We start from the raw sequence: 138,307 nt of genomic DNA on the forward strand, positions 1-138,307 counted from the left end.
CATATTTTTCTGAATTATAAATTCAGAATCAGGCACGCACACACAAAAAAACCCTATAGATAGTGAGATATTCAGATACAAATAACATAATGATGTTTATTGTGTATAAGGAATTAAAGATAGGGTTAATAGCACATGGGCACAGAGGTTATCATTAGGTAGATTTGAAAGAAAATCAAATAGGAGTTTATAAAATAAAAAAAGGTAATTTAAATTAGAACACAAAGGATGTTAAAAGCAGCAGGTAGAGCCTGACCTGTGGTGGTGCAGTGGATAGAGCGTCGACCTGTAACGCTGAGATCACCTGTTTGAAACCCCAGGCTTGCCTGGTCAAGGCACATATGAGAAGCAACCACAAGTTGATGCTTCCCTCTTCTCCCCCCTTTTCTCTCTCTCTCTAAAAATCAATAAATAAAATCTTTAAAAAATAAAAGAACTAAAGAGAAAATTAGAAGATATATCTAAATAACTGATATAGAACAAAAAGAATGATAGAAAGTATTAGAGGTTAAGAGAAATTAGATCATACAGAAGGTCCAAAATATTATGTTCTAAACGGAGTTTCAGAAAAAGAGAAGGACAATAATAGAGGAAAAGGCAATAACAAGGAGATAAGGTTTCAGAAATTACAAAAGACACTTCAGATGCAGAAACCCAAGAATTCTAAGTAGAATAGTTAAAATACACAGTTAAACACATAGTGACAAAATTCCAGAATACCAGCCTGATCTATGGTGGCACAGAGAATAGAGCATCAACCTGGAATGCTAAAGTCACTGGTTCAAAACCCTGTGTTTTCCTGATCAAGGCACATATGAGAAAAAACTATTATGGTGCGATACTTCCTGCTCCTATCCCCTTTCTCTTTCTTTCTCTCTCTCTTCTCTAAGATCAATCAATAAAATAAAAATTAAAAAAACTGCAGAATGCCAAAGATAAGCAGAAGGTTTTCCAATGATGGCAATCAAAAGACAATGAAATAATATCTTTGAAGTGGCAAGAGAAAGAACTGTCAACCTATAATTTTATACCTCTCAAATCTGCAAATAAACTTCTATGAACGCAAATGAAATATATTTTCAGACACAAGCAGGTATCATTAAAATAACTTTTAGAGAACATATTCCAAAAGGATAAAGAATGATTCTACGAGGAACATGTGGGCTGTCAGAAGGAATACTGAGCAAGACTTAACAATGTACTGAAAGTCCTAGCCAGTGAAAAATAGGCAAGAGAAATAAATAAAGGGCATACATACTGGAAAACAAGAAATAAAAGTTTCTCTTGACAAACAACCTGTCCATGTAGAAAAACCCAAAGAGTCTAACAAAACCTACTAGAACCAATAAGTGAGTTTATCAAAGGCACAGAACATGAAGTCAACATGCAAAAATCAACTGTATTTCTATATAGTAGGAATAAACAATTGGAAATAGAAATTTTAAAATAGTACTATTTATAAGAGCACCAGAAACATAAAATCCTCAGGCATGATTCTTACAAAATATGTGCAAGACCAGTATGCTGAAAATCCTAAAACAGCAATGAAAGAAATCAAAGACAAGTATATTATGATATACAGCCTTCATAAACTGGAAGACTCATTGTTAAGATAGTAGGCATAGTAGGCAGCCTTTAAGTTGCCTCCTAATAATCCCTGCTTTCTGGTATTCACACCCTTGTATGACCTTCTTCCCTTGAGTGTAGGCTACACATAGTCATGCATTTCTAATGAACAGGACACAGCAAAAATGATATCACTACCTAGATTAGGTTGCAAAGAGTCTGTGGCTTTTGTCTTGAGCACTCAATTCTCTTGCTCTAAAGAAAGCTAGCTGCCATGCTGTGAGCTACTCTATATAGAGCGGTCCATAGATTAAGGATCTCAGAAAGGCTTCCAGCCAACAGTGTGCAAGGAATTGAGTTTTGCCAATAACTGCATGAGTGAGTTTGGAAGCAGAACCTCCCCAAGTGGAGACTTCAACTCAGCCCTGGCCGGTAACTTGATTGCAACGTAGTGAAAGGCCCCAAGGCGGAGGCACCCAGCTAGGCTGCACCCAGATTCCCAACCCACAGAATCTGTGAGATAATGAATATTTAATTTGTAAACTGCTTTATTTTGGACTAATTTGTTATATAATAATAGATAATATAATGTTAATTTCCATCAAATTGATCAATGAATACCATGCAATCAGCACCAAAATCCCAGAAAGACTTTTTGTAGAAATTGTCAAGCTGACCCTAAAACTTATATGGTAGAGCAAAGGAACAAGAATAACCAAAAACCTGAAGAAGAATAAAGCTAGAGGACTCACACACAGTGCATGACTTCAAAGTGTGTGATAGCTAGAGTAACCAAGCTAATGTGGTACTAGCAAAAAGACCCATAGACCCATGAAATAGAATGGAGAGTCCAGAAGTAAACCCACACACACATATATGGTCAATTGATTTTTGACAAAGGTGCAAAGGCAATTTTAAGAAAGATAATCTCTTCAACAAATGTTGCTGGAACCCTGAACATTCATATGCAAAACAAACAAAAAACCTCATGGTATATTTCAAATCATGTACACAAATAAACTAAGCATGGACCATAGACCTAGATGTAAAACCTAAAACGATAAAGTTTTTAGAGAAAATACAGAAGGAAATCGTTGACCTAGCTTAGACAAAGATTTTTTATCTCTGACAATAAAAGGACAGTTTAAGAAATTGCTAAGTTGAACTTCACTAAAAGCCTGCTCCTTGAAAAACACTGTTAAGAAAAACCTTAAAGCAACAACAACAACAAAAAACAGAAGGAAAAAGGAAAGTCCTGGCTGGGTAGGTCAGTTGGCTAGAGTGTTGTCCTCATACACCAAGCCTGCAGGGTTGATCCCTAGTCAGGGCACATACAAGAATCAAACAATGAATGCATATATAAGTGGAAAAAACAAATCAATATTTTTATCCTCTCTTTTCTTCCTTCCTCTCTCTCTCAAAAAATAAATTTAAAATAAATTAAAAATCACGAATCATATGAAACATACTTAAAAAAGAAAAAAAGCAAGCAAGACCTGGCCAGTTAGCACAGCTGGTTAGGGCATCATTCTGATTTATCAAAGTTGTGGGTTCAACCCCCAGTCAATGCCCACACAGGAATCAACCAATGAATGCATTAATAAGTGGAACAACAAATTGATGTTTTTCTCTCTCACTCTCTTCCCCCCCTCTAAAATCATTAAAAAAGAAAAAAAAGGTGATGTATTATAGAATTGTACACCTGAAATCTATACACTTTTCTTAACTAATATCACCCCAGTAAATTCAATTAAAAAAGGAAAAGGGGGCCCTGGCCGGTTGGCTCAGTGGTAGAGCATCGGCCTGGCGTGCAGAAGTCCTGGGTTTGATTCCCGGCCAGGGCACACAGGAGAAGCATCCATCTGCTTCTCCACCCCTCCCCCTTTCCTTCCTCTCTGTCTCTTCCCTTCCTGCAGTCAAGGCTCCATTGGAGCAAGGTTGGCCCGGGTGCTGAGGATGGCTCTGTGGCCTCTGCCTCAGGTGCTAGAATGACTCTGGTTGCAACAGAGCGACGCCCCAGATGGGCAGAGCATCGCCCCCTGGTGGGCATGCCGGGTGGATCCCAGTTGGGCGCATGCAGGAGTCTGTCTGACTGCCTCCCTGTTTCCAACTTCAGAGAAATACAAAAAAAAAAAAAAAAAAAAAAGGAAAAGGAAAATACAAACCACAGTCTGAGGAAAACGTTTTCAAAACTTATCTGATAAAGGAATTGTAAGCAGAATACACAATGAACTCTCAAAACTCAATAAGAACACAAACAACCCATTTAAAAATGGTCAACTATTTGAACAAACACTTCACTAAGGAAGATATATGGATGACAGAAAGCACAAGAAAAAGTGCTTGACATCATTAGTCATTAGGGAAATGCAAATTAAAACCATAATGAAATAACACCCCACTCCCTCTGGAATGACTGAGATTAAAAAGACTGATAAGCCCTGGCCAGATAGTCAGTTGGTTAGAACATCATTCTGATACACCAAGGTTGTGTATTTGATCCCTGCTCAGGGCACATATAAGAACCAACCAATGAATGAATGCATAACTTATCAGAATGGCTAAAGCTAAAAAGACTGATGATATCAAGTTGAGGAAGTTCCACTATTACCGAAACTGTAGAAATATATTTCTGGGGTTGACACTATAAAATTTTTGTCAAAAGTAATATTCATTTGAGCCTACCAGGTGGTGGAGGAATGGATACAGCGTCGGCCTTGGATGCTGAGGACCCAGGTTCAAAACCCCAAGGTTGCCAGCTTGAGTGCAGGCTCACCAGCTTGAGCGCAGGGTCACTGGCTTGAGCGTGGGATCATAGACATGACTCCATGGTAACTGGCTTGAGCCCAGAGGTCGCTGACTTGAGCAACCTTGGGCTTTGCTGGAGCCCCTGTTCAAGGCATGTATGAGAATCAATCAATGAACAACTAAAGTGATGCAACTACGAGTCGATGCTTCTCATCTCTCTCCCTTCCTGTCTGTCTCTGTCTGTCTCTCCCTCTAAAATAATAATAATAATAATAATAATAATAATATTTATTTGATGTCTAGCCTTCAGAAATAGTCTGGGAAGGCAAAAAAGCGACTGGCAATGCATAGTCTTTGAAGAGAACATTTTTTTTTGTATTTTTCTGAAGTTGGAAACGAGGAGGCAGTCAGACAGCCTCCCGCATGCGTTCAACTGGGATCCACCTGGCATGCCCACCAGGGGGCGATGCTCTGCCCACTTAGGGCGTTGCTCTGCCGCAACCAGAGCCATTCTAGCACCTGAGGCAGAGGCCATAGAGCCATCCTTAGCACCCCGGCCAACTTTGCTCCAGTGGAGCCTTGGCTGCAGGAAGGGAAGAGAGAGACAGAGAGAAAGAGAGGGGGAGGGGTGGAGAAGCAGATGGGCGCTTCTCCTATGTGCCCTGGCCGAGAATCGAACCCGGGACTTCTGCACACCAGGCCGACGCTCTACCACTGAGCCAACCAGCCAGGGTCTGAAGAGAACATTTTTATTCACTTTAAATTAATGCAAAGTCAGATATCATCATCTGATCCTATTTTCTTTAGCATGTTAAAGGAATTACATGAACTTATTTGTGCTAAATGAGAAAGTACCCTGAATGAGAAAAAAAGTAATGGTTGCATGCTCAGAATAACTTATGGATTAATATTTAAAGTTTCTCAAGAGATGATGTCATAATAAAACTCCCTGGAACAGATAGTATAATGGTATTAGTCACAGGTTTCCAGAAATGCTGATCCAACAACTTTTAACACCTGAGGCTTTTTATTTATAGAAACCCATAGTAATTATTGATCCAAAATAAGCTCAGGTTGTGTTTGATTCTTTCTTAATATTCTATGGTGGAATAGTGTAAGTTATGGCATTTATTTTTTTATTTTTTTTATCATGTCTTGATTATTTCACTTTTAGAAGTTCCTCATATCTCTGCAAATGTTGGAGAATTGTGGAGAACATAACTTGACAGGTTAATTTTAATGCCAAAGATTGTCATAATTTAATATCACCAGGGAGAAATGAATATTCACTATTCCAAAAATACAGAAGGAAAAGACTTACTTTTGGAGAACTTTAAAAAAAATGACACACATCACATGAATATTTTAAGCTTAATGTCATTTCTATGAATCATAACTAAATATAATACTATAAATTTATAGACTGGGATTAAAAATTTTTGGTTTTGGGGTAATCTTCATTCTCTCATGTCCTCCTGGTCCACAAATCTGAGCATCTCCATCTACTTCCAAGTAAAGAATTAATAGTAGAAGTGAAATAAATACTTACTAAACTTCATTAATTTTATAAACACTACATATAACACAAAACAGTCACTAGTACACTATGAGAATAAGCCACAAAACTATTTTAAATTAAACCACACTTTTAAGTTAGCCAAGTACTATTCATAAATAGGAAGTCTTGATGTTTGATTTTAAGCAAATCAACATTTCTTCAAGTTGCCAATATTATTCTAGTAATAATTAGCATTATTTAGGGAGACTGAATTATTGGTTCATCATAGGAAAAATTTACAGAGAGCATCAAGTTATAGAATATTATTCTGTGTCCTTTTTTTAACTTAAGGTTCTGATTATTTAGAAATATGTAATGAAATTTGCTCCTGCTTTTTAAAAAAATCTTTTCTTGCTGAGTTCCTACCAACTGTTCCTATGACATTTGAAATCACTGTCAGTGGTGCTTGGTAAATGTACCATTATTAAAACCAGCCTTGAAAAGCAGGCTGAGGTTTTTATCCAAATGGTTATGGAGTTAATCATTTCTTCAGGAAAACACTGCCGTACTATGTCTACGCTAGCAGCAGGACTCCCTTTCTCAGTTCACGCATATTTCACACAGAAGGCCTAACGTCTTTGGAGATGCCTTCCGAGCTGGTTACCAAGCTCACGTTACAGAGTGAACTATAACAATCTGTCCCTCAAAAAGATTCAATCGGTTGCCTAAAATAATGAAAGTCCTCAAAAATTATTTTGTATTTTTACAGCATCCCATTAAGGGATGTAAGAAATGTTCTATAGATATTTGCTGAATTCGTGTTTTTGTTGTCATTGTTGTTAATAATAAAGAATGAGTCTCTAGGTCCACCTACCAATTTACAGGAAATACAGCACGCAGAAGAACGTGTTAAGCTGCCCCAGAGGAATTCAATCAGCAAGATCCAGATCACGGGACATGTCACAGATAAACAATCCAGTTTTGTCGACAAATTGTAAAAGGAAAAGAGATAGACAGGGAACCTACGGATTAAAGAGGTGGAAGCCGTATGAAAATAACAGGGGAAATCAAACCAAAGGTTTATGGATGCATGCTTAGGTGATGACACTCTGAAGCGCTAAAATGATTCCCATAAAAGTCAGAAGTGTGGTTGCTCTTGGGAGAGGGAGGGCAGATGGACAGCTCTGGGCGTGGTCGGCCACGGTTCTGTTTCTGATGTGGATGCTAGTTACAAGGCATCTTGCCTTAGCATAATTCAGTAACCTGTATGTTTGTTTTATATGGTTTGTTTTATAAAGTTTAAGAACTAACCAGCAAGAAAGACATCTATAGTATTTTCAAGCTACTAACATGACATCACAACAGACAGGTCCAATGGACACAAATAACATCAAGATCATAGATCACAAGCAAAAGGTAGTAAAATAATTAGGAACTGATACATTTTGTGTAACTAACTGTGCTTTTACATAATAGCTTACTTAATTTTAAGTTTATACAATTTAATTTTTAATAATGGCTGTAGTTAACTAGCTCATAAAATTCCTGGAACTTTAACAACCAACTCGAGCAAGCTAAGATTGAGCTGTTCCAGTACACTGCTGCCTGCACCCCGACAATTCTCTAGCTTTCTTGTATTTATTTGCTTATTTAACTCTAACTTTGACAGTGTTTAGTTATACCATTGACATTGGGGAAAGGCGCTATCACCCAACTCTCAGTTGCCGAGTTCAGTTTAAGGAACTAGTATACACACTAGCTATGGCAAGACAGAACTGGGCTCTGCGTATACTTCCCGTATACATCCTGGGAAACTGAAATATTATAAAGAATTTACAAGAAGCTTAAGGTTAAAATGAAAATTTAAGGTTACTATGAAAATTTCCAAATACCACTGTCTTAGTCTATTCGAGCTTTGTTGTACTTTTAAAAGTGTTTAGTGTTTAAAATCAAATGCACATTTGTACAGAGTTTTAAAAGTCGAAGAGCTCTAGCCCTGGCCAGAAAGCTTGGTTGGTTAGAGCATCATCCTGAAGTGCAGAGGTTACCGGTTCGACCCCTGGTCAGGGAACATATAAGAACGGATCAATGTTCCTGTCTCTCTCCTACCCTTCCTCTATCGCTAAAAATCAATAAATAAAATAAAATTTTTAAAAATAAAAAGTGAAAGAGTTCTACAATAATTGCTATAAAATCTACTAGACTCTGCTCCTCTTTCCCTCACGTTCTGATCCTTAGAGGTGACCATTTGCATCCTTTTAACTGATTCTGCCTTTACATGGCTGTCTTCTTATAAAGACAACAGTCCTATTAGATTCGAGGCCCACCCTTCTCTAGTATGACTTCATCTTAACTAATTACATCTGCAATAACTTTTTTTCCAAATAAGGTCACATTCTGAGGCACTGGGGGTTAGGACTTCAAATCTTTTCTGGGGAAGAGAATGGAGCACAATTCAACCCATACCAGTGGGGAAGGAATTTGCTGTTCTGATTGCTTCTTTTATTTTAATTATTTTTATTTATTTATTCATTTTAGAGAAGAGAGATACACACAAAGAGAGAGAAAGAGAGAGAGAGAGAGAGAGAGAGAGAGAAGGGGAGGAACAGGAAGCATCAACTCCCATATGTGCCCTGACCAGGCAAGCCCAGGGTTTTTGAACTGGTGACCTCAGCATTCCAGATCGACGCTTGATCCACTGTACCACCACAGGTCTGATTGCTTCTTTTTTTTTTTTTTAATTTTTTTTTTTTAAATTTTTTTTTTAATTTATTGACTTTTAGACAGAAGAGGAAGAGAGAGAGAGAGAAGAAGTGGGAAGCATCAACTTATAGTAGTTGCTTCCTATATGTGCCTTGACCGGGCAAGCCCAGGGTTTTGAACCAGCAACCTCAGTGTGTGTTCCAGGTCAACTCTTTATCCACTGAGCCACCACAGGTCAGGCTGATTGCTTCTTAAGCAGATTTTCAGTCAATTCTTACTCCTTTGCCCCTCACTTCCCAAGGTAACCGGTTTGCTATTGGCAATTCTGGGGTCTCTTGTGGGTCCCACAGGGAAACTGGTTGCCTGTTCGCTTTCCTCAAGGCCAGTTTAAGATACGGTTTTCTTAGTTGACCAATGTCATCCTGTTAAATTTAATCGTCTAAATAAATATTTAAAAGACACACACACAAAAGATGGAGTTTTCTCAGATCTGTGTCAACTACCACTCATAAGTTTCCAACTGACAAACTTGCCGCTGTTTTCTCTGATTTCTATCATTGATGGTTGGCCTTGAAAAATATCTTTCTGTTATTTGAGTGGACTTTGAAGGGGAGAAGAGACTAAGACAGACATTCATGCCAGCATTTTAGCCAGAAGTTCTACATGTATCTTTGTTGTCTCCTTCTCAAGTGGAACCTTATTTCTTAATTCTTTTGTATCTCAAACCACAACAAAACTCTTAAGGGAAAGATTCTTCTAGCCTCAATATGTGTGAATAGTGGAGGAATAGAGAGAGATGGCCCAGAGAGAGAGAGAGAATCAAATTTGACTGATTCAATGCCCATCCTGTACAATACCACCCTGCTCCATGGAGTGGATAAACAAACATTAACATAGTCACCACTTTAAAAAGAGAATGTGCGAAACCAACCTGACAATGTATACAAACAACTTCAAAAATATTTAACATCCCTGATGCAGTTAAGTAGTACCACTCTCAAGATTCTATCCTAAGGACACAATTCAATAGAATAAAGTGACAATGGGGACTTTCACTTATGAGAAAATGGTAGACGAAATATTCTGAAAAACCATCCCACCGCAAAAACCATACAAAGCCTAGCTAAAATACAGAAAGAAACCCTTGTCTTTTCAAAGGTATGTTGAGCTTGTAAGAAGGAAAATACGCTGGAATGAAAAATAAAGAGGGAGCTATAAACTAGCATGGTGAGTGACTGATAATCCGAGCACATTTGTCACTCCAAGGAAACTAAACTCTCAGGTTGTCATGACCTCATGACCTCATGTTTGTGGGAGAACCGAGCCTGGGCTCAGGGAAGGTATGAAATGGGCACTGAGACCTCTGCATAAAGCAGACTCTCCAAGGACAGTAAGGTGAAGTAAAAAGGTCACAGAATGTGGGAGTCAATCTTCTGCATAACCAAAAAGCACAAAATACAAAAAGAAAATCCTTTAAAAGAGAGAGAGAGAACGAAACACTGACTTGTTGTTCTACTTATTTATGCATTCGTTGGTTGATTTTTTTAAAATTTTTTTTGCAAGAGAGACGAGAGAGGGATAGCTAGGGACAGACAGACAGGAAGGGAAAGAGATGAGAAGCATCAATTCTTCATTGTGGCACCTTAGTTGTTCACTGATTGCTTTCTTATATGTGACTTGACTGGGGGGTCTTCAGCTAGCCAGTGACACTTTGCTCAAGCCAGTGACCTTTGGGCTCAAGCCAGTGACCTTGTGATCAAGCCAGCGAGCCCACACTCAAGCCTGTGATCTCGGGGTTTCAAATATGGGTCCTCTGCATCCCAGGTTGACACTCTATCCACTGCGCCCCCGCCTGGTCAGGTCATTGGTTGATTCTTGTATGTGCCCTGAGTGGGGCTCAAACCTGCAGCCTTGCTGTATTGGGATAACGCTCTAACCAAACAAACTACACGGTCAAGGCCAAAGAAGAAAATCTTAAAAGCTGACAGAGCCCTGGCCGGTTGGCTCAGCGGTAGAGCGTCGGCCTAGCGTGCGGAGGACCTGGGTTCGATTCCCGGCCAGGGCACACAGGAGAAGTGCCCATTTACTTCTCCACCTCTCCGCCGTGCCTTTCTCTCTGTCTCTCTCTTCCCCTCCCGCAGCCAAGGCTCCATTGGAGCAAAGATGGCCCGGGTGCTGGGGATGGCTCTGTGGCCTCTGCCTCAGGCGCTAGAGTAGCTCTGGTCGCAACATGGCGACGCCCAGGCTGGGCAGAGCATCGCCCCCTGGTGGGCAGAGCTTCGCCTCATGGTGGGCGTGCCGGGTGGATCCCGGTCGGGCGCATGCGGGAGTCTGTCTGACTGTCTCTCCCTGTTTCCAGCTTCAGAAAAATGCAAAAAGAAAAAAAAAAGAAAAAAAAAAAAGCTGACAGAAAAGAGAGGTCATCTAAAAGGAACAACTAGACCGGTAACCATAGTGAAACAATTAACTTCAAATTGCTGAGAGAAAACCATTGTCAATGTAGAATTTGATATCTACTTAAATTATGTATTTAAAAGTAAGTCTAAAATGAGCACATTTTCAGAAAACACCACACTGAAAGAGTTATCAAAAAATGCTCATTAAAGGAGCCTCTAAGAGGAAAATGATCCCAGAGGTATGTTTGAGATTTATAAAACAACAATAAATCTAATTTGGAGGTTAAAAACAAGATGGTGCTAAAATATTGGATAACAATAATTATCAAGACCAAGGAATGGTGGTGATTAGCATTCTAAACACCCTTGGATAGTTTTGGGGGGAGCTATTTTGATTTAAACTTTAAGTTCACATGCTAACATTTAAGAGTGATCCATAAGAATAGAAATAGTATAACTTCCAAAGTAACAGAGGGAAAATGTGGGATCAAAAGAACAATCTAAAAAGAAAAAAAAACAAAACAGGAAAGGAAGGTAAAGACATAGAAAAACCAGGAGAGGTAGCACAGAAATAAATGGTGAAAGATAATTCCATATATCAACAATTAAAATCATAATAAAGCGTAAACGGTCTAAACTCACCAGTGAAAACAAAGATATCCTCAAACTGGAGCAAAACAAAGGAAAACAATCCAGATATTTGCTGTATCCTAGAGAAACCCTAAAACACAAAGACATGGTATATCAGAATAATTAGTTTGCTACTATAACAAACAACCTCTAAAATTGCTGGGGTTAACACAACAAGGTTTATTTTTTGCTCACATAACAGTCCATCAGGTCAGCTTGCTGCTCTGGCTGTCGCTCTTTTAACCAGTGACATAGGAATCTGGGATCCTTCAATCTTAGTTCTGCCATCTTGTAGTTTTTTTTGCCTCAAGACACGTAAACAGGGTAGGGAGCACATAGTAGATCACACATGACATTTCTGCCAAGCCGAGAAGTAGCACACATCACTTCTGCCCGCATTCCTCCAACAGAATTGCAAAACACGCTGGGAAATGTGGTCCTGTGTGCCCAGGGAGAGGAAACAGAATTAGTGAGCACCTAGCCAGTTTCTGACACATGAAAAGGTTGAAAATAAGAAAAGATGCAAAAGGATATGCTCAGAGTTGACAAAACAGTCTTCAAGGCAAAATACATGATTAGGGACAAGGATAGGAACTACATAAGGATAGCAGATTCAATCCACCAGGAAGAGATCCCAGTTCTGAAATTATGTATGTGCCTAATAATATCTCCAAATAACATACAAAAAAACTGACAGAATTATGAGGAGAAGCTGACAAGTCTAGCACTACAGTAGAATTTAACATATACCCTTCTCAGTAACTGACATCACACAAACCAAAATTTAGTAGCATATAGAAAATATAAAAAATACAACAAACAAGCTTGATCAAAAGGACATGTGTAGGGAAAAGTTTTCAATTAGTGTAATTACACCTTAGATAAACTTCTTTGGCTGTGCTAATGCCACTGCCCAATGCTGAAAAAGGACAGGTATAGAATCTTGCATCCAATGACAGAAAATGCACATTTTTCTTTCTCTGTACTGATGTTTTCCTTCTTTTCTTCCTTAAGAGTGCAAAAACATTTATCCGAACTGAACATATACTTGGCTATAAAGCCAGTCTCAACAAATTTCCCAGAATCAGTATCATACAAATCATGTTCTCTGATTACAGTGCAATTAAGTTAAAAATAAATAACACAAAGATAACCAAAAGAAAGAAAACTGTGTATGAAGATGTTTATTCTAGTGTCAATTACCTATAATAGTGAAAAATTAGAATCACTGAAATATCCAGTGATATGGGGATAGTTAAGTAAATTATGCCTCATCAACCCATTGGGCTAATGGACTATGTTTTAAATACAATGTTAAGTGAAAAATCTAAATCTATGGGGGTGGGCAAAAGTAGGTTTCCAGTTGTAATACAAATAAATAAACTATTTCATGTATTCACAACTGGAAACCTATTTTGCCTACCCCTTACATTCCTTATGATTGCAACCACATGAAAATGTGTGCATTTGGACAGGTTAGAAAGATATAAGCAAATGAAAACAATTATTATATTACAGTGATGAGATTGTATGTAATTCTACTTTTAAAAGGATTTTCTGAAAACAAAATAAAAGGACTGTGCTGTGAGTTAAAAGAATCAATAGAGCCTGACCTGCGGTGGCGCAGTGGATAAAGCGTCGACCTGGAAATGCTGAGGTCACCGGTTCGAAACCCTGGGCTTGCCTGGTCAAGGCTCATATGGGAGTTGATGCTTCCAGCTCCTCCCCCTTCTCTCTCTCTCCCTCTCTCTCTCCTCTTTAAAAATGCATAAAAAAATACAATAGTCTTAAAAAAAAAAGAATCAGTAGAAGACATGATCTCTGGCAGCTGATGCTAGATATGTCTTAACATCAATTATCCCTTTCTTTTTAAACAACAGAATTTTACTTTGGTCCGTAACTGACCAAAACAAGAATGCATTTCCCAGCCTCCCTTGTAGCTAGGCACTACGATGGGACAAAGTCATAGCTAATATGAAAAGGGGCTGTCCTTAAACGTAAAGAGTCTGTCCTTCCTTTGTCCTTTTCCTTCATCTTGTGACTTTACATCTCCCTTAGCTTCTGTTACTACATGTACTATGGGTGGACTGAATCTGATATGCATTTGATTGCAATAGGGAATGCTTTGTAATTTAACAAATGAGAATAGTGTGACTCACATGGTCAATACGTGTTTTCTATTCAACCAGTGTCCAGTACAAACTCTGAAAATAAGGGGATTATCATCGCATTTTTGGAGATCAAATGAGGATATATTAATATTGAAAAGTATCCCTGGCCTGTGGTGGTGCAGGGGATAAAGCATTGACCTGGCATGCTGAGGTCGCTGGTTCAAAGCCCTGGGTTTGCCTGGTCAAGGCACATACTGGAGTTGATGCTTCCTGCTCCTCCCCCCCTTCTCTCTCTCTCTCTCTCTCTCTCTCTCTCATGAATAAATAAAATCTAAAAAAATAAAAGTATACATTTATGTTAACTATATTCTAGTGGGAATCATACACATTTAAATCCATATTCTTTATCATTTAAGAGAATGTTTTAGCAGAGAATGAGATCCATTTATAGGCTGCTTTGCCTGAGTTAAATCAGCAATCATCTTCCACATTTTCAATGTTAAACAAAACCAAAAATTATGTTTTTAAAGTGAAATAAATAATGCACTTCCATTATCACAGCCTCTGGTAAGGTTGGATATAATCCAATAGCCTGGATCACAAAGATGTCAATAATTTGCACTATAGTAGGAATGAGAATTTATCAATTCAAAAGGAAATTGATCAATATTACTCAAAACAGCCTTCATACTTGAAAAATATCCAAAGTACAATATTAAAGCAGAGGCAACATTCTGTCCTAAGTGCTCACAATGCTCAATAATGATTAAGTATGCTATGTCACGGTGACTGTAACAGCAAATTCATTATTAATTTTATTATAATCGAGAGTAGGTCAATCACAAGCTGTTCTGTAAAAGCAACATGCTACTAAACAAAAAACAAACCGGAGCCTGATGCCCCAGCAGTCTCTTATTCTGCAGTCTACTATTTATGCAAAGCATGTCTGCTCAGATAGTTTTTTAAACAAAGGGTCATCAAAATTGAATAAAAGTTCGAGGGATTAATTTACTCATCATTTCTCATACTACACTGTATGTCGGTAGATTAAGGGCAGCTAGGTAAAATAATCTATTCAGATTAAAATTCTGTTAGCATAAAATATTTGTAACCATGGCAATACAAAAGGCTTAAAACTCTGTCAGGCATTTGGTTAAGAGAGCATACTGTGGCCTTGCTTATGTATTCTTTTTCTTTAATACTCAGATTCATCACTTAAAGACAGGCAAGCAAATTATTAAATAACTTGGTTTTCTGTCAATTAGGTGTGCATTAAAATGGTGGAAAACGATGAATATACACGTCGTGACACCAGGAGAATGGTTTCTTTTTTCTTTTTTCCAATTTCTCATCTGGCGAGATTTCCCTATATTTCAACAGGTCAAATTTCGAGCAGGTGAAGACAAGGATCGTTTCTCGCTTTTTATCTGGTATGTCTTTTTGAGGTTCCTAGGTAGAATTATAAATAAAAGCAGAAAATGTTTTATATTTGGTTTTTACAACTTTATGTTTATTTTGCTTTCTATACTTAGCCTCATCTCAAAAAATGTACAGCATATTTTAAAAAAAACTTACAAAGTAATACAGGAATAAGTGTGTTCATTGTGAATATTCCTACAATGTAGGAATATACGGAGGCAGAATTCACAGTCTGGCTTTGAAGAAGTTCAGATAGTGATGCCTTCCGCTTTGAGGAAAGCGCCATTGGAGATGTGCTCATTCATCAGTGCCAACATACAGAAGTGCATTTTTGTTTCGTTTTGTTTTGTTTTTTGTATGCTGATGCTGATGTGAAGCCAAAACAGCTGCATTGATCAGCTTTAAGAATTTCAAATATATATGTTACCAACGTAAATGTAGCTTTATACTATTCAAGGTAGATAATGAAGGTTTTTCAGCCTTGAAATTGCGGACTGGGAAAATTCTACTTATGGAAGTAGAATTACTGACAGTTTGCACATTGTCCCAAACAGTGAATTCAGTACAAGTTAAACTTACAGTCACGACAGAAGCTCCTGAGATGACATTTTTCTCCTTTTCAGCTTTTTTCATTTTTTCAGCTTTCATTTGAGCTTGTTTGGATTGATGATCCAGATGTTTAATTTGACTTTGCTGTTGGTGGGGCCGACGTACAGGTTGTTTACTTCTGAGGGATGAAGAGTACTCAGGAAAGATTTGCAATACAGACAGAAAAATTACACAAAATTAAAATGTACAGCAAGTCCTAAATTTTATTAAAGCATCCTCTGTCAGTACAGATCTTAGTACTTGCAGCAATACTGCATATATAATTTTAGGCCAAAGTTATCATTTCTGCTTGAGTTACACAGAACAGTTATCTGCCATGATGATGCTGATGATGATAATGATGAAAATGACAAAATGTGGTATCAATTTAAAATCAGTTTTCCTGGAAAATACTCTTCAGTAGCCGTTTGAATCTTTTTTATTTTACCATATATTAACACAAAAAGGTATTAAATTTCAAAGCAGCTTAAACCACCCCCTTTTGTTATCAGCATTGGGCTCAGATACACACACACACACACACTGCTCACAAAAATTAGGAGACATTTCTAAATGAATATGAAGCGATAAAATATCCCCTAATTTTTGTGAGCAGTATAGTTTGTCCCTTGTCCCTAGTCTCCTTGGTCTTACCACTTCAGGGCACACAGGTCTAACTTCCAACTGCTAGCACTGACCTCACTCAGTCTGAGAACTTTCTTGTGAAAACAAGAACCTATGTGTGCCTCACCTGTGGTGGTACAGTGGATAGAGCATCGACCTAGAATGCTGAGGTCGCCGGTTCGAAACCCTGGGCTTGCCCAGTCAAGGTACATATGAGAAGCAACTATGAGATGATGCTTCCTGGTCCTTCCCCCCTTTCTCTCTCTGTCTCCTCACTTTAAAAATCAATAAATAAAATCTTAAAAAAAAAAAAAAGAACCCCATGTGCAGGGAAATGGCCCGAGACTGCCCAAGAATTAATACCTCCTCTCCTAAGCAACCCTTAACCAATGACTAACGGGCGTTGGTGTCTGAGTATGGCAACTCCTTTGCCCCCTATGGGATAACCTGAGTTGCATGTTCTAGACCGGCTCAGACACTCCCAGCGGAGACTGAGGCCCAGTTACCCACCTACAGTGGTAACTTGCTTGCTGGCATACTGTTTTGGCTGTCTGCCTTCCCGTTTCACTTCTCTACCCCGTCTTATCAGTGGTTCCTGGGATCACCTCCCAAACAAACTACTCATACGCAAACCTTTGTCTCACAATTTGCTTCCGGGAGACCCCAAACTAAGACTACATTCCAAGAGGCTTTAAAAAAAGTACTTTTCCCGCTCCGAGTGATTTAGAATTTGGCTCCTTATTTGGCCCTTTAAAGCGACCCATTCTTGGCTAATCAGCAGCATGAGTTCCAACGGCAAGGAGTCTAGGGTCACATATGGTGGTGGAAAAAAATCACATCATTTATTTGACCTTAGTGGTAACAGGATTAAGTTCTATGTTCGGTGCTTATATGGATGAAGTAGAGAAAATCTATCTCATGATGACAGACTGAGACTGCCCCAGATCATCTGTCTGGCAAATGGACAGCCTTGATCATAAAAAGAAGTGGGCTAAACTACGTTACTGGGTCAGCACCCGTCATCTCTACTCCTAAAACACCCTGCATGTTTGTGGGACAGTGGTCACCAGTGTCATCTACAGGTGCTAAAGGACCACGTTTCATTTCAAATAGGACTGTGTGAAAAATGGACTACAGTAGGTCCTCTTCGGCCTTATTATTTCTTTTTCTTAAGAAAGCTTACTCTGTAAACAAGATGGGCTAGGTGAGACTTGGTAATGGAAAGAAAAGAAATATAATTGGAGCAGCCGCATCCTGTTCAAGTTGCCTCAGATCATAATACAGTCTGATTTGCTTTGACATCTGTTTCTATAATGTGAATTGGTTCACATGCTATTGGTAAGGAAGGAAATAATGTCACTGTAATTTCTATGCAATTTATCCTCAGCAAGGGGGGCCAGCATAGCAAGAGCAGAACTATAAGCTTCAGAAGAAAGGAAAAAGTTCCTAGCTCTGTGTAGCTTGGGCAATGGGAGCCCTTCTGGCTGTATTCATAAAAGCAACAGTGAGCCCCTGCACCTGGGGCTCTCTCCCCAGAGAGGCACCCCCACAGCCCACCCTCACTGGCCTCCACCCTGCTCCCTGCCTGGGTGGCTCTTGGTCCTTGGCAGGTCGCACTGCCTCTCACGTCCATGTTTAAAAGGCAACCATGCTGGCCCAGGGCTCCACTTCCTTCCTCTCTTGGTGCCCATTCCTGAACGACCTGTCCGGTGGTATAAGTTATCTCCCCACCGACCCATGATCCTTTCGGCTGGTGCTCTGCTTACAAAGTTGTATAAGGTTTTTTGGGGTTTTTTTTTGTATTTTTCTGAAGCTAGAAACGGGGAGAGATAGTCAGACTCCCACATGCGCCCGACCAGGATCCATCCAGCACGCCCACCAGGGGGCGATGCTCTGCCCCTCCGGGGAGTCGCTCTGTTGCGACCAGAGCCACTCTAGCGCCTGGGGCAGAGGCCAAGGAGCCATCCCCAGCACCCGGGCCATCTTTGCTCCAATGGAGCCTCGCTGCGGGAGGGGAAGAGAGAGACAGAGAGGAAGGAGAGGGGGAGGGGTGGAGAAGCAGATGGGCGCCTCTCCTGTGTGCTCTGGCCGGGAATCGAACCCGAGACTTCTGCACGCCAGGCCGACGCTCTACCACTGAGCCAACCGGCCAGGGCCCAAAGTTGTGTAAGTTTTGAGCAATCTGCCCCAACCCTGTTTTCCCCACGTGCCCTAGTATTATCTTCAGTGAGCCAGCTGGCAGAATGTGAACACGTTCAGAAATGTCTCTCGTGTTGTAAGCCCAGTGAGGGATCCCTTTTACCTAACTTCAGAAACTGCCCGCAGCTGGTCCTGACGCATCTCTTCTGTGTGCGGTTTCTGCAGTAGGTAACTCATTTTCTTCTGTAGACGGTCTGAGATTACTTTAGACTCTGCATAATGAACTATGTCGTATATCATCATGGCCCTGGGAATGTTTTTGAGGCTTAATCTTCTCCAACAGTTATTTCTTCCACCAAAAGATGCAGGGGTCTCATCCAGAAGACTAGAATACTAAAGAATGGGGCAAACAGGTTTACAGTTGTGAGTACACAAAACACAGTTTACTCTTGCATTAACATTTATTAATTATTGCATTATTTTCCATACGAACAACTGTAAACTTACTTTTGCTGACCCTGTATATGGAAAAAAACAATTAAGAATGATTAAGGGACTTCGATTGGCACGGAAGGCGCACGGTGCCGTGAGCAGATGGTGTTATAGTGAATTGGACACTTGAAACCTGTATGGTTTTGTGAACCAATGTCATCCCAATAGGTTCAAATCAAAAAAGGAATTAGTTATTCACACACACACACACACACACACACAAAAGATTGGTTGTGAATACTCTAGAATGCTTTTAGACACATTTCCCAAGGTTCCACTCAAATTTCACTTCATTTTAAAAGCATCCTTGATCTCATCTCTGCCTCTTCCCAGCATCCCTCCTCTATGACTCTGCTTGCTCACTCCTTGACAGGTTAGCTCTCGCGTGCACCCTAGCTCCCTACTGGAGGGCCGAGTCTCTGCTACGCAATACCATGCACATAGTACCACGCTAAGTATTTCTTTAACGCATAAGCATTTGATGACAAACATAACTCAGATTAATCAAACTCAAAAGAAGCCTAAAAGTTGGTAATAGCTATGTGATCTGCATACCTGGTAAGTGCTCCTTCATAACAGGCTTGGGTTGAGATGACATTTACAAAAACCTTTTTAGAAATAATGAGTTTGTCTCTGGGGCTAAGTGGTCAATTTCACTATTTTCTTTCTCTTCTTGTTTTTAAGGCACACTCTTAGGTAAGAGGTGCTTTTTAATTTATTTTTATTCATTTTTAGAGAGGAGAGGGAGAGACAGAAAGAGAGAGAGAGAGGAGAGACAGAGAGAGAGAAGGGGGGAGGAGCTGGAAGCATCAACTCCCATATGTGCCTTGACCAGGCAAGCCCAGGGTTTCGAACTGGCGACCTCAGCATTTCCAGGTTGATGCTTTATCCACTGCGCCACCACAGGTCAGGCGTTTTTCACTATTTTCAATTGAAATATTTAGAGAAATCCGACTTTTCTTTTTTAAAACTTTGAAATGTGAAATTAGGAATTTTTAAAGTGCAAATATGCATGTAATCAACTCAACCTGATAAATGTTCACGTAAGAGATAGGAATAGGGAAGGAGGGTCTATGACGCTGAGAAGTGAAGTAGCAGCTAGGCAGTTAGGGAACACCTCTCCCCCACACTCTCTCACATACACTTATAGGCGGTTCTCCCATTGTATTATTTAGGCGTGCATGAATTTTAATTACCACCAGTTGGTTGAATAAGCCATTTCAGTTACCACAGTATAGTTGAGTAATCGCAGAAAGTACAGACTCTGCTGCTAGCTCTTCAGTCCACAGCTCACTACATAAATAACAGATGCACGTGGTGATTACTGACAAATCATGTCACTTCTTTAGGACTGTGGCAATGATTGGTCACTGCGGATCTGTTATGTAGTTCACACACAGACAGCCAAGTATGTCGTTGTGTGGTCTCTGTCTCCCAGTGACAAAAACAAAACAAAATAAAGCAAAACACAAACAATAATCAAAAGAAGGAATAGGCCAAATAAGAAAGAAAAAGTGATAATGCTGGACGTAAAATTCAAATAGAATATAAATGGAGTTTTAGAAGAAACAGGTGCCCTGGCCGATTGGCTCAGCGGTAGAGCGTTGGCCTGGTGTGCGGGGGACCCAGGTTCAATTCCCGGCCAGGGCACATAGGAGAAGCGCCCATTTGCTTCTCCACCCCCACCCCCTCCTTCCTCTCTGTCTCTCTCTTCCCCTCCCGCAGCTGAGGCTCCATTGGAGCAAAGATGGCCCAGGCGCTGGGGATGGCTCCTTGGCCTCTGCCCCAGGCACTAGAGTGGCTCTGGTCTCGGCAGAGCAACGCCCTGGAGGGGCAGAGCATCGCCCCCTGGTGGGCGTGCCGGGTGGATCCCGGTCGGGTGCATGCGGGAGTCTGACTATCTCTCCCCATTTCCAGCTTCAGAAAAATACAATAAATAAATAAATAAATAAATAAATAAATAAATAAATAAATAAAAAATAAAAGAAACAGGTGACCGTGGGGACACTGACACTGCCAGAGACTGCAGCTAGGCAGTTAGAGAAACTTGGTAAAGGTGAACTTATCAACATGAATGAGGGAAGTGGTCATAACAAAAAGGATAAAGCTGCTCCAGAGGAAGTGACACTGGCAAAAAAGACACTTCACAGTAAAGGGACTCTGAGATGTATCACATCTATAGTCCCAAGGATAAAATGTTGGTGGGTGATCCAAACATAGAAATATGATGCCTGACCAGGTGGTGGTGCAGTGGATAGAGCATTGACCTGGGATGCTGAGGACCCAGGTTGAAACCCCGAGGTTGCTGGCTTAAGCATGGGCTCACCAGCTTGAGTACGGGGTCACCAGCTCAATGCCGGTCTCTCTCTTGACCCCATGGTCTCTGGCTTGAGCCCAAAGGTCACTGGATTGAAGCCCAAGGTCACTGGCTTGAACAAAGGGTCACTGGCTCAGCTGTAGCTTCCTGGTCAAGGCACATATGAGAAGTAATCAATGAACAACTAAAGTGTTACAACTATGACTTGATGCTTCTCATCTCTCTCCCTACCCGTCTGTCTGTCCCCGTCTTTCTCTCTGTCTCTGTCTCTGTTTTTCTTGCTTAAAAAAAGTATAACAATTTGCCAAAGCATAGAGAAAAGATGCTCACTCTGTATTGTAAGTTATATAAGAACAAGAAGGCAAGCACTGCTTCAACTACTCTAGGTAAACTGTTATTTAAGAGCTTTATTGAGATTCATGTCCCATACAATTCACCCATTTAAAGTGTATAGTTCAATGGTTTTCAGTATGTTCACAGTTAATAAGTTTGAGATTTTTACAAAGAAATAAAATACTTTACTTCTCAATGTTCTATAGTGTACTAAATAAATCTTTTTTTATTTTCCTATGTATGTATAACAGACAATAGAGAGTTTTTAATGTTTTGATGAGCTTTTTTAAAGGCATGGGACAATCACAATTTCCCTCAGTGACTATAAAGTTTGCTTTACCTGGTTTCAGCTTGCACGGTCCCTTTCAGGACCCTGTATGACTGTGTAAAGTGAGGACTGCCCACACGGGGGTGGGCAAAGGGGGTCTACAGACGTGAGCATGCGGAATGTGGAGTTTATTCTTGCATTAGTTTTTCCTGTGTTCTTTTCCATACGAACAATGTAACACTCTTTTTGCCCCACCCTGTCTATTCAACTTGCCAAGAGCGGAGTAGTAAGACGGGTCAACACCTCAGCACCGTCCATGATCTGCTCTGCACTTATTAGCTATGTGACCTTGGGCAAGTTTTTAAAAAGATGACTCATTAACTCAACTTTTCTCATCTGTTAAAGGGTCACATAATTTATATAAACTTGAAGATTGAAGGAGATAATATGCATATAAAGAGCTAAAACCTATGCTGTGTCCATCAAGGACTCAATAGATATCAGCAATCATCATATCTCTCTCTTCCAATATGTCCATCTGGGGAATTCTTTCTATGACACCAAGCCTTGGCATTGTCACAGCCTGCAAGTAGGAGACTCATGTCCTTATCAAAGATAGTTGGCACCCCCACGCTCTACTAATTTCCTGGTCCAATGCCCTAAATTTCTAGATTTGGACTTTAAAAGAGAGAAAACAGAAGGGGGAGTCTCTAAGGTACTGTATAAATGTCATGTTTCACATTGAAGATACTGAGTAAGTGTTAAGGCCACATATTATTATTATGAGCTAGAATTTTGGGATCCCGTGTTCTTTAGAATGTGTAAAATGGGGAATAATAGTACCTACCATATTTCCCCATGTATAACATGCATCCTTTTCCAGAAAATTTGGAGTCTAAAAACTGGGTGCGTCTTATGCAGTGGTTGTAGATTTCTTTTACTTGCATTTCCTGCTTATTCACGTGGATGAGGAGTTGTATGAATTTTATGATGAATAAAACTTGAGTTCAATAACTTTACACAATACATTCTTTTTCCGAATTTCTGGTCCCCAAATTCAGGTGCCTCTTATTCATGGGAGCATTTTATATATGTGGAAGTACAGTACCTCTTAGGGTTGTTATGAGCATAAAAGGAATTGGTATTACAGTCATGTGCCACATAATGATGTTTTGGTCAGTGACAGACCACATATCTGATGATGGTCCCATAAGATTATAAAGGAGCTGAAAAATTTCTCTCACCTAGTGACACTGTAGCCATTAAAACATCATCGGACAACACATTAGCACGTTTGTGGGGATGCTACGGTAAACTGACTCACGGCTTTGCCAGCCGTAGGAAAGTGCAGCACGTACAATTATAGCAGTGGGCCACACTATTCTGGGTTTGTGTAAGTGCAGGCTATGATGTCTGCACAATGCCGAAATCACTTCAGGGTGCATTTCTCAGAGTACATCCCTGTTGTTAGGTGGCGCATGACTGTACATTTGCTGTTATTATTATTAAGGTATCTAGTTTGAGTTCCATGATTCAGCACTGCTGTCCTAGCAGTTAAGTAAACCAGAAAGCTAGCAGCCATGTTGGATACCTTCTTTTAGCTTGCCGCTCTGTTACAAGGTCCATTGCTTTTTTTTTTTTTTTTTCATTTTTCTGAAGCTGGAAACAGGGAGAGACAGTCAGACAGACTCCCGCATGCGCCCGACCGGGATCCACCCGGCACGCCCACCAGGGGCGACGCTCTGCCCACCAGGGGGCGATGCTCTGCCCATCCTGGGCATCGCCATGTTGCAACCAGAGCCACTCTAGCGCCTGAGGCAGAGGCCACAGAGCCATCCCCAGCGCCCGGGCCATCTTTGCTCCAATGGAGCCTTGGCTGCGGGAGGGGAGGAGAGAGACAGAGAGGAAAGCGTGGCGGAGGGGTGGAGAAGCAAATGGGCGCTTCTCCTGTGTGCCCTGGCCGGAATCGAACCCGGGTCCTCCGCACGCTAGGCTGACGCTCTACCGCTGAGCCAACCGGCCAGGGCAGGTCCATTGCTTTTATTCTCTAATTATCCCTTGCACCTCCAGCCTCATGGCTGTAAACCAATATACCACCATCTCTCCCGAAACTCTGCAGGAACCTCCAAACTAGGAGAAGGCTGGGCCGTCCCTATTCCACACTCCACACTGCAGCCACAGGGGCGTCCTCACTCATCAGGTTCAATCCCCTCATTTTGTGTGTGTGTGTGTGTGTGTGTGTGTGTGTGTGTGTGTGTGTGAGAGAGAGAGAGAGAGAGAGAGGGAGAGAGAGAGAGGAAGGGAGAGAGATGAGAAGCATCAATTCTTTGTTGTGGCATCTTAGTTGTTCATTGATTGCTTTCTCATATGTGCCTTGACCGGGGAACTACAGCAGACCGAATGACCCCTTGCTCAAATCAGCAACCTTGGGCTCAAGCTGGTGAGCCTTGCTCAAACCATATGAGCCCGCGCTCAAGCTGGCGACTTTGGGGTTTCGAACCTGGGTCCTCTGCATCCCAGTCTGACATCTATCCACTGCGCCACCGCCTGGTCAGGCCAATCACCTCATTTCTTGAAAGACTTTATCAGCTTCGTGTTGTGCACAGGATCAAAATAAATAAATAAATAAGCACCTTACTATGGTCAAAAGCGCTGCATGGTGACCTCTTACCGGCCCCTAGCCTGCCTCTGTGCCCCGCTCCCTGTGCTCTCTCGCCTCTGGTCCCACGGGCCTGCTGTCGGGCCCTCCTCCTGTCACAGAGCCTCTGCCTTGGGTATGCCACCTGCTCAGCACATGAACTGTCATTGTTCAAAGTCAATCATGGGAACTGATCCCATTTCCCTTTATCAGGGATTGGTTCAAGGGGAGCATGTAATCTGGTTCTGACCAATGGGGCCTGAGGGGAAGTCCCCTGGGGTCTTCTGGGAAAGAGTTTTCTCTCTGAGATAAAGAGAAAATAAGGCTTGAGGAATCTCCTTTTTCCTTCTTTTGATGTAGTTGAGAATGTGACAGTCATCTTGTTACCACGTGAAGGGAGCCAAGAGAACTGCAAAGAAGGTGACCTAGCACCCCGATGTCCTTGAGCTGCCACATTAGCTGGTCCAGCACCCTCCTATCTGGGGACTTCTTACACGGGGCAGTAAATGTTCTTTTTGGTTTAAGTCTCTTGTGGCTGGAAACATTCTGTTACTTGTAGCCAAAAGCTACATTCAAATAATAGAACCCTTCCTTACTAGGTCAAGTCTCTTAGCACTATGCATTTATTTTTGATTTTCAAATTGTGATTAAACTTATATAATATAAAAGTCATCATTTTAACCATTTTGAAGTTCACAGGTCAGTGGTTTTAAGTTCACACCATACATCATCACTATCTAATTCCGAAACATTTCCATCACACCGAAAAGAAACCCTATCCTGAGCTATCACTCCCAGACACAAAAAGCCAGATACTGGATGATTCCATTGGTACGAAATATCCAGAATAGGCAAATTCAGAGAGACACAGAGCAGACTAGCAGTTAATAAGGGCTGCAGTGATGGAGGAATGGGGAATGACTGCTTAATGCAGTGGTTCTCAAACTTTTTGAAGTCGGGGCGCATTTAAAATCTTACAAATAATTGTAGGCACACTATATACAAATTTCTGAGAAATATGTTATAATAATTAAGTCAAATATTAAAAAAATAAAGTCCAAGCTTACTTTTACAGTAATTAAATGAAATAAATACAACAAAATTAAATTTATTCTGACATTAAAAAACATTTTTATGTTACATATTTTTTGAGTTATGCTTTTTAGAATTTGTAAAAAAGAGGGGTTAAAAAAATAAAAAAAAACAAGAAAAAAGTTATCTTTTTATATATATATATATATATACTTTCTTAGTAAGATTTAGTAAATTCGGCAGGTCCCGATGCGAGTGTGTTAAGTTTTTCCATTTTTGTGTTTATATGAAACATAAGCCTGATGTGTCCTAGTGATTTATTCAATGTTTGGGCATATATTTGCAAGGCAAACTCTCATTTCCTCATCAATACATTGAAGAATTCCTCTCTTTTTACTCTTAATTGTGTTGAGTCAAAACACTCCCACCATATATATCATCTTAACTTTACACCAAACAAAGGATAGAAGAAACTTGCCTCCAGTCTTTCCAGGGAACATGGGGGTAGTGTAAACAATCCAGCACCACAGCTTAACAGCCTTTTGCAACCTAATCAGGTAAGTGAGGTTGGAGGTTGGGCAGATTGTCAGTTTACAGCCAATTCCCCACACCTCTGTCCCCCAAAAATCTAAACTCCAAAAACTCTGTTGGTTTTTTTGGTCCCCAAAAGGCACATATTTCTCTGGAATACCATAGGGTGCACTTGGAAATCTGTGAGGGCACACCAGTGTGCCCTGGCACACACTTTGAGAATCACTGGCTTAATGGATGGGAGGTTTTCTTTTGTGGTGACAAAATGGTTCTGGAACTAGATGGTGGTAATGTTGGCACGACAGTGTGAATGTACTTAATGCCATTGAATTATTCACTTTAAAATGGTACATTTTATATTGTGCATATTTTACCACAATAAAAAAATGTACAATTCTTGTAGGATAGGGTGAGGAGGCTTTTTGTTGTTGTTTAATTTTTTTATTGACTGATTTTAGAGAGAGAGAAACATTGATTTGTTGTTCCATTTATTCATGCATTCATTGGTTGATTCCCATACGTGCCCTGACCAGAGATCGAACCCACAACCTTGGCATATTGGGACGACTCTCTAACCAACTGAACTACCCTGCCAGGGCTGTTTGTTTTCACTATTTAAGTCTAAATTCCTTACCTGCATATAATCTTGCAGGGTGACAATATCTATTTCATCAGTTATTTTGAACTTCTGGGAAAGACGTTCATCTTCCACAAGTTGTTCATGAAACTTCTTCCTCCCCATCATTTTGTAAGCATCAGTTGATGCCTATGAAGAGAATAAAAATAGATTTTAAAACAGTAGTATAATAGCAAGAACTATCAGCACACATTTTACATATTTTTCGGAGAAATACATCAAATATTGTTCCTTTCTAGCAGCTTGCTAGTCAATAAATGGACTGTATTTACAAATAAAATGTTATATAGGGACTTTAAAAACCACTTAAAATTTGTTTCCATAACCATAGCTATATAGTTTTAAAATGTAGATAGAGCAGTAGCTGGGTCTACAATCCCCGGAGGACCGGTTCTTTCTTTCCTTTTAGAGAGAGAGAGAGAGAGAGAGAGAGAGAGAGAACCATCAACTTGTTGCTCCACTTGAGCTGTGCATCCATTGATTGCTTCTCATACATACCTTGACCAGGGCTTGAGCTGATGACCTCAGGTTTCAAACCAGCTTCCTTCATGTTGACTTGAAGTTTCAAATCAACTTTAGGTTGATGTTCTTATCCATTGCGCCACCACTGGTCGGGCCTTGGAGGACCGGTTTTTAGAAGATGTTTTGTGTCTCATAAAAAACATTCCTTTGAGGGGGAATAAATGGTGATGGATAGAGACTTGACTTGGCGTGTGTGTGTGTGTGTGTGTCTGTGTGTGAACACACAATACAGTGTACAGAGATGTGTTGCAGAATCAGGCACCAGAAACCTGTATAATTATGTTAACTAGTGCCACTTTAATAACTTCAGTTCAAAAAAAGAGATTCCTGCCTGATTCAGGAAAGTTCTTCTGGATAGGAAGGGATGGGAAAAAGGAGCCTAGCCCCCAAAGAAAGGGAAGGGCAAAAACGAGGCAAAGATTCCAGGAAAGCAGCCAATCAGAGCAGGATTCGAGAGGCATGTTCCATTCTGACTGAGTGACTCGAAGGGTCAGAGGGTGGGGGCATCTCTGAATTTGACACCTCCCCTGATACCTAGCTTCAATGTGGCCCAGAAGCCCCCTCAGATCTACTTTTTGGCCTAGATCCATACTTGGGCTTATCAAGTTACTCTAACATCTCAGTCTCTTCCCGGCCCAGCTGGAAATTGTCTCTCACAATGGTAGTAATAACTACATAGTATCTTCACATGGGAACAGTTTCTTGGTTTGAAACAGTTAAATTATATTCAGGCTCAGAATGAATAAAACCACCATAACTGCCTCAAAACACGCAAAATACATGAAGTATTCAGATCTCAGTTCTGCCCCTGACAAGCTGCTATAAGTTTCAGCTTCCTCATAGGCAAAATGGGAATAACACGTTACCGGGAGGGCACACAAGAAAACTTATTTGGTGGGGTTCCTGACCTATGGGTGGTTAAAAGCACAGGCTCTGGAGTCAGGCTCACTGTTTTTTGTTTTGTTTTTTTTTTTTGTATTTTTCTGAAGCTGGAAACGGGGAGAGACAATCAGACAGACTCCCGCATGCGCCCGACCGGGATCCACCCGGCACGCCCACCAGGGGCGACGCTCTGCCCACCAGGGGGCGATGCTCTGCCCCTCCTGGGCGTCGCTCTGCCGAGACCAGAGCCACTCCAGCGCCTGGGGCAGAGGCCAAGGAGCCATCCCCAGCGCCCGGGCCATCTTTGCTCCAATGGAGCCTTGGCTGCAGGAGGGGAAGAGAGAGACAGAGAGGAAGGAGGGGGGGTGGAGAAGCAAATAGGCGCTTCTCCTATGTGCCCTGGCCGGGAATCAAACCCGGGTCCCCCGCCGATGCTCTACCGCTGAGCCAACCGGCCAGGGCCTAGGCTCACTGGTTTTTTCTGTCATTTACTTTACTTTCTAGTTACGAGACCTTAGGCATGTTACTTAGTCTTTTTAAAATGAAGATAATAACAGAATCTCCATTTTAGAGTTTATGAGAATTAAATTATAATGTGCATGAAATGTTTAATATCATACTTGATAGTGTTCAATAAGGGCAGCTATTAATATTAATGTTTTCCTTTTCACATAAATGTGCAATCCTCAAAAATAATGGGATCTTCAGTTTAAAGTAACAGTTATGGAATGTTAGTGTTAAGGATTTCCAGTTACTCAGAGGTGTTCCAGGCCATAGTGAGGGGTACCTTTAGGACAGTGCTCATCAAACTAGACTGTGCCTAGGATCACCTGGGCATCTTGATAACAGGCAGATAGATGCCGGCTCATTGGGCCTGGGCTACGGCTTGAGAGTCTGCTTTAAAAAAAACTTTTTCTTTTATTTATTGATTGATTGATTTAGAGAGAGAGAGGAGTGCTTGACCTGTGGTGGCGCAGTGAATAAAGCATCAACCTGGAATGCTGAGGTCGCCAGTTTGAAATCCCAGGCTTGGCTGGTCAAGGCACATATGAGAGGCATATGCTGATGCTTCCTGCTTCTCTCTCTCTCTCTCTCTCTCTCTGATGCTTCCTGCTTCTCTCTCTCTCTCTCTCTCTCTCTCTCTCTCTGATGCTTCCTGCTTCTCTCTCTCTCCTCTCCCAAAAATCAATAAATAAATCTTGTCCTGCCCAGTTAGCTTGGTTTTTCCTAAAACGCAGATGTTGTCGGTTCAATCCCCGTGGCCAGGGAGAGAGTCCACATTTTAAATAAATTCCAGGGGATGCCAGTGTTGTGGGTCTGCAGACCACACTTTGAGTAGCAAGGCTTTAGAATATTCTAAATATAGTTGTTGGAATAACTACAGTGACAACCCCCTGTAATTAAGCATTGCTCTGAAAATAGATCATCAAAGTAGGTAACTGAAACAAGATCTCTTTTTTGTACACATGGCTATCCAATTGTTCTAGCACAATTTGAAATGCCTTGGCACCTTTGATGAAAATCAGTTGAGGCCCTGGCCGGGTAGCTCAGTTGGTTAGAGCATCCTCCTAATATACCCAGGTTGCGGGTTTGATCCCTGGTCAGGGCACATACAAGAATCAAGCAATGAATGCTTAAATAGGTGGAACAACAACTCAATGTTTCTCTGTCTCTCTAAAATCAATCAATAAATAAAAACTTTTAAGAAAATCAATTGATTGTCTATGTGTAGGTCTATTTCTGAATTCTCTATTGTATCTCATTGATCTACACGTCTATATGTTATCACCACTGTGTTGGTATTACTGTGGCTTGTTAGGTCTTGAAATCATATCATGTAAATTTTCTAACTGCTCTTCTCCAAAGTTCGTTAGGTTGTTCCACATCTTTTCACTTGTTTTTGCTGTGTGTGTGTGTGCGCGCGCGCGCGCGCACGCATGTGAATACATGAAAGATACCACTGGAAAATGATAAGGAAATAAAACTAGATATGGCAATAAAGATAAGAGAAAAGCTGGAACGACACAACCACCTGTGAAACTCTCCTCCTTCATAAGTGAACTCAGGTTAAATATCTGGATGGACTCAAACTGACTTGGACTTCTTTCATATTATGAAATAAGTAAACTTAGGAAAGTTAGGTCACTTTGGTCAAGACACAAAGAGCAAAGGAGTTGAGTAAACTTAAGAGTGTGAAAATTTCTACTTCTATCAACCAGGAATCCAAGTGTCACCACAGTTCATTTAAAGTTGAACTAAAGGGAAAAGGAGCCCTAACCTGCTTGCTGTAAATTGGGTATGTCTTAATCATTTAAAACCCTTAGGATAGCCTGACCTGTGGTGGCGCAACGGATAGAGCGTCGACCTGGAACACTGAGGTCGCTGGTTCAAAACCCTGGGCCTGTCCAATCAGGGCACAATGGGAGTTAATGCTTTCTGCTCCTCCCCCCCTTCTTTCTCTCTATCTCCTCCATCTCTAAAAGATGAATAAATCTTAAAAAAACAATTATTAAAGAACCTTATAATGTTTAGTGAAAAACTCAAGCTGAACGGTATGATTATGTTTTTATAATAAGAATAATAGCCTGACCAGGCGGTGGCGCAGTGGATAGAGTGTCAGACTGGGATACAGAGGACCCAGGTTCGAGACCCCGAGGTCTCCAGCTTGAGCGTGGGCTCATCTGGTTTGAGCAAAAGCTCACCAGCTTGGACCCAAGGTCGCTGGCTCGAGCAAGGGGTTACTCGGTCTGCTGAAGGCCCCAGTCAAGGCACATATGAGAAAGCAATCAATGAACAACAAAAGTCTCACAACAAAAAACTGATGATTGATGCTTCTCATCTCTCTCCTTTCCTGTCTGTCTGTCCCTCTCTCAAACTCTCTCTCTGTCCCTGTAAAAAAAAAAAAAAAAAAAAAAAAAAAAAAAAATATATATATATATATATATATATATATATATATATATATATGGGCCCTGGCCAAATGGCTCAGTGGTAGAGTGTTGGCCTGGCGTGCTGGAGTCCCAGGTTTGATTCCCGGCCAGGGCACACAGGAGAAGCGCCCATCTGCTTCTCTACCCCTCTCCCTCTCCTTCCTCTCTCTCTCTCTCTTCCCCTCCCACAGCCAAGGCTCCATTATAGCAAAGTTGGCCCGGGCGCTGAGGATGGCTCTATGGCCTCTGCCTCAGGTGCTAGAATGCCTCTGGTTGCAACAGAGTGATGCCCCAGATGGGCAGAGCATCACCTCCTGGTGGGCATGCTGGGTGGATCCCGGTCGGGCGCATGTGGGAGTCTGACTGCCTCCCTGTTTCCAACTTCAGAAAAATACAATAAAAAAGAATAATATATATATGTAAAGAATAATATAGCTTGATTGATTATGGTGCAGTGGATAGAGCGTTGACCTGGGATGCTGAGGTCCCAGGTTCAAAACTCTGAGGTCACTGGCTTGAGTGCAGGCTCACCTGGTTTGAGCATAGGCTTGCCAGCTTAAGTGTGGGGTTGCTGGCTTGAGCATGGTATCATCAATATGATCCCATGGTCGCTTTCTTGAGCAAAGGGTCCCTGGCTCAGCTGGAGCCCCACCCACCCACCGCACCCCCGGTCAAGGCACATATGAGAAAGCAATCAATGAACAACTAAGGTGCTGCAACTACGAGTTGATGCTTCTCATCTCTCTCCCTTCCTGTCTGTCTCTAAAAAAAAGAATAATATAAAAAAATATATTTGTGTATATATTTTCATGAGAAAAAAATGAAGGATACACAGCAAAATATTAACAGTAATCTCCCCAGGTGAGTAAAAGTTACCACACAGAGAAGAAAGGCATAAAGGCATATTTTCCTGTAAAAAAAAAATATCTCTGTGCTATTTCCTTTTTTAAAAAGTTACTTTGTAATTTAAATAAAAAATTAAGTTATTATACAGCATTTTCATGAGTTTTAATATACACCCAGTGCTTTCCAGTCGCAGCGCCCAAGGTTCTCGTTTGCTGCAGCCTGGGGACAGTAGGGACCTCCAGGAGCTGACCCAGGAGAATTTCAGTGCCTGGAGAGGCCGCATTATATGCCCTCAGAAAAGCAGCAATTGATGATATTTTATCGGGCCAACTATAAGCTTATTGCTGTGGATAACCGTGGCATGAACGAAAAATAAGCATCTACTTTTGCATTTGATGTCATTCTATACAAATGAGCAAGTACTAATGCTTCTGAAACACCATATTCATATGAAAACACATAGTCCATTTGATACATTTCTGGAACCAAGTTAAATTTTCTCTGACATTGCCTGAGAGCAGAGAACAGCAGTCTCATTTCCTTCTCTAATATTCTTCGGACAATAAAGGCTTCACAGGCAGGATCTGATCAGAAACTGCCAGGCTGTGTGGTCTTCAATCCCGAACTCAAGCCATTACTGATGGTTTCAGATGGGCTACACTTTTCATGTAAAATATTTACAGAAAGCTACAGGAAAATAACCTTTGATTTATGGTTTATAAAAGGCCATGTATTACTTGGAGAACACACATGCTTTTGACTCAATTATAGTACATATAAGGGCCAAAGGAGTAAAACCTGTGTTGTAGCTCCTTACTATTAAAAGTGTGGTCACCTGGCCTGACTAGTGGTGGCACAGTGAATAAAGCATTGACTTGGGACGCTGAGGACCCAGGTTCAAAACCTGAGGTTGTCGGCTTGAGCGCAGGCTCATTCAGCTGGAGTGCGGGCTCACCAGCTTGAGTGTGGGGTTGCCGGCTTGAGCGTGGGATCATAGATCTGACTCCATGATCACTAGCCTGAGCCCAAAGGTTCCTGGCTTGAAGCCCAAGGTCGCTGGTTTGAACAAGGGATCACTGGCTCAGCTGGAGCCCCCGGTCAAGGCACTTATGAGAAAGCAATCAATGAACAACTGAAGTGTTGCAACTACGAGTTGATGCTTCTCATCTCTCTCCGTTTCTATTCCTCTCTCTCTTAAAAAAAGAAGAAAAAAGGTGTGGTCCTTGGACCAGCAGCAGGGGCAGCGCCAGGAGCTGGTAGGACTCAGGTCCCATCCCAGACATACTAAACCAGAAACAGCATGTTTCCCAAGCTCCCCAGGTGATTGCTATGCTGTAGATACAACTTGGTGACTGTTCGCAAAACCTAAAAGAATTCATATAAAAAATAAATATTTTAAAAGTTCACTTTCAATAGTCCAGCATGTTTTTTCTAAATATGCAACCAGAACCGAAGAAACAATGATAAAATGTCATTAAGACAAGATTGCATCAAATGTCCTGCACAATTTTGGTCCTGGCCAGTTGGCTCAGCGGTGGAGCGTCGGCCTGGCGTGCGGGGGACCCGGGTTCGATTCCCGGCCGGGGCACATAGGAGAAGCGCCCATTTGCTTCTCCCCCCTCCCCCCTCCTTCCTCTCTGTCTCTCTCTTCCCCTCCCGCAGCGAGGCTCCATTGGAGCAAAGATGGCCCGGGCGCTGGGGATGGCTCCTTGGCCTCTGCCCCAGGTGCTAGAGTGGCTCTGGTCGTGGCAGAGCGATGCCCCAGAGGGGCAGAGCATCGCCCCCTGGTGGGCAGAGCGTCGCCCCTGGTGGGCATGCCGGGTGGATCCCGGTCGGGCGCATGAGGGAGTCTGTCTGACTGTCTCTCCCCGTTTCCAGCTTCAGAAAAATACAAAAAAAAATGTCCTGCATAATTTTAAAGCCCTGACCAACAGACCACATTAGTCCATTATAGGGGTAGACAAAAGTAGGTTTACAGTTGTGAGTTTATTCTTGTATTATTAATTATTGTAGTATTCATTATTACTATTAACATACATTTGCCCACCCCTGTATTAACAAACAAAAATATTAATACAAAGAACACTGGTGGGTATTTTCTAGGGCCTTCTATAAGTAATTATTACAAATATTTTTCATCCAATAAATAGAGACATTTTGAAACATATGCTTAAAAAATACTAATTGCGCCTGACCAGGCAGTGGCGCAGTGGATAGAGCATCGGACTGGGATGCAGAGGACCCAGGTTCAAGACCCCGAGATCACCAGCTTGAGCGCGGGCTCATCTGGTTTGAGCAAAGCTCACCAGCTTGGACCCAAGGTCACTCACTGGCTTGAGCAAGGGGTCACTTGGTCTGCTGAAGGCCCGCGGTCAAGGCACATATGAGAAAGCAATCAATGAACAACTAAAGTGCCACAACGAAAAACTAATGATTGATGCTTCTCATCTCTCTCCATTCCTGTCTGTCCCTATCTATCCCTCTCTCTGACTCTCTCTCTCTGTCTCTGTAAAAAAAAAAAAAGAAAAGAAAAAGAAAGAAAAAAAAATACTAATTGCTTGCTGGGATGTTTAATGGTGAAATAGTCTGTATACTTACATGTGATTCAGATATTATATATCTATGTTATAAAAGATGTTTAAGAAGTTAAATCAACACAAAATGTACATTGTGAAACTTCACCTTAATTGACGGGTTTAACACAGTTTTTCCGCTGAAATACTTGTAACCATGGCCTCCGGTGTGATGAAAAATTTTAAACACAATAAAAGGTGGAAATTTTTCACCACTAAATCTGAAATAAAGACCAAAAATTTGTCATTTGCCATCAGGTTTGGGGCACAGTAACTTCTCCCGCTCGCACTTAAGCTAGTTCATGCAGTTTCCTGCACGCAGGGTAAAGGCTATGCAGAGCACAGAAAACACTGGTAATGAAATGATCACAGGAGATGGTAGAGCCACACGCAGGTGTGCATGCTCACGACTATTCTCATCCACGCATCAGCCTGGACACATCATGGGACCACTCTCAAGGCAACTTTTGGCCCAAGAGTCATGCCTCAGTTTCTTCACATAGTAAATGAGAACACATTTACTTGGTAGTTACACACTGAGAAGTTATGAGGACTTAAGAAAATTAATTTGTAAGATTTCTTCACATTAACTAAATACTTCTTGAAATAAATGAACATGGAAACATTACCTGAATCTAACCTTGCACTTCATGCTAGGATCTTTCATAAGCTGAGCCTCTCCGGGGCTCACATTCTTCAGAATTTCATATGGCACACAGCATTCCTGAAACAGATGATCATGCTGTAAGTGGAAGGTGGTACCCTGCCCAGGTGCGATCTACCGAAAACAGCAGAGGCAGCATGATCAAGTGAACTGGACACCAGACTTGGAGATCTAAAGACCTGGGTTCTAGTCTTGGCTTCTCCACTTATCATCTATGTGTGCTTGAGTCAGGTACTTCATCCTTTTGGCATCCGAGGAAAGGCACGTGTTCCTCCCCGGGGTCCCAGGCACTGTTCTTTTCCTCTGACAACACTACTCACGATGTATTGTCATGAACTCTAAACTCCTCTGTGTCTCCTACTAGACTGTAAGCTACATGAAGGCAGGGGCAGTGTCCATCTTCTTTCCCACCGTATTCCCAGCATCTAGTGCAGTGCCTGGGACACAGCAGGTGCTTAACAAGTATTTGATATTGAATGAATCACTGTAAAGGTAGGATGAGAATAGTACTATTAGTAGCTTTTAAGTACCTTTTATATACCACATACTATGTTGGGTGCCTTGTACATATAACCTTATCTAATGCTTATGATTAAGCTATATTATCCAAATATTATTACTCTCATTTTACAAATGAGCAGGCTGAGGATCTGGGAGTATAAGCTATCCAAAGACATACAGGTAATAAGTGCAGAAGCCAGGATTTCAACTTTGATCTGTTTGATTTTTAAAAATCTTTTCTTAATGTTTACTTATTTATTTTTAGCAAGAGAGGAAAGGAGAGAAAAGGAGAGGGAGAGAGAGAGAGAGAGAGAGAGAGAGCAGAAACATAGATCTGTTCCTGTCTGTGCCCTGACTGGGGCTTGAACTGGCAACCTCTGTGCTTTGGGATGATGCTCTAACCAAACAAGCTATCTGGCCAGGGCCGGTCTGTTTGGTTTTAAAGCACTCATTTCCCCTACTCCCCATAGACCCTGCCCAACATTTATGCCTATGACAATCACATAGAAATGAATGCAAAGAGCTTTTAAAATGACAAAGCATTATTAATGTAAGGTAGTAACTTGAAGCATTAGGATAACAGATGAAAAAAAAAGAATGAATTTCTTTCTGTTATTAAAAGAATCTTAAATTAAAACAAAACGAGTGTTATCCTCAAATACAAATTCCATATGTGAAGATAATGGACAATGACCCTGCAATGTCACAAGTTTCCCTGGGTGGCTTTCTCTGAGGTATTCTGCTTTCCCCGACATCAGAAATGGTCAGAAATGGGTCTGTGGGTCATACGGTGAGGCAGTGTACACATTGCTCAGACTTTCTGAATTTTTCACAGGGGTTAAAATTCCCTTAATGTGACTATTACTAACTATAGACTACTGTAAGCATGAGTGATTTTATTAGGAGAATATTTGATACTATATGAAGGAAGTCTTGATACTCTGACAGGTTTGCCAGAGTTGTTTTGTTGAGGGAGTAGGGGACAGACATTCCTTTTTATTTTTTTACTCAAATAGAACCTTATTATTCATACTGGTCTGCACTTGCTTTTCTCACAGTATCTGAGCTATCCTTCTACTGCAGAATAATACGCAAGGCTTCGAGGTTTAACACGATGAAAGCACCAACAGTTATTTAACTAGCACCATACTGATGAACATTTCATGGTATACTTTACTATTATAAACAACACTGCAGTGAAACTGCACATGTATCACAGAATAGAAACCGAGAAGAGAAATTGCTGGGTGGGAAGGTAAGGGCACTTTTAATTCAGAGATTTTTATTATTGGACCATCATTGTCTCATATCTTCAAATACGAAACTGGATTTAAAAAAAATATCATATGGGTTTCAGAAAAAGAAATAACAGTCACATATGTTAAAAATAATCCAGAAATATTCATTTAGGGCTAATCAAAGACATGATCCCAGAGCTCTATGCAATAAAATGAGATTTAAATAGAAGAGAAAAAAAGGTTGTACATTTTATCTTTACTTAACACATTTTCTAGCTTGATAAGTAATTCAATCTGTCTGAGAAAACAAAAAGCAAAATACAGACCGCTGCACGAATTGTGTGCTTTAGGAGTTGAAATATTGTTTTGTTCATATGAGATATCCAAGCTCTTTGTATCTTTTGAGCTGAAATATCTTGAGGAGTCCTGAGAGAGAGAAAAAAAGAGTCTTAGATTTGTGAAGTTGTTTTCGTTTTTCTAAAATATCGGGACACTCTGACTTTATGCTTCCTCCTCCTGCGCCCACCCACCCACCACTCTAAGACTGATCTAATGAGGAACATTTGGATGTGGTAATTGGAACTGGACCATCTACAGAATCTAGTTAGAATGAGGAATTGAAATACTTGAGACTGTTTCCCTTGACATTAAAAAACCCTCCTGGCTAAAACTTTATCATCAAAAGGCATATATATTATAAATAATATGTGAGGCGATAAACTTGCTTTCTAAAAACATCCATGACCTAAAATGATTCCACTGCAGTTATGATTTATTTATTTATTTGTAGTTATTATTTATTGATGAGAAAGAGAGAGAGAGATTTGTTGTTCCACTTATTTATGTATTCACTGGTTGATTCTTGTATGTGCCCTGACTGGGGATCAAACCGGCAACCTTGGTGTATTGGGATGATGCTCAACCAACTGAGCTACCTGACCAGGGCTGTAGTTAGTTCTTAAAAATACTGTCAAAGTGGCCTGACCTGTGGTGGCGCAGTGGATAAAGCGTCGACCTGGAAATGCTGAGGTCGCTGGTTTGAAACCCTGGACTTGCCTGGTCAAGGCACATATGGAAGTTGATGCTTCTAGCTCCTCCCCCCTGTCTCTCTCTCCTCTCTCTCTCCCTCTCTCTCCTCTCTAAAAAAATGAATAAACAAACAAACAAACAAAAAAAAAGTAGGTTCGTGGAACCTACTTAAAAAAAATTAAAAAAAATACTGTCAAAGTAGTTTAAGGGCTAAGAAAATAGACTGTGGAATTGTTGAGGTTTACAGTAGGCCCAATTCTCTTCTAGGAGCAGATGATCATGCCCTTAAAAAGAAACTCCTTTCTGATCTATGCTTGAACCCCACTCATCCCAGTCAGGTCAGAGAATCATTTTGCTTTTGATCACGTCTCAACACTTGCAAATCTCAGGGATCTCTCTCTCTCCAGCCCCATCATTACTCCTCACACGGCTACACGCAAAGAGAGGTATTCCTGTAGAACATCACGATTGGCTGGCGAAATGCAGACTACAAGGTGCAGAGTAGAAAAGGTCTGGAATATGAAAACAATCCTTTGAATCTGAGCCGGTGCCATTTATTAGCTGTCCAGCCTTCTGCAAACCACTTACCTTCTCCCAGTTGTGGCTTCCTTGCTTATATAACATAGTGAAACTGCTTCACAGGGTTGTGTCGGGATCAAAGAAATGTGTGTTAACATGCTTTGTAAATTACAAAATACTGTAATTATAATAACTATTCAATTCAAAAGTGATTTTAAAACACACAAAAACCCTCTAATTTACAAAACAAGTAGTGTTTGATGTTAGCTGGGTAAATACCACATGTAAACTGTTCAGTTGTAGAAAATGATACAAGGCGCAAGATGGCTACTTACGGTGGTTCTTCCTTTGTCTCTTCAGTAGTTGGTAAAGCTGCTTTGCGGCCTTTTACTGTGCTTGCACGTCCTTTTACTGTGCTTGCACGTCCTTTTACTGTGCTTGCATGGCCTTTTACTGCACTTGCACCTTTTACTGTGCTTGCACGACCTTTTACTGCGCTTGCACCTTTTACTGTGCTTGCACGACCTTTTACTGCACTTGCACCTTTTACTGTGCTTGCACGACCTTTTACTGAGCTTGCACGAGTTAATTTTCGAACACCTCGAGCACCAGTAACTGCTTTCTTTGAGGAACGATTCATTTTTCTTATAATGAAGTACTCTGAAAGTACATAAATTTAACATTTAAGGTCATCATCTATATTATTACTGTTTGGATGGGACTCAACTGTCATATAATTGTTGCACTAATTCTAGAACCCCTTAAAAAGGAAGGCATCATGTATCTTTTAATATTGCTTACCGCCTGACCAGGCAATGGTGCAGTAGATAGAGTGTCAGACTGGGATGTGGAAGACCCAGGTTCGAGACCCCGAGGTCGCCAGCTTGAGCGTGGGCTCATCTGGTTTGAGCAAAAGCTCACCAGCTTGAGCCCAAGGTCGCTGGCTCAAGCAAGGGGTTCCTTGGTCTGCTGAAGGCCCGCGGTCAAGGCACATATGAGAAAGCAATCAATGAACAACTAAGGTGTTGCAATGCTCAATGAAAAACTAATGATTGATGCTTCTCATCTCTCTGTTCCTGTCTGTCTGTCCCTGTCTATCCCTCTCTCTCTCTCTCTCTCTCTGTCGCTGTAAAGAAAAAACAAACAAACAAACAAAACCTCCCCCCCAAACCCCAAATAATATTGCTTAGCGTTTGCAGTTTTTGGGTACCAAAAATATTATGAGGAGCATGGGAAAGACAAAGGGATCTAGCCAATCGCCTTCTAACTGGTCTCCCTGTCTCCAGGCTCTACATCCTCCACACTGCAGCTGGAGTTAACTTTTTAGAGCAATAATCCAACCTTATCACTCCCCAACTCAAAATCTTTCATTCAGGGATACCTTATTTCCTCCAAGCTGAAGTCCAGACTCCCTAGAATGCCATTAAAGCCTTTTTCCCAATCTAGTTCCATTCTCCCTTTCAAATCTCAAAATACCAACTGTCGTCATCCTTCTTCTCTCCACTCTGTGAGAACAAGAACTTCATGCTAAAATCAGTCAATGTTTTACAACTCTGGGCCGCTGATCATGTCCTGTCCTCTACCTGAAAAGACTTCCCTGCCACCAGCAAACATCAATTCATCCTTGAAGAGCCCAGCTAACTGATGCCTCTTAAGTTTTCCACCTTTTGCACTGAACTGCTCACTCCTGTCTCCAAGGTCCCATAATACTGTGTTTTTCTTTTATAGTACTTCTCATATGGCATCATAATTTGCTTTCTTGGCTGTCACCCTAACAAGCTCTTTGAGGGCAGGAGGCATCTTGCTAACTAGAATCCCCCATGCTGAGCAGAGTGGAGGGTTTTTACATGCTTGTCTAAAAATTTTCCACCCTCATTTTGTCATGGAAGGGCTGTAAAACGTTGGGCAAGTCCTTTAACTTCAGTAGCACAGTCCTGCCCTGGTAAAGTGACTGGGTGTATACAAAATGACCTGATTCTATCTCTGATTTTTTATCCTTTGACGTATTACTCCAGTTTGGATGCAGTTTCCAAATTCTTAGTCACTGCTTAGTCTCTTCTACCAAACCAGGGGCTCTTTATCTTTTCTTTTGGTGTTGTGGACCCTCATGGACAGACTCCTTCCAAGAACTATGTTTTTTAAAATGCATACCATGCATAAGTAAATGGAACAGCTAAGTGGAACAGTGAGTTGATGCTTCTCTCTCTCTCTCTCTCTCTCTCTCTCTCTCTCTCTCTCTCTCTCCCTGCCCCGGCTCCCTCTCTCTCAAATAAATGGAAAAAATTCTTTTTAAATGCATAACATAAAATACACTGCTCACAAAAGTGAGGTGATCAGGGAACGCGCAGATAACTCCAGTACTTTCAGCCTTTTGTATAGTGCATTTTCACCAATGAGATAAAAGTTGGTTTTGCATCTCATTTGTACAAACAACTTTCCTCGACTTGTCGTTTGCTTTTCTGAGGTTTTTGTTTAATAAAATCAAATGCTTCTTTTTTTATCACTTCATATTCATTTTGAAATATCCTCTAATTTTTGTGAGCAATATATACAGAATTACAAATTTCAATTATATTGAAGTCACTGTCGCAATATTTTCAAAAACAAAATTATAGAATATGTGCCTTCTTTATGCATTAAATAACATGAGAGCTCTAATCACTACCTGTGAAGTGGTAATGAGTAGAAATGGTATCTTAAGAAATGTTTCACAACTCTAACATGATATGAAGACATCTGTGCTATCCATGACAAAGTCACAGATCCTGCTGATATTACTGTGGTTTGTTGTCTACACTATAATTGAAAGAATTTCTCAAGTTTAGTTAGAGATTAGTAAAAATAAAATTGTAATTTTCCCCATCCAAGTACACATATCCCCGAATTGAGAACTCCTGCCCTAATTTATCACTATACTTCACAATTTTATATACACAGGACATGCCATGTACCAAAGCAGGGCCTTCAGTCTCCTCAATATTTCTCCGTAGGGATGTGGAAGAAGGTGGCTTGCAATATACACACTTCACTTGAGAAGGAGAAAAACAGCCTTACCATCTGGGAGCTGCCTTGGCGCTCACAGCTGGGCTTTGGTATTATCCTTGCTTGCTAAGGACACCCAATCCAGAATAAAACCCCACTTCCTTAAACTCGCCCCCAAGTCACCCAATCAAGTCCAAATCCTATAACAAATATCTCTAACATCCTCTTAGTGAGGCGTCCCATTGTTTCCCAAAGTGTGCATTTTCCTCACAGCAATGAGAAATAATTCCAACTTGTTCAACTACAGTGGTGTTCTAAATGGTCTTTGGCTGGAGGGTAGTGACACGCCGCCACACAAACCTCCCATATCTTCCAGATGCCTACCTGGATGGGGTTACACCTCCTATGGGGTTAGGATGTGAAATACAGAATGAAATATGAAACACACCCCCCATTATGAGACTGTAACAATTGTTCAGGTGAGATCACAGGCTTTAAAGGCAGACTACCTAGGTTTGGATTCTGGCTTCCTACTTTCCTTCTGTGTGGCCTTGTATAAATTACTTCTCTGTGCCTCAATTTCCTTATCTATTATATTGGGAATAATAATCGTGCCCATTTATTTTGGGTGTTTAAAGATTAGATAAACATGTGTATGGAGTTTAGGATTGAGCTGGGCAAATAAGTAAACGCCATGTTAGAGCTTACTAGTCTTGTTAATAAGATAATTATTGTCATTACTACTTATTTCTACTAGTATTAAGGGACAAACATTTGATTACCAGTGAGGGGTACACACTTAAGTTTATCAAAGAGAAAATAAAAGGTCAGGACCTTTAGAGATTAAAGGACGTAGCAAATCAGTTTAAGACCATAGAAACTCAGCCCACGATTAAAAAAAAATTCTGAAAACCTTTTGAGAGGTAAATCCAGGGCCCTAAATTGGCAGCTTCCGGGTCCGAGGCTTTCCCAGCCGCCTAAGGCCCACCCGGCGCCCTCGCCCGGCCGCCTCGCGCTCAAGATTCCCAGCCCACGTTCCTGGCGCCCAATCAGGGCGGCGAAAGCCAATTCCCAGCACCGCCCCGTGCCGCCCACACTGAGCTGGCGCTTTATGGCCGCTTAGCAACCGCCGGTGCAGGGGCGGAGCCTCCGGGAGGCGGAGCTTAAGTGCACACGCCGCGCGAAGCGCGACGCTCTGCAGCTTAGGGACGTCGCTTCTAGGCTTCGGAACTAAGCTTTCGCAGAATTTACTTAGTTGTACCGCTGTCACCTGCTCCCCGGCCCACTTGCGGTCGGAAGAATCCGGGCCCTATTCGGCCGCCGTAGCCGTCTCTCCGTAGTGGGCGGGGCCTATGCCGGGGTGACCCCTTCAGAGCCGCCGCTGCCAGCGACATGTTCAAGGTGAGAGCGTGGAGCCGGGTCACAACTGTCACCGCCCCTTCCCGGCCTCCAGGAGCCCTTCCCGCGCTCTCAGGGGCACCTGCGGGGACCAGGCCCTTCTCACCCCGAGGCTTTTTCTCGCTTTCGGGCTGGCTTCTTCTTGGTTCCGCGGTTTATTCACCTGTCCGCTTGGAGCCAGCGGCTGCCGGGCGGAGGCGTGAGACTCCGGGGTGGGTGGGTGGGGCCATTTGGTTCGTACTCTATTGAATGAAACACTTTGGAAAATTAAAGTACTCCCCCAAAATATCCACCTTTTCCCCGCTGGTGCCCTCTTGGGTTTGTGGGTAGAGTGAGGCCATCTCGGGGCAGTGCGGGGGTTCGGTTTTGGTTGCTTGGCAGGGTCAGGTTTCAGAACGTAGTGGTGTGAACGGGGGAGGGCCGTCCTGAGAAGCTGCTGCGGAATGTGGGGGTTGCTGGCATAGGCGTGGCTGGGTGAGGGGTGAAGCTGGAGCTTTGCTGTCTTACTTAGTGAACATTAGTATGGACAAGTCGACTTGTTTGTTTACATTTTATGAATTCGTGTCCTTTGAAAGAAATCGACTTCTACAGTGAAGACTTTGTTTGAAAGTCTGCTTTTTTACGTAGATTCTACTAAAAAAGTAAATAGTAGTTTCTATCATGAAAAACAAATGAAGCTATCAGAAATAGTCTGCAAGAAGCATAGCACCAATAAAATAGTGCTACTGAAATTTCAAAAATACTACTCAAGTTTTGTTGAGCTCTTACAATGAGTTTTGGGCACATTAATAAAGGCTATAGAATCAAAACATAGATTTTGCCTTCCAGTCCTGGCATTGCCACTTTCTAGCTGTTTGACCTTGGGCAAGTCACTTAACTTCTTTGTACCTGTATTCCTATTGGTGAAATTGGGGGAATAGCATCTACCTCATAGGTTGTTGTAAGGAATGAAGAAGTTAGTATGTGTAAAGCACTTGGAAGGGGCTCTGGCACATGGAAATACCATCTAAGCATTTGCTTTCATTTTATCTTAAGGCAGCTCACAGTTTTTATTTCATTTTGTTTTTTATTTGAGAGGGAGAGAGGAAGGGAGAGAAACATCCATCGATTTGTTGTTCCACTTAGTTGTGCATTCACTGGTTGAGTCTTGTATGTGCCCTGACCAGGGATCAAACCTGCAACCTTGGTGTATGGGGAGACACTAACACTCTAACCAACTGAGCTATCTGGCCAGGGCACAGCTCAGTTTAGTCAGGATGACAGATCCCATAAGCAGATTACATTCATTTGATTAAATTGTGTTGAACACCTATTATGTGCTAGAACAGGGGTCCCCAAACTACGGCCCGTGGGCCACATGCGGCCCCCTGAGGCCATTTATCCGGCCCCTGCCACACTTCCACAAGGGACACCTCTTTCATTGGTGGTCAGTAAGAGGAGCATCCTGTGTATGTGGCGGCGCCGCAAAGTGCGGCGTGGCTCACATATAGTACTACTTCCGGTGATATGTGACACACACATCACAGCTCCAGAAGCGTGTCATATCACTTGTTATGGCTAGCAGTGACAAATATGGAACCGGACATTGACCATCTCATTAGCCAAAAGCAGGCCCATAGTTCCCATTGAAATACTGGTCAGTTTGTTGATTTAAATTTACTTGTTCTTTATTTTAAATATTGTATTTGTTCCCGTTTTGTTTTTTTTTTTTACTTTAAAATAAGATATGTGCCGTGTGCATCAGGATTTGTTCATAGTTTTTTTTTATAGTCCGGCCCTCCAACGGTCTGAGGGACAGTGAACTGGCCCCCTGTGTAAAAAGTTTGGGGACCCCTGTGCTAGAAGCTCAGCTCAGTGTTAGGGTTGCATGGGCAAGAGGTGCGCTGAGATCAGTTTACATGGGTAGCAACAAGGTACTGTGGAGTAAAAAGGGGAGCAGGATCCTGCCTAACCAGGAGTTCTTAACTTGTGGTCCTCAGCCCCTAAAAATGTCTGGGTGGAATCCAGGGAGTCCCTGGTCGCTGACAGAAAAAGAATCTTTATATTCACCAATCTCCAACTGAAATTTAGCAATTTCTTCATTTATGAGTGTAGGTAACTGTCTCAGTTATCTATTGCGGGAGAATGAACCCCTACAAGCCAGGGCCTTAAAACAACAGTGATTTATTTTCACCATCTGTGGGGTTGGCTGGGCAGTTCTGGCATCCCCCAGCAGCTGAATTCAGCTGGTGGTTACACTACAAGGTGGTCTTACTCCCATGTCTGGGGGCTTGGTACCCCTCAATGTGCCGAACATGGGCTTCCTCGAATGGTTACTGGATTCCAAAAGGGCAAGTCCCAATATGCAAACTTACCTGTTTGCATCACATTTGCTGATGTCAAGGCAAGTCACATGGACAACCCCAGTGTCAATGTGATGAGAAACTCCATCATAAGATCATGGATATGAGAAGGTGTGGTCCCTGGGAGCCATTAATTTAATCAGCAACTACAGCAACAAATCACAACAGCAGTACCTGTCACCAGTAGAAGTCCAAAACCAATGCAAGTGACATTTTCACATCACATTACAGTTGCAGATGTCATTTATGCTCATCATTTATGCTGTAATTACTTTAGAATTACAGTAGTTACAGGACTCACTGTTAGATCTTTTTATTTAATGGGCTAGTAAAGAAGCACATATTACTACATCAGATTTTGGGTTTAAAAATATTTTTATAACTATTATAATTTAATTGGCATTTTATTTAATTAGAAATACTACTTGGAAAGGGGTCCATAGGGCTCAGCAGACTGCCAAAGAAGTCCACGGCACAGCCTGACCTGTGGTGCTGCAGTGGATAAAGCGTCAACCTGGAACATTGAAGTCACTGGTTCGAAACCCTGGGCTTGCCTGGTCAAGGCATGTATGGGAGTTGATGCTTCCTGCACCTCCCCCCTTCTCTCTCTTCTCTTTAAAATGAATAATAATAAAAAAGGTCTTTTAAGAAGTCCACGGCACAAAAAGGCAAGAATTCCTGGGAACTTCAGGAGAGGCTTCACAGAGGAGACATTTAAATTCAGTTTTGAGAGTCAAGTAGGAGCTCCTGAGGGGGGTGAGCTGAGGACCATCAGCGCTGGCACTCCATCGAGGGATGTGCTAGTGACTCAGTTCTGTGGTGTCAGGGAAAGATATAGTGAGTTGACATGATTCAAACTTGTAGTTGGAGACTGACCCGTGGTGGCGCAGTGGATAAAGCGTCAACCTGGAACGCTGAGGTCGCCGGTTTGAAACCCTGGGCTTGCCTGGTCAAGGCACATATGGGAGTTGACGCTTCCTGCTCCTCCCCCCCTTCTCTCTCTCTCTCTCTCATGCTTTCTGTCTCTCTCTCTAAAATAAAGTCTTAAAAAAAGTTTAAAGATACAAAAGGATAAACATTAAAGAAAAACAAACCAGCCTGACCAGGTGGTGGCACAGTGGATAGAGCGTCGGACTGGGATGCGGAAGGACCCAGGTTCGAGACCCCGAGGTCGCCAGCTTGAGCGCAGGCTCATCTGGCTTGAGCAAAGAGCTCACCAGCTTGGACCCAAGGTCGCTGGCTCCAGCAGGGGGTTGCTCGGTCTGCTGAAGGCCCACGGTCAAGGCACATGTGAGAAAGCAATCAATGAACAACTAAGAAGTCGCAATGCGCAACGAGAAACTGATGATTGATGCTTCTCATCTCTCTCCGTTCCTGTCTGTCTGTCCCTGTCTATCTCTGCCTCTGTAAAAAAAAAAAAAAAAAAAAAAAAGATTTAAAGAAAAACAAACCACTTGTAGTTGGAGGAGAAAAGATGCAAGAAACCAAGAGAACACCAAAGTACAAGGAGTAGGCAGAGGAAAAGGGGAGGCCAGAGATGTTCAAGGAGCAACTTTTGAGAAGTAGAAGCACAAAAAAAATGATATTTAGAAAATTAAGGGAGGAAAGTTTCAAGGACAGGCTATGTTAGGATGCTTTCAGCTGGGAAAACCCAGTTGCATAAATAGTAAGGAAAATTATCTGACAAAGACCAGAGGAAGGGTGGACTCCTGTGGCTCAACAATGTCCTCAAGGACCCAGTCTCTTCTTGGCTTCCAACAGTGAGATTTGGTTCCCCTGTAGTTGCAAGGTGACTGCGTATACCATATGCTTCCCATTCACTAGGTCAAGAGAAATGGGGGGAGGGGACAAAACTCCCAAGCTTGGATTATTGGATTATTCTCTTTCTCCAGTCTGACTGGACCAACTTAGGTCAGCTGTCTGCCCCTGACCCTTCAGCGATCACAAGAGGAATGTCATGCTCTGATTGGTTTAATTACAGGGTCATCTCTGGATATGGTCACTTTGCCTTAACCAGATGGGAGAGAAATGAATTTGTGTACACAGTGGGGGAATGGAGACTGGACGTGCAAGCAGCAATGCCCATTACAGAAAGATGAGTTAGATGAGTTTGGCGATGTGTTCGTGGGTTGGGCAACTTGGAAAGTGTTCATGATATATGTAGGTTTACTAATGGAAGTGGAAGCTAAGTCAATATGGTTGGTGACTAAGAGAAGCGTAAATGTGCACAGTGATTGAGAAGCTTGATTGTCAAGGGAAGGAGGTAAAATATGCTCACTGGAAGGACATGTTGGGTCAAGATTCTAGAGTTGTTTTGTGGTTGTTGCAGTATTCAAGATTTGGCAATGTTTATGGCCTAGGGAAGAATGTGAGGAGAGCTTTTACAAGAGAGAATTCCTCAGCTTTAAAAGGCGGAGAGATATTCCCTCCCTCCTGTGAGATGGACGGAGAAGGATGGGAGTGATTGTAGACCAGTGGTTCTCATCTGGATGGTACCACCACCTTTGAGTACTTGGGTTCTTCAGATCTTTAATTTAGTTGTGTTGAGCATTTATATACTGAAATATAATTCTTAAAGATCTTTCCCTTGTTACCATCAAATCAGTCTAGTGGTCTCTTTTGTTTGGACTTATATGTGTAAGTGGATGATGAATTTTATTTAAAGATAGGAAAAGAGTTACTTTTAAAATATTAGTTATCAAATGGTAGTGTTAGGCCTAGTCGCTGAGAGCCAGTGCTTTGCAAACTGTAACGTGCATGTGACTCTTCTTAAAATGCAGCTTCTGATTCGGTAGATCTGGAATGGGGCCTCAGATTCTCCACTTTTAACAAGCTCCTGGCTTATATCGATGCTGCTGCTCTCCCATCACACTTTGAATAGCAAGAACTGAGGCAAATTGGTGGATGAATGGTTTCTTGTATTTTCAAGGTGAGTGAGTTTATGAGTGTGGCGGGATGTGAAAGGGGCAGTGACCAAGGAGCAAAAAAGATAAGTGAGAGGCTTTGAGGGTTCTGCTGAGAGCTGCTAGGGGAGGTCTTGTAATTGCAGCCCTGGAGTGGGGACAGAGCAAATAGTAGGATTGTTCTGGTTTGGGGAGTTACCAGCTTGGGTCACCTGGGACTGGAGGACAAAGGAGTTGATAGTATAGGCGTTGGTGGAAAAAGTACAGTGTGTTTGACTGGATATGTGCATACACAATTAAAATATTTGAACTGTAACTATTGTTTTGATTAAACTATTCATCTTCAGGTCAGCAGGGGGCACTGTTGGATTAAAAAACTCAGTAAGCTAGATCCTCCTTCTGAAGCATAAAGGTTGCTGGTTCGATCCCTGGGCAAGGCACATGCAGGAACAGGTTGATACTCCTGTCTCTCTCTCCATTCCTCTCTCTTTAGCCTGACCTGTGGTGGCACAGTCGATAAAGCATCAACCCGGAATGCTGCGGTCGCCAGTTTGACACCTTGGGCTTGCCCTGTCAAGGCACATACTAGAAGCTACTACTGGGAGTTGATGCTTCCCGTTCCTCCCCCTCATTTCTTTCTCTCCTCTCTCTAAAATCAATAAATAAAATCTTTAGCCCTGGCAAGACAGCTTGGTTGCTTAGACCATCATCCTGGTACACAAAGGTTTCCAGTTCGATTCCTGATCAGGGCACTTAAAAAAAGAAAGAAAAAACACATTTGAAAAGCTGCCCAGTATTTGCCTTTTTTTTGTAGGAAGTAGCTTTTTGGAGTGATGCTTCAGGAAGCTTGAATATCGACTGCATACACCCAGTTACCGGATTCACATTACTAGATTCCACTCATTACACAAATGTTTATCATGGTCCAGCTATGGGTTGGGCACCGTTCCGCTCCCTTGTGGGTACAAATGAAGAGACCCAGTTATTACCTAGGAGAGAGCCCCCAAATTTGGCCACACATCAGAATTAGTCAAGGAACAAATAGTTTCCAGAGCCCTGGCCACAGATCAGATTTAGTTTATAAGCGAGGTCCAGGAACCTCTAGTTTTGAAAAACACACACACAAAGCCCCAGATGACTGTGAAACTTGCATTTCAGGAGCTCACAGTGCTGTTAGCGCAAACATAAACAGCCCATTCCAGTGCAGTGGGGTAAATGCTCTGATGTAGAAAGTGTTGGGGAAATTCAGAGCAGCGGGTCTCAAGCTTGACTGGCACACTAGAACCCCCGAGGCCTTTATCAGTCCCGGTGCCTGGGCTGGACCCAGAACAATGCCAGCAGAATCTCCAGGGTTGGCATCTAGGCATCTAGGTTTTAGAGCTTGCAACCAACTTTCAGAACCACTGGCCTAGAGGAGGGAGTGCCAGCAGGTGGCATTAGGAGACTTTGTAGAGGAGGCCATGCTTGCGCTGACCTTTGAAGCTGGACAGACAAGTTTGGAAGGGCCTCCAAGTAGAGCAGAAAAGGGCACACAAGGGCACAGAATTTAGTGCAATGTGGAGACCTTGGGCCTCACTGTGTTACGGTGGGGAAGATACCCAGGTTCTCTGTAGCTGGGCCCCTATCTATAAAACAAGGGTGAGACTAGCACCAACCTCATTGTTGTGTATACTAAATGAACTCAGGCATGAAGCTTAGCACAGTGCTCGGTGTAAAGTGAGTCTCAATAAATGATCTGCTAGTAGCTCTTACTTGGCCTCTCGTAGGAGGCTGCTACAGTAGTGTTATGGTGGTGCACATAATGGGGGCTTTCCGAAGATATTTATTCAGAACTTGGTAGTTGACTGGATGTGGCGGAGGAGGGAGAAGGAGAAGTCAAGGGTGCCGTTCAAGCTTTTGGCTTAGAAAATCCAGTGCCTCTTAGAACCACTCATTGAAATGGGAAAGGGTTCTTCGAAAAAGGCCAGGTTTGGTTTGGGCGGAGATGACAATTTGATTTTGAAGAGGTAGGGCTTGTTGAAATATCTGTGGACATTAAGAGGTGATCTTCAGTTGACAAGGAGCCCAAGGCCGTGGAGTTTTCATGTGAGAGATGTGGGCAGGAGATGAAGACTCTTCAGATGCACGAGGGTGAGAAGGTTACCTAGTGAACGCTGGTCTGCATCAGTTCCTTCCCTAAGGACAGCTGTGACTTGTTCTGGGCGCTCACTGCTCAGAGGAGCCGACTGTATCTTTGGCTGTAGGGCTTTATTACCTCACATGTTCTTTGTAGCTGTTTGGTCTTTATGTAATATGCCTTTATTGCCTATCTTACTTTCTGTAATTAATTTTCTTACCATGAATAATATGTTACTAGTACAAACCGAGGGGAGAATTACACTGCTAAATGGAAAAGGGAAGCCATGTGTAAACTAGAAAAGAAATACTGTAACTTTATTTTAATTGAATATTATTTGAGTGTTATTTTTCTTCCCTTACAATTTAAGCATCTCTAAGGGAATCCTCCATGAGGAATTCGTGTGAATACCTTTTTACTCACATAAATACATATTTATGTGCAGAATTAACGGGATGTGTTTCCTTTCTCAACCGTGAATGATGTTGGATGGTTGATCATGAAGAAGAGGAAACTGCCCTTACTGCTGGGCTTGGTCAGAGAGCACAGGCTCAGCTTTTAGTTGTAGTGGTTCTGGTTTCTGGCTGAGTGGCCTGAATGAGGTTTCTTTCTAAAAAACAATTTTAATAATTTATTTATTCATTTGAGAGAGAGAGAGAGAAGGGGTGGAAGAGGAGCAGGAAGCATCAACTCCCATATATGCCTTGACCAGGCAAGCCCAGGGTTTCGAACCGGCGACCTCAGTGATCCAGGTCGATGCTTTATCCACTGCACCACCACAGGTCAGGCTGAATGAGGTTTCTTTATCTCTCAGAATCTCGTTATCAAGGGTACTGTGGGGACACTAATATGCCCCTCCATAATATGCACAGGATATTTGGGAGATTCAAATGAGATAATGTTTGTGAAAAGCACAGTAAACTACAAAGCACAATATGAATGTCAAGTGTTTTCAATTCCTTCTGCAGTACTTCTGTCCACTGAAGTGATCTGGAGTTTCCAGTTAGCACTGTGGACTCAGGACTATAAAATGTAGACCAGGCCCTGCCCAATTGCTCAGTCTGTTGCAGGGGTCCCCAAACTACGGCTCGCTCGCGGGCCGCATGCGGCCCCCTGAGGCCATTTATCCGGCCCCCGCCGCACTTCCAGAAGGGGCACCTCTTTCATTGGTGGTCAGTGAGAGGAACACATTGACCATCTCATTAGCCAAAAGCCGGCCCATAGTTCCCATTGAAATACTGGTCAGTTTGTTGATTTACATTTACTTGTTCTTTATTTTAAATATTGTATTTGTTCCCGTTTTGTTTTTTTACTTTAAAATAAGATATGTGCAATGTGCATAGGGATTTGTTTATAGTTTTTTTTTTTTATAGTCCGGCCCTCCAACGGTCTGAGGGACAGTGAACTGGCCCCTGTGTAAAAAGCTTGAGGACCCCTGGTTTAGAGTGTAGCCTCGAAATGCAAAGATTATGGGTTTGATCCCTGGTCAGGGTACATCAGGGAAGCAATCAATGAATGCAAAACTAGGTAGAATGCAAATAAATGCCTCTCTTTTCTCTCTCCCCCTTCCTCTCTCTAAAATCAATCAATCAATACTATTTTTTTTTTTAAATGTAGATCAGCCCTGGCCAGAGAGCTCGGTTGGTTGGACTGTTGTTCCAAAGTGCAGAGGTTGCCAGTTCAATCCCTGGTCGGGGCACATATAGGAACAGATGTTCCTGTCTCTCTCTCTCTCTTCCTTCCTCCCTCTAAAACCAGTGAAATAAACATTTTTTTAAACATCAAAAGTAGATCAGACATGGATAAATTCACTTCTCATGTGAAACTGAATTGTGCTTAGGCCACTGTAACACTCTTCCATCTACTTCTAAAACGCATCGTCTTTCATGTGCAGCTAACACTGGCAGAAGAGAAGGAAGCAGTAAATGAATTAAATATACCTTGAGGGAATGAGGGGCAGAGACAAAATGGAGAACAGCAGATAACGTGCTAGCCATTTTTGATAAATGAATTTATTACCCCATGGGGCCTATGCATATTTGTAGACTTTTATGATATAAAAGTTTAATTTCTAATCTGTATGGATGTGTACTCCACACCCGCGTCCTTTCTAGACTAAACTGGAACTTCTTAGAGGCTAGGAAATGAATTTTGATGTTTATTTGTATGGTACATTTAAAATTACTGCAAGTAATTAGATATATAACAAATCTCTAAAAGGAAGAAATCTTTATAGCAAACATACATACCTATTTCAAATATTTGAGAGTTGAGTTATTTATAATATAACAGGAAGCCACCAAAAGATTTTTTAAATGAAGGGATTAAAAGAGTTTGTACAGTTGACTTTTCTGCAATAATGCTTACATGGAATTTTAGAGTTAGTGCATGTAACATGAAACCGTGTAGATATTTGCAGGGAAAAGAAATCTCAGTCTAAAGATATATTTTTGAACTTAGAGGTTATTTGTTTTTTACTTTTGCTGAGTTATTCTTAATTGCGTAACCTCATGTTAGTTTTGTTAGAAAGCTTGAACTGTGCCAGTTTCTTAATATAGTGGATTTTAAAACTCATGTTCATTGTATATTAAAACTTGTAGAAACAAGAACAAGGGTTGTAGAGTTTTCAATATCCTGAGAGCCTGTAACTTTGAATAGTAAGCTGTGTCTGCATGATAATAGCATTATAGATAGTACAGCTGTATTTTTTAAAATTGATTTTAGAAAGAGAAAGAGAAACACTGATTTGTTGTTCCAGTTATTTATGCATTTGGTTGTTGATTTTTGTATACGCCCTGACCAGGCATTGAACCCACAACCTTGGCGTGTAGGAGCAACTCTCTAACCAACTGAGCTACCCAGCCAGGGCCTGCAGCTGTATTTTGAATGAATATTGTCTTAAAGGCACTTTAAATATATATATATATATATATTTTATTTTTATTTTTTTGTATTTTTCTGGAGTTGGAAACGGGGAGGCAGTCAGACAGACTCCTGCATGCACCCAACCGGGATCTACCCGGCATGCCCACCAGGAGACGATGCTCTGCCCATCTGGGGCGTCGCTCTGTTGCAACCAGAGCCATTCTAGCGCCTGAGGCAGAGGCCACAGAGCCATCCTCAGTGCCCGGGCAAACTTTGCTCCAATGGAGCCTTGGCTGCAGGAGGGGAAGAGAGAGACAGAGAGGAAGGAGAGGGGGAGGGGTGGAGAAGCAGATGGGTGCTTCTCCTGTGTGCCCTGGCCGGGAATCGAACCCGGGACTCCACACCAGGCCGATACTCTACTACTGAGCCAACCAGCCAGGGCTAAAGGCCTTTTAAATATAATCACTGTTTGTTTGCTGCTTCTTTCTAATTTTTTGAAGCAATACAGTATTTTGGGTTTTTTTTTCAAACTGTAAGAGAAAGTTTATTTAGAAAGTCACAGAAGTAGACATGAGTGGTAGAAGAATGGACTCAGGAAACAAGTTACAAAGGCAAAAGAAGGGGTACTTGGAGCATAGGAGAGACAAAGGTAAAAGTAACAGCGCCTGGGGGTGAGGGAGAGAAAGAGCACAGCGTGCTCCCAGGACGGATACCTGGACAGTGCAGTGTGTTTTATTCGGAGCGCACACTGGCTCCAACAGAAGGATGTCTTCAGTTGGGTAAGATTGAGGAGCCTTCTGTGGGAGCTAGGGATAGATTCACAAGTGCATGTTCATTGCTTTAGATGGGGGGTACCCAGTGTTCTCTTTCTTTTCAGATATGTCTATTCATTCCTTTGGTTTTTTTAAATGGGATATATGAAAATAGTAATGCCACATTTTTCTCTTTTTCCCCATCTCACAAATGTCAGTCTTTTTGAAAGAGCAGCCTGTTTTTCTTTATGCTTGTTGAAATGAATCTTCTCTTGAGTTATAGAGGGGCTGATTCATGTGTCGCATTACGGCTTCAACTAGTGACTCATAAGCACCAAGTGATAGGAGGACTTTAACAAGTTTACTGAATCCTCTGATGATGGCTTACCCCACTTGGCTAATACTGATTCTGAACCTTTTCATGAAGTCACATTATTTGGGAACACTTAAAAGTTGTTGTGTATAGCCTGACCAGGCAGCGGTGCTGTGGATGGAACATCAACCCGGGACGCGAGCACCCAGGTTTGAACCCCGGAGGTTACCAGCTTGGGCGCGGGCTTGCTAGCCTGAGTGCCGGGTCTCAGGCCTGAGTGTGGAATCACGGGCATGGTCCCATGGTCGCTGGCTTGAGCCCAAGGTCGCTGGCTTAGCTGGAGCCCCTTTCCCCCCATCGGAACACATATGAGAAGCAATCAGTGAACAACTAAAAAGTGCCACAACTAGAAGTTGATGCTTCTCATCTCTCTCCTTTCCTGTCTGTCTCTGTCTCTCTAAAAAAAAAAAAATTGTATGTAGTCCAAATACTGACTTTTCTTGTTTTTGTTACTTGTTTTTGCAGAAAGTTTCATTATGAATCCAGATTATCATAGCTGACTTGAGCTTTGCACATGATTTCTTTTTCAAAAGAAATTTTCTGTTTTCTTTTCCTTAAAGACGAACGAGCCCGTGACTAACAGATGAGGTGGAAGACAGTTGTCGTCAGTGAACGTGGCATTCACTGTGCACACAGTGGTCTATTAGGAAACGAAAGTTATTAGGAAATGTTCTGTCTCTGTGTGCACAGCGATCTATTAGGAAGTAAAACCTAGATAGACTTCACTTTTGGCAGAAGAGCCCTTCCTCTTAGAAAATGTAGATTGTTTTTTAGTTGCTTGAAAATACAGAAACATTTGAAAGACATGTCTTGAAGTAGATGTTCCCCTGTGACTTTGTTTCCTACCTGTGTTCCCTTAACTCAGGAAAGAATGAATGGATTTTGGGATGGCATTCCGAGAAAGAGAGGAAAAAATGAAAATATATATATATACTGTACATATATTGTAGATTTGGATAAGCAGTGGTAAATTTCTGACTGAATGAGGAAGTTCAAAATATTTGAAACATGGTAAATTACATGTCCTCTGTGTTCCAAGTCTGTGAAACCAGAACAGCCCAACCAGATGACTCCAAACCTGCCCAAAGAAACAATTATCTCACTTTTTGGCCCTGAGATTTCTTTCCTGTTTATCAGACAAATTTATTACTTTTTTTGGGTGAATTTAACAAAATCTGATAATGGTTTTTAATGAGTAAAAAATGAAACAATTACAGATGAAACATCCTTTTTTTACTTTGCTGACCTAATTTTGTGGTGAATTCTGCTCTCTGAAGATAAAATAGAAGTTGGCTTTCTGTGAGAAAAAGATAAATGTTATTCTTAAAGACAGCCTCATTTTTTTCTTTAGTCATCTATTTAGGCCACAGTGTGTTTATAGTGGATGAGGAAGAACTAGAAAATATCAGCTACTCCAGCATAGAATTGAAAGTTGGTCATAAAATAGTTCTGTGTTTGTCATAGTTGGAAGACAGTTTTTATTCAAAGTGATTTGAGAAAGAGAGGAAGGGAGAGAGAGAGAAGCAATGACCTTCCTGTATGTGCTCTGACCGGGGATTGAACTATTGTAACAACCTTTGCAATATTGCCATGATGTGCTAACCAACTGAGCTATCCATCCAGGCAACACTTTTTCTTTTTGTTGCTTAAAGTCTGAACTCTTAAAATTCTGGCTGCGTAAGCCCTTCACTATGAAACAGATTGAAGTGATTGTGGTTTGTATGGTTATTGAAATGTAAGTGCTCCCAAATGTATACATTCAAATGAGTGCCCATCAAAGCAGTCGTTTTGAGAGGACATATTTAATTATTCTATCAATATATTTCTTCCGAACACACTGTCACTGATCAATATAATTATTCCAAAAATATCATCACTGATTAAAACATTTTCCCCATTGTATGCTTTGTGGTAAATTCTTTAGAATATCCTCATGAGCCAGCCATTTTTGTTTTTTACATATTATAACACAAACCAACATTCAGTGTAAAAACTTCAGGAAATACAGATAATACTAGAAAAACCCACCATCTGTAGATAACTACTGTTAACATCTTTTCAGACTCATTTCTAGGCATACATAAGTACCCTCAGTTTGACGTTTGAAAAAAACCTCACTGGCCCTGGCTGGTTGGCTCAGTGGTAGAGCGTTGGCCTGGCGTGCAGAAGTCCCGGGTTCGATTTCCGGCCAGGGCACACAGGAGAAGCGCCCATCTGCTTCTCCACCCCTCCCCCTCTCATTCCTCTCTGTCTCTCTCTTCCCCTCCCGCAGCCAAGGCTCCATTGGAGCAAAGATGGCCCGGGTGCTGGGGATGGCTCCTTGGCCTCTGCCCCAGGCGCTAGAGTGGCTCTGGTCGCAACAGAGCGACTCCCCGGAGGGGCAGAGCATCGCCCCCTGGTGGGCAGAGCGTTGCTCCCTGGTGGGCGTGCCGGGTGGATCCCGGTTGGGTGCATGCGGAAGTCTGTCTGACTGTCTCTCCCTGTTTCCAGCTTCAGAAAAAAAAAAAAAAAAGAAAAAACCTCACAAATCCCCCCTTTTAAACAAATACCATTTTATAATCTGCTTTCTCATTTTTATTTCAAATCTATTGAGACTGATTTTTTATATAAAAATTTGATCTGAAGGCATTTAGAAATGGAAGCCATATGATTACATATTAAAAGTAAATTTCTTTTACTAATTTGTTATATAAGTAGTTGCAATAAATTCTGACTCAGTATACTACTTTGGCCTGACCAGTAGTGGTGCAGTGGATAGAGTTTTGGACTGGGATGCGGAGGACCCAGATTTGAAACCATGAGGTTGCCAGTTTGAGCACGGGCTTACCAGCTTGAGTGCGAGGTTTCTGGCTTGAGTGCGGGATCATATAGACATGACCCCATGGTCGCTGGCTTGAGCCCAAAGGTCACTGGCTTGAGCCCAAGGTTGCTGGCTTGAGCAAGGGGTCACTCACTGTGCTGGAGCCCCCGGTCAAGGCACATATGAGAAAGCAATGAATGAACAACGAAGGAGCCGCAACAAAGAATTGATGCTGCTCATCTCTCTCCCTTCCTGTCTGTCCCTATCTTTCCCTCTCTCTGACTTTCTCTCTGTCTCTGTCAGAAAAAAAAAAGATTACTACTTTGGCCTGACCTGTGGTGGGGCAGTGGTTAGAGCATCAGCCTGGGACACTGAGAACCCCGATTTGAAACCCCGAGGTCACCGGCTTGAGTGTGGGATCATTGACATGATCCCATGGTTGCTGGCTTGAAGCTTAAGGTCGCTGGCTTGAGCCCAAGGTTACTGGATTGAGCAAGGAGTCACTGGCTTGGCTGAAACACCCCAGTCAAGGCATGTATGAGAAGCAATTAATGGACAACTAAGGTGCTGCAACTAGAAGTTGTTGTTTCTCATCTCCCTCCCTCCCTCCCTCCCTCCCTCCCTCCCTTCCTTCCTTCTTTTTCCTTTCATCAGTTTGTTGTCTCACTTATGTATGCATTCATTGGTTGATTCCTGTATGTGCCCTGACCAGGGGTTGAACCTGCAGCCTTGGTGTATCAGCACAGTGCTCTAACCAGCTGAGAACCCAGCCAGGGTGACACCACATTTTCTTTACCCGTTCATCTTTCCATGGACACTTGGGCTGCTTCCACTTTTGGGCTATTGTAAGTAACGTTACTATGACCATGGATGTGCAAATATATCCTCAAGATCCTGCTTTCAGTTCTTTTGGATAGATACCCAGAAGTGGAATTGCTGGGTCATACAGTAATTCTATTTTTAACTTTTTGAGAGATCTCCATACTGCTTTCCATAGTGGCTGCACCATTTTACAATTCCACCAACAGTGTACAAGTTCCAGTTTCTTTATATACTTGCCAACACTTGTTATTTTCTGATTTTTTGATAGTGAGCATCCTAAGGAGTGTGAGATGAGAAAATACCTACTGAAAAATTGTAGAAGTAATACTGAATGACTTTTCCTTGAAAAAAGTCAAAACAATATAATCAGGGTACTTATAAGGCTTCCATTGTCCACTCACTTCTCACCCCCTTCTCAGAAATCCTTTGTTACCAGTTTGGTGTGTGGCCCTCCGGATTAGCAAGGACTGTTGTATAAAGGGTGGGTACTGTACTGAATGCTCCTTTGGGAGTGAGGGAATATTCTTTTGGTGAATCAAGAATATGGCCTGACCAGGTGGTGGCGCAGTGGATAGAGCGTCAGACTGGGATGCGGAAGACCCAGGTTCGAGACCCCGAGGTTGCCAGCTTGAGCGCGGGCTCATCTGGTTTGAGCAAAAGCCCACCAGCTTGAACCCAAGGTCACTGGCCCCAGCAAGGGGTTACTTGGTCTGCTGAAGGCCCACGGTCAAGGCACATATGAGAAAGCAATCAATGAACAACTAAGGTGTTGCAACGCGCAACAAAAAACTAATGATGCTTCTCATCTCTCTCTGTTCCTGTCTATCTGTCCCTGTCTATCCCTCTCTTTGACTCACTATCTCTGTAAAAAATAAATAAATAAGATTAAAAAAAAAAAAAAGAATATGGACTCGTTTTGCCCTGGCCAGGTGGCTCAGTGGAGAGAGCATTGTCCCAGTTTGCCGAAATCGCTGGTTTGATCCCGGGTCAGGGCACATATGAGAAGCAAGCAGTAAGTGCACAATTAAATAGAACAACTAAGTGGAACAATGAGTTCATGCCTCTTTCTCTTTCTCTCTCTCTCTTCCTCTTCCTCAAATCAATGGAAAAATTAAAAAAAAATAATATGGACTCATTTAGTATTACAACACATTACTAGGGACAGCAGTGTAGCCTGATTTGTTGATTGTTGAAATCATTTTGTTTTACCCTAGATTCTTTCACATAGTTTTGTTTTGTTTTATGTTCATTTTTTAGAACAAGAATAACCTCAAATGTATTGTCAGTTTTCATGGACTTTTTAAAATTAATTTTAATGGGGTGACATTTATCAATCAGGGTACATATGTTCAGAGAAAACATCTCCAGGTTATTTTGACATTTGATTATGTTGCATACCCATCACCCAAAGTTAAATTGTCTTCCGTCACCTTCTATCTGGTTTTTTTTGTGTCCCTCCCCTGCCCCCACCCCCTCCTTCTCTTCCCCCCAACCACCACTTTCTTGTTCATAGACTTTTAAATTTTATTAGTTATTTATTTGAGAGAGAGAGAGAGAGAGAAGGGAGAGAGATAAGAAGCATCAACTTGTAGTTGTGTTACTTTTAGTTGTTGATTGATTGCTTCTCATACGTGCCTTGACTGGAGTGCTCAAGCCAAACCAGCGACCTTGGGCTTCAAGCCAGCGACCTTGGGCTTCAAGCCAGCGACCATGGGATCATGTCGATGATCTGACGTCCAAGCTGATGACCCCGTGCTCAAGCTGGTGAGCCTGCGCTTAAGCCGGAGGAGCCCATGCTCAAGCCAGTGACCTTGGGGTTTTGAACCTGGGTTCTCAGTGGCCCAGGTGGTTGCTCTATCCACTGCGCGTCCACCAGTACGACAACACTGAGTTTTAATATCAATCAAATGTTGGGTGACTTTGCTAAAGAAAAAGGGGGAGGGCTGAGGGAGGGTGGCAGGCAGGCAGACATAAACTTTCTGATTGTTTATTGTGCCTTTTCTCTGCACTTGTCTCCCAGAATTCCTAATTGTGGTACATTATTCCTTTTTCTGTGTTACTTGTGTCCCCTGTCTGTTAGTGCACTTATCATAGGTGGTGTAATTGTTTGTTTACCCACTTTATTAGATTGTGGAGGCAGCGACCAAATCTTATTGTTTTTGAAGTCTTTTAATTATTTCATTAAAGAGTTGCTTTGATGTTGTCCTTTGACTGTGTGGCTTACAGAGCCTTTAAATGAGATAAGGAATCTCAAAGAAGAACAGATTTTGGAGAAAGAAAATTCATTCTGAAGTAGTAATTGAAAAACCTGGTGAAGATGTCCGTGGGGAGTTAGACATACACTCCTGAGGCTTTGGGAGAGGCCCCAGCCGGAAATACTGATTTGGACATCAGCGACATAGGTTTGGAGTTAAAGACCTAGATCTAAATGAAATTGCTCTGAAGTGAGAAAGGGAGAGGGCTTCAGGAGAGGGGTAGGACTCATCAACCTTGAAGACATGGACAGAGGAAGAGAAGGCCCAAAAGGAGAGCGAAAGAGCCCCCTGCAGAGCTTGTAGCATGGGGCTAGAGGGGAACCTGGAAACAGAGGAGAGAGGGTTTGAAGGTAGTAGAACGGGAGCCCCCTGCAGAGCTTGTAGCATGGGGCTAGAGGGGAACCTGGAAACAGAGGAGAGAGGGTTTGAAGGTAGTAGAACGGGAGCCCCTGCAGAGCTTGTAGCATGGGGCTAGAGGGGAACCTGGAAACAGAGGAGAGAGGGTTTGAAGGTAGTAGAACGGGAGCCCCTGCAGAGCTTGTAGCATGGGGCTAGAGGGGAACCTGGAAACAGAGGAGAGAGGGTTTGAAGGTAGTAGAACGGGAGCCCCTGCAGAGCTTGTAGCATGGGGCTAGAGGGGAACCTGGAAACAGAGGAGAGAGGGTTTGAAGGTAGTAGAAGGGTCACCAGCCTCAGGATGCAGCCAAGGTGCCAGATGGCCACTGGAGTTGGGTAACTGGGAGGCCTCGGAAAGAGAGTTCTGGGTACACTGAGTAGTGAAAGAAGAGGACTAAAGGACAGGAAACAAGCAGTCTGTTTTTCTAACTTGGTGTTGAAATATACATACGGAAAAGCACACAGATCACAAGTGAACTTTTACCAACTGGCCATACTAGTGCATCTAGTATTCTGGAAGCCCTTGTCAACGTAAGAAACATCCAAACCTTAAATAAATCAATAAGAAATATTTTCAAAAAGAAACGTCCAAACCTGTAGAGATCTTTTATGAGTTTATTTGAGCCAAACTCATGACAGTTGCCAGAAAGTAAAACCTCCGTGGGGTGAGAAGTTGCTCCAGAAAGTGCCAGTTTTATTGCTTACTGTATACATCAGAATCAAAGGGGGAGAGGTAAGGGGTGACATGGAACACACTGGTGACAGATTAGGGAGGCGGGAGAAGCAAAGCGGGGAAATCTCTGGGATTGGATAAAAAGCGCAATGTATAGACACCCCTTTTATATAGGTGGGTATAGGATAGTTAACAGTGAACAGCACATAGAGATGGTATGTGAGAACAAGCTAGCAATGAGGGGGTCTGTGGTCTCGGGTTCTTGTGGGAGAGTGTCCCCGAGGCGTCTGGGTAGAGGGGATCGTTCCCAGGGCATGCTGTGGTGGATGCAGAGACAGCAGACCGCTCAGGTAAGGTCAACACTGACCTCTGTCGGGGAAGATGCTGCCCTAGGACAGGACTGCCTGTCGTGACTCATTCCAGTTAGGAAGCTGTCATTGCAGACCGTCCTGTGTGGTTACTTCAGGTCTCTGAGTCTGTGAGGCCACCATGCAGGCCTCCCCTGAGCTTGTCGGGTTTAGTACGTGCCGCCTTTTCACCCACACCCTCATGGCCCTTCTAGTCACTTTCTTACTAACAGAATTCTTACTAACGGTATTCACTATTCTGCCTTATACACATAGTCTTTTTTTTTTGTGGCAGAGACAGAGAGAATCAGAGAGAGGGACAGATAGGGACAGATAGACAGGAAGGGAGAGAGATGAGAAACATCAATTCTTCGTTGCAGCTCCTTAGTTGTTCATTGATTGCTTTCTCATACGTGCCTTGACTGGGGGGCTACAGCAGACAGAGTGACCCCTTGCTCAAGCCAGTGACCTTGGGCTCAAGCTGGTGAGCCCTGCTCAAACTGAATGAGCCCGCACTCAAGCTGGCGACCTTGGGGTCTCGAACCTGAGTCCTCCGCATCCCCGTCCGACACTCTATCCACTGCGCCACCGCCTGTTTAGGCACATAGTCTATTTTTTAAAAGAAACTTGCCAGTGGAGGGAGATGGAAGGATAGGGTGGTAGTTAGAAAGGGAATTAAGGGTGGAGGGTATTAGTTGTGTTTTGTTTAAGATGAGTAAGATTTTTCTGTAATGTTAAATAAATCCCATGTCTTCTCTAGTGGTGGCCACTTTCTTTTTATATTTAGGACATTTTTAATTTCCTTCTTTAGTTGTTTTTATTTTTTTTTTCATTGTTTAATTGGTTTTAGTGAGAGGAGAGAGAGAAGGAGAGAGAGGCAGGGGGGAGGAAAGGGAAGCATCCACTTGTAGTAGTTGCTCCTCGAATGTGCCTTGACCAGGCAAGCCCAGGGTTTCAAATCAGCAACCTCAGCATTCCAGGTTTATGCTTTATCCACAGCGTCACCGCAGGTCAGGCAAAAAATTTTTCTTTTTAAATCTTTTTGTTTGTTTATTGATTTTAGAGAGAGAAAAAGAAAGGAAGAGAAAGGGGAGAAGGTGCGAGAAGCAACTCGTGGTTGTTGCTTCTTGTATGTGCCTTGACCGGGCAAGCCCAGGGTTTCGAACCTGCGACCTCAGAATTCCAGGTCGATGCTTTATCCACTGTGCCACCACAGGTCAGGGTCAGACGTTTTTAAAAGTAAGTATGTTTGGGTGTTTATACAAATTAAGCTTAATAACTTCCCCAGGTATCTGCTTATGCAATAGAAATTTCCCAGAAGGGCAGCGGGGACTGCGGTGAGGAGCCTGCTGCATTTGCTAGTCCTCACAATGAGTTTGTCCCCTGGTTCCAAACCTTTCCTCAGTGGGTTAACAGGAAAGCCAGTAATGGTGAAACACAAGTGGGGAATGGAGTACAAAGGCCGCCTGCTATCTGCAGATGGCTATATGAACATGGAGCTTGCAAACACAGAAGAACACAGACATGGAGCACTGTCCGGACACGTGGGCAAAGTTTTACTAAGGTGTAACAATGTCCTTTATATCAGGGGTATTGAAGAAGAGGAAGAAGATGGGGGAATGAGAGAATAGCATCTTTTGCCGGGATTTTTATTTTTTATATATACATATTTCTAGACAATAGAAATTTGTTTGCTTTTCAAAAAAGAAAAAAGAAATTTTCCAAACTTGGCTGATCAGGGGACTAGATTCTTGGGCCCCTTTTAGGTTGACCAGCTGAGATACTTTGGGAATCTTTGCTTCTAAAAAAACTCCCCAGGTGACTCCGAAACCTTGGGTACACAGGCCTGCAAAGCGAGGCTTACGTTTTATAGAAAAGAAAACTGTTACATATTTTATTTGCTTCTGTTCTTGTCTTTTTTAGTAGAACTGGTATATATTTTAAATGGAAGGTCTAATAAGGTAATAGATGTGTAACTGTGGGAGAATAAAGGGTTACTCTTAAGAAATGGGAGCGATATCCTACGTTCTCCATAAAGTTGAAGAAGAAAGCCTGTTGTTAGGGCTTTGAGACCCATCCCTAGTAAACATCCTTGAGGATAGCTTCTTTAGCTTGAAGCTTTTGTCTTTAAAAACCATTTTACTGGGACACAATCAGAAAGTGGTCCTGGACTTAGTTCTGGGCCACAATTCTGGGCAATGCCCTTTTATTCCCGAACAAGGACAACTGCCAATCCTGGTACTCAGGTTCCATTACAGCTAAGCCCCCTGTGGACTATGTAAAACAAGAGTTGAAAGACAGAGAGAGTTGAAAGATCTAAGGTGGAGAATATATCTTTTTTAGGGGGTGGATGGGGAATAGAATCAGACAGAAAGTTTAGCCACATGAGCCAGGGAACTTAGTGACACTTGCCATGAGGTTTGCAAAGCTAAGGGTCACCAACTCACCTTTCTTTGATCCAAATTTTAGTTTTCCCTATGACTATGGGTTTCTTTTTTTATTTTTATTTTTATTTTTGTATTTTTCTGAAGCTGGAAACGGGGAGAGACAGTCAGACAGACTCCTGCATGCGCCCGACCGGGATCCACCCGGCACGCCCACCAGGGGGCGACACTCTGCCCACCAGGGGGCAATGCTTTGCCCCTCCGGGGCGTCGCTCTGTTGCAACCAGAGCCACTCTAGCGCCTGGGGCAGAGGCCAAGGAGCCACCCCCAGCACCCGGGCCATCTTTGCTCCAATGGAGCCTTGGCTGCGGGAGGGGAAGAGAGAGACAGAGAGGAAGGAGGGGGGAGAGGTGGAGAAGCAGATGGGCGCTTCTCCTGTGTGCCCTGGCCGGGAATCGAACCCGGGACTTCTGCATGCCAGGCCGACGCTCCACCACTGAGCCAACCGGCCAGGGCTGACTATGGGTTTCTTACACCTATATTCAAAACCAACACAGAAACAAACCAACCATTTGTTGGGGTCCTTCCTTGGAGACCTTCAAGCAGCTGAATGCTAGTAACTGAACGGTACACTGCAGAGGAGAGGCTAGATACAAAGCAGTGTAGCCTTTGGATCTGGTTCGTCTGGTGCTGTAGCTTAGTGCTCATTGAAGGTGCAGCTCTGAACCTAGGGGGCTTGACTTGGATCTAGCAAGCCAGACTCACCTGATTCCAAGTCAGGCATGTCTTACAAGCCCTTGGAAGGTGCATATGTACGTACCCACTGTCTAAGCCAAGTCATCTGCTTTGGGTAGAGAGTGAGCCTGGCAAAAAGGGTTCTCAAGGAGCATCCCGTGGGACAGTAAGCAGTCAGGCCATGGGTATGCTCACTTTAGAGATTCCAGCCTTCATCAGAAAAGGTCCAGTGGTGATCTCACTTCCCAGGAGGCATTTTCAATCTGATTGTGCTATAGTGAGTCTCATGGAGACTCATTGATGTTTGCGTTTCACAACGCAATCCAACAGGAGCACCCACGGGACAAAAGGTGATAAAGTCAGAGATTTAGTGATTATGACGCACACCGTGGAAGTTGATTAATTTTTTTTGTTTTTGAGAGAGAGCTAGAGATAGGAAGGGAGAGAGAGAGAGAGGAGGAGGGAGATAAGCATCAACACGTAGTTGCTTCACTTTAGTTGTTTTTTTGTTGATTGCTTCTCATACGTGCCTTGACCAGGGGTGCTCAAGGTGAGCCAGTGACCTTGGGCTCAAGCCAGCGACCTTGGATTCAAGCCAGCGACCTTTGGGCTCAAGCCAGCGACCTTGTGATTGTGTCGATGATTCCGCACTCAAGCTGGTGACCCCACGCTCAAGCCAATGAGACCAAACCCTTGTTGGTGACCTCGGGGTTTCAAATGGGGGTCTCAGCATCCCAGGTTGATGCTCAATCCACTGCACCAGCACCTGTCAAGGTGGTTAAATCTTTCTTCAGAATACTTAACTTCCAGATTTGTGTTCTTTTACTTCTCTGGGGAAACAGAAGATTGAAGAAAGTACTTCTGCCCTCACTTACCTGGGAGTGATCTCTGCACATTTAACAGCTTTTTCCTTTTTAAATTCTGATATTGAATGGGTTAATGTGAATAGTCAACATGAACTCTACCAAATTATGATAGCCACTTGACAGGGATCTGGTGTCCACAGTTCTCATTTGTGATAATACCTGGTCTGGCCTAGGCAGAATAGAGCCGTCTCTCACCAAGAAGAGCCCTGGTTGTTGCCAGAAAGGAAAATGAATGACCCAAGACATTGAGCGGTACATCAGCATTGGGCTTGTGTAGCTGTGGGTCTTGTACCCAGGCTCGTCCTGTGGTTTTCCATCACATGATCACTACCCCTTGTTTCTTACCACAGTCGGGTGCGTGGCTGGCTCCTCCCTGTGGATGACCATGGGCCTGCAGTTGCCACTCGTAGATATTTTGGCGTGGATTTGGCACAGTTTAGGTGTGCATAGATTCTTGTTGAAATATAGCCTACAAACAGTGAGATGTACAGATCTTACAGCAATTTGAGTTTTGAGAACTTCTGTATATACCTTTTGTAACCACACCCCAGTCAAAATATAGATCATTTCTATTGAAAGTAGAAAAAATATCCATGTTCGTGCTGCCTGTAACCACTCAGCCAAATCACTAGAGACAAGGATTGAATATTAATTGGTGCTTTATTCAGATGGCCGGCAATCTGAGAAGATGGGGGTTCTATACCCAAAACCCGTCTTAAGCAATCTTTTTTATAAGGGGAAGCAAAGGGCAGGTAAGGGGTTTAGAACTCAGGGAGAAATTAATTAGATAAAAGTTGCAGTGCAGGGATTCTTGTAGCATTTCTTCATCTGCTGACCAGCACGTCTTTTTCTGTGTCCTCTTCATCCTTGCAGCACTGGGGCATGGGTGCCATTGTGTTTGCGGAGCTCCTGGGCCTGGGCACAGAGGTGGATTGCTTACAGCCTCATGGTATCACTTAGGCCCACTCATGTATCCAGCTCCTAGAAGAAAGCTTTTTACTTGTATTAGTCATTAGTCCTATTGATTATAACTAAAAGCTACTATTACTAAAGCTAAGTTTCTAAGTCTTGAGTTCCCCTATCACTATCAGCCCAGAAAGGTTCCTTGTGCCCCTTCTCAGTGAGTCCACCCGCCTTCCACACTTGGCCCCCAGGCATTACTGTTCTGATTTCTATTACTATGAATTAGGTTTGAGGCCATAGAGTTTAAACTAGACACGGTTTCTTAAAGTCTGGATGGTGAGAGATGTCGACAAATAATATTAAAATAAATCAGTGCTTCTCAATGTGGGGTGGGAGATGCCCCCCCCCCAGACTTTGGGCAGTGTGTGGAGACATTTTTGACTCATGACTGAGAAGGGTTGCTCCTGACCCCTAGTGGGTAGAGGCCAGGGATGCTGGTGAGCCTACAGTGCACAGGACAGCCTGGGGACAAAGAATGACCCAGCCCCAAAGGTCACCAGTGCGAGGCTGAGAAACCCTGAGGTACCTAACAAATCATGTGCTCTCTGCCCTAGGGAATGTTAATCTGTGAATCTCCCAAGACTCATGGGATGAAGTTTATTTTCCAGTTGTTTTGTTGACGGCCTGCAGGAAACCGAAAGGGTGACGCAGGAGGGGGCTTTGCTGTGTGCCCCTGACCTGTGGCCACAGTTCCTGCTGTGCAGTAGGAGTGAGGGTGGGCTTGCGGGCTAGGCTGACAGGAAAAGGGGAAGGAGAAAACAACTTGGGAAATAAAGGGGCAGGCTTAGCATCATATTAAAATGGCAAACGTGTAAAAGAGGGAAAAATAAAATAGAAATTAATCAAGAGTCCAATAAAATGTTAAATTTCAAAAGTAAACATGTTGAAACACCACAGCTTTTTTTATTTTGGAAAAAAAAGTAAAGAAGTTGATATTGAAAATCAAAGGTGAATGGGAGAATAATCACGAAGAACATAAAAAGTGGAAACCTAAATTAAAATGATAGAAGGCCATGAGATGAAAAATGGAATAAGTGAAAAGTAGATAGAATTAAAAATCAAAAGCAGGAATGGAGACTTAAGAAGGTCAACAGAAGACATTATATCAAATGAGGATGAAGACAGGGGACCATGAGAACCTAAAATGCTTGGGGGCTCCGGTGCTAGATGGGGAGTGAGAAACGGGCGGGGCACCAGCTGTTGCCCCTGCCAAGGGAATCAAACAAAGTCCAGGGCGGGGCCAGCTGGCTCAGTGGAAAGTCCCCAGTTCAAGCAGCGTTGTTAGTAGGTCGTGGGCAGACCTGGAGGGCAAAGAGCACTGAGTTCAGCTCCAGATACCAGCAGCCTAACAGGCCCTCTCCGGTGGCGCAGAGGGACCGCACCGACTGTGTCAGCAGGAGCTGGCTAACCTTTACCTTGGAAGCAAAAGAAACTTGGAGCAGTATTTCCTTGAAACGAAGACCTTTCAAGATGAACACTTAATAGTTTTAGTTAATTATTTTTAAACCAGTTAGAGTAATAACCATTTAAAAAATAACTTATAGCTCTTTATTTGCTTCAGAAATATGGGAATTTCCTTTTGTGTGTGTGACTCCAGCCATACTTTGCAACAGACATGTTTGTTATGTTTTATCTGTGTTTTGCGAGTATTACAGAGTAGTCTCGTCTTCCACATTACGGGCCCTGAAAATCTCAGCGATATCATTTCCGAGATAGATGCTAACTCATGCCTAAGTACTTAGAATAAGTCAACCACTGATTCAGTTTTCACCTCTCTTCTGTCTGTTTAGGCAGGCAGTAAACAGTTCCTCGACATTTCTTATGTGCTAAGCAGTCACGGGCACTAGGAATACAAAGTAAGACACGGCCCTATCCTGAAAGGGCTTCCAATTTAGTAGGGAGAACTTGATAGACATAAATAAATGGTCAAATAAGAAAAGCAATGAATCACCTTGCGCTTAGGCAGTTGTACAGAAAGACAGAGGAATCGGCATGTGCGAACTCATGAAGCTGGGAAACAGCATGGGAGAAATTTAGGGAGTCCAAGTTTTGTGGGAGAAGGCAGGATGGCCGACGAGGTTAGAGAAGGCGGTTGGGGTGAGATTATAATGGGCCTTGTTTGGCCTACATAAGGTTTTAGGTAATGAGTTCTGAAGGATCTCAAATAGAAGATAATCCATCAGGCTTATTTACAAAGATCATCCTTTCACGGTGTGGCGGTTTGAGTCATCAGTGCCCAGGTGAGCAGTTAGAATGCTGCTGAAACTGTCTGGGGAAGCCAGGAGGGGCCCAGGAAAGACTGTTCCGGGACGGGGCAGGAGAGTGAATGAAGTTCACTTACTAGGCAGAATTAAGGGGGCTTAATGACCAATAAAATGAGGGGAGCAGTGAAAGATGACCTCAGAGTTTTGGAGTTGTTTTTTTTTTGTGTGTGTTTTTTTGTGACAGAGAGAGAGAGAGAGAGAGAGAGAGAGACTCTGATAGGGACAGACAGGAAGGGAGAGAGATGAGAAGCATCATTTCTTCATTGTGGCTCCTTAGTCTCCTTAGTTGTTCACTGATTACTTTCTCATATGTGCCTTGACCAGGGGGCTACAGCAGACCGAGTGGCCCCTTGCTCAAGTCAGTGACCTTGGGCTCAAGCTGGTGAGCCTTGCTCAAACCAGATGTGCCCGCGCTCAAGCTGGCAACCTTGGGGTTTTGAACCTGGGTCCTTCACGTCCTAGTCCAATGCTGTATCCACTGCGCCACCGCCTGGTCAGGCTATGACCTCAGAGTTTGTGATTAGGTTGTCTAGTTGGGTGGTGGTAGCATTGAGAAAAGGCTTAAGGTTGCTTCTGTGTTTCAGGTAATTCAGAGGTCCGTGGGGCCAGCCAGCCTGAGTCTGCTCACCTTCAAAGTCTATGCCTCACAGAAAAAGGACTCACCTCACAAAACTTCCGTGAAGGTTAATGAGGTAACATGCTGTTCACGTTGTGATGTATTTTGAACATCTGATTTACTTACTCTAGGAAGTATACAAATTGTGCATCTGGAAGATATGACATTTTAGAGGGTATTTATTTATTTACTTTTTTCCAAGCGAGAGGAGGGGAGTTAGAGAAACAGACCAGGATGTACCCCGACCAGGATCCACCCGGCAACCCCCTTCTGGGGCTGATGCTCTACCTATCTGGGGCCATGCTCACAACCAAGCTACTTTTAGTGCCTGAGATGGAGGCTTCACGGAGCCATCTTCAGTACCTGGGGCTGATGTGTTGGAACCAATTGAGCCATGGCTGCAGGAGGGGGATAGACAGAGAGAGAGAGAGAGAGAGAGAGAGAGAGAGAGAGAAAGAGAGAAAGAATGCAGAGGGAGAGGGATGGAGAAGCAGATTGTTGCTTCTCCTGTGTGCCCTGACTGGAAATCAGTCCCAGGAAATCCACACGCCAAGCCGATGTTCTACCACGGAGCCAACCAGCCAGGCCCTATTGAATAGGAGGAAATATATTTCCTTTTACTTTATTTCTCTGTCTCTCTTTTTTAATAGTTTCTTTTTCTTTGTGGGAAACTACTGAACTGGCTTTTTCAACAGATAAACTTTAATTAATGGTACTTAGCTTAGGGCATAATAGTTCCTAGATTTTTGGTGGGGAATCTGCTATGTCCCAGTAGATTTTAAGCACAGTTCGCTTCTAAGTGATCTGCCCGATTCTGGATTCTGGGCTGCTTATCAAGCCAAGAACAAACACATTTGCGTTTTTTTTTTCTTCTCTGAGAAGTTAAAGACCTGGCCTCATTCTGCTTCTTGGCTGGCTTAGAGGCTCAAAAGTAGACGCTTAATGGATACTAAAGAAATAATACAAGAGCTCTTCTCTCCATTGTTTCCATTCCTTTTTTGTCTGGACTTGCCACTGGTTATTTTGGAGATTTGGTTTCTGTTGACTGTGGGCAAAGTGACAAAGATCTACCTTCAGTCATGAGCAGGGTGACTTGAACGGTGTTTACACAAAACAAGTTAGCTTATCTTTTGCCCTTTACTCTCTTTTTCTCAGGCTTTGGAACATTTTTGTGACATTTTTGAGGGCGAAGAAGGCAGCCAGTGGTGATTGTGCAGAGTTTCCTCCCCGGGAGGGACAGGCCTGCTGTCCTGCTCCGATTAGCACCGGCCTGCTCATTTGAACTAAATACCATGCTCTTCAGTTACTCTTCAGCTTGTTGGGTTTTCCCCCCCTCCTCCAACTCGCCCTTTAGAGTAAAATCCCTTTTCCAAACTAATTTGGAGGTGGAAGACCGCATGTCAGATACAGGGGGGGCTGCCTTGTCTGCTCCCAGCAGGCCCAGGGCGGGACAGGAGAACACCTTAGCCCACCCCTCTCGGCCTTGACCTTGTTGCGTAAGGAAATGAGTAAGGTGCGGGATTCTCCGAGGCAGGGTGTAGGGTGCATGGGGCCCTTAGAGTCCCTGCACTTCGTGGATTGTTAGAAATATGATGCTTACCAATTTAATGAGGGATTGTGCCCTCTTTGCTATGATATTTAGACATTTGTATTTCTTTTTGTTTTGTTTCTTAATGCATGAAGCTGTCACTCTACTCCGTTCCTGAGGGTCAATCTAAATATGTGGAGGAGCCAAGGACTCAACTAGAAGAAAGCATCTCACATCTCCGACAGTATTGTGAGCCATATACAAGCTGGTGTCAGGTACAGCTCTTCGGAGAATGGAGTGAACGCATTTCTGTTGACAGTCAGTACTGAAAAGTCTGTCAGTGCACGTTTTTCGAAAAAGGCGTGATAAAGGGTCCCAGCGTAAGAGTGCCCACCTTCCAAATGTTCATCAGTGCCATCTGGGGGGAGGAAGCAGAGAGCCCTAGCTTCCTGGGGGTAGCTGTTACCATAGCTACCCGGAGAATTTCCCTCCTCCCGGGTAGGTATAGCACCATGACTAGAGAATGGTGGGCTGGTAAGTAACTTCTTGCTTCTTGGTCACAGCAATGAAGACACTAGTGCCTACCAGGAGAGGACATGGAGCTGAAACTCTAGAACAGTGGTTTTCAACCTTCTTACACTGGGGGACCAGTGAAATAGAATTATTTTGGGGACTGCTAAGGAAAATTAGACTAACTAAGGTCATTGGGACTATGAACTTCATACAGCGTCAGGGTGATTGGTTACCTCTTTAACTCTTTTGTGGACCAGCATGAAATTTCTGGGGGACCAGTCCATGGACCGGTGGTTGAAAAACACTGCTCTAGAAGAAGGAAAAGGATACAGTGTAACCATTTATGTCAAAATTGGGAAGTTCCACCCTTCCCCCCCCCCATTTTACAAATTAGTACCACTTTAAACAGTAATGGTTACAGAGTGTTCTGAATGCTATAATAGGAGGGTAAACAACTAAAAAAGGTTGGCATTATGTATTTGAATACTGAACTACTTGCCCCAATAATCCAAGAACTCCCTGCACAGATTGGCTTCTGTCACTGCTCATGTTTTAGATCAGGCATTTGTTATTATGTTCTTGAAGGCATTTCTGTGATTGATTTTTAACATCTAAAACCGAAGTTAACAATCTACAAAATGCTTTTGTGGGCTTTAATGCATATATTTGCTGTTCTTGATCTTGATTTTGCAAATTGATGAAAAATAGTGAAAAGCATGTAGATATATGTGACATGGTCTAGATTTACTTTGCTTTTTTTTTTCTTTTTAGATTTACTTTGCTTTTGACTTACAAACTCAATTTTCATCTAAAACTTACTTAAAAAATTTAAATTTCTACTGTCTATCAGTGCTGAACCGATTTAAAAAGAAAATAGTAAGCATAGACTCTATCAACAGTATAAGTTAGGCCATTATACTTAAGGTTCATAACCGTATTATTGAGTTATGAAATACCTGAAGACTATAATGTGTTATAAAACACTTAGACTTTATTCTTTTGTTCCAGAAGATTTTTAAACCATCTGCTAGTGGTTAAGATAAGGTCAGCAAATTAGTGCAAATATTTTTGTATCATGTAGGCATGACTACTGTTATCCTCTCTCTCTCTCTCTCTCTCTTTGTTATGAAAGTGCTTTGTCTCTTTAGCTTTCAACCTAAGGCTGCTTTTTGTTTTTTACTTTTTTGTCTGTGCATGTTACTCAGTGCAGCAAAATACATCTCTAAATGATAGAATCAACATGTTTATTTGCACTACTTCTAAATAAAATTTTTTGCCATTATAATGGTTTTATTTTCCTATAGAATAAAGTCATCATGAATAGAAATATTTTTAATTCTTGGCTCCTTTTTTCAGGCCAACAAAAGAAGTGGGCGGTCACTCTCAACATCAATCCATAACTTTTATTTTTTTATAGGCAGTAAAAATGAATTACGAATTTTAATGAAGTGATATTCAGTTTTTTAAAATGTTTTTTATGTCCCTTTTCAAGTTTAGCATTTATTGTTTAAGCCCATTTTACAGTATTAGATAACTTGTTCTGACTTGAACTAAATTATATGAAGCAAATCCTTTTCCAAGTGGCATCTGGTTCTGATGCCCTCACCTCTCTTTTCCTATCTTCACTGTAGACTTCTTGAACATGGGTACCTTCTGGCTAGTCCCTTGTTTTTTAGGATCATCTGATGTTCATGTACAAAGCCTTTTTACTATTGTTGTTAGGAGAACGTTAACACTTCATTTGCTTTAGGACTAGGGTGTCTTTCCGAACTTAGACTTCTCTTTTTTTTTTTAAATAATTTTATTTTTTTAATGGGGCGACATCAATAAATCAGGATACATATATTCAAAGATAACAAATCCAGGTTATCTTGTCGTTCAATTATGTTGCATACCCATCACCCAAAATCAGATTGTCCTCTGTCACCTTCTATCTAGTTTTGTTTGTGCCCCTCCCCCTCCCCCTTTCCCTCTCCCTTTCCCCCCTCCCCCCGTAACCACCACACTCTTATCAATGTATCTTAGTTTCACTTTTATGTCCCACCTACGTATGGAATAATGCAGTTCCTGGTTTTTTCTGATTTACTTATTTCACTTCGTATCATGTTATCAAGATCCCACCATTTTGCTGTAAATGATTCGATGTCATCATTTCTTATGGCTGAGTAGTATTCCATAGTGTATATATGCCACATCTTCTTTATCCAGTCATCTATTGACGGGCTTTTTGGTTGTTTCCATGTCCTGGCCACTGTGAACAATGCTGCAATGAACATGGGGCTGCATGTGTCTTTACGTATCAATGTTTCTGGGTTTTGGGGATATACCCAGTAGAGGGATTGCTGGGTCATAAGGTAGTTCTATTTTCAGTTTTTTGAGGAACCACCATACTTTCTTCCATAATGGTTGTACTACTTTACATTCCCACCAACAGTGTATGAGGGTTCCTTTTTCTCCACAGCCTCTCCAACATTTGCTATTACCTGTCTTGTTGATAATAGCTAATCTAACAGGTGTGAGGTGGTATCTCATTGCAGTTTTGATTTGCAGTTCTCTAATAGCTAAAGAAGATGAGCACTTCTCTGTCCCGTTAAACTTAGTCATTCCTGTTTCAAATGGGCAGTTTTTTAGATCTAGGCTCTAAAATCATGGCAAATCAAGAATTAGACTTAATATGAAAGACAGATTTAATCTCAGAGGAAAAGGATTGCTGCTTTAATTATCGAGGGGATGGATTTTAGTCCCCTCTCTTCCGTTTTAATAGAGATGAAAGGCTGGGTTGTTGAAATCTTTGCTTCCTGTGGCAGTCATAAGCTGCTCTGCTGAGCAATTTGTGGTGAAGGGGAAATTATGAAAGAAAATAAAGAACACGAGCAGCCCAGATAGTATATCTTTGTTCAAAAAGTTGGTAACATAGTAATTTATTCAGTAAAGACAAATATATTTATCATTACTTTCTAATATGCAAATTCTACTCATTCATTTTCTTTTCGCCTTTTTAGGAAATGTATTCCCAAACTGAGCCCAAGATGCAAAATTTGGTTCAGTGGGGATTAGGTAAGTTGATTTTTAATGAAGTATAGTCAGTTTCTTCACCAAAACTGGACTCTTTAGCTGGGGTTCTACAGATGGGGTCCAGGAGATCTGTGAATTCCTTAAAACTATATGCAGAGTTTTAGAGCTATGTAGATATTTCTGGAAAGATGATTTATTGTTTCCATCAGATTTCAGGGGATTAGTGTTCTCCAACACTCAGGTAAGTCTCTGCAAGCTCGTTAGGATTGTTGGGCAATCCTAATGCAGATATACTGGATTTTGTTCTTTAAATCTATTCCAGGTGCAATATCCTAACTCACGGGAACCCACACTAACTCAGCAGTAGGTTTTCAGAATAAGGAGCACTCTTTTGCACAGTTTTGAATACTTTTTACAGAAGTTTAAAGGCAGGATGGAACTGCCTAGGAGAGGGAAAGGCCTATGGCATAATTAGTAGTGCTTTTACATTAGTCATTGGTTTTCATTTTAATTTTTTCAAATTATAAGAGAAAGTTTATTTAGAAAGCCACAGGTAGGAAAGGGCTACATGGATTCAGGAAGCAAGTTTACAGAAGCAAAGGAAGGGCCCTTGGAGTTCAGGTAGAAGAAAGGCAGAGAGAAGGCCCCGGGGAAAGAAGAGAGCTGTGTGGGGGGAAAGGTTTGGGCATGCCCAAGAGAGAGAGAAAGCACTCCTTCATCGGTTTCATTGTCATTGATTGTTTTTCACAATCACTTAGCACATACACTCCTGAACTGGGTTCATAGTCTATGTTTTGACTAACCTCTGTTAGGAACTGGAACGTATTTCATTCCTTGTATCGGGCATCTTAACAAATCAAACTTATTTCTGCAAGTGTTTGTTTCCATGACAGAATAAAACACAATGAGTGCAGTTTGTTTCTTTGCGAAGATCATCATAGAGTGTTGATGTGCTGATGGTCCGGAAACTGCCAGATAAACATATTTTTTTATTTGAAGACAGATATATTAATAGCCCACCGACCTGACCAGGCGGAGGTGCAGTGGATAGAGTGTCGGACTGGGATACGGAGGGCCCAGGTTCGAGACCCCGAGGTCGCCAGCTTGAGCGCAGGCTCATCTGGTTTGAGCAAGGCTCACCAGCTTGGACCCAAGGTTGCTGGCTTGAGCAGGGGTCACTTGCTCTGCTGTCACCCCCCAGTCAAGGCACATATGAGAAAGCAATCAATGAACAACGAAGGTACTGCAACGAAGAATTGATGCTTCTCATCTCTCTCCCTTCCTGTCTGTCCGTCCCTATCTGACTCTCTCTGTCTCTGCCACACACACACACACACAAAAATAGCCTACTGGTTTTTTAAATTATTCATGTATGTTAATAAGTAACATCTTATTTTTATTAAGTTCATAAACACAAATTTAGTGCTTATTAAGGTGTCAGGAACTAGTCTAAGTACTTTAAAAATATTAATTTGTATATAATCCTCAGAACAACCCTAACACTTAGGTACTTTTATTACCTTTGTTTTTTTTCACATGAAGGAACTGAAGAGTTCCTGATCTTTTTCTTAATTTGTCCGTGCGGACTGAGGCGGTCTCTTCATCATCCTCTGTTACTTCCCGTGGATTCACAGCAGTGGGCATTCTCTGTGGCATGTCCTTGTTGCTTCTCTTGGACTGCTAACCCGGGGCAAGGCCCTTCGTAAAAATTGTTCCATTATGAGTCGTGTTGTCTCCCAATGCAGTCGGTCCATTTCCCAGCAGTCACAGCCACGTTGTGTTACCAGAAGCTTCTTTTCCATTGCTTTGTGATTCGCCCCCTCCGGTTCAGCTCACCAAGGCCACCTGGTCGTCCTTTTATCAACTGCTTCGTGTGCATGCCTAGAATCAGAAACACCGTGTTGGTAGGCAGAAACAAATGCAAGTAGAAAATTGTCTGGAATGACCAAGGCAGGTAGATGGAAGCATAAAACTAGGTTAAAGGCAAAGGAACTCAAAGGCCAGGCCGGAGTTAGTACCAACAGCACAAGCCCTCTAGTAGTGTTTAAAATGTCAGTGCATTTTCCCAAAGAACCCAGGAAAAGGGATACTGGCATGTGTCTGGTACTATCTGGGGGAGAGAATTCCTGAGCATTCCAATTAGTTCAGTTCTGCATAAGTCATCATAATGGCAAGCATTGAAGATCCAGGCTGATTAAGACAGTGGTCACAGCCAGAGCTGCATATAATAAATTAGTCAATGTTAGCGCCAACACGGAGATGGTCACAGACCACTATCGAAGGTACAGAGGAAGGAGACCAACTGACTAGACATGGAGAGATGGGAAGGATGTCTGAGATAAATCTTGAAGACACAGAGGCAGCCACACCGAGACAGGGTAAGACCTGGGTGGCATTGCCTGCAGAGTGCACAGGCCGATCGAGGCTTGGGTGGGTGAGTCAGGGTTCCTGTGCCAGGAACTGGAAGCAGGTGGGGAGTGCTCAAGATGAGGCTGAGAAAGAAATGGGAAAGCTTTTTAAGTCATGATGGAGCTAAAAGCAATTTGTTAATTCAGTCAATATTTATCAACTCCTAGCAGTATTTTTAAAAATTTTTTTAGTGAGAGCAGAGAGACAGACTCCCACATGCGCCCCAACTGGGATCCACCTGGCAAGCCCACTAGGGAGCAATGCTCTGCCCATCTGGGCCCCTAGCTCTGTTGCAACCGGAGCCTTTTATTTTTATTTTTATTTTAGCACCTGAGGTGAGGCCATGGAGCCATCCTCAGAGCCTGGGGCCAACTCACTTGAGCCAGTCGAGCCATGGCTATGGGAGGAGGGGAAGAGAGAGAGAAAGGGGAGTGATGGAGAAGCAGTTGGTCGCTTCTCCTGTGTGCCCTGACTGGGAATCGAACCCAGACACCCACACCCTGGGTCAGCACTCTGTCACTGAGCCAACCGGCCATGGCTCCTAGCAGTATTTTTTTTTTTTTTTTTTGTATTTTTCTGAAGCTGGAAATGAGGAGAGACAGTCAGACAGACTCCCGCATGCGCCCAACTGGGATCCATCCGGCACGCCCACCAGGGGGCGACACTCTGCCCACCAGGGGGCGATGCTCTGCCCCTGCAGGGCATCGCTTTGCTGCGACCAGAGCCACTCTAGCGCCTGGGGCAGAGGCCAAGGAGCCATCCCCAGCGCCCGGGCCATCTTTCCTCCAATAGAGCCTCGCTGTGGGAGGGGAAGAGAGAGACAGAGAGGAAGGAGAGGAGGAGGGGTGGAGAAGCAGATGGGCGCTTCTCCTGTGTGCCCTGGCCGGGAATCGAACCCGGGACCTCTGCACGCCAGGCCAACGCTCTACCACTGAGCCAACCGGCCAGGGTCCCTAGCAGTATTTTTAATAAAGTATCTGTTGAATGAACATCCACTATTACCACTGAGGAAAGTAACATAGAATTCTAAGTGATGCACCACTAAGGAATGTATGTTCTCCTTGTGGTGATATAAAATACATCCCTGGTTAATTAAACATAAGGAGTAGATACCAAATTATGGTACGGAGAATAAATATTTTTTAAGTCCCCCCTCCCCAGGAGAATAAATATGATGGGACTTTAGAGGAGGAAGAGAGGTGTGGGCTGATAAGCATAGGAAAGGTTTTTCTGAGGAATTAGGACTTAAGCTGGCTGTAATTTGGTGGGACTGGCTCAGTGGAGAGGAGAGGAGAGGCAACATGGCATCATGCTGATGAGGTATAAGACATGTTCGGGCATGGCCGATAGGCTCCCATGTTGCCTTTATTTTTATTTATTTTATCACTATCAACAGTGACTATTTCCCGCATATACTTGCACTACAAGTTTTGCTCATTATCCAAATGTATTCTATTCTTGAGTTTGAATAATGAGTTCAGATGGCAAAGGATACTCCCCCCCCCTCCCGAGTCTAATATATTTTGCTCTGAGTTTCAGAGAGCAGGCAGCAAAGCTTCAGAGAGTGGTAGGTTTATCCAAATCTATAGGCATACCTCATTGTATTGTACTTCACGTTATTATTATTTTTTTTAATAATTTGAAGGTTTGTGGCAACCCCACATTGAGCAAGCTTATCGGCACCACTTTTTTTCAATAGGCTCAGTTGATAGCATTTTTTTAATCAATAAAGTATGTTTTAATTAAGGTATGTGCATTGTTCTTTTAGACATAATGCTATGACCACTTAATAGACTGTAATTCAGTATAAACATTACTTTTATATGCATTGGTAAGCCAAAAAATTCCTGTGACTCCCTTTATTATGGTGGTCGGAAGCTGACCCCTCGACATCTCCAATGTATGCCTGTATTCTGTGTTTGAATAACAAGACTTTGGATAGCAGGGGATCCCTGTATTTGTATTTCTCCCCATGTGAGTAGTTGATTTAGGCCTGTAGCCGTTAAGAATAGGAAGGTAATCTAACATTACTGTACTGTCAGTAGGCTGTCAGACCAAAAGTGTTTGAAAATTGGATACTTGCTATGTGAATAGTAAATCATGTTGATCACATAAAAAGAATGTGTTGAAAAGAAGCATATTAGCAGAAAGCCAAGAATACATTATTTGAAAAGCATTTGATGCTGTATATGCTATAAGTATGTATTTAGGGTTTTTTTGTTTCTTTTTTAAATGAGCAATTTATGGAACTGTTTCCTGCTCTGATTCTATTGTAGACAGCTATGAATATCTGCAAAATGCACCCCCTGGATTTTTTCCAAGACTTGGTGTTATTGGTTTTGCTGGCATTGTTGGACTCCTTCTGGCTAGAGGTAGGTATCATTTTGTGGGTTTTTAAAAACTGCATAACGGAGAGAGAAGATGTATATTTGGTTCTTTTCATTTTTCAGTTTTCAGAATAATGACTTGGATTCTGAGTACAGCCTTCTCAAAATATAATTAATATGGTTGTTTTCACCAGTATATTTGATTTTAAGGATATATAGAAATTAAAAGAAAATAAACTTAAAGAAATTGTATACCCTTGGTTGAAAAAAAGAAATTACTTTTTTTTTTTTTTTAAAGAGAATGTGAGAGAGAGAAGCATCAACTCATAGTTGCATCACTTTAGTTGTTCATTGATCGCTTCTCCTACATGCCTTGACCAAGGAGCTCCAGCCAAGCCAGTGACCCCTTGCTCAAACCAACAACCTTGGGCTCAAGCCAGCAACCATGGGATCATGTTGATGATCCCACACTCAAGCCAGCAACCCTGTGCTCAAGCTGGATGAGTTTGTGCTCAAGCTGCAACCTTGGGGTTTCAAACCTGGGTCCTCAGTGTCCCAGGTTGACGCACTATCTCAGGCATCCCCAAGGCCGCATGCGGCCCCCTGAGGCCATTTATCCACCCCTGCCGCACTTCCGGAAGGGGCACCTCTTTCGTTGGTGGTCAGTGAGAGGAGCACTGTATGTGGCGGCCCTCCAACGGTCTGAGGGACAGTGAACTGGCCCCCTGTGTAAAAAATTTGGGGACCCCTGCTCTATCTGCTGCAGTACCACTGGTCAGGCAAAATTAGTTATCTTTTATAGGCACATTTACTGGATCAAATTACTGTTGTTCTTTGGTACAGAAAGAGTGAACTTTTGTTAACCAAAGTCTGTCACACCTGAGACACTGTTTTCAAACATTTCACTGTTAAGATCGGGTTATTAGTCACACTAAATAAAACAGTGATTTCATAGAGATTTTGTTAATTTTTTGATGTGCCATAGTTTCCATCATTGACGACATAAACAATTTAAAAACACTTAAAATTAAAAGCTAGCCTTGGCCAGGTAGATCAGTTGACTAGAGCATTGCCCTGATACGCCAAGATTGTGGGTGTGATACCCAGTCAGGGCACATGCAAGAATCGATGAATGCGTAAATAAATAGGACAACAAATCGATGGACGTTTTTCTCTCTCTCTCCTTCCGCCTCTTTCTTCCTTCCCCTCTCTTTTTACCTTCCTCTCTCTAAAAATGAGTAAATAAAAAAATTTTTAAGCTAACAAATGCCAACTTAAAAAGATCACTGCATTACACTGCTGCATTATGAAACATTTAAAATTAACAAGCATTTATAGGAAACAAAGGATGATAAAATCTTTTACTATAATGAAATTAATTTGTAACAAACTACTTGAAGTTTCACTGATTGTGAAGTTCAGACTTTACAAAATTCCTAAAATAGAAAGTCTGTGGCCCTGGCCAGATGGCTGGGTTGGTTGGAGCATTGCCCTTATACGCAGAGGTTGCTGGTTGGATCCTTGGGCAGGACACATACAGGATAGTTCGATATTTCTCTCCCTCTCTCTTTCTCCATTCCTCTCTCTCTAAAATTAATAAATAAGTTTGTAAAAAGGTCACATATTAAAATAAGAAAGTTTATGAACCCTGTAATCAGATCCCTAAAAAGGGAACTACAGAGACTAGCGTGGTCCTCCTTTGTCCGGGTTTAAGAACCTTCGTTGTCCACGCCTTAGCCGTGTGTTAGAATCCGGAGGCACGCTGAGCTGCTGCTGCTCCCCCAGCCTGCAGAGGGAACGCTAGCTGGACTTTCTCTGCCCTCCTCCTGTCTATATAAGAATTCAGTTTCGAGTTTATTTTTACTAATCAACTTGCAGAATAGTTGAACCAACTCCCCCCTTTCTGTAAAGCTGTGCAGAAAAGCATTCCTGTCATATTTAGTGTTTGGAATTTATGAGGATCCTAAAGCCAAGGTATTGGAATCTTGGCTGCTAAATAGCATATCTTCTCCCATAATGACCTTTTGTGTGTGTGTGTGTGTGTGTGTGTGTGTGTGTGTGTGTGTGAGAGAGAGAGAGAGAGAGAGAGAGAGAGCGCACCTGGAATCTTTTAGTAATTTTCCAGGATTGAATAATAGTACCTGTAGGCAGTCTGCTATACATTTATCCTATATAACATCTCCCCATTTTTCCAACCTCCCTGCCCCTGGTAACCACCCTGATACTCTTATGTATTTGATTTTTTAAAGAGATTTTATTGGTTGATTTTAGAGACAGAAGAGAGATAGAGAGAGATAAAGGGGAAAGGAGGAGCAGGAAGCATCAACTCATAATAGTTGCTTCCCGTATGTGCCTTGACCGGGCAAGTCTGGCATTTCAAACCGGCAACCACAGCGTTCCAGGTCGATGCTTTATCCACTGCGCCACCACAGGCCAGGCTAGGTATTTGATTTTTGAAGATTCCTTGTATCAGTGAGATCAGTGAGATGCAATTTGGATTATTTCATTTAGCAAAACGCCCTCCAGGTTCACCCATGTTATTGCAAATAGCAGGCTCTCCTTTTTCAAGGTGGACTAGAATTCCATTGTATATAGATACTAGAATTTCTTTATCTAGTTGTCCATTGTCAGACACTTAGGTTGTCTCCATATCTTGGCTATTGTGAATAATGCTGCGATGAACTTGGAGTGCAGATAACTCTTGGAGATACTGATTTCATTTCCTTTGGGTGTATACCCAGAAGAAGGTTTCCCGGACCATGTGATAGGCTTTCTTGAGCATATCTGCTAAGGTAGTCTGCCTCAGTTGATGAGGATGGCGATGACTCTGGTGGTGACAAGAGGCATCTCTCTGGAAAGAGAGGTGAGGGGATGATCATTCAGAAGAAGTGGGCCCAGCCAGGCCACTCAAGGGTGGCAGGTGATTGTCGCTTACTGTCTTTGCCTCCTGGTGGCTCCCCCCAGCCCTGGCAGCCAGTGAGTCACTTCTGGCAGTGCTGATAGTTCCAGCTCAGACCACTGGCCTTGTGGGATGTATGGCACAGAGATGGCGGAGGCAGGAGGTGGCGCTTCCTTCCTGAAATTCTGGGGTCCCCAGCTCATTGTGTGAACCAGTGGGAGCTGCAGGCCGAGAGCTGCTGCTTCTCAGCTCTCCCTAGAGGAGTGAGAAATGGCGGTGGGCAGGTTCGCTGCCCCTCCCTTAGTCCTCACCTGTGTGAGCTGCCCAGGCGCTCAAACTTCAAGTATACAGCTGCTGCACGTCCTCTCGCAGTCTGCACTGGACTCAACCCAGTTGTTGTCTTGGAACAGGGCTCCACATTCTCTTAGTTTGACCTCCTTTTCCGGTCCAATGTCGTCATCTCCTTAGTGTGCTCTGCCATGCTCTTGAATTATGTGCTTAACTCACTTTCAACAAAAGCTTATGTTGGAGCTAAACTTTCCAGGTCCTTGCAGGTCTGAAAATTACTTTCTGTCGTCATACCAAGTATTGGTTTGCTTAGGCTTAGAATTTGTTTTCCGTCAAAACTTTAAAGGCCACATCTTCTAGCATCTGGAATTGTAGATGTGAGTCAGCAGCCAGTCTGGGAGCTTGTTCTTTTGAAGTGACTCATTGTTTTTTTCTGGAAGCTTTGAGGTTCTTCTCTTAATCTGCAGTGTTCTGAATTTCCATGGTCCTGTGAATACATAGAGTTGTTTCATTTTCAGTTGGGCACTTTGGTGGCTTGCAGCCTTCAGCTATAGGATGATATCTATCTTGTATTTCTTTGAAAATTTACTCCCATCTTTTTTCTTCCTGAACTCATATTCATTAGCGATTGAGCTGTTAAGTTGACTCTATATGTCTCTTATTTTCTGGATTATTTTTTCCTTCTTGCTTATCTCAATCTTCTCTTTACATTGCAGACTTCCCTCAAATGCTAGTGATCCTTGGTTGTGCAGTCATGTTTAAGAACAAAGTGATTGAAATGCCAATAAGAACTTTCTGTGCATAGACGGGGCTGGCGGGCAGGTCCCGCCTCAGGGGGAACTGAATGGAAGCTGACCTTGATGTGGCGGGTGCCTGCCCTCAGTGCCCGAGTGAGGAAGGCTCTGCGCGCAGGCACTTACGTCCAAGTGCTCACACACCAGTTATCGTGGTTCTCAACAGAAAATCCATGGCACTTCTTCAGAGATACCCCATCCACTTTTTAAATCTTTGCCTGGAGAGACAGCTGGCCACAGGCAGCTTTGCACTGGGGGAAGGAGAAGTCAGCCGGTCCGTGCACAGGACGTGCGTGGCTAGCCTGTCCTGAGCCCTGGCTGCCCTCTCCACCCCCACAGTCCCTGCCAGCTCTGGGCTGCTGGGCCATTCGGCTCCACCCTCCGCTACAGCCCCTCCACAGGACTTCAGAGCTGTGTGTCCTCTTCCTTCTGCCCACTCTATTTTCTGAGAATGGCTGTTACTTTTTTTAAAGTGATTGATTTGAGAGACGGGGAGGGGGTGTGGGAGAAGCATCCATTTGTTGTTCCACTTAATTACGCACTCACCTGTCACTTCCTGCATGTGCCCTGACTGGGAATCGAGCCTGCAAGCTCGGTGTCTTGGGACTCAGCTCCACCCGACTGAGCTACCCGGCCAGGGTCTGGTTGATCCTTCTTATCTGTCAGTGGCCCCTTCACACATTTTTCTTTGTTGTGGGTTTATTATCTGTATTTTACTCTTGTACTGTTATTATTATAGAGGAATAGAAAGGGTAAGAGAGGAATACTTGGTTTCAGTATGTAAATAGGAAGTCAGTTTATTATCAAAGAACATAAAACTTAGAAACCAAAATATATGGGTTTTTCTTTTCAAAACAGTGTTTTTTTCTGCTTCCTTAGAAATGGTGGTTCTCTTAAGCATTTGCTGAAGAAAGAAACCAGTCACAACGACCACATGTTACATAATTCCATTTATATGAAATTTCCCAATAGGCAAATCCTTAGAGAGGGCAAGTAGTTTAGTGGCTCCCTAGGGCTGGGGTAGTGGGGGAATTGGAGGTGCCTGCTAATGGATGTGGGGGTTCTTTTGGAGGTAATGAAAATATTCTAAAATTGATTGTGGTGATGATTGCATAGCTCTGGAAACACACTAAAAGCCATTGAATTATATACACTTTAAACAGGTGAGTTGTGTGAATTTCATCTCACTGCAGCTATGACAATGTGGGGTCCTTTTTGATACATTTAATATTATTAGGCACAGTCTCTGTAAATCTAGAACCGAAGAAGCCTTATTCAGTTTGTGATATACAGACAAATTCTGATGGTAAAGATGGAATCATCTGACCATGTCACCTTTCATTTAATAGGTTCAAAAATAAAGAAGCTGGTGTATCCACCTGCTTTCATGGGAGTAGCTGCCGCTCTTTATTATCCACAACAAGCCATCGTGTTTGTCCAGGTAAGTCAGACCCGGTAAGTTAAGATGTCCCTCATTCTTGCTTATGTGCATATGAGTTTACTGCTTAATTTTATTTTATAGCTTTTATAACACCAGACTAAAATTTGTTTGCACATATAAATAAATGAATACAGCAAGTTTAAATGTTTTTCTCCACTATGTATCTCAGTTCTGGCCCTCCTTCCAATCATGTCACACTAATATGAATATTAATAAAAGAAAAGATGCTTTTTGACCAGGTCAAGGCTTTATCTACTGCATCACCCCATGTCAGGTCTTTTTTTTGGCATATTTTCATGGAAGTCTAGAGACTCAGATTCCAAAGTGGACGGTTATTGGTCATTTTCAGTTCAGGCGTACCTGCTCCCAACCTGCCCCCCCCCCCCGCCCCCGACCGGAGCTACAGGCACAGGCCTGCGCTCAGCCTTCTGGGCCTTCCCGCTGGTCTTGGGGCCGCCTCACTCTCCGGGTGGGTGCGTCAGGGAGGGCGGTCTGCTCTGCTGGGGGCACCCTCCTCAGGGCTCTCAGTCGGCCACTCCTCCCTCACCTTGGGGCCTTTGCTTGGTGGCATCCTGGCAAGTAGAGCCCGGAGGCAGGCGCCGTGGCTAAAGCTGATGTCTTAGCTCCAGCTGCCATAACAAAGCCCCATGGAATTGGGGCTTGAATAACAAATGAAAACGTTCTCACAGTGATGGAGGGTGGAGTCCAAAATCAAGGTGTCAGCGAGGTTGGTTTCTGTAGAGGCCTGTCTCCTTGGCTCGCAGATGGCCACCTTCTCGCTATATTTTCACGTGTCCTTTCCACTGCGCATGTGCAGCCCTGGTGTCTCGTCCTCCTTGTACAGTGACACCAGATCCCAGCCCCACCCATATAACCTCATTTAACCTTGAGAGGCCCTATCTCTCTATATAGTTACATTGGGGCTTAGGGCTTCAACATATGGATTTGAGGGGTCATAATTTAGTCCATAGCAGCTGGACCAGCAGGCCTCAAAGTGTGGTCCTTGGACCAGCAATATCAGGATCACCTGGGAACTTGTTAGAAATGCAAATTCTCATGGAATCTGCAGAACCAACCATGTGGACAAATGAAAAATGGCTTTTGTCTACAAATTGTAGTGATCGACATAAATGGTCTGTGTCTGGCTTAAGACAGCTAGCTGCCTGAGTCTGATCGTTCCCCTCCATACAACCTTTAAAACCTGCGTTCCAGGTACTGCTTTCCTTGCCGTGTTGGTTAATATCGCTGCTGATGAATGCTGGGCTTGTTAATAGACACCCAAGTGAGGTTACTCCTGCATCCTTCTTAACTGGTGTGTGTGTGTGTGTGTGTGTGTGTGAGTGACAGAGACAGAGAGCAACACAGAGAGGTACAGACAAATAGTAAGGAAGAGAGATGAGAAGCATCAATTCTTTGTTGCAGTACCTTAGTTGTTCATTGATTACTTTCTCATATGTGCCTTGACCGGGGGGGCTACAGCAGAGTGAGTGACCCCTTGCTCAAGCCAGAGACCTTGGGTTCAAGCTGGTGAGCCTTGTTCAAACCAGATGAGCCTGTGCTCAAGCTGGTGTCCTTGGGGTTTCAAACCTGGGTCCTCCGTGTCCCTGTCCAATGCTCTATCCACTGTGCTACCACCTGGTCAGGCTTAGCTGGTTTTTGAAAACAAGAATCCACTGTGCTGATTGCTGTTAACAGTCAGGGCACAGGTCAGGTGCTGGAGTTGGTATGAAGGATTTACACAAGTTACCTTGTACTTGATCCCGCTGAAGTCCACCTGCAGTGGACAGTGAGAGAAGACAGAAACTGTCGGGTCTCTCCCCAAAGTCACCATGGGCTTTGGATTTGTTTTCAGGACTTTTTCTTTTACTCTTTTCCTTCTTTATGACCTTTGGGCCATAGGAATACCCAGTGAACACTCGGCCATCAGTGTAACTCGACAGACTTTGCTGCTGTTGATGGTGTGGTTATTGAATTTCTGTGATAAGAAAATACATTCTTTTAAAGAAAAATAACAAGTTTTTAGAAGTTAAAAAAAGAAATGCAAATTCTTCAGGCCCCAACCCAGACCTACTGACTCAGGCATCCCCAGAATCAGGGTTAGCAATCTGTGTTTTAGTAAAGCCCTCCAGGGGACTTGAATGCCTGTGATATTTGAGAACCACTGCGAGACTCCTTCAGGGCAGTGGTGTCTGAGCTTAGTGGGACTCTAGTTGTAGAGTCCCTCGGAAAACTGCCAAGAGCAAAGCCGGCTCTGGGTCTTGAGTTTCTGGCCAGCTCATGGAGAGAGGGACCAGTTGCCAGAACAGCCACATCACATGCAGACTAGGACAGCAGCAGTGCTGTCACCAGAATTACGCTCTGAGGGCTCTGAGCCAGACTCACATGTCGCTGAGCTCCCCGGAGTCCTCGTGACAGCTTTGAGTCTATAGAGTCCTGGATCCTGCTGCAGTCCTGGGTGGAAGCCCATGGCTCCAGCTGTGGGGAATTGATGGCTTTGCTGGCAGATGCTGGTGAGCTCTCTCCAGCCTGGGCTTGGCATTGTTTATAGCAGTCCTGGGAGCAGACAGTTCCTGTTCCTCTGCTCGTTTCAGCCCCAGCTTAGGGACGGGGGCCACTCTGCCTGCTCCAGATCATAAACACAGTCTAACAGTATGTCAGTCTGTTATGGACCGGGCGGGCCCAGCAGCTGGGCGAGAAGCAGAGGTGGTTTCCCTGTGAGGAAGCCTTTTACACTTACATGCCATGGCATATGTTGAAAAAGATCTTTTGTGTTCACAGCCAAGAGAGTAGGATGCAAATCTGAGTTGTAGTCTAATTTATTTTTAAAGTTGGTGGGAAGGAATTTTGTGTTTTATTTTATACCTAGGATAAGCCAGAAAAAAAAATAATTACCTTTATATTCACTAGGAACCGGATGAAACCAGCATGTTACAGCGACCACTGGATTTATTTGCACTGTGACCTTAGAAAAGTCACCGAGCCTCTGAGTATTTCTTTATCATCTCTGCCTGATTACGGCACAGAGTTGTTATATAGAATAGAGATAATTCATGTGTTGATTACTCTTGTGGAAGAGTAATCAGCATTCTTTGTCATAAGTAGGACCAATGAATGCAAATTACAGGAAACTTTTTTTTAAGAAACCTCAGTACTTAAAAAAAAAAAAGTTTCCACCCATTAAAGCTAACTAGCTAAAGGCAGACAAGTGCTTTTTCAGGTAGTGAGCCTCCTCATCCCCAAATACTCTCTCACCCTGGGGCCTACCTCTTAGAAGCTGTAGAAACAATTTTGGATCGGGAGGCAAAATCCCTGTGGAAACTGGAAGACTGTTTTTTGGGGGGACCTGGGAAAACTGAGAGTGTCTTGTTTGGGTTCACCAATTTTTTACCTAAGCCCCTAAAATGAATGCTTGGCTGGCTGTTTATGTGCTGGAGATGGTATGTAGAAACCTTCTTCCTGTGTCTGAGTTTCGGGAACTTCCCATATCAATAGTGATCTACATTTTTTTTCCTTGAAATTGTGAAAGTTTGCAATGTATACCTGATTGATGGTAAATCATTTTAATTGATAACTATACATAACCAAAGCATTTTTCTTCTTATTCAGCCGTTCTTACTATTTTTTATTTGCTCACTTTGCACAGTTTTAATGTGTATGTCTCAAGACTTCTAGAGTCGTCATATGCTTAAATACAGTTCTAATGAGACAGGAAAGTGGAACAGTCTTCCTTGTCAGTCATGTATGGACTACCAGTGGATCTTTTCTATTTTGCTTCAAGGTCAGTGGAGAGAAATTATATGACTGGAGTTTACAAGGATACATAGTCGTAGAAGATTTCTGGAAGGAGAACTTTCAAAAGGTGAGAAAGACCTTTTTTATTGTCTTCCTTTGGATTTAAATATGAGGTTTCACTAGGGTTTTGTAAAATTCTTGATAACCCTGTTTGCCCAGTCTTGTCTCTTCTGTTTATTTATTACATCTCACTCTGATTCTCTGGTGACCATTAATGGAGGAGTCATAGAACTTCCATGCTTCTGCTTATTATCAGCAGGGTGACTAAATGGGAACCATAAAATGCGTTCCACAGCAGGCTTAGACCATAATTGCCACTGTGTTGTATTTATAATTTGCTCCACTCTAGTACATTATCTGAAAGTTTTATCAAAACTGGACACAAAAGGAACATATTGTACTCCCAGGCAAAAGACAAATAACCAAGACTCTTCTTGCTGTTTCACTTATCACAAGCTCCTGTTCTTCCCTTTAGCAATACTGTATCTCAGCTACAGGCCAGATTCCCTGTGCTGACTGATGGACAAATAAGAGAGAGGAGGTTGTGTAACTGTAAGGACATGTCATCTTTTTATCTCTTCTCGCAGCCACATAGCTGATTGGATGTCACCCATGTTTACTGGAACTTTCTTTCCCTGATTAGGGAGAATTGAGTACAGAACAAGTCATGTGTCTCCTCCAAGCACTCAGAGACACAGCTTGCTAAGGGAGAATTAGAATTCTTATATTAACATACTTCTACATCGTAAATTGAAGGAAATTCATTTTGACTCCTGTCATTGCAAATCAAAATGTTCTTTTAAAAATATAACTGTCTGGCCCTGGCCAGTTAGCTCAATCAGTCAGAGCGTCATCCCGAAATGACAAGGTTGTGGGTGTGGTCCCAGGTCAAGGCACACACAGGAAGTAACCAATGAGTGCGTGACAGAGTGGAACAACAAGTGAATGTTTTCCTTACCCCTCCTCTCACTCTCCCTTCCTCTCTCTGTGTCTCTCTAAAAATATTAGTCAATCAATCAATAAAAATTTAAGCCCTGACCCGTTGGCTCAGTAGTAGAGCATAGGTTTGGTGTGTGGATGTCCTGGGTTTGATTCCCAGTCAGGGCACACAGGTGAAGCAACCATCTGCTTCCCCACCCTTCCCCCTCCTGCTTCTCTCTCTCTCTCTCTCTCTCTCTCTCTCTCTCTCTCTCTCTCTCTCTCTCTCCTCTCTTCCCCTCCTGCAGCCATGGCTCTAATGGCTGGGGTGCATCAGCTCCAGGCCTCAATAGCTCAGTTGTGAGCATGGCCCCAGATGTGTAGAGCATCGGCCCCAGATGGGGGTTGCCAGGTGGATCCCGATCAGGGTGCATACGGGAGTCTGTCTCTGTATATCCCCTCCTCTCATTTGGAAAAAAAGAAAAAGAAAAATAAATAAAAAGAAAAAAGAAAAAATTAAGCCCTGTCTGGATAGCTTCGTTGGTTGGAGCGTCATCGTCCCGAAGCGCAGATGTTGCTGGTTCAATCCCCATTCAGGGCACATACAGGAACAGCTCGATGTTCTGTCTCTGTCTCTCTCTCCCTGCCTCTCTAAAATATATAAAATATAGCTATCTCAATATTAAAAATCCAGATTTTGGAACTGCAATTTGGAAGTAATGTTATAGAATAAATTATAAATCCTCCTCATTGTATACATAAATAATCTTCCAGTGAAATCTTGACTAATTTTTGTACTGAAAGTTTTTCAAGAAACGAGTCTCTATTGAGCCTATTTAAACTAGGTCTTCAGGAGGAAGTTCTGTATCAATACCGAGTGCCCTTTGGCATCCCTTTTAAAGAATAAACACTCATTGTTTTACTTTAGTTTTTTCTGACATTTTCTTTGGAAGCTTCCTTTCCTGTTCAAAAAATTCCCTATATCCACACTGAGTTTTATATGGGAAAGGAAAATACTAGAATGTTGGGACACTGTACACAGCCCTAGAAAGAAGCGTAGAAAGCAAAACTCAGTCTCGCTCTGCGTGTTCATGGTGTTGCCAGGTAGACAGATGCACGCCAAAGCCAAGCAGCCTGCCCCTGGAGCCTCTGGCCTGGAAATCGTTTTCTCTGCTCTGATTCAGCCCAGTGCAAAAGCAATAGGACTGTGGTTGGAATGCAAATTAAACAGGCTGGCATTTTATGATAATTTAAAAGTGTTAGATTTTCAAGCAACTCAGATTTATATGCATGGGTTTGGGGAGTGAGATAGTAAAGATGTCTTAGTAGCTCGTGATTGCTCTGCAATTATTCCTCTCGTGTTCTGAGCCTTTGCCCTCTTGGAATCATAGAGAACTTAGTGTTCTCCCATTTGTTTATTCTCAAAGCGTAATTTTCTTGATAGCTATCTGTTTCAATAGAAGGTAATAAAAATGTTGACTACCTAAACATTTAGCTCAAGTTTTAAATGAAAAATAGCAGGCATTATTAATTCAAGATTTGATATACTTAGATTTCAGGAATTATATGATAGTGAAATGACTTTTTTTGTTTGTTTTTAGTGAGAGAGACAGATAGACAGGAAGGGAGAGATATGAGAAGCATCAACTCACAGTTGCGTCACTTTAGTAGTTAATTGATTGCTTCTCATACGTGACTCGATCTGGGTTCTCCAGCTGAGCCAGTAACCCCTTGCTCAAGCCGGCGACCTTGGGATTCAAGCTAGTGACCTTTGGGCTCAAGCCAGAGACCTTGGGCTTCAAGCCAGTGACCATGGGATCATGTTGATGATCCCACACCCAATCTGGTGACCTTGGAATTTCGAACCTGAGTCCTCAGCGCGTCCCAGGTCGATATTCTATCCACTGTGCTACCACCGGTCAGGCAAAATGCCATTTTTAAAAATTAATTTCCCTGTCCTCCTCTTGTTTAATTTTGTGAGTTTCAGCATTTTGGGTTTGTTTGTTTTCTTTCTTTTTTCCTTTTTTTTTCAGGGACAGAGAGAGAGTCAGAGAGAGGGATAGATGGGGACAGACAGACAGGAACAGAGAGAGATGAGAAGCATCAATCATCAGTTTTTCATTGTGACACCTTAGCTGTTCATCAATAGCTTTCCCACATGTGCCTTGGCCGCGGGCCTTCAGCAGACTGAATAACCCCTTGCTCGAGCCAGCGACCTTGGGTCCAAGCTGGTGAGCTTTTTGCTCAAGCCAGATGAGCCCACGCTCAAGCTGACGACCTCGGGCTCTCAAACCTGGGTCCTTCCGCATCCCAGTCCGACGCTCTATCCACTGCGCCACTGCCTGGTCAGGCTGTTTTTTGTTTTATTAACAAGAGTATTGTCTGACCTGTGGTGGCGCAGTGGATAAAGTGTCAACCTGGAAACGCTGAGGTTACCGGTTCAAAACACTGGGCTTGCCTGGTCAAGGCACATATGGGAGTTGATGCTTCCTGCTCCTCCCCTTCTCTCTCTCTCTCTCTCTCTCTCTCTCTGCCCCCTCTCTATAATGAATAAATAAAAAATCTTAAAAAAAATTAAAAAAAAAACAAAACAAGAGCATAGATTTAGGCTACCTTGGAACAAGTATCTTTTAGGGACCAGTAACTGTCTCTGAAGGAAATCAGGGATCAGGGGATACTTTATGAAGGAAGTTTTTGTTTCTTAGCTTGTTTGGAAATTGGTTTTCAAGTCAGACTTCAATTACTAGTTTGTATTAGATACAATATAATTCCTAGTTGTTTGTACTGTAATGATGGAACAGATGTACATGATTTTGGTTGTAAATAGTCAAAGAAATTTGTGGACACTGTTTGAAACAAGACCCTGCAGTTTTCAGTGGTATGAATGATGGCTCAGGTCTTAAGTTTGTTATTTCGCATGGAGTTATGTTACTCTCAAAGACCCTAAGTAAGGGTGGCATTTTTCTGCTCTGTCACGTCTCTATTCCCTTTTAGCAATTCTAAATGTTTGTACTGAGTCCTGTACCAATAAAGTTTGGATGAGTCTGTCTTTCAATTCACTTGTTGTCATTGATCAGTTAAGAGGAATTTATGTGCTTCAGCTCAAGTGAACTCTTTGTCAAAACTGAAACAAAGATGAGTGTGTCCAGAAATATTGTCATCACAGGGTGGTCTAGGGTTTGTTTTTGTTTGAGATAAAAGAGCATACAATATATAGTTGACCTTTGAACAACACAGGGGTTAGGGGCACCTACCCCCTACATAGTAAAAAATCATCAATAATTTTTGACTTAGTGAAAACTTAGTTGTCCTTTGGTATCTGTGGGGATTGGTTCCAGGACCCCCTGAAGATACCAAATCTGTGGATATTCAATCCTCTTTATAAAATGGCATCTATCAATGCATAGAGTCGGCCCTCTGTATCTGTGGCTTCCATTGCTTGGTTCCAGAACAGTACAGGAGTTTATTGGAAAAAATCGCAAATAAGTGTACCCATGCAGTTCAAACCCATGTTTTTCAAGGACCAACTGTTTATACACAGTTAAAATCAAACACTGTAACAACCACATGCGTACCAGTCACCCAGCTACCTTTAAAGATAGGACATTGCCAATGCCTTTTAAGTTCTTCACGGGCATCTCCATCTCACCGGAGGGAACGACTATCCAAAATTTTGTTTTTTATTTACTTTTTTTTTTTCTAAGAAGTTTCTTAAAAAAATTTTTTTAACTTATAGATTGATTTTGAGAGAGAGAAACACTGATTTGTTGTTTCACTTATTTATGCATTCATTGGTCGATTGCTTTATGTACCCTGACTAAGAATTGAACCCACAACCTTGGTGTATCCAGACTCATACTCTAACCAGCTGAGCTCCCTGGCCAGAGCTTCATTCCCTTGTTTTTCTTTAAACTTTTCTCTTAGTTTAACCACATACATATAGATTCTAAAACACTGTAGTTGAGCTTGCCTGTCTTTGCCTTTAAAATATATATATATATTATATATTTGCTATATATATATATATAACAAATAAATATGTAGAGTTTATCTAGAGGGAGTCTTACTATATGTATTTATTATTTTGTAACTTGTTTTGTTTCCCTAACATGTTTATTAGCTATGAGTGGCTGTAGTTTATTCATTTTCACTGCTGTAGAATATTTCTCTGTTGGAAAATGCCCATGTTGATGGCTAGCTGGGTGGTTTTCATTATTGCTGCACACAGACCTGTGAGCATTTTTGTACTGTGTTGTGGTTCATTAGGAGTTTTTCAAGTCTGGAATTCCTGATTCATAGGGTCTGTACATCAGTTTTACTAGACAGTGCTAAATAGTTTTCCAAGTGGTTGTTTCCATTTTTGCCAGGTTGCTGACTTTAAAATACTTGATGTGTGTGTGTGTGTGTGTGTGTGTGTGTGTGGTTTTACTTTATTCCCCAATTTTTATTTTGAAAAAATCTCAAAAACGACAGAACAATTGCAGCAAGAATACAAAGAATATGCTCTTCACTTAGATTCACCAATTAATACTTTGCTACATTTACTTTGTTTATCCTTTTACCTGTGGGTGGGTGCTCACACACACTTGTATTTTATTTTTCTGAATTATTTGAGAGTTAGTTGTAGATATCATTGTACTTTCCACCCTATCTAATTCAGCATGTATTTCTAAAGAACACGGACATTGTCTTTTTTTCTTTTCTTTTTTTTAGCGAAACACACAGAGAGACAGAAAGACGGAGAGAGAGAGAGAGCCGGAAGGGAGAGAGATGAGAAGCATCAACTCCTATTTGCAGCACCTTAGTTATTCATTGTTTGTTTTCTCATATGTGCCTTGACGGGCGTGGGGGGCCTCCAGCCGAACCAGTGACCCCTTGCTCAACCAGTGACCTTGGGCTTCAAGCCAGCAACCTTTGGGCTCAAGCCAGTGATGATGGGATCATGTCTATGATACTGCACGTAAGCCGGTGACCTTGGGGTTTCAAACAAGGGTCCTTGGCATCCCAGGCCGATGCTCTATCCACTTGCGCCACCACCTGGTCAGACAGGACATTGTCTTATATAATCACAATATCATTACTACACTGAGAAAAGTTAACATTTTATTGTTTACATGAACATTGACTAATATACAATCCATATTCAGATTTCTCCAGTTTCCCCAAGAGTATGTTTCCTTCAGCAACTTAATTTTTATATAGCAAAGGGAATTATTATAAGGCAGACACCCAGGTAACCATCATCTAAGGCAGAAATATATATATATATATATTTATAAAAAATATATTTATATATATTTATAATATATATATATATATATATATATATATATATATCTTTAACATCTACCCCAGAAGCCCTGCATATAGCCCACCTCAATCACAGCCCTCTTCCTCCAACCAGGAATACCTACCATCCTGACTTTTTAATTTATTTTTTTAGAGAGAGAGAGAGAAATGGGGAGAAGGTGAGAAACATCAACTTGTAGTTGCTTTACTTTAGTTGTTTACTGATTGTTTCGTGTACGTGCCTTGATGAGGGGTTGCTCAAGCAGAGCCAGTGACTGCTTGCTCAAGCCAGCGACCTTTGGGCTCATGCCAGCGACCTTGGGGTCATGTGAGTGATACCACACTCAAGCAGACGACCCTGCACTCAGGCCAACAAGCCTGCGCTCAAGCCAGTGACCTTGGGGTTTCTAACAAGCACCTCAGGTTTCAGCATCCCAGTCAACCGCTGTATCTACTGCGCCACCACCTGCTCAGGCTGTACCATCCTGACTCTTGTACTAATAACTGTATTCTCTTTCTTAATGGCCTTTTCATCCACATATTTATCCCTGTCACTTCAGTCTTGCCTGTTATTATTATTATTTTTTGACTTGATATGCCTTTTAAGTTTTTTATTTTTGCCTTTTAAGTCACTTTTATTTTATTCATTTTAGAGAGGAGAGAGAAAGAGAGATAGAGAGACAGAGAGGGAGAGACAGAGAGAGAGAAGGGGGAAGAGCTGGAAGCATCAACTCCCATATGTGCCTTGACCAGGCAAGCCCAGGGTTTCGAACCAGTGATCTCAGCATTTCCAGGTCGACGCTTTATCCACTGTGCCACCACAGGTCAGGCTTAAGTCACTTTTAATCTACAGGCTCCCTTTCTGTCCTTTTATTTTTCTTACCATGTATCTGTTAAAAGAACCTGGCACAGTTTCCAGTAGTGAGTTTTGCTGATTGCACACCTACGGCACAGTTGATCAATTTCTTTTCCACATGTTCTGCAGGTTGGCGGCTCAATCCCAAGGCCGCTTAATTAGATCATGTTTGAGCCCGTTGACAAGGCTGTAGGTCTACGTAGGCACATAAATCTGATTTTTTACTTTCTGTTTTGGTGTTAGTGACTGTTGATGCTTAATGCCTAGACCCATTGGCTCACTGGGCTTGGAAAAGGTGTTTTTCTGCTCTTGTCATTTCATTTTCAAATATTAGCTGGAGTACTTTAACAGGGAGCCACTCTGCCTCATTTTCCTGTGTAGTTAATTACCCATTTATGGGAAAGACAAGATGAATGCTTGATTTTGTTAAAAAAATTTCTATTGCTTTGGGAGAGAGAGAGAAAAGCAGAAGGGAAAGGAGAAAAAGAGAGTGAAGCATCAACTCGTTGTTCTACTTAGTTCCATTTAGGTGTGCACTGATTGGTTGCTTCTCAAACAAGCCCTGACTGGGGATGGACCCATGACATTAATGTGCTGGGTTAATGCTTTATCCACTGAGTCACCCACCTGGCCACGGCCAGTGCTTGATCTTTTAAAAATTGTATTTATCCAACTTTAAAAATAATTAATTGGTTCTCTCATCCTGAGAAGGTCACCAATTAGTTTTTTTAAATATCGTTATGCATTTGTAGATTTAGACATATTTGGGTTTGAATGATTTGTAATTCTTATCCTTATTAAAGTTCAGATTGCCCCATTTTGACTAGTAGAAGTTGGCCCTGAGTCGTTTTGACATGGCCCCAGACATCTGTGATAGTTTTCTAATTTTTTAGCATGTCTGAATGGTCCCAGAATTTCTCATTGTTGTTTTAATGTATGTTTCCTTGATTACTAATGAGGTTGAGAATCTTTTCACATGTTTATTGGTTTCAGCTTTTTGAAGTACCTGTTCATGCCTTTTGGTCATTTTTTATATGGGTCATTATTTGTCCCCCCCCTTTTTTTTATACAGAGATAGAGTCAGAGAGAGGGACAGATAGGGACAGAGACAGGAAGGGAGAGAGATGAGAAGCATCAGTTCTTTGTTGTGGTTCCTTAGTTGTTCAGTGATTGCTTTCTCATATGTGCCTTGACCGGGGGGCTACAGCAGAGCAAGTGACTCCTTGCTCAAGCCAGCGACCTTGGGCTCAAGCCAGCGACCTTGGGCTCAAGCCAGCGACCATTAGGGTTCAAGCCAGTGACCATGGGGACATGTGGTCATGTCTATGATCCTACACTCAAGCCAGTGACCCCGCACTCAAATTGGTGAGCCCATGTTCAAGCCAGTGACCTCGGGGTTTTGAACCTGGGTCCTCCGCATCCCAGTCCGACGCTCTATCCACTGCTCCACTGCCTGGTCAGGCTCTTTGTCCCTCTTAATGATTTATAAAAGTTCTTTATTTTTTCCCTAGATACTAATATTTTTGTTCACATATTTACAAATGTCTTCTCCCAATTTGAGGCTTATCTTTTCAGTTTTGGTGTCTTCTGATGATCAGAAGTTCTCAAGGTGGTTGATTTATTGATTTTTTTCCATTATAGTTTTCACTCCTTGACTCTAGGAGCTTACTGAAAGCATGAAACTATTCATTGACTGTCCATTGCTAATTTGAAACCCTTTCAGCCCAACGGAGGCCAGTTGTGGGTGTCAGGCCCCAGGTTCACAGATGGCTCTTTTGGAGTTGTCCTATAATTAGCCAAACATAGCAGTATGTCTCAGTAAGTGTCAGATCTAGTTTTCACTAGGTTTTAAAAAAAATGAGTTAATATCGAAGAATTGTAGAATGACTATTCAAGTCCAACAATAACTAAAAGAAAAATCTTACTAATTTTTTAAATGGCAGCAAAATACATAAAGAAATATATAATTCCGTTGCTAACATGAATACTGACTGAGCACAGCTTCTGAAGCTGAGCTTTTAATAGCCGGATCCCGGCCCTTGCTGGCTCAGCAGGAATGTGAAAGGGAGCAGCAGCCGCCACCCTGAGTAAATATGTCCTGCTTTCTCTTCCTCCATTTGAAATTCCTTAGCTTTCCGAACACACTCCAGTTACCTGTAAGCTATGTGATTGAAATGATTTAAAATGATCATCTTTGAAATAAGCCAGTCACAGGAAGAATACTGTATAATCCCACTTATATGAAGAATCTAAAATAGTCAAACTCAGAGAAGCAGAGAGCAGAATGGTGGTTGCCAGGGGCTGGGGCAGAGAGAAGTGGAGTTGTTCAGTGGGTATAAAGTCTTACTTGTGCAAAGTAAATGTGTTCTAGAGATCTACTGGACAACATTGTGTCTTTAGTTAACAATACTGTGTTTGTGCACTTAAAAATTTGTCAGGAGGGTGGGTCTCATGTTAAGTGTTCTCACCACAGTAAAATACAAAGAAAAATAAGCACAATGTGGTAGATTTTTTTATTTTCTTGCTTTTTTTGTGACAGAGAGAGAGACAGAGAGAGGGACAGATAGGGACAGACAGACAGGAAGGGAGAGAGATAAGAAGCATCATTTCTTCGTTGAGGCACCTTAGTTGCTCATTAATTGCTTTCTCATATGTGCCTTGACCGCGGGCCTTCAGCAGACTGAATAACCCCTTGCTCGAGCCAGCGACCTTGGGTCCAAGCTGGTGAGCTTTTTTTGCTCAAACTAGATGAGCCCGCGCTCAAGCTGGTGACCTCGGGGTCTCGAACCTGGGTCCTCCGCATCCCAGTCTGGTGCTCTATCCACTGCGCCACTGCCTGGTCAGGCTGTGGTGGGTTTTCCATAATGCTAAATTTGTTTTGAATTTGTGCCCTTTCTAGTTTTTGCTGTTTAAAATTCTAAGAAAAAAGATACCAGGCAACGAACTTTCTGTTTTCGTTAACATTATTACTTAGCAAAGTAAGAAGTTAGATATCCTGAAAAAAAATCTTTTTTTGAAAGGCATACACTTTTGGGATCAGAAAAAGTGGACGAGGCAGGAGGTGGCATGGCCTGGAGGCCGAGACAGTGGACCTCCGCAGTGGGCACGCCAGGCTCCGTCCCCACCCCACCCTTTACCAGACCAGACATTTTGTATGAATGGCCTAGGAGCTCTGGGAAGTGGGCATAGTAGCTCTTGGAGGCTGTTTTGAGAATGAAGTGAGTTTATCCGTGTGAGAAACACGTAAAATGGACAGGCGCTAGCATGGGAGCCGTGATAGATGGCCCACGACACTGCACATTTTCGCTTCTGCCAGAGAAGATAACATCTCCTGATGGAAAGGGGAGCCACAGGCTGATCCCCATTAGTCAGGAGTCCTCCTATGAGTGTTTTCCTTTTTCATTACTGCTGTAACAAATGAGCACAAATTTAGTGGCTGGAAGTAATACAAGTTTATTATCTTAGACTCGGGAGGTCAGAAGCCTGGTGCTCAATCAAGATGTCAGCAGGGCTGCAGTCCTTCTGAAGGATGCAGGGGGTGGGGGAGTCCTGCTCATTCAGGTTGTTGACAGAACTCAGTTCCTTGCGCTTACAGGGCCGCAGTCTGTTTTGCTGGCTGGCAGCTGAGGGGCTATTCCCAGTTTCTAGACGCTGCAGCCTTCCTGGGATCAGAGTCCTCCTCCATCTTCAAGCCCGCTACTGCGCTCCTCCGGTCGCTTATGCATTTCGTTTCTCTGACCTTGCCTCCTGCCTCCCTCTACGACTGTGGGAACGCATGTGATTGTATTGAGCCCATCCAGATAATCCAAGATAATCTTCCCATTGTGAGGCTAGCTGATTAGCAACCTTAGTTCCAAGGCTACCTTGCTGCCTTAATTCTCCTCTGTCATGTAAAGTAACAGTCACAGGTCCAGGATTAGGATGTAGACATCTTTGGGAGAGGGGCACTATTCTGCTTGCTGCATTTAGTGACCTAGAATTTCACTGGGTCTTTATCTGATTGTTTAGCCTCACCTTTTATTTCCTCATCCAGAAAGCTATGTGACTTACCACATAGACTAGGTAATGTTTATTGAGCTATGCTGTGAACTTGGCCCCAGGCGCTAAACTGTTTGCTCTGGGTGAAGAGTCTGGATGGCAGGTTCTGTTATTACCCCAATTTTTTCTTTATCCCAGTTTTAAAAAAATTCATTTATTGATTTTTAGAGAGAAAGGAAGGGAGAGAGAGTTTTACAAACGAGGAAACTACATTTCGGAGAAGTTCAGTAATTGATCGAAATAATTCACCTGGGGAGGGGGGGTTTAGACATCTCAGCGGACTGCTGTTCCTCAAGGTTTGGCTGGAAATCCCTCTTCACATGACAGTACGTACTAGTTAGAATTAAACGATTTTGCCTGACCTGTGGTGGCGTGCTGGATAGAGCGTTCACCCGGAACACTGAGGTTGCCAGTTCAAAACCCCGGGCTTGCCGGTCAGGGCACATGCAAAAGGCAACTGTGTGTTGATGCCTCCCGCTCCTCCTCACTTCTCTATGTCTCTCTCTTTAAGATGGATACATAAAATCTTTAAAAAATAAATCGTATTAAATGTTTTTGGTTTGGTTTGGTTTTTTAAACACAGTAGAATCTTTTTATTTGTATTCATTTATTTTGAGAGACAGGAAAGGGGGGGACGAGAGTGATGAGATGAATCAACTCGAAGCTGCTTCCGTTCAGTTGTTCACTGATTGCTTCTCATATGTACCTTGACCGGGGGCGAGGGGCTCAAAACAAGTCCTTGCTCAAGCCAGCGACCTTGGGCTCAAGCCAGTGACCTTAGCCTTCAAGCCAGTGACCTTTGGGCTTCTAGCCAGTGACCTTTGGCCTCTTGGCATTTGCCTTGGCGTCATGTTGACGAGTTCATGCTCAAGCCGGTGACCTCAGGATTCCTGGGGGGGGGGGCCCTTAGCATCCCGGGCTGACACTCAATTCACTGCGCCACCGTGTGGTCAGGCAGAAATAAAAGTTTTTATTTATTTATTTATTTATTTATTTATTTATTTTATATTTCTTTGAAGTTGGAAACGGGGAGGCAGTCAGACAGACTCCTGCATGCGCCCGACCAGGATCCACCCGGCACGCCCACCGGGGGGCGATGCTCTGCCCATCTGGGGCGTCGCTTTGTCGCAATCAGAGCCATTCCAGTGCCTGAGGCAGAGGCCACAGAGCCATCCTCAGCGCCCGGGCAATCACTGCTCCAATGGAGCCTTGGCTGCGAGAGGAGAAAAGAGAGACAGAGAAGAAGGAGAGGAGGAAGGGTGGAGAAGCAGCTGGGCGCTTCTCCTGTGTGCCCTGGCCGGGAATCAAATCCGGGACTCCCACACGCCAGGCCGACGCTCTACCACTGAGCCAACCGGCCAGGGCCAGAAATAAAAGTTTTGATGAAAACAAATGTTTTAATTTTGCGAATAAAATAGAAATTATCATTCATGTTGGTAGATGAGCAGGGATTTTCTACTATGAAATTTCTCCTATATCCTCGCCAAGTTGGCATATACAGCTAACGGTTACAGTGCCTCTGGCCCTGTGTAGTTCAATATGGCGGTCACTCGCTATTGAGTACTTGACCTGTAGCTAGTCTGAATTGAGATATGCTGTAAGTATAAATTCACACCGAATTTAGGAAACATGGTAGAAAAAAAAGAATGTAAGCTATCTCATTATTTTTATATTGATTATTTTAGATATGTTGGGTGAAATAAATGTATTAATTACTAAAAAAACACAATGAAACCCAATATATATTAAAATTAGTGTATAAGGAGAAGATTAAGTTATGAAATATTTTAAACAAAATTATTTGTCTGAAAATGCAAGGAAGTTCATTTCTGGCTTGTGCTAAATCACAAAGTGCCTTTTGAAGTCAGAATGTTGTTTTTTTCTGAGATCATGGAGGTTTCTGCCAAGGGAGATCTGATTTGTAATAGGGTGGATGGGCTCAATATTTCTGTAGTGAGATCTTTGCCTGTCATGTTTTGTTATACTATAAGTGATATGTAACCAAACAAGAACGTTTTCCTAGCAACAGAGTTGTTTTCCTCAACCACAAGAATGTTTTTATGTGCTCATTTTCCTAATGTCCAAAAGACAATAAAGCTTATGAATTTAATATCTTCTATTTTTGAGATTGAGATGCTGGCAAGTGTAGGTAGTAGAATATATAAAACTATTACCTGAAGTACTTGGCAAGCATTGTGTTAAGGTAATTCAGGCCTACAGTATATTGAACTAGCTAGAGAACCACATAGCTTTTATGACAGGCTCAATTATTGGACCTGGTTATCTCACTGATCTCCATAGCTCTTTTTATTCTTCTTGTCCTTCATTAATTACATGCCCAAACTTTTTTTTTTATATATACAAATGTTTGAATACTATGTTTTAGGAGGTCCTGGATATATTGTGCCCTCATGAAGCTTATACATTAGTGAAAGGTTCAAACATGGGTGAAAGATTTATACAAATCAGGAAGCTTATATTGGTTCTATGAATGTGAATAAATCAAAGGGCAGTGGACAGGGGAAAGCCTTGATCTAAAGGGTGAATAGCATTTAGCCAGGCAAAAACTGGAATTGGTCTCTCTAGATCAGGGATTGTATTTTGCCACGGTCTCATTCCAGGGAAGAGCTCGGCAAGTTGGAAGAGCAACAGCACGAGGGCCTCTGAGACTGTGTTTGTTTGGGAAAGTCACCGTGGAGGACCAGAGTGAGGCACATAGGCAGTGCGTCCTGTAGAACTCTATCCAGAGCAAAGGGTGGACTGGGCAGTACATACGGCCTTGTTCCCAGAACTCGGTCGTCAAGTGGATATGGCCTGGCACTATTAATTATGCTGGGACAGTGGGTATAAGCAAGTATAACTTGGGCAAGTCAGCATGAATGATCCCCATGCTTAGAGACCAGTTGTCAGCCACCCCAGTAATCCTGAAGTCGCCTAGAAACCATGCTCTGAAATTACAGGATTAGTCACATGTCTCTGCTTTCTCACTTGCGCCCTCCCTCACCCACGGATAACTGGGAGAGGGCTGCCAGGAGAAGCTGCACCAGGTCTAGACCACAGAATCACGGCCTCATTACCCGCCTCACTGCGGCCTGGTGCTTTTCAGGTTGCCATCTCGTGAGAGCTCAGATCCTTGATGTACGTACATCCAGTCTTACTAACGTGTTTTCAGAATTCAAGTCTTAAAAATACATAGTGGCCCTGGCTGGGTAGCTCAGTTAGTTGGAGCATTATCCAGTGTGTCAGGGTTGTGGGTTCGATCCCCAGTCAGGGCACATACAATGGCCAACCAATGAATGCATAACAAAGTATCACAACAAATCTACTTTTCTCTCTCCTTTCTCTTTCTCTCTTAAAGATAATCAATCAGTAAAAACACATATAAGAAAGAAAGCAAGGCCTTAAATGTTTAGCACATAAACTTCTACTAGAAGCTTGTCTCCATCACTTCTCATAGATGACATAGCTTAATTATATGTTCCCAGATGGTAGCCAGGCGGAATGGGTGTGATCCGATAATTGCCTCTTTCAGAGTAAACATGTGTTGTGATATGGTCCCTGTGGTGGATAATACACAGAGCGGAGCACCTATAGGAGTTTCCCCATAGGTGCAAAAGCTTTGACATCGACGATGGCATGAACTAGTCAAGAAATCTTTTCATTATCGATTTGATTTTTTTTAAACAGAATTAGCTGTTTGGCGGACTGTGTAGTGAGAACAGATGGAACTTTATTTCCTGCTGTGCTCTGTGCCTAAGTCACTCTGTACAGCTGGGCTCTCCAGGGGCCTTAGTAGTTCCTTAAATTCACTGAGAAGTGGGTCACATTGTGTTATAATAATATTTAGTATTTCTGTCAGCCAAATGCTGAAGACTGGCACTTTGAGGTGTTCCACTATTTCTTTAGAAGTTTCAATATTTCTTGTCAAACTGTACTAATATTTTTACTTTTTGTTTTCCAAGCCAGGAAATGTGAAGAATTCACCTGGAAATAAATAGAATACTCTATGTTCTGCCCATTTTAATCAGGTAAAGAATAGGAAAAAACTGGTTATTTTTAGCATTGTTAGTTAATTAGTTGTCCTTAATTAATTAAATTAATTATATAAGTTAATTATAGAACTTTCAACTTTGTGTGGAAACATAGGGTCAGGATGATATTTCATTCCATCTTTAATTTCTGGGTTTAAGTGCCATGACTTAAATAATTGTGTTTGTTCCTGAGATGTACCTGGGTTTGTTAAAAAAGGTAGAACCTGACAGTTGTGATTTATGATTTCAAACAATTGAAAAATGCCATTATTTCTTAGGATTTTTTAAAATTTCACTATAGTAATTGCACTTGTACTCATCTAATAGGTGTTCATTAAACATTTGTTGAATGTATGATTGTTGTAGAGAAGCTCAAGATTATAGAGCTATTACCATAATTGACATAGGGAATTCATAGGTGTAATTATTCTTTCTTTAAAAATTGAATAACCTGAGGCTAGAGAAATTTAAGATAAAATCAGATGAAGTCAGAAAATCAATTTGATTTCTTCTGGTCTTATAGTCAATTCACCATTTATTTTCACTGGTTTAATATTTACTCATTGAGTACCTGCTAAGTACAAAACCCTAGTCATTTTATTATTTTGGTTATATATTAAAATTTGTAGCCTGACTGGTGGTGGCACAGCGAAAAATGTGTCGACCTGGGATGCTGAAGTCCCAGGTTTGGAAACCCCAAGGTTTCCAGCTTGAGCGCAGGCTCACTAGCTTGAGCAGGGGGTCGCCCGCTTGAGCGCAGGATTATTGACGTGATCCCATGGTCGCTGGCTTGAGCCCAAGGTTACTGGCTTGAGCAAGGGGGTCACTGGATCAGCTTGAGCCCCCTGGTCAAGGCATATATGAAAAGCTATCAGTGAACTGCTAAAGTGACGCAACTGTGAGTTGGTGCTTCTCAGCTCTCTTCCTGTCTGTCTCTGTCTCTCTCTTTTTCTCACAAAAAAAATGTATAGTAGCACTTGTGATTTTCTGGTAATTAGACTATATTGAAGTTGGAAACAATCTAAATATTCAATTGCAGGAAAAATGGCTTATCATGGTATATCCATAAAGAGGAATGTCACTATGTTTTAATATTTAATTGCATGGGAACATGTACACAATTATTATTAAATGGAGGGGAAAAAGATAATATGATGCATGTTTAGAGAGGATAAAGACCAGGAAATACAACAAAATATTTAAGTGGATTCCGCTTATCCACAACTTCAGTTTCCTTGGTTTCAGTTACTTGCGGGCAACTGTGGTCCAAAAAATATTAAAGGGAAAATTCCAGAAGTAAACAATTTAAAAGTTTTAAATTCCATGTTGTTCTGAGTAGTGTGATGGAATTTTGTGTTGTCCCATCCTGTCCTGCTTGGGACATGAATTGTCCCTTTGCCCTGCGTATCCATGCTGTACCTATAGTACAATATTTTGAGACCAGGATCATATAACTTTTATTACTGTATATTGTTCTAATTGTTCTCTTTTATTATTGTCATTGTTAATGTCTTACTGTGCCTAATTTAGAAATTAGACTTTATCATAGATGTGCACGTCTAGGAGAAAACAGTATTAATGGGGTTTGGCTGTCCGCAATCTCAGGCATCCACTGGGGGTCTTGGAATGTATTGTTATAGTACAATTATGGGTGGTTTTTATATTTTTTCTTTTATATAACTCTTTATTTTATTTATTTTCAATTTTTTTCTTTTTCCTTTTTTAAGTAAGAGGAGGGAAGATAGTGAGACAGACTCCCCCGCATGTGCTCCATCCAGGATCCACCCAGCAACCCTGGTCTGGGGCTGATGCTTGAATCAACCGAGCTATTTTTAGCACCTGAGGCCAATGCTCGGGCCACTGAGCTATCCTCAGTGCCCAGGGCCAATGCTTGAACCTCTTGAGCCATTGGCTGCAGGAGGGGAAAAGGGAAAGAAGGAGGAGAGGGAAGGAAAGTGAACAGGTGGTTGCTTCTCTTGTGTGCTCTGACCAGAAATCAAACCCAGGACGTCCATATGCAGGGCCAATGCTCTATCCACTGAGCCAGCTGGCCAGGGCCAACTTTCTGTATTTTTAAAGTTTTCACAATGAATATGAATTTGCCTTTAAAATAAAAAAATTTATATCAGTGTTACATTTATTATAAATTACAGCTATTTACAATTCATGAAAGCCCCAGATTTGGGGGTTTTCCTCTCTCAAGTTGTCTCCATATTTTTGGAGACCCAGAGAATCATATAATCTTTGAATCTGAGAAGGGTCATCTGACCCAACACCCAGCTTCAAGTATGTGTTTCCGCTTTTCACCTCCACTAATAGAAAATGCACTCTACAGGGCAGCTATCTTTGGATAGTTCTAATTTTTAGGAAGCTGTTTCTTATACTAAGTGAAAATATGTCCTTAAAACTTTGCCACAGTGTTCCTGATCCTGTGTTAGCGGTTACAGAAAACAAATCCAGATCCTCTTTCACATCACAGAACTTCATATAGTAACCCCAAGTCAGCAGTTCTCAAATTTTTTTAGGCAAACAAATTACCTGGGAAGCCCATTAAAAGGCAGAGGCCGAGGCCCCATAGCAGAATTGGCATCTCTGGTGAGCGGGGCCTGATGTGCATCCGATGTGCTGTTAGAAGAGAGTCTAGAGCAGGGGTCGGGAACCTTTTTGGCTGAGAGAGTCATGAACGCCACATATTTTAAAATGTAATTCCCTGAGAGCCATACAACGACCCGTGTACATTACACATTATCCAATAAAAATGTGGTGTTGTCCCGGAGGACAGCTGTGATTGGCTCTACCCACCCGCAACCATGAACATGAGCGATAGGAAATGAATGGATTGTAATCCATGAGAATGTTTTATATATTTTTTAAAGAACAGTTTTATTTATTTTTTAAGTCTTTATTCAATTTTCAGAGAGGAGAGAGAGAGAGAGAGAGAGAGAGAGAGAGAAGGGAGGGAAGGGGGGGAGGGTCAGGAAGCATCAACTCCCACATGTGCCTTGACCAGGCAAGCCCAGGGTTTCGAACCGGCAACCTCAGTGTTCCAGTTTGATGCTTTATCTCACTATGCCACCACAGGTCAGGCTGTTTTATATTTTTAACGTTATTTTTTTAATTAAAGATTTGTCTGCAAGCCAGATGCATCCATCAAAAGAGACACATCTGGATCGTGAGCCATAGGTTCTCGACCCCTGGTCTAGAGGGTGAGCAGTGAGGAAGACACATTTGTCTTCCAGAGACTTTATATTGAATATAGTTCGATTTCTCTACAAGGACAATGAGACATGGAATAAAGGGAAATTATGTAAATATCCATTTCATTTTCCAAAAACATTCTAGGCCAGAGTTAAACTTATGGTATACACAATCTTGATTTCATTCTGGGTTTTTTTAGATCTTTATTGGAGATGTAGTTTTAATTATACAAATGATAGATATTTGTGTAAATAAATTTTTTATGTAAGTATTTTTAAAGCTTGTCTTCTACTCCTTTCCCAGAGGTAATTTCTGTTTATATTTTGGTATATCATTCCAGACATTTTCCCCTAAGTATAAATATGCATCCATACACGCTTTGGTTTTTTGACAGAATGAGATCATATTCCTTGTACTGTTTTACAAGAACACTGAAAGCTCTATGAGGGCACATACGGCAATTTTATTATCACACCTAAAGAAATTAACACTAATTCCTTAATATCATCTAATGTCCAGACAGTAGGCAGATTTCCCTGATTGTCTCATTAATAACTTTTTTTTAAGTGAGAGAAAGATAGGACAGAGAGACAAAGACAGACAGACAGACAGGAAGGGAGAGAGATGAGAAGCATCAACTCAGAGTTGCGTCACTTTAGTTGTTCATTGATTGCTTCTCATATGTGCCTTGACCAGGGGGCTCCAGCCAAGCCAGCAACCCCTTGCTCAAGCCAGCGACCTTGGGCTCAAGCTAGCGACCTTGGGCTCAAGCCAATGACTTTGGGCTCAAGCCAGTGACCTTGGGCTTATGCCAGTGACTTTGGGATTCCATCTATGATCCCACATTCAAGCTGGTGATCCCACGCTCAAGTGGGCAAGCCTGCGCTCAATCTGGAGACCTCACAATTTGGAACCTGGGTCCTCAGTGTCCCAGGTCGATGCTCTATCCACTGTGTCACCACTTGGTCAGGCATCTCATTCATAACTTTTTACACTTGGTTTGTTTGAATCAAGATCGAAACAAGATCAGCCCATTGTGGCTGACTGATAGGTCCCCGAAGTCCCTTTTAAACTGTAATAGTTCCTTCTCCCTCATTTTTCCCTTGCTATTTATTTGTTGAAAACCTGGGCCTATTTGTCCTTTAGAATGTTCCATGTTGTGGCCATGGCCGAGTGCATGCATCCTTTTTGTTTCATCTGTTTATCTCTTGGTTCTTCTCTTTTCTGCATTTTCCATAACTGATGGATCTGAAAGCTTACACAGATTTAGGTTCAATTTTTTGGTAAGAATACCTACTTCATACACAGTACTTTGTTTATATTGAATGAATGAAATTGCCTTTTTTCACTTAATATAATATGTACATCTTCTTCCCCTGTTGGTACTTCTAGATCTCTTTCCTCCTTTTAGCTGCATAATAATTTCCTAGTATACACTACCATGAACATACTGGGAAATTGAATCGTTAATATAGGTTGTTTCCAGTTTGTAGTTTTATTTTTTTATTCAATGAGAGGAGGGGAGGCAGAGAGACAGACTCCCGCATGCGCCCCAACCAAGATCTACCCGGCAAGCCCACTAGAGGGCAATGCTCTGCCCATCTGGAGCGTTCCTCAGGTTGCTTAGCAACCTAACTCTCCTTAGTTCCTGAGGTGGAGGCCACGGAGTCATCTTCAGTACCTGGGGCCAACTTGCTCCAAATGAGCCATGACTGCAGAAGGGGAAGAAAGAGAGAGAGAGAAGTGAGAAGGGGAGAGTTAGAGAAGCAGATGGGCACTTCTGTGTGCCCTGACCAGGAATCGACCCCGGGACATTCACCTGCTGGACCAACACTCTACCACTGATCCAACCAACCCGGGCCCCAGTTTGTAGTTTTTAGCAATGCAATAGATCTATTGAATTGTTAGAGAGGTCGAAAACAGATTAATAAACTGAGATAGAAAAGGTAAGCTAGTGGTTTACATGTTTAATTTTAAATTTTTTGGTTTTATCTTAAAAGATTAAATGAATGGTCACTGGCCTCTAAAATATTTATAACCTCTAATTGCTAAGTAGATTCTTTACATATTAAGAACAAAGCAATATGGAGAAGAGCCAGTTTATCTGTATTGTTTCTCTGGACTGCTTTGTGTCTGATTCCAGAAAAGAATGATGACGTGGTGTGAGGAGGGTAGATGTCAGACCCACAGCGGTGTAATCACATTTTCCTCTAGCAGGTGCATGGGAATATGGTTGTTTCATTTTCAGAAAGGGTGAACTGTGTTGCTGTGCCCTTTAGGCATTATCTTTTTATTTATAAATCCATCCATCTGTTTAATTAAGCTTCGATACATAGCCAGTTGAGAATCTGAATGCAGTATTAATGAAACAAAACCTTTCTGGTAATTAGTTTACCTGTCTATAAAATGGGAATAATTACACTTTTCTCTTGCGCCTGTGATCCTCCTAGTCATATAATGGTAATGTAAATATTTGGTATGCTTTCTCGAGGTAAACCTAAAGAATGTTCAAAATGCAAAATTTTAGAGTTGTTTTTATTTTTTCTGGCACCGTTTACTTACGTTCCCTTCTTTTAGTTATAGGTAAACATTGGAAACTCCATACAATGAACCAGTATTTCTACAGAAAAATGGGAGAGCAGCCAGCATTGAATGTAGTAAACTGGCTTTCTTCTGCAGGAAAAACTCTACTAGACCTCTTTGTTATCTTGGGTGATGCCATACTACGAAGGAACTAATCTGGAATCTTTTCACCTAGAGATAATGTACAAGCCTTAGAACTTCTTGTTCTCATGTTGCTATTTATGTACATAATTAAAATTCCAACTTAAAAATAGTTGCCCTGCTTTTTTTTCTCTGATATTAAGGAGTGACAGTTGGAGCATATCTAGTGCTAGTGTGTGTGTGTGTGTGTGTGTGTGTAGCTGTATGTGCATGTGTGTCTGAGTATACGCGTATGTGGGGGTATGTGTGGCGTGTATGTGGTGTGTCTCTGAGTGTACGTTACTGTGGTGTGTATCTCTGAGTGTCCTTGTGTGTGTGAAAACCATGAACTCTTCTTAGCAGTATCGGCTGACAATCTGCAGAGTCTGTGTCCCACAACAGAGTTGAGTCAAGAAGAGCAGCCCCAGAACCAAGAGGCGAGGCCTAGGTAACTAGCACAAGGAACAGAGCCTGTAAGTACACTGGTTGGAAGTCACACGGGAGAAAACAGTGACCGGGAACCCTTGTGTGTTGTCGCCTCCCCGCTAGCACAGCTTCCGGTTCTGCAGTGCCAGAGGGAGACGCATAACGCAGCAGGCTCTGTCCTCCGCAGTGTGGGGATGCTGAGTGCTTGTGTGTGTGGGTTCTCTGTATGTGGGCCTTGTATTCACCTTTGTGGCCCCTGAATGCACAGCTCATTGAACTCCGTATTCTCAGAGCTGGTGGGAGTAGCAGGGGCCCCTTTTGACTTGTCAGCCAGCCAGGAAGGATAGTGGGGGAACAGTATGTGAAAGAGAGTTGAGAATCTCCAAGTTTCAATCAGATTTGGAAATTAAAAGTCATCTTTATAATTCTGTAACATCAATTTAATTCCTAATGGTCGACCTTCCAGAACTGACAGCCTTTGGTAAGAGAGCAGCCCACAAGCGGAACATACACACGTTAATGGTAAGTATATTTGATAGGTTCAGTCGGGCAGGAATGCCACCAGCATCGTTATTGGATTGGTGAGCGGAAGCACGTTTGTCCCTAGAATAATCCTGCTGGTCACCCAAAAGGCTTTTACTTTCTTTTATGCTGAAATACTTTTGTGTTACTCAACCAATCATTTGAATATATCCAACCTGTGCCTAAATTATTTTTTAATATTTTATTTATTGATTTTTAGAGAGAAAATATTTAGAGAAGAAAGACAGAGGGAGAAGCAGGAAGCTTCAACTTGTAGTAGTTGCTTCTCATTATGTGCCTTGACCAGGCAAGCCTGGGGTTTTGAACCGGCGACCTCAGCGTTCCACGTCTATGCTTTATCCCCTGTACCACCACAGGTCAGTCTGGGCCTAAATTATTATATCTAATTATAATATCATATTGTTCTTCTAGGTTTTCCCCATTGGCCTGGCTTCCTACATCAGCTCCAGAGAGTAGAGATTCCATGAGTTTCCTCATTCTTGAGATCACTTGATCTAGAGAAGATGAAGAAATGGCCCACATCAGTGTGCTATGAGGATCATTAATCAAAAGGTATTTTATTGCTTCCTAACTGTAAGGTATTACTTCCCCCCTTTCCTTTAACCCTTTATTCAATGTGGAAACATTGCCTTCAGACTCTTCACTCCTCCAAGGGGATGGAGGGTGAGGGTCACAGAGCTAGCTCCCAGTGGTGCCGGCCCGGATCGCGGCCAGCAGCGGAGTCGCCTCCCAGCCAGTGTAACTCGGTCACCCTTTGTCCTCTGATCTTTTCCTTAGGTGGTGGGTGGTATCCAGTGCTGCCTTCTTTTTATATTTAACACTTTTTGTATGGCTTCCATGAACACCCAACTGTAGGGAATATGAAATTTGTATATCATAATATCTTGCATTTCCCCAGCTCTTTATACTTTTCAGAGTGCTACTTTATACCTTTCCTCCCATGGTTTGTTTCTGACCTCAGCATGCTTGTACTGTTCTTCTGTCCCGAGGTAGGACTGTCTACTTAACATTTACACCTTTTATTCTGTTTCTTATGACCATTTCTCCTTATAATAAGGCTATAAATCTCAATATCTGTAACTTAGCATAGTTCTTTTCTTTTTTTTTTACAGAGACAGAGAGTTCAGAGAGAGGGATAGACAGGGACAGACAGACAGGAACAGAGAGATGAGAAGCATCAATTATCAGTTTCTCATTGCGCATTGTGACACCTTAGTTGTTCATTGATTGCTTTCTCATATGTGCCTTGACCGCGGGCCTTCAGCAGACCGAATAACCCCTTGCTGGAGCCAGCGAGCTTGGGTCCAAGCTGGTGAGCTTTTTGCTCAAACCAGATGAGCCTGCACTCAAGCTGGCGACCTTGAGGTCTCGAACCTGGGTCCTCGGCATCCCAGTCCGACGCTCTATCCACTGCGCCACCACCTGGTCAGGCACTTAGCACAGTTCTATTTGAATAACTTTAGGGAGTTTGGAGGGAACATGCTGTATAACACAGTGTGATTTCAGCTCATCTAAGGAGACAAATGTATAGTTTGTACTGTGATAATATGGTAGTTGGAGTCCTAAGAAAAATTACTTTGTCAGAAATCAAGATTTAGAAGTAATTGCTTCAGGCCGTGGCCAGACAGCTTGGTTGGTTAAAGCATCATCCCGAGGCACAGAGGTTGCCGGTTCAATCCCCAGTCAGGGCGCAGACAGGAGCAGCTTGATGTTCCTTTCTATTTCTTTCTCTCCTTCCCTGCTTCCTCTCTCACTGAAATCAATAAATTAAAAAAACATTTTTTTTTAAGCAATTGCTTCAGGCCCTGGCCAGGTAGGTTAGAGAGCATGGTCCCAATATGCCAAGGTTGTGGGTTCAGTTCCCAGTCAGGGCACATACACACATCAACCAATGGATGCATACATAAGTGGAACAACAAATCAGTGTCTCTGTTTTCCCCTCTCTCTAAAATCAATGAAAGTGCATAAACTTAAAAAAATAATAAAAGGGATTGCTTTGGTGGGAAAGAAAGAGAGTAGGAACACTAAAGAATGCCTTCATTAATCCTATCACCCGTGTCACCTCTTGGGACAAAATCAAAACAGCAGTAATAGGAAGGACCGCCCACCTGGGCAGTGGCTACTGGGTCAGCAGGTTTTGTCCTGTGTGCAGTGCTGGACTCCAGCCCAGTAGTGGCCTGTAGGATGCAAAGCACTCTCCCAAGGGATCAGTGGCGTTATATCCAAGTGGCCTAAAGAAATTAGAGTTGAGGCAAAGTACCTGTGTTCACATATACAGGTGGGAAAAGGTGGCTGCCTGTGCTTAACTACCAAATCAGTGACAGTCACAATTAGGCCATTAGTGAATATTATTGATTTTTATTAGTTCAAAGATAAAATTCAGCCCTGGCTGGGTGTGTCATTTGCTTAGTGCGTCGTCCCAATACGCCAAGGTTGCGGGTCCCATCCCGGTCAGGGCACAGACAAGAATCAACCAATGAATAATGCATAAATTAGTGGAATACCAAATCGATTTCTTTCTCCCTCTTACTCTCTCCCCTCTCTCCCTTTCTCTCTCTCTCTCTCTTTCTCTCCCCCTCCTTCTTCCTCTCTCTCTCTCTGAAATCAATAAATAAGACTTTTTTAAAAAGATAAAATTCAGAATCCTTTAATTTAGTGGGAAGAGAGATAGAGAATCTATTCTCTTCACTGTCCTATTCTAATGAATGTACTTTGTACTTGTCTTTTGGGAAAGGCTGGATGTGTAGAGCAATAGTTTTCTTTGTGACTAGTCATACTCATGCTTATTGTGTAAGGTGAGCGATGGACAGCGAATGTAGACGTTTGCACTTTTTAATTCAGTGTCCCCACCCAGTGGAACGCAGAAACCACTATCAGAGGGACCATCAGAATATTTGTGCGCCCAGCTCTCAGCACGGCCTCATTTTCATTAAGGTAAATATTGGAAATAATGGTTTCATTCAGCGCTGGTTGAGAGAAACTTGCTTGAGGTTTTGGTTTTCACTCTGTACACCTCCTGTCTGATGTTTTGTGTCCCTGCTGATAGGTTCAAATTTCAAGTTGGTAATTAGCCAGCACATAGTTCTAAAGGTACAATTAGGTCAAACTCCAGACATGACCGAAGTTCAAGTTTATTTATGTTTATGAAGTGATAGCCAAGGAAACTTCTGAATGGAGAGAAAGCTTGTTTTCCTCAGGCAAGCGTTTCGCTCTTTCTCATTTTGTTCACTTAGCACTGAAGGAGCCATCTAGATTTCACATTTAAGAGCCATTACCTTCTTAATCTCGAGAGCTCTGTGGGACTTCAGCTGTGGCCCTGGAAGGCAAAAGAGTAGCGTGGGAAGTGACTTTCTCCCTGTCTAGCTCCAGCCTGTGGAAGTGTTCAGACTCAGTATTGAGAGTCAGTTCGAGAGCCCTCTCCCTCCGCGCGGCCTCTCCTGGGGGCAGACAGGACGGGTGGGGGAGAGAGAGAGGCAGTGCGGGAGAGCACTGGAGGGTGCAGAGACTGCTCCTGGCACTCAGAAGCGAGGCCACAGCAAGTCCCTCCAGTGCTGAGATGGTGCAACACTGGCATTTTGTTAATAACCCCGAGTCTGAGTGTGGCCGGGGAATGAGTGTGAATGTTCTGTTCACTACAGGGAGAAACAGCAGCTGTCTCATTTATCTTCCGTATGGCGTCTGAATCATGAGAAAAGGCCTTCGAGTAACGATAGTGGCAGAATACATCTGTTGTTTTCTCTTGAATCCCCAGGAAGACTAGAGGAAGGGGATTTTGAAGACGGCATCAGCACACCAGGAAAGGGTGAGGAGAGGGAAATGAGGGACCAGTTTTTTTGCCACAGATTTTGTGATAACTGTTTGACCCTCGAAACCCTGTGCCTGTGTAATATTCACACAAATAAAATTAACAAAAACATTTAAAAACAAATTATTTTTTTTCTTTAGAAATTAAATCTGATGGGGTGACATTGATCAATGAGTACATAAGTTTTGCCTGTGGTGGTGCAGTGGATAGAATGTTGACCCAGGACGCGGAGGTCCCAGCTTCAAAACCCTGAGGTCGCTAGCTTGAGTGCGGGCTCACCAGCTTGAGCATAGGATCATCTATGTAAGCCGAAAGCTTCCTGGCTTGAAGCCTGAGGTCACTGGCTTGAGCATGGGGTCACTGGGTTTGCTGAAGCCCCCCAGTCAAGGTACATATGAGAAGCAATCAATTAACTAAAGTGACACAACTGTGAGTTGATGCTTCTTCTCTCTCCATTCCTGCCCGTCTCTGTCTCTCTCTCTCTCTCTCTCTCTCTCGAAGGAAGGAAGGAAGGAAGGAAGGAAGGAAGGAAGGAAGGAAGGAAAAGAAAGAAAGAAGGGAAAGAAAGAAAGAAAGAAAGAAAGAAAGAAAGAAAGAAAGAAAGAAAGAAAGAAAGAAAGAAAAGAAAAGAAAGCGTACATAGGCTTCAGGTGAACATCTCCATAGCATTTGAACTGTTGTGTTGTGTGCCCATCACCCAAAGTCAACTCATTTTCCATCACCATATATTTGTCCCCCTTACTCCCCTCCTTCCCGCCCCCTCTCCTGCTGGTAACCACGTCAGCTTATCTATGTCCTTGAGTCTCAGAAACAAAATCTAAGAAAAGCAAGGAAGTTAATATTAAAAAATCTCATTTACTTTGTAAACTTTGGTTCTGTGTGTCAAACAGGGCCCTTCCTGTAATGAATGCAATATGATACACTTCTTTCCGATTTTAAAAGTTGTAGGTTATGGTGTGTCTTCGTGTCTGTGGCATCTGGGGCTCATAACCCTGATTCGTTTCCTGAACACTTTTTCAGGAGGGCAACCCTCAATTACAATATTGCTCAAGAGGGAAGCTGGGATCCGCGTGGGAGCTTTTCCCCCAGGATTTGAAATCAGGTGGTTTTCGTGAAGAAAAGTGGAGACTGCTTCACTGTGGCCTGGTGGAGGCCCTTCAGACCCGGAAGCGGCCGTGGCGCCCAGGGCCTTCCCTGCCTCGGGCAGCCCACCTGTTCCCTGCCTGTGCTGGCAAGGCTGTCAGGGAAACTGTCCTTTCTGCACCTCCCCTCTCCTAGCACGCAAATGCGGTACCGATTTTCCACCTTGCACTTTGTGTTTCTGGCTATCTGTGGTCCCATTGACCTAAAGATGCTTGACTTATTACTAATAGATTTCTTTGTGTCATTGCTCTTTTCTCCTTGGGACGCCTTCTGTTCCTGTTACTCCTTTCAAGTACCAGGTTGTGAGGTTTAGGGAAAGCCTGCACCCTTGAACCCTCTTTACCTTGTTTGTACTCCTCTTGAACTCACCATGACTCGTACATTTCGGAGGAACTGAATTTCCAGACATGAACCCTTTTGTCTGTGAACTCCTGGATCACTCTGTAGACTTCCTGTGGCCTCGTACCTGTTCTACCCTTGCTAGAACACTCGCGCGCTCGCAGATTAGAGTCTGCTGAAGCCAGGGCAGCTGGCTTTCTCCTTGGTGCACCTGCAGTGCTGACCCGGTGCACCGATGTATACATTGCAAAACGTGCTGAGTGATCTCTTTGAAGTTCACATTTTCATTACAATTTGGTTTTAGTCGGGCCTCTGAGAGTACCCATAGGCATTGGATTTGTTTGGTTGCCACCAACCTGGGTGCATATGTCCCTATGTTACTGACTTCCAAATCTAAAACAGGAGGTTGGGCCAGCTACTCTCTAGAGGCCTTCAGCTTCTGTGACTCCCTCCCCCACCTACCAGATTTATTAAGCACCCATTGAGTGCATGTCAGGGGTCCCCAAACTTTTTACACAGGGGGCCAGTTCACTGTCCCTCAGACCGTTGGAGGGCCGCCACATACAGTGTTCCTCTCACCACCAATGAAAGAGATGCCCCTTCCGGAAGTACGGCGGGTGCGGATAAATGGCCTCGGGGGGCCGCATGTGGCCCGCAGGCCGTAGTTTGGGGACACCTGGTCTAGATACTCTGTTACCATGGGCCAGGGGGAGAAATACAGTTTATAGTACAGATGTGAAGACAAAGCAAATTCACAATGCAATCAGAATAGTTACAGAGCCGCCGCGTCATAGCATACAGAGGAACTACCTGATACAGACTCCAGTATTGGGCTTTATGCACAGAAGCACCCAAGGGTATTTATCTAAAACATGGATTTAGTGTACCTAGGCAATGCGGTTTTTTTGTTGTTGTTTTGTTACATTTTTTGTGTACACTTTTTAAATTATTTTTTTAAGAGAAGGAGAGGAATCAGAGGAAATGAGCCTGGTAAAGCAGGGGACAGTGGGTTTGGATGGATGATTTTACTGTTACTGAGTTAGCACCTAACTCACACTGTCTTTGTGTGATCACTGTGTCCCCCCTTGGAACACCTGTCCCAGCAAGTCCAACAAAAGTCAGCCCGGGGCTGGGCCTTCAGGGTCCCCTTGATGTATTTATCTAGCTCATTCCTTAATGTTATTGTAGATAGGCAAGATTTAATGTCTTATTCCTTTCCATAGGACTAAACGCCTGGCCAAGGGTAGTGCCGGTTGAGATCCTGTAGGGCCTGCTTTAATGAAGAGATGAGATATGTGTAATTTTAAATTAATACCTGTTTGTATAATAAGGCATGCCACTGTCCTTTAAAAATCTCTTAGTAGCTTAAACATGCCAGAATAGAATACAATACAATATATTTAGTGTTGTAATATACTTATTTATTTACTCATAGATACGATAAACTTGATAGACAAGATAAACTTCAGCCCCCTGAAGTGATGACAAATATGAATGTTTCCTTAAGAAAACTTCAAATGAGAGCTTGAGTGAGCACCATGGCCTTTGTGCAGGTCGTAGAGATGGTTTATGCAAACGATGTGAACTACTTCGAATCCCTGCTTTCCTCCTGGGGTTTGGGGATTTTGGTGGTTGCTAGGCAGGGGCTACTTTTGTGGCCAGTCCCCAGTAAAACCTTGGGTGCTGAGTCTCTAATGGGCTTCCCTAGGCAGAAGCATTGCACATGTGTGGCTGCATTTTTTTTTTCTTGCACTGGGAAAGGAGCATGCGCCTGGGCCGGGAGGGAAGGGAGCCGACCAAGCCTGTGCACGGGTTTCTCCGGACGGCGCCTGTGCTTTCTTCCCTCGCCGCTCTTGTCATGTGCCCTTTGCCCTAATAAACCTAAGCCATGAGGACAGCTATGTGCTGAGTCCGTTTTAGCGAATCACTGAATGTGTGGGTAATGTTGGGACCCCCCCCCCGAGACAGCACATTGAGATGGAGTTTGTTTTATTATGTTATGCCACCTTTCCCTCAGCTTTAGAGGAAAAACATAAATACAAGGACTACTATATTTACATTAAATATTTCCAGGTCACAAGACATTAAAAAACAGTTTTTATTCATCTTCCTTGAGCAAAGAGAAAGTAGTTTTTGAAAGCCACAGCCAACTCTAAGCTCCCTTGTTTAGACCAAATTAGTGATTGGGGTGTTTTTTTTCTGGTTTTCACAATAGAGCCTTTCTTCCTTCCCTCACGCTATGGAGGCAAGCTGTTTGGGCTGGTTCATAAGTAAATAGGTCATAAACTTCTCTCCATTCAAAAGTGACGTACTTCTGAAAGCATTTATTTGTCCTACAGAGAGAGCACTGGCTCATTTCAAATATTGTTCTCAGCCCAGATCAGAAGGCTGAAGAGCACACATCACACATTTTGTTTTAAACACAATAGTCTGATTGTTTTTTGATGCTGCCATAAATATTTCCCTGGGAAAGCACTACCAAATAGGTAAGACCTTTAGAAGACTGTGTGGGATCATAGACTTAGATGTGAGAGCTAAAACTAGAACTCTCAGAAGAGAATGCAGGAGTAAGTCTTAGTAAAGGAATAAATTGGGCAGTGTTTTCTTCGATTGGGCAATGTTTTCTTTAGGACAACACCAAAAACACAAATGACAAAATAGAAAGACTGGACTACCTCAAAATTTAAAAATTTTTGTGCTGGCCCTGGCCAGTTTGCTCAGTGGTAGAGCATTGGCCCAGCGTGTAGATGTCCTGGGTTCAATTTCCAGTCAGAGCGCACAGGAGAAGTGCCATCTGCTTCTCCACTCCTCCTCCCTCTCCTCGACTGGTTCAAGTGCATAGACCTGGGTGCTGAGGATGGCTATGTGGAGCCTCTGCCTCAGGCACTAAAAATAGCTCCATTGTAAGTATGGCCCCAGATGGGCAGAACATTGGCCCCAGATGGGGATGCTGGGTAGATTCCGGTTGGGGCACATGCAGGAGTCTTGTCTATCTATCTCCTCTCCTCTTACTTGGGAAAGAAGAAAAAAAAACTTTTGTGCTATATGCAATACTATCAAGAAAATTAAAATACAGCTCATTGAGTATGGGAAATATTTACAAGTCATTTCTGATAAAAGACTATCCGTATATAAAGAACTTGTATAACTCAACAGTAAAAAGAGAAGTCAACTAAAACTGGGCAAAAGATTTGAACAGACCTTTTTTCCAAAGAAGATGTACAAACAGCCAATAAACACAAGAAAAAGATGTTCAACATCATTAGTCATTAGGGTAACGCAAATGAAAACCACAATGAGATACCACTTCACATCTACTAGGATGACTATAATAAAAAAGACAGAAAATAACAAGTATTAATGTGGATGTGGAGAAAACAGTCTAGCAGTTCCTGAAAATGTTAAGCATATGGTTATTATATGATCCAGAAGTAGCACTCCTAGGTATATACCAAAGAGTAATGAAAACACGGTATGCATAAAAACTTGTACACAAATGTCCTTTGTGTCATTATTTATAACAGTAGAAACAAGTAAATGTCCATCAATAGGTGAATAAACAAAATTTATTTTTATTTTTTTATTTTTTTATTCATTTTAGAGAGGAGAGGGAGAGACAGAGAGAGAGAGAAGAGAGACAGAGAGAGATGAGGGGAGGAGCTGGAAGCATCAACTCCCATATGTGCCCTGACCAGGCAAGCCCAGGGTCTCGAACCGGCAACCTCAGCATTTCCAAGTGGACACTTTATCCACTGCACCACCACAGGTCAGGCACAAAATTTATTTTCATACAGTGCAATATTATTTAGTCATAAGAAGTAATGAATGACTGCCCTGGCCGGATAGTTTAGTCAGGTTTGGTCCCCGGTCAGGGCACACCTGGGAAGCAACCAAAAAATGTCCCACTGAGTGGAATAACAAATGCTTCCCTTCCCCTCTCCTTTCTCTCCCTCCCTTTCACTGTCTTCCTGAAAATCAATAAACATTAAGCCCTGGTCAGATATCTCAGTTGGTTGGAGCATCTTCCCAGAGCGTAGGGGTTGCCAGTTCGATTCCACGGTCAGGGCACAGACAGGAACAGCTCGATGTTCCTGTGTCTCTCTCCCAGCCCCCCCTCTCTCTCTCTCAAAAAAAGGAATTAATGAAGTACTGAGACTTGCTGCATAGATGATACTTAAGACCACATATTGAATGATTCCATTTATTTACGATGACAGAAAGTAGATGAGTGATTGCCTAGGACTCTGGAGACTGGGAGTGGAGTGGAGTGCATCAGTCAGTGTTCAACTAGAGAAAACAGAACAAGCAGGACATATATATCGAGAGGTTTATTGCCAGGGATTGGCTTAGGTGATTGTGGGGTTAGCTAGGCAAGTCCAAAATCCATAGGGCAGGCCATCAGGAAGAGCAGGCCGAACTCTCAGATGTGAGCTGAGGCCGCCCACAAGTACGATTTCTTCTTCAGGGAAATTGCAGTTCTGATCTTAGGCCTTTCGACTGATTGACGCAGGCCCACTTACATTAAAGCCAATTGATTATGGACTTTAGTCACATCTCAAAATAACCTTCCCAGCAGTACGTAGATTAGTGTGTGAACACCTGGGGAGTGTAGTCTAGCCAGGATGACATATAAAACTGGCCATCGTGGGCCGGGCATGGAGGGGGAGGGGCTGCTACTGGGTTTTTTTCTGGGATGACGAAACTTCTAAAATTGTGATGGCTGCCCGACTCGGAATGTACGGAGAACTATTGAATTGTCCTCATGTGAATTATATCTCAAGATGTTTTGCAGAAAGACTGTGTATTTGCAAACCCATGTTCCCAATAGCACTACTCACAATAGCCAGAAGGTAGAAGCAACCCAACTGTCCATTGAGGGATGAATGGATAAGCACAATGTGATATATCCATAACAGTGGAGTACTATTCAGCCTTAAAAAGGAAGGACATCCAAAACCCCCACAAAATCCTGTCACATGCTACAATATGGATGCACGTTGAGGACATGATGCTAGGTGGAATAGGCCGGTCACAAGGGGTAGATACTCTGTGTGTGGTTCCATGGATGTGAGGTATCTGACATCATCAAATTCATAGAAACAGGAAGAATGGCGGTTGCCAGGATCTGGCAGGAGGGGGAGATGGGAAGTTCTTATTTTAATAGTTTCAAATTTGCCAAATGAAGAAGTTCTGGAGATTTGTGCATAGCAATATAAATATACAGGGTGGGGCAGAAGGAGGTTTATAGTTGTTTGTATGGAAAATAATAAAGAATAATTTGTTTCCCGTACTCACGACTGTAAACCTACTTTTGCCTCACTCTGTACTTTACTCTATTGAGGTGCACGCTCAGAAATAGTTAAGATGTAAAATTTTATGCTTTTTTTTTTTTTTAGTGAGATAGACAGGAAAGGAGGTAAGAAACATCAACTCATAGTTACAGCACATTAGTTGTTCATCAATTGCTTTCTCATATGTGCCTTAACCGGGGGGGGGGGGGCTCCAGCCAAGCCAGTGACCCTTGCTCAATCTAGTGACCTTTGCGCTCAAACCAGCGACCTTGGGCTCATGTCTGTGATCCCATGCTCAAGCCGGATGAGCCTGAGCTCAAGCTGGTGACCTTGGGGTTTTGAACCTGGGTCCTCAGCTTCCCAAGCCTTGCTCTATCCACTGCGCTATCAGGCTTATACTCTGTATATAATATATATGTAATGTATATTTATTATTACAGTTAAAGAAGAAAAAGATTTTGTGTCCTGCATAACCCGAGCGGCACCCTGTTATCTGAACTCTTCCCTGATACCCCATTCTGTCCCATACAATGTTGTATGTTCTGTACTCTCTGATAAGAGGAGGGGGAATTTCTTCAAGTGTGATCAAAATATGCTTAGGCATTTCAAGTTCTATTGACTCAATTGTTTCTCTTTGTGGCTTACTTAATTTCATTAACCTATTTCTGGAAGGTGATGGAGATGTTGAGTTTGCAGGATAAAAAGTTGACATAGAGCCTGACCAGGCAGTGGCGCAGTGGATAGAGCGTCGGACTGGGATGCTGAGGACCCAAGTTCGAGACCCCGAGGTCGCCAGCTTGAGCACGGGCTCATCTGGTTTGAGCAAAGCTCACCAGCTTGGACCCAAGGTCGCTGGCTCCAGCAAGGGGTTACTTGGTCTGCTGAAGGCCCGCGGTCAAGGCATGTATGAGAAAGCAATCAGTGAACAACTAAGGTGATGCAATGTGCAACGAAAAACTAATGATTGATGCTTCTCATCTCTCCATTCCTGTCTGTCTGTCCCTGTCTATCCATCACTCTGACTCTCTCTCTGTCTCTGTAAAAAAAATTAAAATAAAACAAAGTAAAAATTGCCTTAAAAAAAAGTTGACGTAGAGTTGTTCGCATTTTTTTGAAATAAGACAACTGCTAAAAGCAATTAAAAATCCAGTCTTGGCCCTGGCCGGTTGGCTCAGTGGTAGAGCGTCAGCCTGGCGTGCAGAGGTCCTGGGTTCAATTCCTGGCCAAGGCACACAGGAGAAGCGCCATCTGCTTCTCCACCCCTCCCTCTCTCCTTCCTCTCTGTCTCTCTCTTCCCCTCCCGCAGCCGAGGCTCCATTGGAGCAAAGATGGCCCGGGCGCTAGGGATGGCTTTGTGGCCTCTGCCTCAGGTGCTGGACTGGCTCTGGTCGCAACAGAGCGACACCCCGGATGGGCAGAGCATCGCCCCCTGGTGGGCGTGCCAGGTGGATCCCGGTCAGGCACATGTGGGAGTCTGTCTGACTGCCTCCCCCGTTTCCAGCTTCAGAAAAATGCAAAAATTAAAAAAAAAATCCAGTCTTGAATGGTAGAAACATGGCTGCCTGGCGCTTCTGGAGTTTGGTGGACAGCAGGGTAGTGGTCTCCAGGGAGGTGACACAGAGCTCAGAGCCCTGGTGCTGCCTGGCTGTGTGTCCTCTTGTGTTCGGAGATGGGCCCCAGTGTAAGGATGCGAGTGCAGCAGCCCAAGACTGAAGCGCTGAACTGAGCAGTGTTCCCACTTCCCGGTTTGCCTCTCTCTTATCTCAGATCTATTAACACTTGTCTCAGTTGTCACAGTGCACCCAGAAGGAGGGACAGCTGGAACTCGTGAGGCCGGGCAGGCTGGGGGCCCTGTTTGTCCTGCCAGGAATGCTTTTGCCTGAGCCCACTGGTTCTCAGTCAGGGGTGGCTGCCCTCCAGACACATCCGACAGTGTCGGCAGAGATCTCTGGTTGTCTGCACTTGGGAGGGTGGGCGCTGCTGGCGTCTTGTGGGCAGAGTTCCACTGATGCTGCTAAAGTTCCTTCGTGCACAGGACAGCCTCGTGACAAAGAATGATTCGGTCCCAAATGTCACTAGTGCTGGGGGGGGCGGGGTGAGCAACCCTGCCCTGGACTTTGCGAGACTAGCTCCTTGTCAGCCAGGTCTTAGCCTAAATTAATCTTTGTTTGGGTGGGTTCTGATCAGTCAGCATAAAGTTAGTTTTAGTTTCCTTGTTGCACTATTACTGTATTATATTTATTCTATCTTTTATGTATATCATCTTCTCCCAACATTCCCCCACATACAGTATAATCATGACTGATATAACTTAGAAAATCTGCAAAGATTAGAGACCTTGTTCCTCTCACTACCGTGTTCTCAACTTCTTGCGTAGTGTTTGGGACCTAGTGGCATGTAATCAGTATTTGTTTCATCAATGAATGAGAAGGATTTCCCTTACTCTAGTAACTTGGCCTCCAGCCCCCAACCTGTGAGACTCTCAGCCCTATCATTGAGGTCACCAGTCCACATACCCCCAGCGCATGCCAGCTCCTCTTTGTCTCTTAGTCCTGAAGCCCCTGGCTCCTTCCTGCCTCCACAGCCCTCCTCCCATGGTGGGAATCGGGGAGGACTGAAACTCCCAGGGGCATCCCCCTGGGGGAAGCAGACCTGCAGGGCTTGGGAAGTCTCCGGAGCATTCACCATCCCAGGAATGTGGAAGAGAAAGGGTTCAAGGGAAATAAAAAGCTAAAAGGAAAAGGGTGGGTTGGGGAATGCAAGAGTGCCTGGCCATTCAATAGTTTTGAGTGGGAAGGAAAGGAACTTAGCATTTAGTGAGAGCCTTTTAGGTATAAGACAAAATAATCTTGTTCTTTTAATAATCTTATTAGTTCTTTTAATAATTCTGAGATGAGGCCTGACCAGGCAGTGGCACAGTGAATAGAGCGTCAGACTGGGATGCAGAGGACCCACATTCAAAACCTCAAGGTTGCCTGACCAGGTTCGAGTCCCTGAGGTCGCCAGGTTGAGCGCAGGATCATCTGGTTTGAGCAAAGCTCACCAGCTTGAGCCCAAGGTCGCTGGCTCAAGCAAGGGGTTACTCGGTCTGCTGTATGTAGCCCCATGGTCAAGGCACATATGAGAAAGCAATCAATGAACAACTAAGGTGTCACAATGAAAAACTAATGATTGATGCTTCTCATCTCTCTCCATTCTTGTCTGTCTGTCCCTATCTGTCCCTCTCTCTGTCTCTCTCTCTATCACACACAAAAAAATTCTGAGATGAGGGTACTCAAGTCCAGCACAATCAAATAACATATCTAAGGGCATAGAACTAGGAAGTGGTAGACTTATTTAAATCAAAGATAGTGTGATTCCTAAGACCAAGCTTGTTAAACCCTTTGGGTAGACCAGATAATGTGAATTGTGTCCTTAGAAGAGCTTCTAATGGGTGGAGCATGTGTCAAGCAGCCCACAAATTAGCATATGAAAGTTGTAGCAGGTATGATCCCCTCACTAACTTGTAGGTACAAGTGTTACTTCCCTGTATTCAAATTATAATAAAATTAATTGCTCAAACACCACATATGTAAATTAGTAGGCAATCCAGTATTTCTCTTTCTCTCCCTCTCCCTCTCTGTCTCACACACACACACACACACACACACACACACACACACACACAGCCCCCCACCAAATTGTATTCAAGAACCCCAGGGGTTTACAAGGGCTGAATTGTTCAGCTCTAAATGAAAGGCACCTGTGGGCATTACCACCTGATCACGACTGAAATCAGTCATTATAGGGGAAGGAGTGGTGGTCCAAGGTTACCACTGCATCCTCAAATACCTGATTTATACTCAGGAACTCAGCTATTGTCCCAAGGCAGTTTCAGCTTTGGGCACATACCACCAAACCTGTTACGATCATATATGGCCACAGCAATATTTCTGGTTCTTCATGTTCTTGTAAAACATGGTTTTTCCTCCCACAAAAGGTGGAGACTATTTCTCTTCCTTTTGACTATGGGCTGATCTTAGTGATTTCTTCCTACCAAAATAGATCGAGCAAAAGTGTGCTGCATGACTGCTGAGGCTGGGTCAGAGAAGGTGATATGGCTCCCACCTGGCTGCCTTGCTGTGCTCACCGGCAGCACCTAGTCACCACGCTGTGAGGAAGCCCAGGTCACGTAGAGAGGTCATGCGTAGGGGCTGCGCTGACAGCTCCAGCTACATCTGGCCAGTCAACATCTGTCAGACACATGACCGAGCTGGCCTTCAAGTCTTTCAGCTGAGACATAGAGGAGCAGTGACAACCTGTCCCTGCTGTGCCATGACGAAATTGACAGCTTACAGAATTCATGAGCATGATGGTTGTTTTTATGCCTCCAAGTTTTGGGATAATTTGTTTTGTAGCCATTGCGATTGGAGCACCAGCCCCCCCCCCCCCTGAGAGTTTCAGCCCTGCCGTTGAGGTCACCAGTCTGAATGGCCTGTCTTCATTTTGATTTTCATTGATTTGAGTGAGAGGGAGGAATGGAAGGGTGAAAGGGGGGGGGAGAGAGAGAGGTAGAGAGAGACAGAAGCATCAACTTACTGTTCCACTTAGTTCCTTTTAGTTGTACACTCGCTGGTTGCTTCTCATATGTGCCCTGGCTGGGGATCCAACCTATGACCTTGGAGCACTGGGATGACATTCTATCCACTGAGTCTCCCGTCCAGGGCTCCTGTCTTCATTGTTTTTAAAGGTCTAGTCAAAAGTCAACTCCTGTGTAATCATTCTGTTGCCTCCTAGGGAGAAGTCATCTGTTTCGACATGATGTTCACCATCGGTATTAAAGCTCCTGTGTCTACTTCCCAGGTCAGCTGTGACTGTATGTATAATATATGTACACAAGTGGGTATGTATGGGTTTTTTTCCTTAAAAACAATTTCTACATGCATCCACGCAATGGAACATTATTCAGTCATAAAAACAAAGGAATTTCTGACACAGGCTACAACGTGGATGAACCTTGAGGATGTGCTGAGTGAAAGAAGAGAGATACAAAGGGATAAATACTGTATGATTCAACTTTATATGAGACAGCTAATCAAATTCATGGAGACAGAAAGGAGGGGTTGCCGGTGGCTGCAGGGAGGGGAGTGAGAAGTTGGTGTTTAATGGGGTGAGACTCTCAGTTTGAGAAGATGAGATTTCTGTAGATGGATGATGGATACGGTTGCACAACAGTGTGAATGTATTTAATGGCACTGAATTGTATGCTTACAAATTGTTAAAATGCTAAGTTTTGTGTTACGTAAATTTTACCACATTAAAAAAACAGATTTTAGCCCTGGCTGGTTTGCACAGTAGATAGAGCATCAGCCTGGCATATGGATGTCCTCAGTTTGATCGCTGGTCAGGGCACACAGGAGAAATGACCATCTGCTTCTCTTCCTTTCCCTTTCCCCATCTCTCTCTCTCCTCCTCCCGTAGCCACTGGCTTGATTGGTGTGAACATCAGCCCTGGGCACTGAGGATAGCTCGGTTGGTCCAACCATCAGCCCCAGACAGGGGGTTGCCAGGTGAATCCTGGTTGGGTCACATGCAGGCTTCTGTCTCTCTATCTCCCTTCCTCTCACTTAAAAAAACAACAACAAAATAAAACAACAAAACAGATTTCTATACACCTTATTATTTCTGAATATCACCAGAAAGATACAGGACCCACATAAGAAACTCGGCCCTAGAAGAAGCACTAGAAATGCCTCCTACCTCGTTTCATCCCTTCGTTGGAAGCCTCCCTGAAATAACCACACAACAGAAGTCATGTGCACACAATGTGAGCTGCTTTACTTTCTCATCATGTGCCCCTCGGAGCCTTTGGGTCAAAAGTTCAGCCCATGATCCTCCCTGTGCTTCCCGTTCCTGTGGCCTTCTGTGGCTTGGGCTCTGCCAACAGACACCCAACTTGGCAGAGCTTGTAAGGTGCACGTCTCGCCCTCTCCGTGCCCTTCATAGTGACGTTGCACTTGGTAACACTGATTCTGAAGTGGAGTGCCCACGGCACCCGACCCCTTGGCTTGAAGGAAGGAACGCTGAACCAGGAACTGGAGGCCTGGGCTCATGACCCAGGGGTGTGTCTCGCTGTCTGTGTGGCCTGGACACATTTCACAGCCCTGTTCCACTCACTCTCCCCCACCTGTTACAAATGTATTCAGAATTACAGACTCATACGGGGCGTGCCCTCCTGTCCTCCTCCTCAGATGAACACTGCAGCTGTCCCCCCCATCTCTGTTTTCTCTACTGTGGTTTCAGTTACACGCAGTCAACCACGGTCCAAAAATATTAAATAAAACATTCCCGAAATAAACAGTCCATAAGTTTAAAATTGCACACCTTTCTGAATAACGTGATGAAATCTCATGCCACCTGTTCTGTCCCACCCGGGATGTGAATCATCCCTTTGTCTAGCGTCTCCAGGCCACATACCCCCCCACACCACCACCATTAGTCACTTAGTAGCCATGTTGGTTATCAGATCAACTGTTGTGGTATCACAGTGCTACTGTTCAAGTCACCCTCATTTTACAAAAATTGTGGAATATGATTCTCAGGATGAAACACAGCATTAAGGTCACCTGTGTAATCACCAAAGGGTTACAGCCTCTGTGGCAACACTTCAATGAATTAAAGAGACAATAACTTTTTTTTTTTTTTTTTTTTTTAGTGAGAGAGAGACAGATAGGAAGGGGGACAGATGAGATGAGAAACATCAATTTTTAGTTCTGTGGCACCTTAGTAGTTCATTGATTGCTTTCTCATACATGCCTTGATGGGAGGGCACTCCAGCGAGCCAGAGACCCCTTGCTCAAGCCAGCGACCTTGGGCTCAAGCCAGCCAACATGGGGTCACGTCTATGATCTATACTCAAGCTGGCAACCCCATGCTAAAGCAGGATGAGCCCATGCTCAAGCTGGTGACCTCGGGGTTTCGAACCTGGGTCCTCAGCGTCCCAAGTTGACATCTGTCGACTGCGTCATCACCTGGCCAGGCTAAGAGAGAACAATTTCTAATTACAGTGCTCTTCCAAATTTTTTCTGCAAGAAAACCTTCAACTTTCGAGAATCCCCATCCATCCACATCACCTGTTCCTGGGATCCAGCCATTGGCATTGTCGTGGCTCAGGCAGAGTTACCTGAAGCAGATCAGAAGGTCATTAGTAGCCTAACACTACGTCACAGTGCCTACGTCATCCACCGCCCTTCATCTCATCACGTAGGCATTGTATCATCGGACATCATCACAAGAAAAAGGGTGAGTACAGTACAATAAGATTGTGTGAGAGAGCATATTCACATAACTTTTATTACTGCATATTCTTAACATTTCCTATTTTATTATATTTTGTTGTTAATCTCTTACTGTGCCTAATTTATTAATTAAACTTTGTCATAGGTAAGCATGCACAGGAAGAAACATAGTATAATAGGGTTCAGTACTATCCACGGTTTCAGGCATCCACCGGGGGTCTCGTGACACCCACCCTCAAATCAGGTGGGACTGCTGTATTAGCCATTCACTCTCTTATTGTGAATTAGTTCAATCAAATTGCAAGGGAGTGTTGGACAATTTTGCCATATGGAGAAAGAAGACGTAGAATAGGTCAGGAGTGAGGGAGGCAGATGGGCCAAGGGGAGTCTATGCTAAGCACCACGGCTTCTAGGAGCAGGGAAGAGGAGTCAGGAGCTAGGGTACCGCCAGTCAAGGTAAGTTACCTTAGCTGTTATACAGGAATATATCGTGAAAATAATCTAAGCTGGGATGCCTTTGTGAGGTAGAGGATGGGAACCCTTCCTAGACTGAGTTTGATGTCTTGACGAGAGGAAAGGGAGAGAGGATGTAGGTTTTAAGATCTCTTCCCTAGTTCTGTATTTTCTAAGATCACAGTGTATTAGTTAGGATTGGTTTCAGCTGTAATAGGACTCCAAAACTAGTGGCTAAAAAGAAGTTTATGTTTCAAAAGTTGATAAGTAAGCAGTCTAGGACTGATGCGACAATGCCATGGTCATAAGGGACCCAGGCCACCTCCAGCTTTTCACTCTGCCATCTCTAAGTTATGATCCTCATCCTTGTGGTCTCATATGGCTGCTGGAGCTCCAGCCATCACATCATAATTTTAAACTGTAGAATAGAAGAGGAGAAGAAGGAGCACATGCTACCTCCCTCCCAAGACTTCCCCCATTACTTCAGCTTACTTGTTGACTATAACATAACCTAGCTGAAATGGAGCCTGACAAATGTAGTCTTTTAGCTTGGAAGCAGTATGCAACTGAAAAACTGGGATTCTTTTTTTTTTTTTCTAAGTGAGAGGTGGAGAGATAGTGAGACAGACTCCCACATGTGCCCTGACTGTGATCCATCTGGCAACTGCTGTCTGGGGCTGATGCTCAAACCAATCCAGCTATCATCAGTGCCTGAGGCCAATGCTAGGACCAACCAAGATACCCTCAGTGCCGGGGGATGACGTTAGATCCAATCGAGCCACTGGCTGTGGGAGGAGAAGAGAGAGAGAAGGGGTAAAGGGAGAGAAGCAGATGGTCACTTCTCCTGTGTACCCTGACCGGGGATCGAACCTGGGATGTCCATATGCCAAGCTGATACTCTATCCACTGAGCCAACTAGCCAGTGCAAAACTGAGACTCTTTAATTTGAGAAAGAATTGGAGAGTAAATATTTGGTGGCAGCTACCACAACAGCCTGAAAGACAATAGCTGGCAAGGTCACTAGGAACTGCAGTTCATTGCACCACACATTCCCTTAGCATTTATTGAGCAGTGGCAATGCTCCGAGTGCTTTTCTGTTAAAACGTTTAGCTCCTTTTGATGTGTATAAAGATGTCCAATTTGTTTGTCTTATTCATTCAGCAAACATGTACTGAATGCTAGTCAATGGCAAGCTTAGCACTGGAGATGAAAGGATAAGTAGGTGACAGCTTTTGAGCCTTCCCTCACTTTTCACAACCCCCCCCCCACATAGATTTGTGCTACTTACCCCACCTCTGTGTACTCACGTCCTGAAAACAGCTGTGACCCACGCAGAAGAGGAAATCTCAGTCATAGCTCGTGGAGGAAGAGAGGAGGCCATGACATTTTTGGCAACACTGAGAGCCCAGAAAATATGGAATGCAGTGTGAATATCTATTGTTTCAAACTGAGGAGAGCTGTTTCCCTGAAAGGGAAAAAGTTAGGTTTGTTACTAAGAATAGAGCAAAGAGAAATATGGGCCCCAGTGCCTTCAGCTGAGAAATGAATTTCATTAGAGTCACAGTTATTGTCTATTGTCCCCATTGGTGGTTCTTGTTGGGCTGAGATCTGGTTTCCACTTCAGTTCTCACAGTTGGCATTATTACTTCCCTTTGTGTAACTTTTGGGAAAAAAGTCAATATGAATCAGATTTTGTTTTTAGTTCCCACCAAAGACTTTTTTTTTTTTTTTTTAATACAATGAGAACAGACTCAGACTTAGGTCAAAATACATTACAATGGAGTCTCGTTCAGGAATACTGCCGAGTCCTCTGCCTTTCATTGTTTCCGAGTCTGCAGTCGTGTAATTGTTCCTGTCCTAATTTAGAACGCAGTGCACCTGCTGCCGAAACCCTTTGACTTCTTTTACTCTGGCCTTCCTTCGTTTTTTGGTTTGGTTTTATTATGAACTTTACAAACCTGAGATTTATTACTGGGTGCTTCCCAGTCAGTGGAACACAGAAAACTATCCAACTTCAAGGGAGCAGCCAATTTCTTGATTTCCAGCCTTGCTTGTTCTTTTTTTTTAATTTAGAAATTAAATTTGATAGGATGGCATTGACCAATAAGAGTACATAGGTTTCAGGTAAACATCTCTATAGCATTTGAACAGTTGTTTGTGTTGTGTGCCCATCACCCAAAGTCACATCATTTTCTGTCACAATATACTTGTCTCTCTTAACTCTCCCAGTTTCCCTCCCCCCGGGAACCACTTCACTTTTATCTGTGTCCGTGAGTCTCAGTTTTCTATCCCACCTATGTGTGAGATCATACAGTTCTTAGCTTTTTCTGATTTACTTATTTCACTCAGTATAATGTTCTCAGGGTCCATCCACGTTGTTGTAAATGTCACTACGTCATCATTTCTTACGGCTGAGTAGTATTCCATTGTATATATGTACCACATCTTCTTTCTCCAGGCTTCTGTTGGGGGACACTTTGATTCTTTCTATGTCTCGGCCACAGTGAATAATGCCGTGATGAACATGGGGGTGCATGTGTCTTTGCATAGCAATGTTGTTGAATGTTTTGGGTATATACTCAGTAGGGGAACTTCTGGGTCATATGGTAGCTCTATTCTTGATTTTCTAAGGAGCCACCATACTGTCTTCCATACTGGCTGTACCAGTTTACATTCCCACCAGCAGTGAATGAGTGTGCCTTTTTCTCCACAGCCTCTCCAACACTTGTTATTACCTGTCTTGTTGATAACAAGCAGCCAATTTAACAGGTGTGAGATAATATCTCATTGTAGTCTTCATTTGCATTTCTCTAATAGCTAGTGAAGATGAGCCTCTCTTCATATATGTATTTGTTTGTATCTCTTCATATAGCTATTTGTTGAAGTGTCTCCCATGAAGGGCCTCTCCCCATTTTTTAATTGGCTTCTTTGCTTGTTTGTTGCTGAGCTTTGTGAGTTCTTCATATATTTTGGCTATTAACCCCTTATCAGAACTGTTGTTTGTAAATATCTCCCATTTGTTTGGCTGCCTTTTTGTTGTCTGTTTATTTTGCTGTGCAGAAGCTTTTTATTTTGATATAGTCCCATTCACTTATTTTTGCCTTTATTTCCCTTGCCTTTATTTATTGATTTTCTGAGAGAGAGAGAGAGAGAGAGAGAGAGAGAGAGAGAGAGAGAGAAGAGAAAGTAGGGAGAGAGAAAGAGAAACATCATTTGTTGTTCCAACCATTTATGCATTCATTGCTTGATTCTTGCTTGTATGTGCCCTGACCAGGGATTGGGGATTGAAGCTACAACGTTGGCATACCAGGATGATGCTGGGACCAACTGAGCTACCTGCTGGGGCCCAGTCTTGATTATTCTTATGGCCAAAGTTTGGATCTTCAGCCTTCCCAGAGGTTCCTGGAGCAGTTACCCCGATTGAAACCAAGATCTTTTTTTTCTTTAGAGAAAGAGACAGGAAGGGGTGTGGGAGAAGAGAGATGAGAAGCATCAATGTGTAGTTGCTTCACTTTAGTTGATTTTATTGATTGCTTCTCATACGTGCCTTGACTGGGTTGCTCATACCAAGCCCAGTGACCTTGGGCTCAAACCAGCAACCGTGGGCTTCAAGTCAGCAACCTTGGGATCATGTTGATGATCCTGTGCTCAAGCCGGTGACCCTGTGCTTGAACTGGTGACCCCGCTTTCAAGCTGGCAAGCTGGCACTCAGGCTGGCAAGCCCACGCTCAAGCTGGTAACTTCACGGTTTTGATCCAGGGCCCTCAGCGTCCTGGGCTGATGCTCAATCCATTGCACCAACACCTGTCAGGTAAGATTTTTTTTCTTTTATAGAGGACGGGAAAGAGAAGCATCAAATTTGTCGTGTCATTGATTGCTTCTCATATGTGCCCTGACCAAGGCTCAACTGGTGACCTTGGGGGTTGAGCTGTGCCCCTGGAATAAGCTGGCACTGAGCTGGTGACATTGGTGCTCCAGGATGGTGCTCTATCCATTGCACCACCAGTCAGGGCAGATTTTTTTTAAGTTGATTGATTTTTTTAGAGACAGAGTAAGGGGGGGGGGAGAGAGAAATAATGATTTGTTGTTGTACTTATCTATGCATTCATTGCTTGACTCCTGTATGTGCCCTGATCTAGATGGAACTGCAACCTTGGTGTATGGGAGGGTGCTCCAACCAACTGAGCCCCCAGCCAGGGTTAAAACCAAGATTTCTTTTCCCCTTCCCCTTCCCCTTCCCCTTCCCCTTCCCTCTGCACTCTGGGACGATGTTCCAACCAACCAAGCTGTCTGATCAGGGCTTAATTTTTATTGATTTTTAGAGAGACAGAGAGAGGAAGGGAGACAGAGGGGAGGGAGGGGCAAGGGAAGCGTTCAGTTGTTGTTCCAATCAGTTGTGCATTCATTGGTTGCTTCCATGGCTGCCCTGACCAGGGATAGAACCCTCAACCTTGTCCTTTCTAGACAATGCTTTTAACTGACTGAGCTAACCTGTCAGGGCAAGATTTTTTTTAATTGTGATAAAAAACAAAGAAAACTTATCATCTTAACCATTTTTAAGTGTACAGCTCCTTAATACTCAATATATTTGTATTGATGTGGAAAAGCTCTCCAGACATTTTTTATCTCGCGCAAGTAGAACTGTACACCCATGACATGCCAACTGTTCCCTCCTTCCCCCAGCCCCTGGTAACCCGCATTCTGCTTTTCTGTCACCCATGACATGCCAACTCTGTTTCCTCCTTCCCCCAGCCCCTGGTAACCCGCATTCTGCTTTTCTGTCACCCATGACATGCAAACTCTGTTTCCTCCTTCCCCCAGCCCTAGTAACCCGCATTCTACTTCTCTGTTTCTATGGATCGAACTGCTTTAGATATTTCATATCAATGGACTCCTATAGTATCTGTCTCCCGTGACTGGCTTATTTCACTTGGCAAAATGTCCTTGAGGTTCACCCACAGGCCACATGTTAACAGGAAATCCTTCTTTAAGGCTGACTAGCATTCCACGGGGTGTGTGGCCACATTTTGTTGAGTCATTCATCCCGACAGACACCAGTGCTTTTCCCTCTTGGCTGTCGTGAGTACCACTGTGGCTGTGGGGCTGCAGATATCCTTCGGAGACCCTGCTTTCAGTTCTTTCGGGTAAATGCCCAGAGGGGGGTGGCTGGGTCATGTGGTGGTTCTGTTTTTAACTTTTTGAGGAAATGCCACATTCTTGCCTCTTTCAGTTTTAATGCAGACATATGTTAAATCTTAATGTCTGCAGGTTCTGACCTGGGCATCAAGGAAACACTGATGTTTTTGGAAGACGCTGAGAACAAAAGGGTGGAGCCGAATTTATATCAAATTGAAACTATCAGAATGAGGTGGTAGCAGTCTGAGATCAGACTTGAAAGTTTGCAATCTGCTTTTCACTTCTTTATGCTATTTTTGGCTTTTTCTCACTAGACCTCATTTTCCTTTATCAGAATGAGTTGTCAGATAAAGAAAATTAGAAGTCACTTTCTTCTCTCCTAGCTCTTTTTAAATTGTTAGGCAAGTGAAATAAAACTAGAGTGAAATCAAAGCCCCCACATTTGCTCCATTACGTACATATTTTTATGGCTGCCTGTGCTTTTGGTCAGACAGCGCTAGCAATGAGTTTGAGGTCAAGCACTGCTTGCTACACCGTAACACCAGAGCAGCGTGCGCGCGCGCGCGCACACACACACACACACACACACACACACCCCATTCATTGTCAACATAAACATCCAAGCCTGAAAGAATTTTTATGAGTTTATTTGAGCCAAACTGACGACAATTGCCAGGAAGCAAAGTCTCAAGGGAGTGAGGAAATGTTCCTCTGGAAAACGGCAGTTTCGCCACTTACTTCATGCACCAGAATCAAAGGAGAGTCATCAGGTTACGCAAAATCCGTGGGTGACAGATTAGGGAGGCGGAAAAAGCAAAGCAGGAAATCTCTGGGATTGGGTAAAAAACAGAACAGATAAGCACATACCTCTCTTGCATTAGTGGGAACAGGATAGTTAGGGATGAACACTTAGAGCACGTTGAGATGGTATGGGGGGAACAAGATAACCAGCGGGTCTGTGGTCTGGGTTCTGCTGGGAGACTGGGCCCAAGGGGTCTGGCCAGAGGGGATTACCCTGACATTCCCAAGGCATGCTATCTGCTATGTTATCTGAGATGCAAAGGGCAACAGGCTCAGTTAGAGCAAACGTTGACCTTTGGGAGGAAAAATACTGCCCTAGGACATGGCTTGCTTTCAGTTAGGAAGCTGTCATTGCAGACCATCCTGTGTGGTTACTTCAGGTCTCTGAGTCTATAACCCACCATACAGGCCTCCCTTGAACTTGTCAGGCCTTAGCAGGTAGTCCCGTTTTCGTCCACACCATCTCTTAAACCGTGGGTCCCCAAACTTTTTACACAGGGGGCCAGTTCACTGTCCCTCCAACCATTGGAGGGCCGCCACATACTCCAGTACACTGACCACCAATGAAAGAGGTGCCCCTTCTGGAAGTGCGGGGAGGGCTGGATAAATGGCCTCAGCGAATTACTACTGCTTTCTCTGCAGTAGCATGATTTGTAAATGTACCATTTTTCAATTAGATTTATTGGCGTGACATTGGTTAGTAACATTATATGAATTTCAGGTGTACACATCTATAACACATCAATGCTATACTCCACTGTGTGCCCACCACCCAAACTCTAGTCTCCGTCTGTCACCGCATTTGTATCTGACCCCCTTTACCCTCTTCACCCTCCCCCGCCCCTACCCTTTGGGTAAGCACCATGCTGTTGTGTGTCTATGAGTTTGCCTTGTTCACTTGTTGCTTTTATTTTATATCCCACGCATGAGAGAAATCATATAGTTCTTGTCCATCTGACTTCCACTTAACATTTGTATTAAAAAACGACACTTTCATTTCCAAGTTAAAGTACCATGCAGTCTGTATAATCTGTGACATTCATAGTCTGATAAATATAAGTAAGAATAAATATCCTTCAAGGATCATTCTCTCTATAAGAAAGAACAAGTGGATAAAATGTGTGTACTGTAAATCGGTTTGCCCTGCAATGAATTTCCATTGAGAAACCATTTTTCCATCTTATGAGTATTTGCCCTAACTATGGCTTATGTTCTATATGTCACATTTGTATGGCACTTTACACTTTTCAAAGAGCTCTAGTCTCCCTTTAGCTGGAGTGTCCACTGACGGTTCCCGCAGAATGTGCTTCTTGTGGTTCTAGTGAGTATTGAGTGCTTGTGGCTCACTCTAACTGGAGTGTTTCCCCTTATAATTCTTTTCAAAGTCAGCCTCCTGGTCTCCTTCCACCTTTGATGTTAACTGGCTAACCTTGTGGTTCATTTCCTGTTATTTGCAACTTTGGGTTTAAACACATAAATGAAGTCAAAGCAAATGCAAAGCCCAGGTCAGCTATACTGTGAAGGGTCACAGCTGCAGTTCTGGAAGGTCCTAGTGTAACAGCTGGCTTACGCTCCCTTCCGTCAGCCCCCGAAAGGAGGCCTGTCCTGTGGAGGCAGTGACCAGGGCTGGCCACAGTCTCTGAGAAAATGTTACCTGCATGAGTGCTTAGTTTTTCTGTGTTGAATCGCACATTTTGTTGCTTGGAAAATGCATTTAATGAATAATTTGTTTATTCTGCATGTAAGGCCTTGTCCTTGAACATCCTTTAACCCTCAGATACTAGGAATAATAATAGGGTGTAAATTGGCTAACTGTGCTAGTTGGTTGGTGGCCGGGCACGCGTACACGCTTGTGTGTGTGAAGAGGAATTGTTAATGGGCAGTGTGTTTTCCAATGTACAATTTAAAGTCAGAGGTACTGGTGTTTATTGCAGTTTATGACTTCTTAGTTCAGAATTCCAAGGTCATAAACTTGAACATCCACCTCACAGATTGGTTGTGCAGATTAAAGGTGATAATGTAAGTTGAGCCCAGTAAGGATTGTTTCTTAAACAGCCACCTAGTGTGATCACTTAGTACAAAAAACACCTTCTGGTCTTAGTTTACGTTCCGTCACTGGAAAAGGATTGAATTGAACAGGTCTTACCTGTGACCTTACTACATTGCCAGGGCTGTGCTGCATAGGCCAGCAGACAGGAGAAACAGCCATTCAGGACTAGGGGGGAGAAGCGCTGCCCCTGGTAACATTCAATCACATGAGCCTGTCTGCAAGCAGGGCCTAACATCGGAGTTGGAGAGTTGGCGCGGGGCCTGATCCCCGCGGGCTGGGTGGAGCTTGGGCTGGGAGTTCAAGATGGGGCATGGGTAGGGATGCCAGGAAGGAGAAGCCTCTCAAACCACCGTGCCAGTCTGCTTGGCTCCGATTCCCACAGGCCTCGGCTGTGCTCTGCCACAGTGCTCCCTCGAGGCTCTGAAGGTGCCAGCCAACAGCCCCAGGCTATTGCCTCGAGCCTGTGAATTATCTGAAAATAGTTGAGCTGAGAGATATGGGGAGTACCCAGCCTTGAGCCAACTCCTGGGGCTGGGGGAGTTTGGAGAGTGGCGAGACATCGCAACTAACACTCTTACCAGGACAACAGGACCATGTAGGTGCAAGTTCTGCAAATGACCAAAAGAAGAGAAATTGGGAGTAGGCTAGGCCAAAATTATAGCCACTATAGGCCACAAGATTTAGAATTCTGATTTTTTTTGCTTTCCAGACAGAAAACTCAAAATCTGGATTGTTCTATTTAAAACAAACTAACAGACAAACAAAAACTAGAAACCAAACAACCCTATATGTAGTCCTCCTGCCCTGTCTACAGGATGCTAGATTAACATCATTGTCACGCTGACCCCGGTACAGTACATACAGACAGTTCAGGAAGTGATCAGTGTGTGGCTCACCTGTCTGCCCTGCCGGCTTCTCTCGTTCTCACCACCCTGGCTCTCCCTTGCTCTTTCCCTCTTCCCTGCTTACAAGTCGTGTGATTCTATTTTTAAGTGCTTTCTCTTTCTCATCTTCATTATCCTTTAGAATTTTCACTATATCTTCTTTTGAACTTTTTTTAAACAAAACACTCAGAATGAAAAACTTCTCGAAAGTTGTTAGGATGCTGTGTGCAGGTATACTGGGAGAATGGGGCGCTTACTCCCAGGGCCGCCTCAGACTCCGCTCTGAGAGTCCAGGTGGGAGTGTGGAGACTGGGAGGATGTTGCGATTCTCTTTGTCCCAAAGAAAGAAGTTAGGCACAAATCCAACAGCATCAGCCAGAACAGCTTCAAAAATAAATCTTCCATTTAAGTCGTCATATTAAAAGATCATTGTTTTTAGTCGGAACAAATAATCCCGTTCTAAACTTTAAAAAATAATCCTGAAAACATCTGATATTCTCTTGCTCAAGTATACATAAATATGTTTTATATTTTTCTTTGTTTATTTTCAGTACTCAAATAGTAAAGGCAAAGGTTTGTCTAAGTTCTGAAGATACTGTTTCCTTAATAGGAAATGAAACTGCCAATGTTCCACAGAGCAGACCAAGTCATGTAATGGTGTGACCCACAATTTACAGTATATTTTAAGAATTTCTGATTTACATGCTTATTAGAAAACACAAAAGTCACGGCCATTTCACCTTTTGTGGTAGGATAGCTGCAGTTGGAAGTGGAAAGAGAAATCATTGTAAAATTTTAAGAACAGGCCCTGGCCGGTTGGCTCAGTGGAGAGCATCCGCCCAGGTACATGAAAGTTCCGGGTTAGGTTCCCAGTCAGGGCACACAGGAGAAGCG

At 42.9% G+C, this 138,307-nt stretch overlaps 2 protein-coding genes, 1 long non-coding RNA gene and 1 other non-coding gene across 5 annotated transcripts; 3 read left to right on the plus strand and 1 right to left on the minus strand.

Moving 5' to 3' along the window:
• Positions 1 to 14,494: 14,494 nt before the first annotated feature.
• Positions 14,495 to 42,332, minus strand: CXHXorf58 (chromosome X CXorf58 homolog). Its single transcript, XM_066249188.1, has 9 exons — positions 42,270 to 42,332; positions 38,710 to 39,034; positions 37,153 to 37,252; positions 35,053 to 35,147; positions 34,533 to 34,644; positions 26,668 to 26,799; positions 18,586 to 18,815; positions 15,651 to 15,798; positions 14,495 to 15,101 (listed from the first exon to the last, which is right to left on the minus strand). Exons 2-9 carry the CDS (start codon positions 39,012 to 39,014, stop codon positions 14,925 to 14,927), a joined length of 1,299 nt encoding a protein of 432 aa, XP_066105285.1. The 5' UTR covers positions 39,015 to 39,034; positions 42,270 to 42,332; the 3' UTR covers positions 14,495 to 14,924.
• Positions 42,333 to 42,509: 177 nt separating this feature from the next.
• APOO (apolipoprotein O) lies at positions 42,510 to 109,398 on the plus strand. 2 transcript variants are annotated; one of them, XM_066248986.1, is made up of 9 exons: positions 42,511 to 42,757; positions 69,195 to 69,302; positions 70,910 to 71,029; positions 74,270 to 74,324; positions 78,968 to 79,063; positions 84,349 to 84,440; positions 88,219 to 88,299; positions 103,296 to 103,361; positions 109,140 to 109,398. In XM_066248986.1, the coding sequence occupies exons 1-8, from the start codon at positions 42,749 to 42,751 to the stop codon at positions 103,329 to 103,331; spliced, it is 597 nt and encodes a 198-aa protein (XP_066105083.1). In that variant the 5' UTR covers positions 42,511 to 42,748; the 3' UTR covers positions 103,332 to 103,361; positions 109,140 to 109,398. The 2 variants fall into 2 exon arrangements, with proteins under 2 accessions (XP_066105084.1, XP_066105083.1); XM_066248987.1 differs by lacking the exon at positions 103,296 to 103,361 and having other exon boundaries at positions 42,510 to 42,757.
• LOC136318044 (small Cajal body-specific RNA 3) lies at positions 85,496 to 85,632 on the plus strand. The gene has a single exon (XR_010728010.1). It is a non-coding gene; the product is annotated as a small Cajal body-specific RNA 3 (non-coding RNA).
• Positions 109,399 to 109,481: 83 nt separating the features above from the next.
• On the plus strand, positions 109,482 to 110,710 carry LOC136317493 (uncharacterized). Its single transcript, XR_010727880.1, has 3 exons — positions 109,482 to 109,738; positions 110,158 to 110,213; positions 110,646 to 110,710. It is a non-coding gene; the product is annotated as an uncharacterized lncRNA (long non-coding RNA).
• The last annotated feature ends 27,597 nt before the right edge of the window (positions 110,711 to 138,307 follow it).

Source organism: Saccopteryx bilineata, chromosome X (assembly GCF_036850765.1).
Source record: "Saccopteryx bilineata isolate mSacBil1 chromosome X, mSacBil1_pri_phased_curated, whole genome shotgun sequence".
NCBI classification, from domain to species: Eukaryota; Metazoa; Chordata; class Mammalia; order Chiroptera; family Emballonuridae; genus Saccopteryx; species Saccopteryx bilineata.

What these genes read in the sequence shown, in the direction of transcription:
- CXHXorf58 (XM_066249188.1), bottom strand. Translation starts at nt 39,014, where the DNA reads ATGAATCGTTCCTCAAAGAAAGCAGTTACTGGTGCTCGAGGTGTTCGA. An exon ending in TGTTAAACCCGTCAATTAAG is followed by an intron (nt 26,800 to 34,532) that starts GTGAAGTTTCAC and finishes TTCTCTTCATAG; the next exon opens with GCATCAACTGATGCTTACAA. An exon ending in CGGGCAGTTTCTGAAGTTAG is followed by an intron (nt 15,799 to 18,585) that starts GTAAAAGGGATC and finishes TTCATCCCTCAG; the next exon opens with AAGTAAACAACCTGTACGTC.
- APOO (XM_066248986.1), top strand. An exon ending in TTTGGTTCAGTGGGGATTAG is followed by an intron (nt 74,325 to 78,967) that starts GTAAGTTGATTT and finishes ATTCTATTGTAG; the next exon opens with ACAGCTATGAATATCTGCAA. An exon ending in AAGCCATCGTGTTTGTCCAG is followed by an intron (nt 84,441 to 88,218) that starts GTAAGTCAGACC and finishes TTTTGCTTCAAG; the next exon opens with GTCAGTGGAGAGAAATTATA.